This window comes from Peromyscus leucopus, chromosome 3 (genome assembly GCF_004664715.2).
Source record: "Peromyscus leucopus breed LL Stock chromosome 3, UCI_PerLeu_2.1, whole genome shotgun sequence".
NCBI lineage: Eukaryota > Metazoa > Chordata > Mammalia > Rodentia > Cricetidae > Peromyscus > Peromyscus leucopus.
The window spans coordinates 9,810,003-9,954,181 of record NC_051065.1 but is presented as its reverse complement, the minus strand read 5'-3'; the positions used below and the strand labels follow the sequence as shown (position 1 = coordinate 9,954,181).

At 41.8% G+C, this 144,179-nt stretch overlaps 1 protein-coding gene and 1 long non-coding RNA gene across 6 annotated transcripts; one reads left to right on the top strand and one right to left on the bottom strand.

Moving 5' to 3' along the window:
• Positions 1 to 25,763: 25,763 nt before the first annotated feature.
• Positions 25,764 to 136,115, top strand: Met (MET proto-oncogene, receptor tyrosine kinase). Of its 5 annotated transcripts, none has more exons than XM_028871765.2 (22): positions 25,764 to 25,877; positions 51,130 to 51,178; positions 54,542 to 55,758; positions 76,329 to 76,520; positions 86,527 to 86,661; positions 87,541 to 87,714; positions 92,034 to 92,194; positions 94,314 to 94,416; positions 94,515 to 94,651; positions 95,324 to 95,485; positions 96,235 to 96,334; positions 100,596 to 100,814; positions 108,096 to 108,242; positions 109,826 to 109,982; positions 110,159 to 110,299; positions 114,545 to 114,775; positions 116,608 to 116,688; positions 120,027 to 120,208; positions 123,011 to 123,120; positions 124,266 to 124,431; positions 133,550 to 133,686; positions 133,765 to 136,115. In XM_028871765.2, exons 3-22 carry the CDS (start codon positions 54,556 to 54,558, stop codon positions 133,973 to 133,975), a joined length of 4,149 nt encoding a protein of 1,382 aa, XP_028727598.1. In that variant the 5' UTR covers positions 25,764 to 25,877; positions 51,130 to 51,178; positions 54,542 to 54,555; the 3' UTR covers positions 133,976 to 136,115. The 5 variants fall into 5 exon arrangements, with proteins under 5 accessions (XP_028727598.1, XP_028727600.1, XP_028727599.1 ...); XM_028871764.2 differs by lacking the exon at positions 25,764 to 25,877 and adding an exon at positions 25,913 to 25,985; XM_028871767.2 differs by lacking the exon at positions 51,130 to 51,178 and having other exon boundaries at positions 25,800 to 25,877.
• On the bottom strand, positions 61,872 to 82,307 carry LOC119087574. Its single transcript, XR_005091032.1, has 3 exons — positions 82,047 to 82,307; positions 64,180 to 64,272; positions 61,872 to 63,642 (listed from the first exon to the last, which is right to left on the bottom strand). It is a non-coding gene; the product is annotated as an uncharacterized LOC119087574 (long non-coding RNA).
• Positions 136,116 to 144,179: the final 8,064 nt, after the last annotated feature.

Sequence of the window (144,179 nt, the reverse complement as noted above, 5' to 3'; positions counted from 1 at the left end):
AACAAAAAAGATTATAAATAGCTTATAACAAAAATCCAAGTCAATATGCTAGACATTAAAAATGATGGAAGCAAATGGAGAAAATACTAGATACAATAACTGTGTGTTTACCATAGTCACAATGACAGGGCTGCAAATCTGGCTTGGAGTCACATGGTTCAGAAAGCATGAGATTGTAAAGCTCTTGCTATCAGAGGGGAGGAAGCATGTTGCAGGACAAGCAAAGTTTTTCCTGGCACTGAAATCTGAAAGAACTTTCTGATGTGAAGCTTTCTAGAGAGGAAACTGAGTGATGTAATGGGCAGTGTCCTCGACAACAGTTTTACAACAAATGCAAGAGTCGATTTCATTTTCTAATGGGGTGAGGACATTTATTGTTTCAGCAGCTGGCAGTGGAGTCCCTTCTACGAGGTAAACAACTTAGGATAGAAGCCGGATTCTCTACGGGTCTGGTGGGCCTGCAAAAGCTTAAGAAGAACAAGAAAGGTGTTTGGCCGAATGGAGGAAACACAAGCTGAGAGTCCAAGAGGTAACTCGGTTATGAGTGGGTGAGGAGTTGGCATGAGACTGGACATGCCAAGGAGCTAAAGCCAGTGAAGAGGGATCCCACACTTAATCTTTGGGACAGTTTAATCATGTGGTTGCTTTGGGTATTTCAATATGCATGTCGAAAGCTAAGGCCTGTCAGTCAAGACGGCAATAAGATGAGAGGATGGAGATTCAGGGATGGCTCAGTTGATAAGCAGAAAGATCAGACGTCCATCCCTAGAATCCACATGAAAATGCCAGGTACAGTGTAAGTGATTAGAATCCCAGCTTTGGGGAGACAGAGATAAGCTGGATCCTGAGAGCTCACTGGACAGCCAGACTAGCATAATTGCTTGCCCCCAGGTCAGAGAGGAACCTGGGAATGAGTTACTGAGGATGATAGCTACAATTGTCTTTCAGCACACACACACACACACACACACACACACACACAGAGGGGGGGGTAGTCAACACACGAACATGTACACATACATATTAAAAATAAGCATAAAAGGATAACAGAACATAAGAACCAGAGGACAAAAGAAAGGAAGTCAGGAGATTTCATCTATTTGGTGTGAAGAATTGCAGAGCTACAGACCCTGCTACTGAGAGCTGACCCATATGCCACAGGAACAAATGTCTCCTCTGACATCCTTTTTTAAACATCTAAGAACCCTAGTATCACCAGCATGAAAGGTGATTTATCCTCTGAAGATAGACAAGATACTCATAAAAGAGGTAGCCATTTGTCACCCAGTATCCAGTTTCTTCTTCTTTTGAATTATACAGACTCCTTAGCATCAGCCTGGCACATTTGATCCCATCTAGAGCCAGGGTATCACTGCCTATTTGGCTGGTGTGGTTTATTGACATGACTGGTGAGATCTGAAGCAAGAGGATATGAACAACTTCTGGGCCACATCCTTATAAGGGGTTATTATCCTTTGATAATTTTCATACTTCTGAAGTCTAGGATAGAGACACAATGGAAGTAAGCCAGCCTTGGCCAGGAGGTTCAAGTCCACACTCCAGTGTATACAATGACCTAGCAACGGTACAGAGGGCTCCTGTGTTTCTTAGTAAACACAACTGCCTAGCTAGAACCAATCACCTCACATCAGCCTGCTCACTTCCCAACTCTGACTTTCACAAAAGAGGAAAACAAACACCCCATCATGTGTAAGCCATTGTTATGTGGTCTCTAATAAAATAGCCAAGCCTATATATAAAACACCTACTTAGAGTATGATATACTCATATGTTGGGTTGACTCTACGCTTTTGGTCCTTTATAAGGTCTTTATAAGTCCTTTAAATTATGTGCTATAAAACCTTCTCCAAACTTAGCTCAAATTATAACTCATAAAAAAATTATAACTCATATGTAGCTGAAGTTTTCCTGTGTCCCACCTGGTCCATGGTCAGGACAAATCTCTCTCACCCTCCAATCCTGCAGCCACTTGGACCCAAGTAAACACACAGAGGCTTATCTTAATTAAAACTGCTCGGCCATTAGCTCAGGCTAACAATTGACTACCTCTTACACTTAAATTAACCCATAATTCTTATTTATGTTTAGCCACATGGCTTGGTACCTTTTTTCAGTTCTGCCTACACATCTTGCTTCCTCTGTGTCTGGCTGGCTTTCCAGCATTCTCTTCTCAGCTTGTCCCACCTATACTTTCTGCCTGGCTACACATCAATACACATCACAGCATACAGAGCAATATCCACAGCACACATATGTTACAACAATGGGTACATCACTGATTTACTACAAGTACTTCATCGATGAACTGTCCTACTTTAGTTTTCCCAGTAACTGAGTAAAGTATCATGTGTTAGAACATTGAGCAGAGTGGATTATGTTGACCAGAACAGAGCAGAGCTCAGTATACTTCAAGTAAGAGTAAGAAGTTTGGGGGGGGGTTGTTTTTGGTTTTTTTGTTTTATTTTGTCATTTTGCGGACACCAAGAACTTCTGAACATGCCAAAACTTGGGCTGATAAATATAAGAAAAATAAGATTGGTGCTAGCTCTATTTTTTCTAGGAATAATATGACACATTCTTAATCTCTGGTGATTATAACTATCACTGACTTTTCTACTGTACTAATTCAGTTAAGAACTAAATTAGAATTTATGAGACATAAAACAATTTCTGTGGTTTTACTACATGGAGGATTATTTGTATCGTGTTTTAGGAAGTCCAGGGTGAGTAGTATAAGGCTGCCATGGTGACACCACATGATCAAGAAGACAGCCTTCTACTTCTCTTTGACATGAAGCTTTTCTCCTTGTACTCACTTCTGACGAAAGCTGTTACACCACAGACAGTATTATCATAACCTGTGCAGGAGGAAATAATGCCCTCTGAAAACATCTTCCTAAAATTATAGATCTACTAAGTCCTGTTAATAATGCATTGACCATCATAAGAGCAAGAGAGCTGCCCCTGTCCCTCACCAGCTGCAGCACTCAGGAGAATAGGCCCTGCACCATGCCTGGGCAGCACAGTACAGCCAACCCTATTGGTGGAGGTGTGGGTGAGCCAACCCTGAAGTTGTGAGCATGGGAAAGCTGTCCCAACTAATTGTCTGTCTTCCAGTGGTGTAAGCAGGGGAGAGATGCCCCCTAATCCCTCACCCCTCACCTCCTAGGACAGACAACAAACAAGGGAGCTGACCCCCCACCCACCCACACACACACCAACTACAGCGCTCAGGAAAGTGGTCCCTGAACCCCACATAGGCAACACAGTAGAGCTTGCCCTGGCCCTAGGTGTCAAAAAGCAGAGCCTGAAGGCATGAAAACAGAACTGTCCCCACCCCTTGCTCATCCTTATTCACCCCTGGAAGGGGTGAATCAGTCAGGGCAATGCTGGAGAGCTCACCCTGGTGATGAGGACAGGGCAGAGCTGGCAGGCTGACCAACACTGCAAATACCCAGGCCCAGAACCAGGGCTATAGGCTGGCCCACCCCAACATTCACCCCATCTATGATTTGCTGGAGCATGGGAAGGGACTGGTCCTGCAGTCCCAAAGCTTCAAGATCTCCATGACACAGGGCAACAACAGGATATCCAAGAGGAGTCCCAGTGAAGGCCCAGCATCGATAGTGTAGAGAACCAAGAGGCTTTGAACCAGACTCTGCAATGAACACTTGAAGTAAAGATATATGGATAAAAGGGTTTACTGTGTGACTCACTATGTCATACTACAGCTTCCATGATGAGACTGATTTTTCCTTTTTTAGATTTAATTTTATTTTATTTTGGTGGGGAAGTTTGAAAGGGCAGAGGGCAAAGGGCAGATACGAAAAGATAGGAAATGAATAGGATAGAGATGCATGATATGAAAGACACAAAGAATAAATAAAAAAGAAGTTAAAAAATAATGCATTGGCCAGAAGAAGTGTTATCCTGGACAAAGAAACCAACGGACTTTCAGCATTCTTACATGGGTATTGTGTTGATATAATAAATTCAGAGATCTCTAGGTAAGGAAGAGAGAGTGGAATGAATACTGAGTAAAGGAAATCAGTGTCTGGCATATACTGTCAATACAAATTCTATTACACTGGACTGTGAACCCAAAAAGCTTCAAACTACTAAAACAGGATTCCTGACTTCTGATATTTTGTTTTGTTATTATTGCTGTTTGAGACAAGATCTTATGCAACCCAACCTTGAAATCACTGTGTAGCCAAGGATGACCTTGAATTTTTATTGTCCTGCTTCTACTTCCAAGGGCTGAGATTACAAGTGTGCCCCATAAGGATAGGGACCACACATTAATCCAATTTATTAGTTATTCTGGAAAGACAACAGTGTTCTATCATTTTTTTCTTACAAAAGGTAACTGTTACAGTTTATTTTCTCAACTACATTTTTTCACTGTTGTGTTTTAATATTTATTGAAGGGGTTAGAGAGTTGACTTAGTTGATAAAAATGCTTGTTGCACATGTACGAGGGCCTGAATTCAGATCCTCAGCAGCCACACAACAGCCAGGTGCAGTGAAATGTGGCATGCAACCTTGGCACTGGAGGAATTGGAGACAATGGATCCTTGGAGCTTGCTGGCTGGCCTTTCTAGCAAATTCAGTGAGTTCCAGGCTCAGTGAGAGACCTTGATTCAAACATAAGGTTATGAGCAATAGGGAAATATACGCACCATAGACTTCCGGCTTCCAGATGCACATGCACCCATATGCACCTACACAAACACACATAAACACATACGCTCATATGTATCACATGCACAATAATAACAATAACAAAAAATATTAGTTGGAATGTGTTTAATACTGAAGTAAAGATGGCCCCAAATATTTTACACTGATCCAACCAAGAGGTGAATTTTATGTTCTTGTTTTTCTTTTGTCTTGATGAGTTTTGTGACTACTTGACTAATGAAATCTTCTAGAAATGAGGCTCTTGACTCAGAGCTGGGTCAAGAAACTAGCAGCTTCCTTTCTGTGTCCCTCTAATGTACACTCTGGAAATTAGTGACCATGTTGAAAAGAAGTTCAACTAGTATGTAGGGGAACAACAAGAGAGCTATTATATTCTTTGGCACATCTGGAGCCTAAATGCCTGAAAGACCAACTTTCAGGAGGAAGAAAATATTTGCGCTCCTGACTTGAAATATTTCAATGCATCCTGGATGCAGGCAGCTGAAAGAACAGAATACTGGGTGGCCTACTTCCTCCAATCAGAGCCTCCCTTCTCGAGTTTTCAGAAATCTCCCAAGATAGCATCACCAGTCGAGTTCAGTCCTTTGGCTGGTGGGGTACATTTCAGAATCAAAGCATAATGGGAAGTACCAAAGCCCCAGCTTAGAGCACTTTCTTACCTCTCAGGACAGAGCTGACACCAAGTATCATTCATTGTTAAGAGCTGCTTTAGAAGCAAAGCCTGTGGCCTTGCCTGAATTGTCCTGACTGCCTTATGAAGCTCCCTCTGAACAATGATCAAACTTCAGAGTTGTGAGCAAAATAAGTAATTGTTATGGCTGTAAACCATTAATATCTGAGGAAGTTGGCATCACAATAATAGATAACAAAAACCATTGCTTTCAACAGAAGAAATTAATTATGCCAATGCAGGGTGAAATCAAGATGAGTTTCTCACCATCCAAAACTGTAACAATGACTGGGAATGTAGTTCATCTGGTACAGTGTTTGCCTATCATTCCAGAAGCCCTGGATTTGATCCCTAGTGATTCATAAACTGAGCTTAGTAGTGTGTAGCTGGAGTTTTTCTGCCTTGCCTACATTCAGGACAAATCTCTGCCACCCGCCAGTCCCACAGCTGCTCAGACCCAACCAAGTAAACACAGAGACTTATTTTGCTTTCAAACTGTATGGCCGTGGCAGGCTTCTTGCTAACTGTTCCTTTATCTTAAATTAATCCATTTCTACAAATCTATACCTCGCCACGTGGCTGGTGGCTTATCGGCGTCTTCACAGGCTGCTGGTCATGGCGGCGGCTGCAGCATCTCTGGTCATTGCGGTGGCTGCAGCGTCTCCTTCTGCCTTTCTGTCCCTTTTATTTCTCCTCTCTGCTAGTCCCGCCTATCTTTCCTGCCTAGCCACGGCCAATCAGGTTTTATTTATTTATCAATCAGAACGACTTGACATACAGACCATCCCCAGCACAGCCAAGTGCAGACCATCTCAAACACCTGCACTCAGGCCCATGGTCCTAATCATCCTCTATACGGACCTGCTGGGTAACGCCACAAGGAACCCAAGAAGGGCTCCCACAGGACATACAGAACATCCCACAGCACTTCCCCTTTTCTTTTTTTTAAAAAAAGGAAGGTTTTAACTTTTACACATCTCCAAAGCCAGCTTGGTATATTTGGGAATTTGGGCGTAGCTTCTCTTAACTACTTCCTGCTGGAGGGGGGCGCTGTATCTTATGGGGATGCAAAGAAAATTTTAGGATCATGGAGTAGTCTGTGAGGCTGTATCGTCTGAGCCAGTTGCCTTGAAACAATTCTGGATATTGAATCATCTGGGCCATGGTGTCATCAGAGACCTTTCAGGTGGTCTTGGCTGGTCAAACCTGATGTATCTTAATCTGGAACAAATCCATAGCCTCTGGCTTTCTGTAGAGACAAAAGCAGAGTCTCCTTTCCAAAGTAACACATCCTTATATCCAAATTTTAAAGTCAAGATATCTTTAATATATACATATTGGTTTAACTCAACATCTTTTATGATCAAATGTTTTTCTGCAGTTAAAAATCCCAAAGACAATATAATCCAAACTCTCTGTGTGATATCCATCTTTAGTAGTGCATGCCTGTAATTGCAGCACTCTGAATGAGGGATGCAGGAGGTTCTGGAGTTCAAGGTCATTCTCAGATATATAGTGAGTATGAGGCCAGTCTGGGTTACCTGAGATGCTGTCCTAAAATATAATGAATATAAACATCATCAAGAATGTGTCATATTTCCTTATTTAATATAGTAATGCCAAACCATCAGTATTTGTAATACTCTTGGCTTTTTCAGAGATCCAGAAGCCCAAATATTTGAACAAATTTATAGAGAGCATATTCCCCATTAGCATATAAGAAAAATATTTCAGAATCAAATAACAACCATACCTGAAAACCAGTTATTACAGTATTAGCATCTTTCTGAGCTCTGAATAATTTGTGTATGCCTAAAGAATAAAGAATAGAGAGATCAACTTTAAAATCTGAATCTAAATACAGTTAACTGTTGAATTTTACCATTTAGAATTGTCACTAAACAGTATAAATAAGAATGAGTTAAAGCAGAGTGTGAAACAAGGGTCAGATATGATTGTGTCTAATATACTAGAAGTTAATTGTTTTAATTTAAATAGTTATTTTCAGTTTTAATATTTTCAAAATTTGAGGATTTTCAGAGGGAAAGGTCATTTCAAGCAGAGGTCTCTCAGTTATTTAAAGGGGCAACTAAAGAAAATTATCTGTATCCATTTTAAGGAGATTAATTGCTCTCTCAGATTAAAAGGTTTTAATGTGCCTAGCAAATAAATAAATTACAGTGGGTTTTCAAAGGACCCCTAGTCCAGGAGCAGCTGATCTATGTAATATGCATATGTCATATCACTGCCTTTTTCCTGTAGAAACAGGTGTAACTTAATCTAGAGAGGACTCTCTATAGCCAAGACTCAAAATAACAATTTTTTAAACATATTCATAGTGAGACTAGGCAAGGCTGGTGTGATGGCTCCTTGCTGTGAGCTTTAGGAATCTTGTCTTCTTTATCCTTCATCTTTAGGATGTTTTTATCACTCACTTATAAAAGAAGGGATATACACCCTCCTTTTAAGGATATAACATATATGCTCCACAAATCAGTTGTGTTCACATCCTATTCATCAAGCTTAGTTACTGCAGGCCATGTCTAACTACAGAAAGACAAGCAAGGTAGAACTTCATTCAATATGGCCATGTGCTCAGGGGGGGAAAGGCATTTTATTGCTATAAAAGAAAAATGGATAGATGGATAGTGTGCCTGCCACAAAATGCACTCAGTCAGGAGCAAGAATTAATCTCCCAACTAATATTTTACTTCTTATGGGATCCATAATTTGAATGTTCTGCCTGAATGAACAGCAGATAAATGCTTTATGTAAACCTCTCCGGCCACAATTTTGTAAAGACTGTGAAAAGAGATGATGCACCTTTAAGTCATCTTTATTCACCAGCCATAAAATACCTCAATAAATTAAAGAAAACAGAAGTCATTGATTCAGACATGGCTAATAGGGCATCTTATCTCTCCTAAGCAACAATTTCTAGACTTCCCTCCATGTTTGCTTTTTACACAATTTTAACTCATGCAATATCTTTCAGTAGACAATCTCAAGAAGCTTTTATAAGCATTAATTAACTAAACTTCACAACACACTTGAGAACTGTATATTAATACATCCATTTACATGGCACGAAGCCAGATGAACATTACAATCAAGCAATATGAGCTGACTTGGTTTCTGCCCACCATGTAAGGACATCAACACACAGTACAGAAGATTCAATGGCAATCTGATAATCACCTTCCTAGTTACCCCTAAGCTATATTATTCCATGTCCAATATAAGAAAACCATGTCACTAAAGCAAAGAGAAAAAGGAAAGCTTCATTTTGAAATGTAACTTCAGCTTAAAAGAAAGTGACATTTAATCTGTGTATAAATCAAAGAATAATAATAAAATTGGAAAGATTTTCATCAAGGAGATTTTTAGCACTAAGCTTGCAATTTGTCTCCAGAATAAATTCAAAACGGCGACTGTTAAATATGAGTTATTCAATTCATGTGTCAGGAAGGGATAGAAGAGATCTGATTTATTTGAATGGAATAATAAACCATGTATGAATATGCATTATATCTTTTCTGAACTTTAGAAATTTGTGTTGAATAAATAATAAAAATTATATGGAATACATGAGTATTTATGCATTCACTGTCTTTAGAATGGCATTTCTTGACAATATTTAAAATCCCAAAGTGTGTATACATTTCATGTGTTTAAAGGATTTTTTTTAAATACACAAAAGTTATAACCATGGACCCTTATGGGGCATATAGCCCTATTTCAGACACTAAGTGAATGTTTAAATATTGTGCTTATTTATAGCAATCTGGTCTATGTCTAAAAGACTGAAGTCTATGCTTCAGTTTGACACTGAAATGTGGTTGGAAAAGCAAGTTACAGTCACAGAAATGAACAGTGTCTAGTCCAGGGCATCTTGCAATAACCAGCATGAGTTGATGGAATGGAACTTAGTCTCATCAGAAACCATTTACAAAACCTCCTTCAGTAGATTTTTTTCATAACCCTCAAAAAAGGGCAATGGCCTAAAGTTCCTTCAGAGGTGCTGGTTTTCCACATAACAAGAACATGATAAATATTGAACATCTCCCCTAGCACATTTATCCAGACTAGACTAGTTAGTAGAAGGGGGGGCTGTGATTCCTTTTCACCTGATTCATCCTTTCTTACGGATTGACATGTCCAAAACACTAACAGCCTTCAAAACCAGTTACCCATCAAGGCCATTTTGAAGCTAAAAGCCTTAACTGTGTAGACTATGTTGTTTGGCTGCAGTGGGAAGACGAATACTTTTTGAAAGGAAAATTTTACTTTTAATGACTTACCATTAAATTTTTTTTCTGTCATCAAAACCTGAAAACTATGGGAAGTCTCTTCCCAAAGAAGAGAGAAGAACAGAAAAAATGATGGTCATGATGACATCTTAGGAGACAGCTTTACCTCCTATGAATGAAACTCTTTCATTCAAGAGTTTCATCGTTCAGGGATGATACTCTTGTTAAGAAGAAGGATCCATATACATGCTTTTCTATATATACAAAACAAGGTTTTCTAAATAAAACTACAGACTTCTGCCTACAGATTTGTAATGGAAAATTTAACAAATCATTGACAGTATTCTGACATGTAATAAGAAGGAGACATCTGAGCAAAAGGAAGGTCCTGACGTGAAGGAGCTCATAACCAGAAAGCAAGATAGATGGAGAAACCAGAAAGCCTGTGGGTACCAGCAGAGAAAATGCCTTTCTGGCTTCCATGACATGAACTGTGTGGCTCCATTATGTCTTTCCAAACATGATGGGCTAAAAGCTCTGCGACTGTGAGCCAAAATAGCTTCTTCAAATTATTTCTCTTGAGTCACAGACAAAGGTAACACAGTAACTTCCTGTCCAAATAGCTTGCTAGAGTGATGGCTCAGTGTGTAAGAGTACAAAGCCCTAGAAGAAGAAATGCAAATGGATAAGAAGTACTTTGAAGAGTATTCACTCTCTTTAGCCATCAGGGAATTAGAAATTAAAAGTACTTTAAGATTTCATCTTACTCCAGTCATAGTGGCTAAGATTAAGAAAATAAAAGGTAAGGATTGGGGAATGGAGATCCCTCATGCACTGTTGGTGGGAGCAAAAGCTGGTGCACCCACTATGTAAATAAAACATTGTAGCAGTTCCTCCAAAAACTAGAAATAGATCTACCATATGACCCTGCTATACCACTCCTGGGCATATACCCAAAGGACTATTTTGTGCTACAGAGACATGTGCTCATCCATGTTCATTGCTGCTCTATTCTCAATAGACAGGGCATGGAAACAGCTTTGCTGTCCATCAACTGATAAAGGGATAATGAAGATGTGATACTGATTCACGATGGAATTGTATTCCGCTGTAAAGAAAATGAAAGTGTGAAGTTTTAGGTCAGTGAGTAAAAAGGAAAACATTGAACTATGTGAGGAAACCCAGACCCAGAAAGACAAAAATCACATGTTCTCCCTCAAATGTGGATTTTAGCATCAATTGTTTGGATTTATGTTTGAGTTAGAGTACCTATAGAACCCAGGAAACTAGAAAAGGGTCATGGGGGCGGGGAAGGAAGAAAACTCTTCAGGGAAAGGAGACAGTCAAACACAGGTAGCATGAAGGAGAAAGAGAGAAAGATGGGGAGGGTGGTAGTTAGAAGAGAGATTGGAGGGAAGGGTGAAAGAAGGAGCTAGGGAGGACAACTAATGCTAATGATATTTGGAAAATCCATGTGGAAACCTACTATTCATGATTCATGTGTGTGCATACAGAGAACTAAGTTGGACTTACTCTACATGGGCATGATGTTCCTCCAAGAAGCCATAAGATGCCAAATAAAAATCCCAATGCCAGGTATAGGATGCCCCCCTCCAGTTATTGGTTGACTATGTCACAGAGAGCCCCAAAATAATACAGCTTCCCTCCTACTGACCAATTCTGTATTACCAGAAGGTACTGTGCAGGCTGCTGGGGAAGGAAAATCCATAACATTTTTACCAGCTGGGAACCCCGAGAGTTATAATAAGGACAAGCATAGGATGATAAGCCTATGTGTGCAATCATGGAATGAATGTTTGGGGGTAATCAAGTCTTTTTTGATTGGATTTAAGGCTCACTTCACTGAAAGAAATATATACATAGTGCTGTAAATTTGGCTGAGAACCCATAGCTAGGGAGCTCACAGGTCCCAATGATGAACCTATTACTATTACTCTGCTAAATACTCTACACAGCATCAGACTGTTCTCCAAACTCTATTCTCCTAGCTTAGTAGAGCTCTCAGACCTCGTCAGAGAGGTTTCTGTGTGCAGTAAACTGTGGCCAGCATAAGAACTCATAACTGGTCATAGAATATTAAATAAGCATTTGTGGAGTGTTTACTCACAAATGAAACATCTATAGCATACCACACCTTCTCCCTCAAGGCCCAAGGTCCATCCTAGAAGAGAAAGTGGAAAGATTGTAAGAGCCAAAGGAAAGGGAGAACTGGAATGAAACAGTGTTCTGGACCACTGTGCTCACGATCCCACAGCAGCTGTGTGTTGTTGCCTTCACAAGACCTGCATGAAATCATCAAGCCAGTCAACAAAGGCAGGAAGGCTCACAAGCTCCGATCTCCAGCTGAGGAGCTACTGAAAGTTGATGGCTTCTGAAGGATGGAGAGTTTTCTTAAAGGGTGTGGTCCCTGATAGGTGGACCGTGCTCCAGTGGGTTGTCCCACACTCATTAATACATGCTTAGCACAAACTAGGTGAATTATTGTTTGAAACTGTTGAAGGGTTAAAGTTCTCTTAAGTGAGTCATCTCTCCATCTCCCAATCACCCCACTTCTTACCTCTTGATTCACACACTTCTCTCATCCCTCAGTCCTGGCACAAATGTCCTTCTTCGTCATTACCTTTCTGCTCCCTACTCAACCCGAATTCAGATTCTCTAGGTTGCTTCTATCATTGTGGCTAAATAAGTGAATTTTCCGTGTCAATTGTCTTGAGTTTAGGGCTGCTCTGAACCCACCATCAAACCCCAAAGTTCTATGAATGAACCTCCATTAGAATTACTTTAGTCCAGACCTTTGAAATCTAACTCATGCCACATGACTGTGTAGAATTATGAATGAACGACCCTCCACAATAATTAAGCTGTCCTTTCAATAATGAAGACCTTGCTATATATTTTAGAATTTTGCCAAAATTAGGCATCCTTCCTAGCTTGGGTTTCTTCATGTTATTTTATTTTCTAGTGATTGTCATGTGAAAGAAATTGCAGAATCCTAAGAGTCAAACAGGCAGATGTAAAGTCCTCTCTACCTGAGCAGCCAAGAGCCCTAACAGTTGCCAACTTGGTCTCAGAGTAGCCAGAGCTCTTCTTCCCACACTTCAGTGAAGGGCCATGAAAATGATCAACAAATGCTTCCAAGGGGAGCAATATATGAATATGAAGGTAACATCAGTCTATTTTACTTTTACTTAAGACCCATGAAATGTGTTTTCTGTAACATACCTCACTTTGACAAGTTTAATGGATTTAACCAATCTCAGTTTCTCACCTCATATGGGACACTAAGTACAAACTACTTTTTGCCTATCCAACAAACCATATCTAGCATTCATGTTATCTTAACCAAGACAAATTTATCACAAGAATTCTGCACACACTGCATGTCTCTCCCTTTGTGTAATGTGTGCATGTCCTTTGGAAAGGAGATACCAATCTCAGTGTGACTTCCTTAAGAATAATAGACACTGTCACAGTTTGTTAATCCCATTTGTCTCCCAGGAGATGGGGAAGATTATTAATTACCCACTGTAGGTCAGGGGGTCATCAGGCCCATTAAGGTCATTTACCCAAGACTCCCTCCGGACATGAACTAGTTGGAAGCTGGACAGACCTACAAACCCTGCACATGCTGGCTTTGTTCTCAGGACATGATCTCTAACTTTGATTATGTCTACCATAATCACACAACCCAATTTGCAGAACTGTTAGTGAATTTCAAAATTTTGTACATACATAGAAATGAAGGATTTTAAGGATTCTTATGGACAGTGTTATTTCTGGTTGCTTCCTAACCAAGCAAATATAGAGCTGGGTCTGACTGTATTTACAGCAAGGCTATATACACTGGATGTACAACACTCTTAAAAGATATAAGATGTATTTGCCCTTAACCCTACTGACAGCTTTTCTCATTGTCTTTGCCTTAGCACTCTCTGATCCATAAAGCAGAAGTTATAGAACACCACACAGATTACTATATCATTGGGTTGCGCTGTCACAAAAAACCCCAGCTAATTGTAATACAGTGTGAGATATGCTAAATTAGGACTATGAAATGCCAATGAAAAATAGATGAAGCCACCTGTCAGCCTGCCCAGGGAGAGGACCAGTCAAAGAAGCCTTCCAGTATTAGGTTTGGACTTTGAAGGCTGAACAAAAATTACCAGGCGAACATAATCAGCAAAATCACTCCCAGAGATGGTAACAGACAAGACAGCTACTACTGTAGAATGGCTGGGACCTAGCCTCCATTCTGGAGGGAAGAGATCCCATGGTCTCCTTTGAAGACTTTGCAAGGAAGAAAAACAGCAAGAGCAAGTACAACATTCAAGGACAACCTTCACTTGGCAGTTCTCGTGAGTTTGATGACTTTTCTGTTACCAGCCTTGAACTTACATTTCGCCCTCTCCCCAGGGCAGGGCCTGTCCAAGTTGATATGTTAGCTACACATTGTCGCAATGAATGCCTAAGGAAAGTCAACTTACAAAGAAAAATGTTTATTTTGGTTCCTAGTTTTAGATATTTCAGTCTGAGATCCATTGTCCTCACTGTTCTGGGGATAGCACATTACAAAGGGGATGTATAGCAAAGCAAAGTTGCTCAGCTCCCCACAAAGTTCAGAGACTACCTTAGCTAGGCTTTTATTGCTCTGAAGAAACACCATGACCACAACAACTCTTATAAAGGAAAACATTTAATTGTGGTGGTGGTGGCTACAGTTCAGAGAGTTAGTCAATTATTGTCATGGTGGAAAGCATGGTGGCATGGAGGCAGATGTGGTGCTGGAGAAGGAGCCAAGAGTTCTACATCCCTATCTGCAGGCAGCATGATACTTGGCCTGGTTTAAGAATCTGAAACCTCAAAGCCCGCCCCAACTGACACACTTATTCCAGCAAGGCCATACCTCCTGATAATGCCACTCCTCATGAACCTATGGGGACCTTTTTCATTCAAACCACCAGAGATACTAAGAGAAAAAAATTGAGATCCTAGGACGGCCAGGGGGTGGGAGGGTGGGGGGGATGGTGAAGGTGGAGGGGTGGGAAGGTGGGCAGGGCAGTGGCACACACCTTTAATCCCAGCACTTGGTAGGCAGAGCCAGGAGGATCTCTGTGATTTAGAGGCCAGCCTGGCTACAGAGCGAGATTCAGGACAGGCACCAAAACTACACAGAGAAACCCTGTCTCAGGAAAAAAAAAAAAAAGAAAGAAAAGATCCTGGGACCCCACCATCTGTCTCAAGGACATACCCAAAGTGACCTACAACCTCCACTAGGCTCCATTTCTGAAGGTTTCCATCTCCTGCCAATAGCATCAAACCTGGGAACCAAGCCTTTCCCATGGGGCCTTTGTGGTGCTGAATCAAGCCATTCTACTAGCAACCTCCCTACTTATCCTTGAATCTGGGCAGTATCTCCTGTTCACTCTGTGTTAACCTGTGCATGAGGAACATCATCAAGACTCTGAAGCTAGCACCCACATTTAATGACTCCAAAAATGTCTTCTGCTACATCAGTCTGCTCTGTCATTTTCTGCTGCCTATCTCTAAAGCATCAAAGGTTTTGTTATGACTTGTTCTCTATGGCCTTGAAAGTTCTGGAGCACTAGATTATATCAAAATGTTCATATAAACACACACTACCAAAATCCTTTTTTTTTCCAGCAGCATAAGAACTTAATGTTGAATTTCCTTGACATTTCTCAACTAGCCTGATAATATCTCCCATGTGAACACACTAAGATCATCATTTTTCTGGCAGTCACTGTCAGAGACCTAGGATCTGACTCAAAATCTAAACTGTTTCCAGTTGTAGGAGTTGTAGATGTAAAACGTGGCAGTTTATGAACCTAAGTTATAGCTTTAGAAAGCGTTCAGTCATGGAAGCGAACCACCATGAGCGACACAGAAGATAGAATGTATTACATGGGCCAGGGAAATGGCTCAGTGGATAAAGGAGCTTGCTGCCAAACCCTGATGATCTGAGTTCAATCCCCGGAACTCACATGCTAGAAGGGGAGAACCAACTCTCCCAAGTCATCTTCTGACTTTCACATGTGTGCAGTGGCACACACATGCATGAGTGCATGCACACATGTTCACACTAAATAAATAAATGTAAACAATGGAAGAGAGTCATTAAGGTAATTGAATTTACTACACTATTGCGGGGAAATTGTGGAAGGTTTGGACCTTATAAATGGAGGAGAAGAAACAAAGGAGAGTCACAATGGAGTGAGACCTGGCAGAGGTTCTGAGCGCTTGCCCTCCCTGCTGCATGATGGGACCTCAGAGACTCTAGGAGAGTGGCTCGCCATGTTCACCACCTCCACAAGTTCAAAACAAAGCATCTGACATAGCACAGTGGCACTTTGCAGGGCCATGACCACCATGAGGACAGAGCAAAGATAAACTGGCATCTGTTGACATCATGCAGGTGACAGGAATCTTCAGAACATATGGAAGTTGCTTCTCTCCCACCTCCCAGAATCATACATCTTCCTTTTTGGTCAATTCCAGTCTGGAACTACATGAAAATAGACTGTCTGACAGCCATAGCTCTGAATATAATCAAGTGGATAGTAGCTACACGGGCTGATTTAATGCTGAAACTTCCAATAGTCCATTACATCATTGCTTCAAACGGAGAAAGTCCCAATGAGTGCATGCTTGTATACCACTTAAAGACAAAAAAATGATAAAACAATCAACATTTCACCCTCAACGTTTTCAAGTATAATTGACAAACAGAATCATGTCCATCTATGGTTTGTCATGTGATGTTTGATATGGGAAGGAGCCTCAGTTTCTGTCACCTTTATGTGGTCTGTGCACTCCACACCCTCAGCGTCTAGCTAACTCTCCTCCCCTCCGGCATCCCAGCAATCACTCCCTTAGACCACGCTTTCATCATCACTCTTTGCGTTAAAATTAAATAGTCCTCGTCTCTAGGAAACTGCCTTATCTCACCATGTCCCAAATACCCCATCAATATGGAATGTTCCACTAAAAGACAGCATTCCAGCACCAAAGTCCTGATTATCACTGGAGAACTGGTTCCTGCACCTCCCCTGTCATCCAAAATCCAGAGGTACTCAAGTCCCTTCAGAATGGCATTTGCATATAACCTAGCTAAGGTGACTACTTTAATTCAACTCAGGTTGCTTGTAATATCTAATATAATGTAAATGTCATATAAACAGTTGGTATACAGAGTATATAAACAGCAAAAGTCCATGTGCCTATACCCTCTTCAAAGATTTAATTCTCTCATCTACAGTCACATGGCAAATACTGTTCATTCTCTACAAGGTCATGCATGGTCTTCCTTACAGTGTCTTCCAGGGCACATGGCCACAAAATTCTCCTAAAAGTGAGGAATGCTTGCCAAGTTGTGTCATGTATACTGATTTACCTGTCTGTCTTCATGCCAGACTGTTAGGTTCTCAATGTTAAGAACCACAACTGATTCGTCTTTGCAGCCCCAGGAACCAACTAATTTCCCTGGCACATGGACAGGGCTCAATAAACATTTGGATAAAAACCTACTTGATGTATTTCAAGATTTGATATGTTTAAGTAATTTATTCCATATTTAGAGCTGCTCCAATACAAGCTATGCTTCCTATAAAAAACAGGTTTATGTTATAAAAATTGATTAATTTTGGGGTAATTCAATAAAAGCAAATGAACAAATATTGAAAGTCAATATAAATCACATGATTTCACTGATCAGATTAATAAGATTATTTCTAAATGTCAATTTCACTGGTGCTATTTACACTTTCGGTCTGTCATCAAAACATAGAACAATATGGCTCTCAAGATGGCTCTGTAGATAAGGATGCCTGCTGCCAAGCCTAATGACCCTGGTTCAATCCCCAGGACCCACACAGTGGAAGGAGAGAACTCCTACAAGCTGTATTCTGACCTCTACACAAACTGTGCTACACACTCACAAATAAGTGTTTACAAAAAGTTTTTAGAATGTGTAACAACACAGAAACTGTGTTTTCCTTAACTTTAGATTGACAAATCCATTTGTTGCCAGTAGCAGTGAAAGAGCTGACAGTCCTTGACAACAGCTCTCGCGTGGGGAGCTCAGACCAAAGCAGATGGACCCACACATAGGGAAAGATTTAACAAGATGTCTTTGCTAATTCAGGTTACACACTCCTTGAAAGTTCCTTCAGCATAAGCTTAAAAGTTTGCAGATGATTTTGATCAGAGCTGACAGTTTTGTCTAGAGGTTAGTTTGCAAATTGCCTCTCATGTGTAGTTTGGTCGGGTTCTGCTGGATTTGTTGGAAAGGCAAGGATGTTTACGATAGGCCAGTGAACGGGACGCACTGTATCACTGCCAACTTTCTGCTCCTGACCCCTGCTTGTGTGCTTATTTCTCTAATTCATCACTGGCGACCCAAGGTTAATCCAGCGGTACTGCCATTTCTCTAGTGTGTTTGAGTATACATTAATAGTAATTATGTTTACACTCTAAGGTTGTTATGCAAAAGGCCAAACTCTTGCCAATGTAAGTGTTGGAAAGTCTTCGTAATACAACCATGTTTATTGCATTTCAGAACATATCAATCATGTGTATTAGTTTCAGTAATCCTAACCAAACCCATCAAACATTCTATCATTTTTCAATTCCATAAGACTTACATAATTTTCCTTAAATTGTTCAATTTTGTAGCCATTTTTGAATTGCCTAATTTACTTTTGGACTCATCAAATATACTATCCATAAGTTGATTATTTAATCATTTATATTGGAAGGAAAAGGTAATTTTATCATATTTGGACTGGGCAGTAGTTAATAAGAACCATACATTGAAGTACTTTATTTCTCATAGAAGTTCTCATTCTGCTTAATAGAATTCATACAGGAATTGGTCTATTTGCTCCACATGAGGTGGTTTCTATAAAATTTTGGTTGGAACTTAGTATTTTAAAAATCATTTTCATCAGGCTGTAAGACCATGTTTGTAGCTGAAGAAACCGATCCTTGGGGGTTTCACTGCCCAAATATTCATTGTGTTAGCAATAAAATCTAGAATTGTGGTAATTATGCAAAGACACACACAGACACATTTAAAAAAGACTAACTATAAATAAATGCTCACCCACAAATGAAATACATATTTGTGTGGAGGGTGGGTGCACTGTATATACAGGGCAGGGATTGATTCCAGAGTTCTTCCTCAATTGTTTTTGCACCTTACTTTTTGAGGCCAAGGGTCCCACTGAATTTCAAGTTCACTTATTCTGTTTCTCTTTAACTCCCCTGTTAAAGAATGTAAGTGTATGCTACCACACCCAGCCTCTCACATGGGTCTCACCTTGGGCCCTCACAGTTGCACAGGAAGAACTTCACTATCTCTCCAGACTCCATATTTAATTTTATTGATACATTATTTTCTTAAACTAAACCAACTCACAGAGATCCGAACTCACAGAGATCTGCCTAGCTCTGACTCTTGAGTGCTGGGATTAAAGGCATGCACCACCGCCACCCGGCTAAGTACTGAGGTTTTAAATGATTGTTTCTTTTTTAAAATGTCTGAGAATTTTGTACATACAATGTATTTTAATATCTACCCTACTCCCCACCTCCGACTCCTCCCAATCTTCCCATATGGCTGCCCCAATTTCACGTTCTTGTCATTTAACTATAATAATAACACGCCACGAAGGTAGCACTGCCTATATGTGCACGGTGTAAGGACACTGGTGCACTGGCAACCAGGAGCTATATTACTAAAGAAAACCGACTCGCCCTCACTCCAGCGGCCATCAACTCCCAATAGCTTCTTTGCTGGGGATGGAACTTCATGAGTCCTCATGAGTGCTGGAATGTTGACTGGCTTGATCTTGTGTGGGTCTTGTGGGAGCCACTGAGCAACCTCGGCTGCTATGAGTTCACGAGTACAACAGCTGCATCATGTCCAGAATACACTGTTTCTCAGCAGGCCCCCCTACTCTCTGGCTCTTACAGCCTTTCTGCACCCATCTTCCATGATGTTCCCTGAGCCTTTGGCAAAGGAGGTGTGGAATGTGGGATTTGTGACTGGGTGCTCCCCAGGCATTTATTCTCTGTGCTTTGACCTCTGTTTCACCACTGTAAAAAAAAGAGAGAGAAAGAGAGAGCTTCCTGTTGACTCTCCATGGGAGGCCTTGCCTTCTTTTAGAAGAGAATAGGGGGTTTGTGGGGGAGACTAGAGGGGCAGAAGGAGGGAAGAGGAGGATCTGTGATTGGTATGTAAAATGAATAAAAAAATTCTTAATTAAAAGTAAAAAAAAATGCAAAAAAAGAGAGAGCTTCTATGATAAGGTCTAAGAGCTGTACTACTCCTTGGGAATAAAGATTAATTAGTATTTAGAAAGCAGTTTGATACTATGTCTATTTAGCAAAATAATAGGAGGAGGTTCTCCTTTAGAGGCTATAAACTCCCAGGCATAGGTTCTAGGTCAAACGTCTAGTGCCGGGCATGAGGGGTGAGTTTTAAATCAACAGATGGGTGATGTGGGCTAATTAAGAAATGACCATTCTATGGTGCTGAACTGAATAAAAATGAAAACAGTCTTTCCCCAAAACACTTTCATCAATTTACCACACAGTAAAAGAAAAGTAAGCGACTGTGGTTTAGAGGTGGGAGGTATTGACAGGAGAAAGGATTGCCGGAGCCTCTTCCCAGGGCTTTTTCCAAGTCTTGGCATTCATGTCTGGTCTTGTAGAGGGCAGACTCTCCAGAGACTCCCTCAGTAAGGACTCCTACTCTGCCCTTTGGTGCTTCCTTTCCTCTCCCACATCGCTTGTGTCCCTGCTGTGATTTAGTTGTAGCTTGTCACTCGGAGATCCATAAACTAGAAACTTGGTCTCAGGGTGGTTGTGCTACCCTGTGGAACCTTTGGGAAGCCTGGCTTCACTGGGGTGCGTAGTTACCAGAGCACTAGTTCCAGAAGGGATTGATGATGACGTCACTGAGTGACTTAATTTTCTTGAGAGAGGATTGTTATAAACCGGGCCATACTGTGTATTTAATGCACCTTTTGCATGATGTCTGATCCCTGTGAATTTCTCTCTCATGTTGTAAAACACAGACTACGGGGCTTTTTCAAGGAATCCAAAGTTTTCCTACAATGATTTACATTGTAGAAACAAAAGTACAATAACTTTCTGTAAGCCTACATGTGTCTGTGAGCCCCGTTCATAACCTGTAGCAATAAGTCTTTGTTGGAATTAATAGAAGAAGAAGAAGTCAAGAGACCATCCAGTCTTGACACTTTAGCTTCCTGAACTTTGATTAAAAAGCAAGCTCTTGACTTTATAAGGTAGGAAGCCTCAGGTTTTTTGACACAGCAACAGAAAATGTACTAATACAGCCCACCCCCCACCCCCCCACTCCCCCACCCCCGCCCCAAGGAGAACTCAGAAGTTGTAGAAGCAAAGGCGTGGGAGAAAACAGTCCTTTTCTTTTTCACATCCAAGTCATCTCTGCCCCTGTCCTGACTGCCCAGGACCTTTGCTCCAGCCTGTGAAGTGCTGTTCAGATGGACAGCACAGAGGAACCAGCAGCACCTTTGTTTTGAACTGTAACCTCAGCCCGGTAGAATCGGGTAAGTGGAAGAGGATTGTCCTGGGTTGCAGCTGACTTTGTGGCCAGAGAAGAAAGGAAATTAAGAAGAAACAGTAGGCTCTGCTGCTCGGAGTAAAATGGCTGCATTATTCACCAGCATCCTCACAATTTCTATTCATCACGGTGGGAAGCATAGTCATGAAAACAGCAGCCTTAGGCCGATTGTGTAACCTTGGACAGGCTACAGGAGCTCTCTGAGGCTTGATTTCCTAAGTGGAAGGCAAGGATGATGCATGGTCTGGAGTTTATCATGAGGACACAAGAAAAAAAATCCAAGTATGCAACAGATACATTGAGGACTATTAGGAAATGAAACCTCTGCTAGACAGAGGCAGAATCTTTACGTTAAAATAAGTAAATCAAACCACTAACAAAATGTGAGCACCCTGTTGGAAATTCTCACCTTGAATTTTTCTACCTACAGCTTGCTCAGTCTTCTGGTTAAAACTGTGACACTTGCAGCTTGTCGCCAAGCAGTCTTTTCGTCCTCAGTATTGAACAGACTCGGTCATATCCTTAGATGACTTAGCAGGGGATGTTTTTAGAGATGCAGACATCAGTAGATGACCAATGCAAAGCCACTCTGAAGCATTTTGTATGGAAAGGGCTCAGTTCCCACTGCCATCCACAACTGAAGGCACAGCCGTCTGTCCCTCTGCTTACCTGGCATTGCCTCTTCTTTAAAGTCACGTTTCCCAAAATATGTTATCTAGTGAAGTAATTTTATAGGAAATTGCCTCTGAGGATATTAAGAGCAAAGGAAGCAATCTGCAGTGAACTAAGTTTGGAATATGGTGGGGGAAGTGAGGCTAAGAGGGATTTTCTCTTTGTTTTGCTCTCTTTTCTCACACGTGAATCTTCAGAACTTTTACTATTCTAATGTGCAAAATATGAGTCCCAAAAGGTAATAGGAACTCTACATTCCTGAATTTTATTTACTCTCAGAAATAACACAAGGAGCCATGGTCCTATTGGTTTTGGTATAAACATTTTTTAAACACAGCAACAGAAACGACAGGGCAGGTGAGGGGTGGAACATGAGGAGCAGGGATGCATGGATAAACACATGGAGGCCAGAGTCATGGTTACCACTGCTGACACCAGAGCATGATGTCCAGAGCCAAAGCCGACATGCAGCACAGGAGATGATAACAGGTTGGTGACAGGCTGAAGAGCCCACAGTTTTCCTACTGTGATTTACGTTGTAAAACACAAAACTACAATAACCTTCTATAAGCCTGTCTGTGAGCCCTGTTCATAACTTGCAAGGAATAAGTCCTTGTTCTAAGGAAATTACCTCCATTTTTATTTCAAAAAGCATACCATGTAACAATGAGCTTGAGGGTATCTTTAAAGATCTAAATTCTGATATATGCAAAAAAGGGCAGAAAGAATGTAGCATAGTTAGAGCAAGAGATGGCTGTCACCATCTCCCTTGACCAAAGCTACCATTAGGCCTAATTCAAGACGGATGTATAAAATCTTAACAGCTTGGCTCTGTGTGTTGTCTATGAACACACAGATGAGGAGAGTTCAGGTCTTTTGTCTGCTTATGTTTTGCCAGACTCTGGGACCCATGCTTTACACTGCCTCTGTGTTTAATCCTCATAAGAACCCTCTCTTAGTCCACACTTAGCTAGCGAGAAGCCGAGATGGTTCTGAATTCCTGACTCCTGACTACTATGCAAACAGCTTACGGGACACCTGGTTCCCCATTTCAAGGGTTTATTCGTTTTGAGTTCTTTGAAGACTGTAGGTGACAGAAACCCTGGCTATGAGTGTCTGGTTGGAGGGCTTTTTCCACAGACATGAAATCTGGGAGCAAGGATGTATGTATCAGTGTTAGCATCAACTTCTTTCATAGTGATAGGATGGCTAGTTCTCCTTTAGACACAGACTCCGAACTCCAAAAAGCAAGGAAAGAGGTGGCACCCGCTTGTTCTCCTTTAAGCAAGAAATTGACCCCCCTTCCAAAGGCAGCATCAGATTTCTCCTGTACTTCATGGCCAGAGTGACAGACACCTCGCAACCATAGCTGGCTGCAAAGGGTTCTGGGAAATTTTCTTTCAAGCCTGAGGGGGCAATGCAGGGAAGGGAAGTCGGCTTGGGAACAGGTGCTGGCTTAGCCAGCCAACAGTACTGGCCACAGTGGTTTGGTCTGGTGAGGAAAGTACCAGCAGCACTTCATCATACCGTGTGTCACCCATGCCGCAGAGCCTGAGAAAGTCAAGCAACAATTAGTCCGCTGCAAAAAAAATGGCATTGTGGAAGTCCTGCAACCTTGAGAAAGTGCCTGCTGCATCATTCTAGAGACGGGAAATCATTTTCCTAATAGGCCAGTCCAGGTCATGTGTAAGTTACACACTGCTCAGAGTCATTCTTTTAGTTATGTTATTCTTAGCTCCCTTTACAAATTATTATCTCCTGGTTTATGGTTAATAAATCAAAATAATAGCTTCAACATAGTTTAAAAACTGAACTAAAATTTGTTCTTGGGTAGAAACAAGAAAAATTCAATCCTGAAAAACATAATATGTTGCTTGCATGTATAATCTACTTTTCAGTTTGTTTGTACTGCCTTTTCTGGGTCTGTACACAACTTCAATTGTTTTTGTTGTTGCTGTTGTTCTGTTTTTCTATTTTTATCATAGCACTCAAACTCAGAAAACCTGTTAAGGCAACTACATGTGATGTAAAAAAATCCAGTTAACATATTGCTATGGAAACCAGGAAATAGAAACAGCACTCTAATCATTCATTTAGACAACTATGGCTTTGTGTGTGTGTGTGTGTGTGTGTGTGTGTGTGTGTGTGTGTGTGTGTGTAAAATTCATCTAGTCACACCTTCTATTGAAAGATGTTATAAACTTTGAAGCTAATCAGGATGGCTTTTTAAAGGTCCAGTGTCCTGTAGCCAGTAACACCAGAATTGTAGAATGAGCTCCAGCCTTCACTAATGACACATGATATTTGGAAGGGCTGTGTTGAATCATGCTTGCCTGGTTGGAGCCACTGGACATAGTGTGGACCCTTGAAGGAGATTAGAGAACTGACTTCTGTTCTAACTCTGGGCTTCTTAAGCTGTGTGGCCTTGCTAGGAACTTGTAGGAACTGTTTTATTCATCTGCAAAATGATTCCGTGCAGGACTCCAAAGATGTAATAGGAACTTTCCTCTTCCATCAAACTGAGGAGCAGTGAGGTAAACAGCTCTGGGGACTGAAATAGCTCTGTCTAGTGTCTGGTAACATACGGGGCTCATAGTGCAGTAACTGGAAATGTATGAGACAAGGATGTGTTGCTTTCCCGGTCTTCATTGTCTGTAGTGGGGCCACCTGCACCTGCATAGTAACTGTCAGTAATTACCGGTCGCTAGCAGATCCATATCTGTTTCCATTATCAAACCTGCTCTTACAACAGTTGGAAAGACCTGGCATCCTAAAAGACAGTGGATTCCTTAAATCCTTTCACCTTACTGAATCCTTGTAGGTAAACGCAAACCTTCATAAGTTAACTATTGCCCTAAATCCCTTTAAAAAAATCTGAGTTTTTAATATTTAGAGACTTGAACTTCTGTGTTGGTTTTGTTGATTGCTATTTGTCTATTTAATCACCCTGTGTCCGGCTAGGAGAAAAAGTGAAAGTTAAAAGGAAGCCTCTGCTGGGTTTAAACTCCTGGGGTTCTTCCTCCAGAAATCTAGAGTTATTATAGTAGGGGATAATGGTTACAAAATGAAATCATTGGGACAATCCGCCCATGCACTCCCACCAGCGTCTGTGACAATGAGCCCCTTGTTTCAGGGGTGCCCAGATCTCTGTCCACACGGGTGAGAGCGAGGCCGCCACCGCGGGCGTGGGAGAGGCTGCATCCCCTGGTGCGCCGGGGGGGGGGGGGGGCACGAGGGGGGGGTTGTGCGTGCGCTCAGCGCGGGTGACACTCGCTGCCCGAGCACCAGGAGGGGGAGACTCGGGGCCGCTGATCTCCCGCTGGGCTTGCTTCAGACTCCAGAGCCGGGGAAGGAGGAGAAAGCGCGTAGCCGGGGAGAGGGAAACTTCGCCACCTAGAAAGTTTCACCTTGTCGAGGGCGGGGGGTGGGGCGGGGCTTGAGGAAGAGCGACCCCCCCAGGGCCAGGCGCACGGGTGGCGGGAAGGGCGGAGACGGTCCCCACCCACCCATCCATCCCCCCCACCCCCGGGTGCTGCCAGTCCCCACCTCCGGCCCTCCAGGGACCGGTGGGACAGATCGAGAGCGACAGGGACGAACGGACACGTGCTGGGGCGGGTGCCTGGGTCTCTCCTCGCCTCCAGCCCGGACGCGCCCGCCCGGGGCAGCGCCAATGCCCGGCTGAGTCACCGGCCGGGCAGGGCGCGTGTGGGAAGGGGCGGAGCAGTCTGAAGGCGCTCGGCGGGGTTCGGCCCGGGCCGCAGGTGACCCGGACAAGCCTCGCCGCCCGCAGCTCCCGAGCCGGGGTGACCTGGTGCGGAGCCAGATGCTGGGCGACCGCTGACTCGCCGGAGCAGGGCGGAGCGCGCGGGTGGTCCCCGCCGGCTGACTTGGCGCTCCCGGGCACCACAAGGTACAAACTCCAGCCGCGTCAATCCGGCACCCACCCTCTCCCAGCACCTCCGCTTTCTTTGTTCCGCTAAGGGAACTGGCTGCAGCTCCGCAGGGCAAGACCACCGAGGTGGGTGCGAGCTCGGGGGCTTGGGAAACTGAAGGGATGGGGTCGGGGAAGGTGCAAACAAGAATTGAGCTTGTCGCCTTAGGAGAGTGTTGTTGACGGCCACCTGTGTGACTCAGGGCGCTGGGAGCAATGGGTGCTCGAGGGCCGCTGTGGCTGGGCAAGTTTTACCCTTGTGTTCTGACTCAGCCCTTACAAAAGGGATCCGGTCACCCTGTCCAGGGTGATGGAACCTGCAAGGTTTGAGCTCAGCTATTTCCTTGTTCCCAGCCCGGCTTTATCTGCCGTATGTGGGGGGTCTTTCCAAAGGGCAGGTGTTCCTGGGATGGTCTGAATTTTTTATTCCTGGCAGACACGCAGAGTGTGTGTGATCCATCATTTTTGATCCCACTTGATCTTTTTGCTGGGACTCTGTGGAGGTGAAATACATTATAAGCAGAGGTCAGGCGGTCTGGCTAGTACCGGTATAATTATTAAAACACCAATGAAAGTACAATGCAGAATTTACTCCAAACTGTGGTTTCCCATTTCCTACCTTTTATGTTTTAGAAGAGCCATTTGCTAATTTGGCAGTTGGCAAGGGTTCCAGGGGCTCACGCATGAATGCGTGTCCAAGTGGGTTTCGCCTTATCAGAGGCTTGTGTTCAAAGCAGCTCAGAGGCAGAGTGAAATATTGTCAACTTTCTTAGGCAAAAGAATCAGGAGTCCCTAATTGCCAAGTTAAAACGGTCCGTGAATATGAGGAGATTGTAAAAGCTGTAACTGGAGAGAATATAGATGGAATTTTAAGAAGACTGTTCGCATTTTGTAGCTTTGGGTGGAGGTTTATTCTGTCGCTTCCAACAGCCAGCCACACACACACATTGCCATGCAAATGGATTCAGAAGAACATTATTTTCCTTTACAGCTCAAGTATTATAGCTGACTAATGAATTTTTTCTGCATGAAGATGATCTGAAAATGATGTACATGGTGTTTCCCTTTGCTACTGGGACATAAATTGTGCTTTTATGGGAACACTGTTAATGTTGCCTGGATTATTTACAGGTATATAGCTTTCCTCTCCAGCTGGAAGCGTACTCGGCTTTGTTCTCAAGTGTAAACTTCCACTGTGGAACAGAAATGAGGTGCCGTGGTCTCTGCCATTGCAGGCTGCCATATAGTCAATGTTTATTTCATTTGGACAGATAAATAACGCAAGTGTAATGTACATCTCCAATAAGAAATTTTATAGCACCCAAAATGTGTACCTACAAGAGTGTCATAGGTGCTTTAAATTCTGTGGTCAGTTTTCAAACTCAGCAGTGCATTAGTCAATAGTTATTAACTTAGCCGTATTCCACCGTAAGCAAGATGGATTTATAGCATGTCGAGGATGATCAGGCAACTGCTGCCTTTTCCCAGAGTGCTTTGTTCTTGATCATTTGCAACAGGGAGTTTACACTGGGATACACTACAGGCTCTGAGAACTGAGGGCAAGCTTTATCCGTAACAAAAAAGGAGAACTAGCGGCAGGCAGTTAATATGAAAGTTTAACGTGGTATTACTTTTAAGTCTACACTGAGAGGAAAATAACAATTTTCTCAACAAGGTAAATACCTACAATTTTATTATTTCTAAGACCATGTAAACAAATTCCCCAGGTTTTTCTTGAACTTTTTTTTTTAAAAAAAATGTTTTAATGAGGACTGCACTTAGAAAATCACTTAAAAGTCGATTTACGCTGCTGTTGATAGAAATAAATAGTTTACAATAGAATTAGTCGGATTTTCTTTTGCAAGTCCATGTAATAACCGCAGGTAAAGGTTTTCTCAGATGTGGTTTTCTCGGAACAAAGAGGATAACTCAGAAGGGCTGACACTGTGAGGCTCCCAAGTGCCACTCTCTGGGTCATACCCCTGGTCAGGCATGGCTAATCACGCATCCGGATCCCCTCCATTTCTGCACCCCTTTGCTTCTCATCTCTGTCCCTTGGCTTCACTCCCATTTCACTCACTTGTCTGGTTTCTTCTTCACTGGCATTCCGCGTGGTGATCGTCACCAGAGCCATCCCTACTTCTTTTCCCTATCCCTTGGGGGGGGGGTGTTTTGATGTGTACAGGTGCTTTGCCTGTATGCCTATCTGTGAACCATGTATGTTCCTGGTGCCCATGGAGTCCAGCAGAGAGCATCAGATCTCCAGCCTCCCTGATACCCTTTGGCCTACTGTGTTTGTGCCCGGGACTCCTAAAGTCCTTATCACTCTCCCTTAAGGGACAAGGTGGATACAGAAACTCAAGTGCAAGGGAAGTAGTTTCCTCTTCCTGACTGGTGTGTGTGGCAACTTTTGTCTGATACTGGGCCCCCAGGACAGAGTTTCACGGGTTTTTCTCAGTGCAAAATAACACCCAACTCTCAGTAATATGCAGTAGGCACCATGGCCAATATCAGTTTGGAATCATTTTAATTATGAGTTCTTAACACTTACTGATTCACTACTGAACTCACATTTTTTTTCTCACCAAAAATAGCAAAGAAGTTTACTGTGATCATTATCCATGCTGGTTCTAGGAGAATATCTAAAAATGGAGGAGGGAAATAAGATGTATCTGCCCTTGAGAAATTTACAGTCAAATTGTGTAGCTAGATAGCACACATATGAAATGGAGCTAGAATCCATAATTATTAAGGAAACATTACATGAAAAAGACACTCAGTCATCACTAAAATATGAAGACCCTCAGATGTCTAAGCTGCTTCTGCTCATTTCATTCTTCAGGGCCTCCAAGTTGAGCACAGCTCATCTTAAGGTCTTTAGGGTTCCACATTATAGACTAGGGAGCTGGCCTGAGCCTCACTCTGCTTCTCAGCCCATTCCCAGCCAACAGCAGAGGTTAGATCCGGTAAAACTTTCCACTGAGACACTGATTAGAGGCCAAGATGAGTACATTTCTACACCCTGGTAACACACCCAGTCCCCATCCCCCTCTCCCACCCACCCCACCACCCACCCTTGCCACCCCCCTCAATTTCCTTTTTTACTTTTCTCTTAACTTAAAAAAAAAAAAAAAAGCCTGTCTTCATATGTGTGGGGTCCTCTGCCCATTATCAGATTAAGAGCTATAAGTGACTTTGTAATCTGCCTGTCCATCAGAAAGCCCATTCTCAGATATTTCTTCAGCTGTGTTAAATTGCTTAACATTTATATTCCCCTTGGGTTTTGATTTAATAAAAACACCCAGTAAAATCAGACTCCTTTGCTCTTCAAGGGACAAAATGAAGAAAGTGTTTTTATAAGCTATAAAACGTAATTGAGCGAAGACTCACACGTGTAGTATTTGTAACAGGAGGTGTGAGCACTGTGAAATGAGAACAATCAACTTTAGAATCGCAGACCCAGGCCTATGTATTTCTTTCTGTGCTTGGATAGATGCGTGCTCCTACGTTTGTGCAGGTTATTCTCCATTTTAATTCGCATCTAATTGCTTAGCTACAGGGCCATATAGTAATTCTGTAAAAACCTATGGTCCATACAAATTATATCATAAGGGCGAAAACTGGACAGCGTGCTTCTGAGACATCGAGGAAAAGCGGTTGTGAGATGTGCCCTGAGCATCACAGGCACTGATGAAAGCCGAGCTCCTATTCTCTTAAAAATGTGACTGGTGTACTACACTGAGCATCTATGAGGCGTACTTGTAGTGTGCAATGTTTCTGTAGGAGATAAAGCCCTGCAAAACTGTGACCTCATGACACCCTCTTCTGTTGAGGGAGGCAAACAAGAAATCCGTAAATAAAACGCATGTTGTATGTTAGTGGTGAAGGAGAATGGGCACTGTCACAGGTAAGAAGGATGGGAGCGGTGATGGAAATCCAGCAATGAGATGTGGGAAGGGCCTCACATCAAGGAAGACCTCAGCCAGAACCTTAAGGAGATAGCGTGTGAACGCCAAGAGTCCCCTCCATAGTACCCTTGGGTTCTTGTGTTTTTCTGAAATTGCACACTTCACAGCTGTCCACAGTCTCTCATTTAGAAGGTGGGGTGTTCTTTAAAAAAATGCCTCCTATCAATAGCTTTAGCCCCAAAGATGAAGATACAAAGGTGTCCCAGACCTTTTGTTTATCACATGGGAAATGATTCATGTCAGTTCTCTACACTCATCAGGTCCAATATCAGAGATAGTGGCCCAGTAGGTTAAGAAGGCTTCTTAACTTTCTGCCCTGAGCCTGGCCCAGCGGAATTTGTGGGCAGGAAAGCCTATGTGGTCCTGGCTGGTCCTTTGCAGGGTGACAGGTGGGTGGCAGTGAGCAATGCAGCTGCTGATGGTGTGCAGAGCACTCCCGTCTGCTCCTCTCTCTGGGTCATTTGCCTTCTGGATTAAGACGCCACACTGGATCTCTCTCTTTTCTTCCTGTCCTGTATAAAGATTTGCAAACAGGGAGCTTAATTGGATAAAACTAACCATTTTCCCTAGGTGCTGACAGAAGTTCCACCCAAGGGGGGACGGTCACCTCTTGGCATCCATCATTGGATCCATCACGTGGCCTTTCTGGGTGTCATGAACCAACATGGTGGCTCTCTTGTAAATTTTCAAGAGAATCCACACGGCTCCCAGTTTCAAAATGTTAACTTGGTATGTTTAAAGCACTACACCTCCAAGAGGGGCTGAGAGTCTGCAGGCTAGATTTGGCCTCGTGTGGCCTGGACTGTGCCCTGCCCCACAGTGTGGCTACTTCCGGTACTGTCCAGTGGAGCAGCATGCACAGCCAGATCATCTTAGAATACCTTCTAAACAGAGCTCTTAGTTTTTCTAGAATTCTCAGGGGAAAAAAATTCCTACTGTGGAAAGTTAAGTCAAAAAAGAAAAGGCTATTTTATCATCCATCACCTATTAGAACGTATTTCCCTAACTGACCAGTCCACATGCTTTGCATCAGGCTATGGACATTTCTAAGCAACAGGATAATCTCGTTATTTCGTTCTTACACTGAGGCACTCGTTTTCTGAAACCTGAATCCATCATAACTTTGCATGTGAACTTCATTTCCAAGTTCGCCCCTTCGGACGAGGCTCTCCTCTTGGAATATTGGCTCTTTATTTTGGATCTGATTGAGCCTCTCCCTCTTTATTTTTTTTCCCCCTGCTATTGAAACTCAAAACGTGCAGTGCCTTGTTGGCTCTGCACACCCTTTCAAAGCAATCAGCTCAGTACTGCAATCTGCTTTTCCAAAGGAATAAAGCCTCATAGGTTATGTACGAACCTGTTTCCTCTAATCCTAAACATTAGCTAAAGTGCCGAGGCTAGCGGCCTTCCGGAAGGCCATTGTGTAAGAAAGGAAGACTATGTACTGTATGTTTTCCTACTATTTTAAATACAAACATAATCATACACCATAAAGCAGTGCATATATTAAGACTACAGCCCTTTTCCTGTTTTGAAATGATGCTGTGTTGCCCACTAGTTGGCAATCTGAGATAGCATCTAGGAGCTCAGGTCCAGTTTTTGAAGTTGTATATTAGAACAGAATGGCTTGGGGATCCAAAAATGATTCCAACTGCTGACCGTTGACATCAGGTAGTCGTCCAAACTCTGAGAGAGGGGTGGAGTGAATTTGTGTAGCAGAATTAGGAGAGCTAAGTCACCTCCTCTGAGGCCTGTTCACGTGGGAAAGAAAAGCCCAGCCAAGTGTTCGATCCATAAGACAACTCAAACTGACTTTTAAAAATAAGTTTTGGCTTAGCTTGAAGCCAGAGCATTTTCTCTCTTTGAGTTTTAAACCGAGGGGTCTTTTAAGGGAAATTTAATCCATGTGTTTTTGATTCACTAAACCTTAAACCATTACCCATAAACTGAATGTCCCTCTGAGCTCTTTGATGTCTATGAAATCTTTGAAACCATGGAAGTACCCACTGTTTTTCAAGAAAAAAAAAAAAAAGAAGCTGTTTTCTGCTGAGGGTTAGTAAATGGCATCTTTAAAAAGTCTGGAATATGTGTAAACTCTCAGCACAGCTTATTGAATGGCTACTAACACAATGTGAAAACTGTTAGTACCTTCAGAGACCTGCTTCCGGTGGTACCCAGCTGGAGTCCTTACCAATGCCAAGGAAATATTTTGACATTCCTCATCTTTCTAACATATATATGGTAAAACTCATATGTATATGTACCAAATATTCATCTTTTTTTCTTCTTTCACATTGTAAGTATTCAATAAATACCTAGTTGAGTATTAAGGGAATGACTTTTTCTTCAGTCCAGAACCTTTTACCTAATGCCAATCTTTGTAGTCAATATCAATATCCATCCGCCATGTCTTAGAATAAGATCTATTCCGAGTGTGTTGACCTGTTTCGGCAAATTTCAAAAATAAGCCATCTAACTAAATATATGACATTTATTGAAATTCATTTTATACCGTGAAGCAACTGGCTTGCAAAGAGTGCCGAAAATAGGAAGGAATTTCTAGGCTAATTTGATTAAATATTCTGTTGTTACCATATGCTTTCTGGAAATTGATTTTTCCCTCTTTTACTATTCCTGTCATCCTCCTTCCGCCCACCTTGACACTCTTACTGATTGAAAGCTGTGCACAGGAAGGGGAAGGAATATGTGTGCATAGGAAGAGCAGCGAGTTCAAACAGGCTTAGAAAACATATCCTATAGTTATAAACTTCTACCGTGTACAAGGGGGTGAGGGGTGCTATTGGTAATGGTAATTGCTGAATCGTAGTGGTGCTATTGGGTTTTGCTCCCAATAACATGGATGACACATCTTTGAACTCCATTGTGTGGAGAAAACCACCTTCTTGCTCTCGCTAGATTTCCCATTTGTGTGTGGTTTCTGGCAACTGTACTTCCCAACTGGACTCAACACTACATGTAGCTTTAAATGCAATTGAAATGCGCATGGATAAAATGCATGGCTGCTTTGCAGAGAGAGGGGAGGCACTGGACTGGAACAAGCAGTGAAATCTGTTTTGATGCCAGGCTTAGATTTCTAATTGGCCATCTTATATTACCCTCAGAAAACCATCCTCATTCAGAGCATGCAACATGTGGGGTAGCTAAATTTTGTGATTTCTTATATTTTGTGAGATGGGAGAGGAGAGGGAAATTATGCTATTACAATTATAGATTTCTTTTAGTTGACTCTGAAGGTTTGCTGCATCCATACATCATCAGTAAATCTTGTTTTGGCATTTCATTACAGATAACTGTGTATAAGGAGTAGCTTATTTATACAGCTTAGACTGGTCCGATTTTGTTCTCGTGCTTGGCTTAACCATTAATAATAATGATGTATTTTTTTATTACACAACTGTGTTGCAAGTATTTTAAGACTCCAGTTAAAAGGTCTTTTGGCTTGATAAATGAAGTACCTCTTTATATATTTGAGAGAATATGTAAAATTGTTCAGTTTAGAACATTTTTTGTGATAACTTTTATGACACAGATACAGAAAATCAATACTACCTGGAGTTTTTGATGGGTATTGGGTCAATGAGAAAACAGACATGAATGACAGGAAAACACTTCAAGGGTCAAGGTGCACTGTAAGTCACAGTGTCCAACGGGGAACCAGGCTGCCTGCTTGCTTGCCTTTTTTTAAAGGTATTTTTATTCTTGATAATTTCAATGTATTTTAATCATGTTCAGCCCCAATTCTTCTCCCTTAACTCCTTACAGATCCCCTCCCACCTCCTGGCACCCTACTTTATGTCCTTTCTTTAAAAAAAAATCTTATAGCCCATCAATTCTCAGTTGTGGTGTCAACCTACTAGAAGCCAGACCCTTAATGAAAACTGACTCTCCCCCAGAACCTGTCAACTTGCCATAACACTTCAGCTAGGAACGGGAGCTCATGGACCCCCTCCCTCTCCATCTGGAATGACTGGCTTGATCTTCTGCAGGTTTTGAGGAGGCGATCATAATTGTTCTGAGCTCCTGAGTCTAGTGTCCTATCGTGTCCAGAAGAGACTGCATTTTTCTGGTGCTCCTCAACCTCTGGCTCTTGGAATATTTCACCTGCTTCTTCCATTGTGGTTCCTGAGCCTGAGGGTAAGGGTCTGATATAGATTTCTCATTTGTGGCTGGGCACTTCGCAGGCATTTTGGATGATCCTTTTATGTTATTAGCCACCATGCACTGCATGAAGAAACTTCTCTGTTGAGGCCAGAGAGCTGCACTAGTCCATTGGTAGAGAGATACAAATTTAGAGGGAAATTTGGTACTATAACCATTTAGCAAAAATGATGGTAGTTGGTCCACTATTTTGGGCTTCACGGGGTGAAGGCTCCGCAGCCCAGATTTGCAGTTAACAGACATTTGGTTCCTCCTATGGCGTGATCCTTAAGTGCAATCGGAAGGTGGTTGTTTACCCCCTTAACTTTCCATGCACCCCTGGCTGTCTCTTGCTGGTCACAGGTTCACAGATGGAGAACGCTGATGAACCTTTTTCTCCCTCAAACAAGAGTAATGGCAATAAACTAAATTATTTTGGTGTCTTTGGGACATCTCTGGCCAACAGCTCAAGGGGAGGTATCTCACATCTGGCACTGGGCTTTCTATTTGGCAACCTATGTCTTCTGGGATGAACATGATCTGGTATGTAGGGTAGCTCCCACAAATCCTTGCTATAAGTTTTTTGTTTGGTTGGTTGGTTTTTCGAGACAGGTTTCTCTGTCCTGGATCTCGCTCTGTAGACCAGATTGGCCTCAAACTCACAGAGATCCACCTGGCTCTGCCTCCCAAGTGCTGGGATTAAAGGCTTTCGCCACCTCTGCTTAGTGCCATAAGTTTTGATAGATGCCATCGTGGTGCCATCACAGTAAGATCTGGAGCATCTCTATCACTGCTGCAGGACCATGGGCTCATTTGTGGTTCATCCTTCATCCTCCTGCTTGACTCATTTTCTGGGACTTCAGAAACAAAACAAAACAAAACCCAGCAGAGAGTATAAACTTTTCTACACCAGCCCCTTTTACAGCACAGTTATTTTGGATTCGTCTGTGTCTGGGATGTGTCAAGGATTTGCACCTTTGCATTGCTGGAGTCTTCTGTTGATGTTTCCATGTATGTGGTGGGATAAGCAGGTATGTGCACCTGCAGCCCATGTGGAGGCAAGAGGTTGGTGTCTTCCTCCACTGCTCTCCAGCATCTCTCACTGAACTTGGAGCTTGCCATCTATAGGAATACATATGAAGCGTATAAAATAAGTTTCTACATGGCTTTCTCAAACATCCTCAGTGTTAGCTGGTCCACCCCAGATCCCTCCTCTGCCCCACCCTTCCATCCCTCCCTCCACTTAAACCTCTCCCCATTATTCCCCTTGTCCCCCTTAATATGGCCTCTGTTCTATTAGCCCTCCTCCCTGGGGATCTTTCTTTACTTTCCCCGTCAATGGCCTCTTTCTAGTTTCCCTCTTCAATAGGTACTCCAAATTAAACACAAAATCTAGAATGATTTGATACTAGGATCCACATATCAGTGAGAACATGCAGCATTCGTCTTTCTACATTACCTCATCCAGTCTTCTGTTTTCTAACTCCATGTGTTTACCTGCAAATTTCATCATTACATTTTTCTTCATAGCTAAATAAAATTCCATTTTAATATAGGTATCACATTTCATTCACCAGTTGGTAGGCATCTAGGCTGCTTTCATGTTACAGATGTTGTGACTGAAGCAACTACGGACATGGATGTGCAGTTACCTCTGTAGTAGGAAATAGAGTCCTTTTGATATATGCCCAGAAGTGGTACAGTTGGGCTAAATCGTAGAGCTGCTGTCACACTCATGCCTTCGGCTGCTGCATCGGTTTTCTCTCCCACAATCAGTGTGTGAGTGTTCTCCTTTCCCACATCCTAGCCAGCATTTGTTGTCGTTCATTTTCTTTATCCTAGCCGTTCTGACCGGAGTAAGATGAAATCTCAAAGTACTTTTAATGTGCATGTCTCTGATGGCTGATGATGATGAACACTTATCAAAATATTTCTTAGCCATTTTTATTTCTTCTTCTGAAAACCCTGTAAGGTTCCATAGCCCACTGCTAATTGTTGCCTTCATCCTCAATGGGAAAGAGGCAATGGAAATCAACAATGGAAGCCTCACGTGTGCACACACTCGTGTGTGCACGCACTTGCGCACACCTACACACACACACACACACACACACACACACACACACGTCAGGGAGTCGGCAGAGTCTAAGCTTCCCTTCTCTTCTGTCACACATGCTTTAATTCTTACAGAAGGTAGACTGTCATCTGTATTATTGTTTGAATATGGTTGTGTCACCCAAAAAGTCCATGAATAAGGAAATTTTCCTTAAGGTGCAAGTAGGTGGAGGTGGTATAGATCTTAAAAGGTGGGTAGCAGTAGAGAATACGTAGTTTACTGGAGCCTTGAGGAACACCACTATCCCTCTGGTCCCTGGCTCCAGGTGTGAGCACCCAGCTTAATATACTCTAGTCACCATTATCTGTTGTTCCCCGTGAAATCCTCACCAAAACTGCTCCATGCCCATGAGGCTGCAAAACTATGAGCCAAGTAAACCTTTTCTCCATAAAGTCAGCTGCCTCACATATTTCATTGCAAAGCTTACTAACATAACTATCCAGATGTAAACTGGCCTCTATGTTTATCCTATCTTTGTCTACCAGTAAGAATAGCAGGCATGCAAGGCAGAAACGCAGCTTTTATTATCAGTGGCATGTTCTAAGCACTCTGCAATCAACTCTCATACCGTGTGTCAAGTTCATCTTTTCAGAGACAATCATGACATTAAACTCAACAAGTTTGTAAACTTTTTGTACCATTTATATAGAAATTTTTTCTATCCTATAGAATCACTATACTGTATGAATTATTATCGTGAACAAAAGCTATGGTCTTAAGAACCATATCTGTGATCCTTTTCTACTGAAATATCATCTGTTGTGGCTGTGAATTAGCGTCCCTTGAGGATGTATCTGGAAGCCTTTCTTTGGATGTTCGCTATAAGGGAGTCCATGCTCGAGTGTATCAGGAATGAAAAGTTCATATATTGAATAAACTTAGACAGTGATCTAAAGATTTGAGGAAAATGCACGTTACTTCCTTCCTTCTGTCCAAAGAGAACCTGTTGTTTACACACTATTTACATAACACAAAGACAGCCAACAAGTATATGTCATTTAAAAGCTAGAAGAGTCCTTAGTTTAAACATTCATCAGCTATCGTTGGTTGACGGGGGAAGAACTTCAAGCAGAAATGAATATACATTTTGGACTTCTCAGAAATGCTTTTCTGTCATGTCAAAATTATTTCAGTCTGACTAGCACATATTTAGATTGTCCCTTGCAATCTGTATGTCAAAGCCCAGTGACTTTTAAGCACTCATCTGGTCTTCAAGGAGCTTTTTAAAAATGCTCTTTAAATCACCAGAAAAATACAGATAAAATCCCAGGCAGTTTCATTAATGGCACTGAAAGGTGGCAGCCCTTGAATCTGTGTCATACATTGATTAATTATTTTCCAACTGCTATGAAACATTCTAAGTGAATAACTAGACTGGAATTCAGGATCAAGGCTCCCTCACAGTTCCTAAAACGGTTTTGCTTTTCAGAGTTAGATGATCATTATATCTGATTCATTTCTTCAACATCTTTAGGTCGTTGGCTTTATTGAAGAGAGAGGAGTATCTGTTTTGATGTGTTTGCTTTCCCCAGAAGTTATTTCTTCCAGATTTCAATAAATCTCATTCAGAGATAATAATAATCAGAGCCTGGCATTTCCTCTTAATAAAGGGCCATGGATCTGATGAATTATGTAAACATTATAAGGAATTTGCTACAGAGGTCATAATCGTGTAGCCATCTGCTTCTCAACTCAGCCTGCTCACTCTGTACAAGCTCAGTGGGAACAGGCTTTAAGTGCTAACAGGCTTAAAGCTAAGTGCTTTAAGATGGGAGCATCCTGAAACAGTTTTGTTCTTGGTCCCCCCATCTTTGGCCAGTCTACAACGAGTTCTTCCTCTACAGGTCTCTACCCCATCTTTCCACTGCAATGACTGCAAACTATGATCATTCTCTCAAGTTCTCAGTTGTCTATGGCTTTCCTTATTCTCAATGCAAGATCTCTTTTCTTATTTGCAGAGTAACAGAAGCCCATTTGATCTCCCCGTCACTCATTATTCCCTCCTTGAGTATGTTTCAGAGAGTGAAGTGGTCTTTTCAACCTATGATCCTGATCCCAGTCTCCCCCGCACCTCTGATCACCTTGATCTGCCTGCCCTGTCCTCCTTTCAGCCCCTCCCTTCCTATCCTTAAGGTCTCTGCAACCATTTTTCATTCAGTCCGTTTGCAACTAGCTGCCGCTTCAAGAAAGAAATAAAACACAGATGTAAGGCGTGCTGATAGGATCTTGAATACACAGTTGCCTAAGTAGTTGCTCTGATTTTCTTATCTTTTAAGAAAGAGTTATTGAAAATATATGTGTACCCTGTTTTCTCTGCTTCCTTTATTCCTATTCACCGCCTGACTCATTTGATTCAAGTAGTCTCTTCCATATGCCAAGAAAGTCTGCTTGTTGCCAAAGCTAATGGACATTTGTTTTATTCCCACTCTCCCCCTCTGTAGACTACACTACACTCTGTGATGTATGTCTAATTTTTTCCCTCCTTCTTGAAAGCTCTGCTCTAGCTATGAAAAAAAATCATCCAAACTAAGCCTCTTATGTCTCCATGTTTCCTTTGTTTACAATTTTTCTTTATATCTTTGGAATAAAGGCAGTGCTCTCCATTACCCGAAATGCTTGGGGTCAGAAATATTTCAAATTTTAGGGTTTTAGAATATCTCCATAGACTTTGTTAGGTGAGTGGCCCTAATAAATATCCAAAATTTAAAAATGCTCCAAAATTCAAAACTTTTCAAGTGTGCAGGTACTCAAAAAATGGCCGATTTTAGAGGGTTTTACATTCTTGATTTTTGAGGGACTGGAGAGATGGCTCAGTGGTTAAGAGCACTGGCTGTTCTTTCAAAGGTCCTGAGTTCAATTCCCAGCACCCACATGGTGGCTCACAACCTCTGTAATGAGATCTGTTGCCCTCTTCTGGCCTTTAGGCAAAATATGCAGACAGAACATTATATACATTCTTGATTTTGGGATTATGGATATTTACGCTGCATAAAGTTTAAGTGCATTGCTCTCACATTGAAGACTACAGCATTTCAAGTTCAGATGAACCAATGGCCCACAAATTTCTGTCTTTGACTCTTTCTTTTCCTTAGACTACCATTGACAGGTTGAAAGACACTTCCACCTGAATGACCAGCTGGTGCCTTAGAACTATTAATTAAACCATCTTGACATCTCAGACTCTCTTATGATCAGTAGCTATGCTGAACCATTAGCACATAAATGTTCTCCCTTTCTAACATCTCCCTGGTCCTGTCATCCCTTTCTGTCTAAATTTACAAACTGTATGCTTTCAGATATTAGTTGAATTGTTTATTATTTTTTGCTATATGTACTTACTTAAGTGCCATGTAATGACAACAGTTAAGGAGTTGACGCCAAAGCTCACAGGCTAGAAGGAAACACTCATTACCGTGCAGTGTGATGAGGGTGAGATGAGGGGAAGGCACCTGAGAAAGCTCCTGTTTTCCTGTAGAAGGCAAGAGCATCATCAAGAAGACTTCCCGGCTGGGTCTCCTAAGGCTAGACCTTAAAACAGAAGAGGATTAATTATCCAGGTGAGGTAACAGAAGAGTGCTCTGTAAAGAAATCCACACATGCCAACACCCAAAGTGGGAGAGCACATTGCTTGCTTTAAACACTGGAGAATGGAATGGTTAGTTTAAGCAATCGCAAGGGTAAGTCTGGAAAGATCACGTGTGGCTTTCAAGATTTCCAAAGGTGGTGACTTTTTGTTCAGTAGAAAAACAACTTAATCAGATTTTTCGTTCAGAAAAAAAAGTCTCTCGTACATTGTCAAACAGATCATCAAGACAAGAGTGGAGAGGGAAAAACAGCTAGGAAACCAGCAATGTAGGTAAGAGGTGACCCTGAGCAATAAGACAGGCATGTCTGCCATACCTGCAATTGGGAGTTCAGTATGCTGACTGAAAATGCAGGAGATGTGAGGCACAGATACGATAGCAAGTGAAAGAGCAGGTGTGGTGGGGATAAGTATAGGTTCCACAAGGATCTGCAACTGCTCTTTCGGCATGACTTACCCATCCTGTTCTTCCAGCCCATTAGCATTGTTGACCCCAGCCTTTACTTCTACACTTCTTATCATCTATGCTCTTTTCCTTTTAGAGTGTATTAATCCCTCACTTGTTGCTGTAACAAAATGCATAACAAGAAGCAAGTTAGGGGAGAAGGAGGCTCTTTTGGTTGGTGGTTGGTGGTTTGCAACAATATAGCCCATCATGGCTGAGAAAGCACGGTGGTAGAACAAAAGGCTGATGGTCACATCGTGTCCACAATCAAGAAGCAAAAAGCGATGAATGCTAGTGCAGAGCTTGCTTTCTCCTTTTTTCCTTTCTGTTTAATCTGTAACCTAACATTTGGGTAGGTCTTTCCTCCCCTGTTAGACCTTTCTGGAAACATGCTCACAGGCATATCCAGAGGCACGTCTACTAGGTGATTCCAAACCCACTGAAATCGACCCTGAAGATTAACCATCATGGTGGTCTCCCCCAACTCCCTGTCTTTTCACACCATCTTCATGCTGATTGCTTCTTAACTTAAGTCTTTAGCCTAGACCTGTATTCTCCATTCTGAGACACAAATATTCCACCACATGCCCAACAACTCTTGGCTGTTTAAATAGTACTTCAACTGTGAACACAACCAAACTGGCTTCTTCACAGCCCCATAAAACTCCTGGTCTTAAACCTCACTGGTTGTCCTAACTCCTTGCATCTCCGTGTCTGCAACTGGGGGAACCATTCTCCTTATTATAAAATCTGTATTTTTATTTCCCTTTTTAATCACACACTTGATATTTTAATTCCATTCTCTCTGTCATCAAAATGTATAGCCACCATTCAGCCATTTCAGCCAGAAAGAAACTGATGATTTCCTTCTCTGCCAGGCCAATCCATCACAGTGGGACTGCGTCCACAGTCTGCCACTGGCTTCCTGCCTCACCCTGTGTCATGCCATTCAGTTAGCAGCCGTCTTCCTTCACGCGTTCAAGGTGATTCCATTCAGACCTAAGCACCTCCCCCCATCCACACCCTGTACTGTTCCTCATTTCATTCCAACAAAAGCCAGATTCTCACAGCTGCTTACGAGGGCCCTACAGTTCTAATTCTTTGTCTTTCTTGACTTCATCTTTCAGTTGCCAAGGCTCAGGCACAAACACACTAAATGTGTCCCTTGTTCCTGCTTCTTGCCTCTGCTCAGAAATTTCATCTCTTTTCACATGTCATTTGACTGAGTTCTCCCTCCCTCAACCTTTTCCTCAAAAGGCACCTACACAGATTTTCAAAGCCACAGACTTCTCCCTGTGCCCTCCCTGGAGACAGTCCAGTCCTCCAGACACTGTCAACTTCTAATATACTCTACATCCAGCTTGCTTATGTGTATTGTTGCCCGAATGTCTCTGTTAGTAAGTGCTTCTCATAAGAACTGGAGTGTTTGCCTGTTTACTGATGTATGCCAAGCACACAGTAGGGCCTCGACGAACATGTACTGAATTCAATCTAAGTAGCTGTTGAATAGACAAAACTAACGCGGAGAGATGGATTTTTATACCCCCTGCTGATGAGGGTAAGAAGACACTGATCTAGGGAGTCCATAATTTATTCTCCTCGATCTTCACCCTTGTGCTGTAGCAAGCTTTCTCATCAGGACCGCCAGCCTTCAAATAACAACACAGAGACTGGTTAATTATGCAAGCGTGGCCTTAGCTTAGGCTTGTTTTTAACTAGCTCTTACAACTTAAGTTATAAACCCATTTTTAATATTCTACGTTCTCTCGCATGCAGCCCACCCTGCTTCCTCCCTGTCTCCTCGTGTCTCTCTCACACCTAGATTCATCTCCTACTTCCTCTCTGTCTCTCCAGAAATCCCACCTATAACTCCTGCCTAACTATTGGCCATTCAGCTTTTTATTACACCAATCACAGCAAATACATCTTACACAGCATCCAAATATCCAACAACATTGAGCCTGGATGGTTGAGTGCCCCTCTGCACTGTGCTACAGCCTTTGGCTCCTTCCCACTTCGGTCTCCTCACTGTATGGTCACCAAAATGGGATGTATGTGCTAATTTCCCTAGCCATTGGCTCCCACCTACAAATAGAACGCAGAGCCCTCACCAGAATGCATGAAGTTCTCTGTGATTTGTCAGTTTCAACCACGCCAGCCCCTCCCACACAGCCTCGTTACTACTGTATTCAGAAAAGCCATGTACCTTGTCCTCAAGGTGCCTGTATATGAGTTCTTACAGGCCAAAGTGTTTGTGCCTAGCTTAACTGTTGAGCAAGTCATTTACCTTCATGTCATTACCTAGCTTAAACTATCTCTGCTTTCTGGGATGCCTTTAGCTTTCCTTCTCTTTGTGCTCCTCCAACGGTAGCACTGGTAGGGGTGGGGTGTGGCTAGGACACCTAGTCATCACGGCAGTGACTCCTTAAGTGAAAAGGGTCATTTAAGAAGTCTATTCCCTCTTCTTGCTCTTCCCTTCCTCAAACATGCACCTTACACAAGAGCAAGAGCATGTGTGTGTGTGTGTGTGTGTGTGTGTGTGTGTACACACACACACACACACACACACACACACACACGCACGCGCGTGCGCACGCGCACACACACACACACACAGCCCTGAGTTATTTTCTCTTCAATTGATCAGTCATATCAGTGCAATGCTGAGCACAGTTGTTTTTAAGTTGTCCTAACCTTTAGGTTTATTGATTTTTTTTTCAAGCATCCAGGGTGTTTACTGAATATTAGAAATGGGGTCTCATACTTACTTTTCTGCCCTGTCCTATTTTCATAGGGATTGGGTTGCTTGGCATTCTCTGTTCATTTGAAGATATTTAATTTTTATTTCGTAGAAAATGTGCTTAGTTCTTTATTTTCTGATGGTCTATTGATCGCAACATGTTTGTATGCTTTTGATTTTTCTCCCAACATAATTGCACTATTTTCACTCATGAAAATCCTCACCTGCAGAAAGTAACAGTCCAGTCTGGTAATTCCGTTCATTGACAGTAATATCACAATTTTTACTTTACTTAGAGAAAAAACTATTGTATAATTCAGCTTCAAAACCGAGACCTAATTCAGTTCGCTCCAGAGTCTGCTAGCTAGTGTCAACGTCCTAGGAAATGTTCCCAGATGTGAGCAAAATAGAGTTGAGAACTAAGTGAGGAGTGTCCTAGAAAGAAAGGCCCACCTGATCTAACACCTTGTGTCTCCTCCACCCTTGTCCCCTTCCTTCCTGGATATGGTTTCTTTCCTATGGCGCAGCCACCATGACGAAAGTGGATCCACTGACTGCCTGTTTCCCCGCGCAGCTGTTGGATTTTTGCCTTGTGCAAACCCAGAGGAAACAGATCCGCCAATAGTGTTCCATGCCTTTAATCCTAGCACTAGGAGGCAGAGACAAAAAGAAGGGCAGTTTGAGACCGGCCTGAACAACGTACAAGATCTTGTCTCACTCAAAAGATAGTGAAGGGGAGGAAGGGAAGGGGGGAGGAAGAAGGAAGGAAAGAAGTGGGTTAACCCACGCTTGAGCACAGCTCCCCCATTTGGAACTAGAACACTCCTTCTGCCCAGGACACTTTCCACTCCCACCCCAGACAGGGGGGATGTCTGATTCACGAGTGAGCAATGTATTGGCTTCCTTTCCTCTGGATGTGCCTCCCTCTTGGTTCCCATTCTGACTGCCCAGTCAGGTTCATCCTCTCCAAACTCTGCCTGTGAATGTAGCAGGAAAGGGTTGCTAAGCTTAGTTTATTTTAACTTACATATGTAGAAAGATGTAATCTGTGAGTTTATTTTATTCACTGTTCCTGGCTTAAGCGAACAAAATCTGATAGAGCATTTACACAATCTGAATTATAAACTTCCATTCATCTATTAGACCAAAAAAAAAAAAACTGCTTTTGATTTCAAATCTTTTAGCATGTTCTTAACAATGTGGGAGTTCAACCTCCGCATTTCTGAGGATAACGAAATGTTCTTGTATGAGCTACCATTTATTAATGGGGTAAATGCCTGTCCATCAATTAGGATTCTGACAATTCAATGAATGCTCTGAATGGTATTTTTTTTTACAACATGCACAATAGTAAAACAAATGTCCATTTATTCTTTTTTCCCAGAAGTTGGATGTTTTCAGCCATTCTTAAAAGAACAAAGATGTTTGCTAACAGATTATGAATTTATGAGACAAAATTCTTGAGGATAGAATGCATTCTATTCTTTTAATCTTTACTCTTCCATATCAGGCTTAGACAAAGATCTTAATCATATATTGAAAGTAGAAAATGCACAATTGGCTTTTTCTTAGGCTAAAAGTCTGTCATTTTCATCTTCTAAAATGATGATCAGGAGAAGGGCTGAGATAACCACACAAGAATGAGATGAAAAGTATTATCTATTTAAAGAAACATTTGTATAACGCCCAAGAAAGTGCTTAGAGCCACCCCTGGTCCCACTCAATATCACGCATGCATATTATTCTAGCACCAATTTTAACGTTTTCTTCTATAGCCATCTATATCTGAATCTTTAATAAATATACAGATCTAGATCTTTTTTATGAAATTTCATGTAATGTACAAGTTCTGTAACCTTTCTCTAAAAAATAAATAAGAATGTTTATGCCCTTTGAAAGTTATACCTTCATATGATATTTAAAATCACTTGATGAACTCAGTCACCCTATTGATCCCATTTAAAACAACACATTTTAGATATATAACAGCAGCAAAATAAATAAAAATAAGAAATTGTGCACAGTTTGCAAATATGTATGTGTTAGGGAACCAAACTCTTAAAAACTGAGTCAAGCCTGGTGGTCCATGCCTTACTCCTAGCTACTGAGGAAGCTGGGATGGAAAGATCTCAATTTGAAGGTATGCTTGGACCACAGAGAACGTTCAAAGGCAGCATAGACTATGCAGCAGGACTGTCTAGAACCAAAGGGCCAGGGGTGTAGCTACATAGAAGAGCATTTGCCTCACATGTAAGCATTTGGTTCAAATCCCAGTACAATTAAATAAATAAATAGAAAGGAAGGAAAACAAAGAGCAAGCAAGCAAAAGACAGAAAACTGTCTGACTCCCAAGATAAATAGATTCCATCTAAGTCTCTTCATTCCAAGGTATGTTTGTTTCAAGAGGTGGTCACTCCCTCATTTTTCTCTACACGTTTACAACTAGGGTTGTCATTTAAATATATTCATGGGACATGCTTACACTAAAAAAGAATCCAGTATTTGAGATTTAAATGGGTCTCCTCCACTTTCACTTCCTAAATCTCTGTGGGGATATGGGCTTACTCCTTAAACTTGCGGTTCCCGCTCGGCCCTTACTGTGGCCTCTGTCTCGGAAGAACTTTAAGGGCTTCAAGAACTTGAAACTTGAGTTAGAGGAAAACCACAAGATGGCCAAGGGTGCGGAAATAACAAATAACTCTATTTAAACTGCAGAGAGAAGTAAAGGAATGAAACACTGGGCAGGTATTCGGAGTGGTCTTTCCCAGAGCACTGGCTAACTTCCTCATTGCTGTCCAGAGCAAGCCAAACTGGCTAAGGCATGGCTCTGGATGATAAGCAAGGATGTTGCGTTCATTAGATGTCAGTGTGCACTGCATAAATGAATACCGGTGTATCCCATAATTTATTTAAGACCTTCATGGCCAACCCTCAAGGTAGAAACAAAAGAATCTGACCCTGGGGCCGGGCTGTCTGAAGGGGTAAGGCACTTCCATATTGGTCTTGGGCCTAAGTATCCTCCCACTCTCCCCCCCACATTCCACCTCTTATCCAGAAAGTTCCACATGGCATTAGAGTACAAGAGAGGTATTTTGGGACCAACTAATCTGTAAACATTAAAAATAACATGGTCTTGTGGGAATTTTGGATTATTTAAATATGATCACACAAACGAGCAGTTAAATGGGCTGAAAAATCCAGACGCTTCCTTTTGTTCCTTTAATTCACCATTGGAAACCACTTGGGCTTTGGGATGTAGGTGTCTGGTAGATCACTTACCTAGCATACTCAAGACCATGAGTTTGACCTCTTGGGGTGAGGGTGAGGAGGAATGAAAAAAGTAAAAGAAAGGGGTGAAGAAGGGAGGAAAGGGAAGGGTAGGTACGGAGGGGGAGGAAGGGAGAGAGGGAGGGAGGGAGGGAGGGAGGGAGGGAGGGAGGGAGGGAGGGAGGGAGGAAGGAAGGAAGGAAGGAAGGAAGGAAGGAAGGAAGGAAGGAAGGAAGGAAGGAAGGAAGGAAGGAAGGAAGGATCTGACTGCACTGGAAAGGATTATGATATGGTGTATTGTCTTTATTATTATAGAGACTGTGGTTACTATCAAAGTATAGTGAAAAAATCTAGAAAAAGAATTGTAAACTTTGCTTTCTTAACACTTCTCTGGTTTCATTTATGTTTCAGTTTAGGCTACAGGCTTATGGTATAGAGTTTATCTTGCTGTCTTCAAATCAACTGAAGTTCTCAGTATCTAGACAATTGTTTGTCATGTAACAGATGCTCACAAATATCTGTTCACTGTTGTGTAACACCATGTACTGTGACTGTTTACAAATCCAGCCCTTGAAACGTCATCAGAAAATTCTTATTGGAATCTTGTTGCTATAACTTTATTATTACGATCCTACCTTTTCTAATCTGGCAGAGTGGGCACATGCATGGTGGTCATGCAGAGGTTGGAAGTCAACCTTGGAGTCGGTCCTAATCTTCCAAGTTCTTTGAAATAGAATCTCCTGTTGTTCATCATTGTGTATCTCCGGCTAGCTGGTCACTCACTTTTGAATATTCTCCCATTTCTACCTCCTGTCTTGCAGCAGAAGCTCTGGTAATTACTGACATGCATGTTACCTCATCACTTTATGTGAGCTCTGGGGATCCCCTAAGGTCCTCATACATGTGTGTCGAGTCACCTCAGCTCTTATAGTCCTACTTCTAAAGGCAATGGAAAGAATGTAAATTTAGAGAGGGCTAAGAATTTTTCTTAGAATGTCATTCTTGCAAGCTCCCTTATATGTGACAGTGACTGTTTTTATGGGTTAGCTTCCTTAATATGGCATCTCAGCCATTTTCCAGAATTATAAACTCCCTTTATACACTTAAATGTATTATTGAAATCTTTTACAGTTTTATATGTTAACTCATTATTTAGATACATTATTTTCATCTTGAGTTCATGCTACACATTCTAATAGACTTCAGAAATACATAGTAGGGGGAAAAAAGAAAACAGTATGCCACCCCAGAAATCTCAGCTAATGAATATGTTCCCAGGTATCAAGTGATATATTTACAAGTAATTGTTCAAAAACACAAAGAAACCATTCTGTCCCACTTATTTGAATATTTTATGTGGTCTATGGTAGGGCCATACCACCCTAAACATGCCTGATCTTCTCTATTTCATGTAAAGTTGTTTTTATGCATTTGACCTTGTGTATGAACTCACACGTCCATATATTTTTTTCCTGGATATTATTTGTTTGTGATTTGCAAGGAGTAAAGGAATCATTATGAAAATGCTCACCATAAGGAAGAAGGAAAGACACAATTTCATTAGCTCCTTTAAGCCTAAAATATGGTGGTTGGAGATAGCCCTACGATAGTGAGAACCTACCCCTCTCCATGTCTGAGCTCCTCTGCCCATAGCTCCAGCTTCAGCTCTGGCTGGCTCTGCCCACATAGTAGATGTGATATCAAGGTGGCATCATCTGTGTGTTTGGAACCTCTGAACATGAGTGGTTCACTGCCAGCATCCATATGGTTGTCCTTGCTCTGGTCGTGTGTTCACCCTGACTGAGCACTGGCTCAGAAGACAGGAGCTCGGTGAAAAGCCTGTCTGCTGGGCAGACTCGCCCTGCAGTGAGAAGTGGGCAGCATGATGGATTGGCAATCTCAGGAGATGAGGTAAAGAGAGTTTTCAAAAGAGCTGCCCAAGGAAGAAGAAAGAGGTGCTGAGCAGGTACAAATAAGGGTTCATTTAGGTACTGCATCTTCTGAATAAAGCCCTTTCCCTAGAAATGCAACTAATTAGAAACAGTCCAAATAAGCATCATATATTTTAAAAATTAGAAATACTGAGGAAACCTTGTTTTCCTTTTTTCTTTAAAAGTTTTTTTATTTTACATAAAACTACAGTTCCCTCTCCCTCTGAGACCTTGATTTCTTGTGTACATTTAGCTAACATTTCATTCTCTTCTAACACATATGTCATCTGAAAAAAAAGGGGAATAACATTTACCTTATGATTATCGTTAGAAAAATATAACTGAGTTTATCTTGTAAACTAGGAAGTGCTTTCAACATAGTTATGTATCATTGTGACTTCTGAGAAGAATCAGGTCCTAAAATGAAGTTAATTGTGTCAAAGTTTACAAAGGCTTCCTTGTTAGGAAGTGTCCCACCACATCTGCTGTGATCTTTCCTGAGGAGTCGATCTTTGAATGCAACGCTGTGCTTTTGTTGCTGGTTGAATTTTTGGGTGGCACAGATGCCACTCAACAAATACCTGAAAACCCACCATATTGCTAGATTTGAGAGGAATGATATGACCAACACAAGATATTTTCATGAGAAAGCTCAAAGCAGATAAGTGGAGAGAAGAGTTGAATGGCAGATAGGACAGTTATGAGCCTGAATTCATAGCTAACAGGTCGCCTCTAATGAAAAGACTCCTAAATGCCACAGGTTTAATGACCGAGATGGCATGGAGGTGCGTGCTTACAGGAAATGTTTGCTCAGTGAGCATATACTTATTGCCAACTGCAGAGAAATCAAGAAATGCTTTATAGGTGATTCAGTTTTATCTGCTATGTGCACAGTTCAAGAGAATGAATTAGTCAGTCTGTTTGAATCATCTTTATATGTTCCATTTAGTTTAAAAAAAAACCTGTTAAATGGCTAGCACTATTTCAAAGAGAAAAAAAGGAGCAGAAATGGTGGAAAAGACATTCTGTGTTGAAAGTATGATTCACACACATCACAGGAAAAATGGAGCAAGGCAAAAATATATGGGGAAGGAGTGTTTCTGAAGTCCCTGCCATTACAAACATTAAAATTTCTGGCATAGACAGATCTGGCATAGAGCTGGGGAAGCAAGAGTAACATATGAAAGTTGATGGCACTGGTGTGGCAGGTGACTGTAGAAAAGTCATCGCTGAGATCAGAATTGCCACAGTCAGAACATACTTTGGAGTTCACTGGTTCAGTTCAGGAATGGCAGTAAACATTTAATAACCGTTCTTGTGTGGGAGGCAAAGCTCTAATTTGCAGTATTTGCCAATTCCTATGATGTAGGACTCCCATCGTGCTGATTTTGGGCTGTCAAGATAAGGTCACTGGAATATAAGCTAGGAAGAGACGCACAAAATAGGTGTCCTAAGCCAGTACCAGAGGACCCTAGCATGCCACTGTTCAAAACTCACTTTACAAATTAGAAAGTTGCTGAAGCCAAAGAAATTGAGTGACTTGTTTTGGGTCACATAACTTAGCTTCGGTGCCACACCTGAAGCTAGGTTCTGCTTCTCACAATTATAAATGCGTAATGAGGAAGGGACCATAATTGATTGTCAAGGCCACTTAACTCCATCACCAGGCTATATTTCCCTTCTTTGAACTTCTTGCCTTGAGTTTAAAGTGTTGTGTGGTTGTCTGTCTTTCCTACTAGTTTCTGTTCTCACTGACAGTTGGAAAGTAATTTAGTCATCTTTGAATCTTCAGCCTTCTTCTTGGTATCTGGCACATTATAGATGCCGATCTATGTTTTCTGAGATTTTAAATAAACAAAATAGAGAACATTCATTGACCTACCACAGGCCAGGCACTGCACTAACATGTATTCATCATTGAATTTACAGAGCCGTCTTCACAAAGGAGGTGAGTCCCACAATGCACCTGACCAGAGTATGTGGTTGTGCACTTGGCACCAGAGTCTGCACTTGGCACTCTGGTCTCACCAACACACACCTTTGTAAACAGAGACTAGTCTTAATGAGCTGGAATAGTTAAGAAAATGATGTGTATTAAATGATTAATTACATCCTTCTTCTCTTCTGGTTTTCTTTTGCTTTGCTGTCCCATCAAATGAGATAACAAAAAGCTTGTTTGTACATTTGCTGAATTCTAGCTAGTTCAGCTAGAGTGAGCACAGTGAGTGTCATATATGTCAACCTTAGAACATTATTCTTATTTCTAAAACATTATGTAATCCCTCAGATTGTAAAAATAAAATAAAGATTATTTTTGAAGTTTCTTTCACAAGAGAAAAACTATAAGCCATGCACACTCAGTACTGTTTTAATGGGCATCAACTTGGAAGCAAATGAATTATAACATTGTTTGGCCTTCCTTTTGGAAAAATGTATTCACTTATTTCCCTCATATCATATTTTTTGGAGAAAATACAGAAATAGTGCTCCCAAACTTGGAAGATATACTGATATATGTCATGTTGAGAAAACATTTAATTTTTTATATAATATACTCTGGACTGATAAGACAATTTATCCCTAATCCTTCCTTCTCATTTCTTCTTGTTTCTCTACTTGGCACCAGATATGGTCTAGTATATTTCAAAACAATGAGAATTATACATTAAAAAAGCAAGTTCAATTCCTAGTCTTAATATGTACTCTAAAATGGTCATATGTCTTCAAAACAGCCCCTCTTTTTGATACTTAGGAACAATCACATGAGAGTATCAAACTGTGGGCACAGAGGTGGATGGGTGGCCTTAAGTCACATGACTAGACAGGGAAGAGCTGGGGTCGGAAATGTGATGGTGAAACGTCCTCTCCGCTATGACTCTCTGTGTAGTAAGCTGCTTCGGTGTTAATGAAGCATCTCAGGGTGGGCTGCTATCTGCTAGGCGGGGAACTAAAGTCACACTGGCTGACTCCTGGCAAGCATGCTCATCCAGAAGAGGATGCTAACCATACTTCCTTCTTCACAGGATGTTTGTGGAGAGAAATCAGACGGTTTAGCAGAATGCCCAGCATGTGGTAAGCACACAAAGCATGTTATTGTTCTTATTATATGGCTTGTACCTCTTTCAGCAATTTCTTATTGAAACTTCCCTTTGCTCTCTGGTACAACTGCGATTTCCTAGCTTGGCTGTACATCACCCCAAAGCCTATATCCTCAGCCAGATCCCTTCATGTGGACCCTGAAGACTACCGTGTCCTCAACTGTCTGCGCCAGGTTTCTTCTCTTTCATGAGTGTAAAGCGGAGGCCACAGAATGTTGATTGTATCTTACCTTAAAGAAGCCCTGGGGCTCAAAGGGACCCTTTCATTAATTTCTTACTGATCTCAGTTTGCAGGCTCTGCTTTAGTTATTTTGAACCTCTTCATCCAGCTGAAGTCCCTAGTTCCTCCTCTCTATCCATGACTTGAAACACATGTCTGTACACTCTGATTTACTTTAAGAACATAGAGGTATCAGGTTCTGAACCTCTTGCCTTTCCTGTATTGTCATGTGACTTCTCCACTCTGGCTGTATCAGAGAACATGACCTCTCTTCTGTTCCGGGAATCATGGAAATACCTGTTTGGAATATTGCATCATCAGCTTTGTCTCTCACTTGTGCCCATCCCCCACTTCTCAGACTCTAGTACTTGCCACTGTCCTGCCCACACCATGTGCTCTTCACTGCTTCTCTGCACACAAAATTAGTGTGTCTGTGAGGAATCTTCGTTCACTGTCCTCCTTGAGGACTGAATTCTAGCCTCGTTTGTGGTCTGGGTTCCTGTCTACTCACACAGCTCTCTGTTAACTCGTTGCCTTGACTAATGAACTATGAGCTTTCCAGAGGAGAGCACTGTGTCTTTGTAGGTACCAAACCAGTGTTAGTAGAAGAGAAAGTCTTGCAAATGAGCATACACCCTTTTAATTTGACAATGATCTCCAAGCAACCGCTGGTGCCTTTGGCTTGTTCTCGCTTGGATGAACGTTCTACTTCCTCAAAACACACATTCCCTTTCACCTTAATAGTATTGAAGACTACCATTAAATGTATTGAAACCACTCTTTTGAAGGTCAGCAAATAGTCCTCTCCCATGTGGACTAAGTTCTTCTGGAGACGCTTGCCTGGCTTCTCTAGCACTGAAACAATGCTGGCTCTTGATGTCTCAATGCCTTCTTGACACTTCGCTTAGTTCTTTTAATGCAGGTATTCTCCCAGATTTAATTCATTGGCCACCTCTTTTTCTTCCAGTCCCACCACAAGCATACCAGCCTAGGTTTTAACTCTCATGCCAATGCATATACATGCAGTTTATTTCTGTTATTATAAACAAAGTACCAATTTGAATTTGCATTCCTTCCCGATTCCACTCACTACTGTGTCACTTAAAGCAGGTGTGTCTCACCTGGACCAGTCATGCCTCTCATTCATAAGGGCAGCTTTCCTCAGAAGCCTTTCATTATTTACTCTGTTCCTTGGCACAGATGTTCTATCTGCTCAGAATTTCATTTGTCACATAATCCAAGCACCTGCTTCCCGATAAGTGATGTGAACCCTTCCAGCTATTTCTATTGTAGAACCTTCCTTGGTTCCCATCACTTAATTAAACTCAGCATGCTGAAAAACCGCATCCTTTAGCCAAATTCCTGTTGCTCCCGCCATGCTGTTGGAACTCCTTCTTCTTCTGCCCAGATGACTCCAGTCGTCTTAACCTCCCCTTTATTCCATCCAGCCAGGTGTCAAATCTTACTTACTGAACTGTGCCTCTCGCTCCCTCTTTCTGTTCTTGGGGCCACCATCTTGCTTCTGGCCCTCTTTCACTTCATTGAAGGCCATCATAGTTGTGTTCAACCATTTCTTTAAAGCTCCCAATTTTTAGAAAGGTAATAGACCCCAAATCAAAAAGGATGAACTCAAGTTCTTGTTTTTGAACCTATTGCTTATCTTTTCCTTCACACACAGCTTCAATATTTATTCACTTAATTCCAGCTGCGTTCCAGGCTCCTCGGCACCCAATTCTTGGAATACAGTAATGAGTCAGACAGATGCTGTCCTCCTTCTGGACCTAACAACATAATGAATGTGTACCTACTTCACATACCATGATCCCATACAGAAGCTATCTCTCCCTTTCCTGATACTGGTAGTTTTGGGGGTTGAGCCATATGGGGTGTTGTAATGACAGGAGGTATAGTCATCAGTGTCTGTGTGTTACTTATTAACCGTTTTTAGGTTCACTGAAAGGCAGAAACCATGGCCCATTTTCCATTTTCCGTAGTGTAAGCACAGAGCCATGCACATATTAGTTGCTTGGTGACTTTGGGTGTGGTTTCGTGGATCCAAAGTTAGATTTTACCATCTCTGTAATGCCAAATATGGTTTTAAGCATCCTTCAACCCTGACAGAAAACACGGTGATAGGTATTTAGTTTGCTTCATTCTAAGTCTCTCTCTTGCAAAGCAATACCTACCACTGCACATAGCTATCATTGGTAGAATACGCATGACTTTAACCTGTGCCCCTTATACTTTTAAAAACTGAATAGCAAGCCAGTCACACTTCCGGGGAGAAACATTGGTCTGTGTGTATACCACAGAATGCTAAAATAATGTTCCTTGTACTAAAGAGCTTTTTGACTTGATAATGAACAATATGTTGTTTTTTTCCTGAGTAAAAGCTCTAAAACTTTAGTTCTGAAGATTAAATTTTACTTTATACATTTCAGCCTGCTGTTTTTCAAAGTCCTAGTGATCTTGCATTAAGCATTTGTCTGTGTGAAACAATAGGTTAACTATAGCCAAATTATAGCCATACCTTTTCCTTGCACACAAAATCCTATAAACAGCATGTGATCGCGCGCGCTTCTAGGATTTATGATTGTTTTCTTCCAAAAGGAAGCTAAATTTAGCCTCGTAATTCTACATGCTCCCAAGGAAACAATGCCTGCTGTGATTTCTAGAATAAATGAATCTGAACCACAGTTCCTTTACTTGACTAACCAAGAAAGTTTAAGTATCAACCTAGTCATTAGCCACAGATATGAAACCACATTAAGCCACCAGCAAGGGGCTAAGAAAGAATGTGCTATGTTTCTTATCCAGCTGCTGAATGTCTCTCAGTTACTGCATTGGGCCTCAACACAGAACATTGTTTGCATCACATAATGGTCCTTGAAAATTACTCGTTCGTGGCTTGACTTCTAAAATTAAACTATGTGGAGTCATGTCCAGCCCTACAATGCATCTTTATGTGAAGCTAGCTAGCAGTTTTTTGTTTCCATTCTATGTAAAAATTCCAATTAGGAAATGTTATTTCTGCTAGCGAAGCTGGAGGAGGGCTTCATTTTTCTTCTTGGTTTCTAATGACGACTAAAGAGCTCTTGCCTGAATGTATCTTGGCAGATCAACTTCTCACAATGAAGGCTCCCACGGTGCTGTCACCTGGCATTCTGGTGCTGCTGTTGACCTTGGTGCAGAGAAGCCATGGGGAGTGCAAGGAGGCCCTAGTGAAGTCCGAGATGAACATGAACATGAAGTATCAGCTGCCCAACTTCACCTCAGAAACCCCCATCCAGAACGTCGTTCTTCATGGGCATCATATTTACCTTGGAGCCACAAACTACATTTATGTTTTAAATGACAAAGACCTTCAGAAGGTGTCCGAGTACAAGACTGGACCGGTGTTGGAACACCCAGATTGTTCTCCGTGTCAGGACTGCAGCAGCAAAGCCAATTTGTCAGGAGGCGTTTGGAAAGACAATGTCAACATGGCTCTGCTTGTTGATACGTACTACGACGATCAACTCATTAGCTGTGGCAGTGTCAACAGGGGGGCCTGCCAGCGGCATGTCCTTCCACCTGATAATACTGCTGACATACAGTCCGAGGTTCACTGCATGTTCTCCCCACACGTGGATGAAGAGTCCGGCCAGTGTCCTGACTGTGTAGTGAGTGCCCTGGGATCCAAAGTCCTCCTGTCTGAAAAGGACCGTTTCATCAATTTCTTTGTGGGAAATACGATAAATTCTACCTACTTTCCTAATCATTCATTGCATTCGATATCAGTGAGACGGCTGAAGGAAACCCTAGATGGTTTTAAGTTTTTGACGGACCAGTCCTATATTGATGTCTTACCTGAATTCCGAGATTCCTACCCCATAAAGTACATACATGCCTTCGAAAGCAACCATTTTATTTACTTTCTGACGGTCCAAAAGGAAACCCTAGATGCTCAAACTTTTCACACACGAATAATCAGGTTCTGTTCTGTAGATTCTGGGTTGCACTCCTACATGGAAATGCCTCTGGAGTGTATTCTCACAGAAAAAAGGAGAAAGAGGTCCACAAGGGAGGAAGTGTTTAATATCCTCCAAGCTGCATATGTCAGTAAGCCTGGGGCCAATCTTGCTAAGCAAATAGGAGCCAGCCCAAATGATGACATTCTCTACGGTGTGTTTGCACAAAGCAAGCCAGATTCTGCTGAACCCACGAATCGATCGGCAGTTTGTGCGTTCCCCATCAAATATGTCAATGAGTTCTTCAACAAGATTGTCAACAAAAACAATGTGAGATGTCTGCAGCATTTTTATGGACCCAACCATGAGCACTGTTTCAATAGGGTAAGTCATACAGGCTTCCTACTTAAGATTGGGTATAAAGCAGAATAGATGCCAGTCTAAAGAAAGGATATCCAGCCTTTTCTGTGCTTAGCAAATGATTTGTATTCAAAATATTTACAAATTCTTTGTAAGAAAAATAGGAAATTGATCTTCATTAATGATTAAAATGGTATCTTATGAAATTTATGTGGGGCTAGGGAGGTAGCTGTTTATTGTGTAAGAATGGGGAGTTGAGTTCCATTCCAAGAGCCATGTGAAGAAAACAGGTGTCGTGGTACATGCTTGTAACCCCAGTGCTGATAACAGAAATGCCTTGGGCTCACCACTCAGCCAATTTCGCCTAATTGGCATTCTCCAGGCCAATGAGAAAGACCTTGTTTCAGATAAATAAATAAAAACACACAGGTACCAGGGAGTGACACCCAAGGCTCACTTCCGGCCTCCATGTGCCCACACAAAAAAATTTTGCACCCATGAGCGCACACACACACACACACACACACACAGACACACACACACACACACTGTAACTAAAAGAAAAAATAATTTTAACACAGATTTGCTTTCCTGCACAACACTTTTTGTTTTGGATTGATGATCACTAAAAATGGTGTTTTCACAGGAAAGCATAGGAAAATTGTTGGTGTTTTTATTGAAATAAAGCAGAACTTGCCATCTATAAGTAGAGAATTTTTTCCTGCTAGTCATCTGATCCTTTAGTGACAGAGGAAGACCACCAGCCTAAGGAGTCCATTGAGCCTAGATTTGCACATAGCACAGTACCACCTAACACAGGGACCCTCAGTGGCTGTAACTGAACAAATAGTGTCACTTTGAAATCTATCTAATGACATTTGGACTTTGGAAATGTGTGTCTTGTCGAAGCAATTTTCACTCTAAGAAATAAAGGTTATAACTGCAACTAGGAAGAACATTCAATGTGTACTTGGTAAGAGAAAGTATAAAATTCTACTGCAGTGTACCCAGGGTATATGCATTCAAGAACATCTGGGTGGCTCTTGATGGGATGCCTGGGATACTTCCCTATTTGGAAAATTACTTAACTGTTTTACAGAACTCAGAAAATACATCCTTTGTTAAAGCAAAGACAAAACGTCCCTCCTTTTTCCTCCAAAGTCTGATAAAACACATAACACGCACACACCAGTCTTAGCTAAGACATATTACCCCCTTGCATGTTTAATATACATACATATAACACACACGTGCCGGTCCCAACTAAGACGTATTGCCCCCTCACATGTTTAATATACATTGTGAACTCTGTAAGACACAACAGAATCCTTCATCAGGCCGCCCTTTTCTTCAATAGAAAATACTATAAATACAATAAAAGGACAGAAGACAACTGGAGGGCTTTTCGAAACCTGGGACTCAAAGGTGCAAGTGTGATACTCAGAGCATCTTAGAGAAAACATTTCCCTGCATCCAGCAAGCTGGCTGAGCAACATAGGTTTAAAGAGCCTTTGGGGAGTTCCTTCAGGCTTCCAGGGCACAGGACCCTGATGCTTGCTTGCACTTCGTCCTGTTGGAAAGTTAAAAAGACAGTTGACTTTGCAGGAGCACGCTGGCATCTTATCTTGATGTTTTATTTTGTACATTTCAGCCTCCCAGTTATAAATGTTCTTACTCATTTTAGAAAGACTCAAAACCTTCTGAACTTTGTCTTACCCACTTTGACGTTTTTAGTGTTCCAGGGGGAACAAAGAGGCAAGATTATCCAATCAAATGCAACCTAGTTTTATCACGCAGGAAAAATGCCCCCAAAGCCACACCTGAAACCATTATCACTCCCATCTCAAAAATTCTTGTGGGAAACAAGATGGAACTTGCCAACAGTCTCCTTGCAAGGGAAGCCAAGTTTCGCACTGGCCAAATTCCATAAAGACAAATACCTGCGAAGCTCCATTCTTTATTTGCCTGTTTATCTTCTCCGCTTACTAATGGCTTAAATTCTTCTGAAACCGAGACTACACACGCTCTGTTTTCACATACCTGGCCCACAGAAAGTATTCCGATCATCAGCATACAGTCATTTCCCAGCCTTGACCTACAACGATGGCAGCATGAAGAAAATGGTTTACAGGGCTTGAGCAGTTAGGAAGGCTCTAAGAAATAAGACGACTCTTTTGTCTTGGCTGATTAACTTGGCCAGATATTAGGTGACTCTTTAATGATGTCTTGGAATCAAGTTTTTATTTTTAGCATGAAGTTTCAAGACTAGGCACACATTGGGTAGTTTTGCTATTAATAGCTCTAATACATGTATGGACAGACTTGAGTGTTCTTTGGACGAGCTGAAGGATGCTGTGGTGGTACCTTTCTACCTAGGCTCCTGTGTAGCCCTCAATGTGTGTGATAAGGTCCATCAGAGAGGCTTTTTGCCCTCCCAACTCCCCTCCATATATAAAATGTATCTCTACTGGAGGATCAAGCACTAGGTATCAGAAAGGACCACCTTCTGTTCAGGGATACAGCGGATGTTTCAGGCCTTATTGATGATCAAGCTATGTTGCTTTCTCTCTCCTCACATTTCATGATTGTATCTAGTCACACAGTCTTTACTGGCATCTTCTCACATCTGCAACAGGAAAGCCCCTCTGAGTCATCTGATAATTCTGAGGGCACATCATTCTCACCCATGCCTTATTTGTGCTTCAGAGCTTGTCTCTACATATAATTCAGTTTCTGGGAGCTTATCCTAAGCTGCAGGTGCCAATCCATGGAATACTAGCATTGTTTGTTATAATAGTCCTTCCATAAGAATATAATCTTAGGCCAGACTGTGGTGGTGCACGCCCTTAATCCCAGCACGCCAGAGGCAGAGACAGTCAGATATCTGAGTTCCAGGCTGGCCTGGTCTACAGCATGAGTTCCAAGACAGCCAGGGCTAAGAAAATAGTCTTGATTTTCACAATGCAGACATTTTTTTTCTGTTGAGTTTGAATGTGGCTCTTAAAGGGTTTATTTACAGTGACATCTATGAATTCTATTAGTTTGCACATCCAAAATAATTTCAAATTCATTTAAAATATTTCTCCTGTTGTTTTTTTACCCATTCATTAATGAACCTTTATAAACATCTCAATTCAGTATGGACTCAAGTTGCTTTAGGCTAATGCATATTATGTTAGGTATTTTTTGAGCAAAATAAAATCATTGAGAAAATTCCCTTATAATATGGAAACTTTGTAATGACCCAACTTTAGGAGGAAAAAAAAACCCTCTTCCTTCTATTTGGAGATAAACAGCATTATAAATCCCTTAATCCACTTCAAATTACTAGACTCTCCACCAATCATACATAAGGAACTTATTAACTTGAAAGTCCAGGAAAAAAATAGTTTATGGACACACTGAGACAATTACTGCAAATGCAAATCAGTGTTGAATAGGAGAACTATCTAAAATCCCCAAATCATCAGCAATCTTGTTCTGTAAGTATACTATGTATTTTACTTGTAAACTTAGAAATACTACTAAATACTTCTAATAAAACTAAGAAGTACTTAGAAATACTACTTTTTAGAAAAGGTTTCTGATGGCTGTTGAGATAGGCAAGGTTCCTTATATAAGATAGTGTTAATGCATTTCACTCTTTTCTTTGGTCCCGTTACCAACGCTGCACTCTACTGTGTAAACATTTGAAAAAGTAAACTTGTAGTAAATATTTCCCCAACATCTTGGTCATCAGTTTTTTTAGTTTTTTTTTATTAAAATTGTTTTCATACAATATATTTTGATCATAGTATTTTCCCTCCCCCAACTCCTCCCAGATCCTACCCACTTTCTACTCATCTAACCTCGTGTTCTCTGCCCCAGCTTTCTCTTCCTCAAGAAAAACAAAATTGGAAAACAAAAAAATAAAAATGAAAAACAGTAGATAAAATATACCAGAACAAGACAAAAGTCACACACACACACACACACACACACACACACACACACACATAATAGATAAATAAACAAATAAATATAACATAGAATCTGTTTTGTATTGGCCAACTACTCCTGGGCATGGGGTCCTGTCTCAAATGTGGTTGATATATTCAGTGACATCTTGGTCATCTTAATAATGAGTATGAATCAACTGCAGTCAAAAAGTGATGCTTGGTACCAGGCACTCTGGGGCAAAAGGCCTGGTCTACACAACACTTGTGTGACTTCTACCCTGCTGCTTAACTTCTTGCAAGCTGAGTGTCACCTGCAACATGCAAGTAGCATAACCTACTGCACAGGTGTTCACAGAACATGCAATGATTCTTTAATCCACCTGTCACAATAAGGTGACTATAAAAATAGCTCCTTGGGAACCAGTATAGGCCAATGAAGGAAGGGAGCCTTAGGTCTGTAGCTGAAGTTTTCTCTGGTCCTGCCCAGCCTCACGGACCCCACAGCCTCTTATAAAATAATCACTCAGAAGCTTATATTAATTAAAACTGATCGGCCATTAGCTCAGTCTAACTACTGACTAGCTCTTACATTTAAACTCAGCCCATTTCTGTTCATCTATATGTAGCCATGTGTTCCATGGCTATACCTGTGTGCCATTACATGCTGCTCCCTGGACGGTTGGCTGGCATCTCCTGACTCAGCCTTCTTCTTCCCAGAGTTCTCCTTGTCCATTTATCCTGCTTATACTTCCTGCCTGGCTACTGACCAATCAGCTTTTTATTTATCAACCAATCAGAGCAACACATTCACAGCATACAGAACATCCCACAGCATAGGTCCAAGATCTAGGTTCAGGTCTTGACCCCACGTTTCTACCTGGTGAACTTGAGAACATTATTGACATTCTCTAGGCAGTCTGGCCTCATGTAGAACCTATCATATGGACAAATACAGTAATACTCAACAGTCCTGACTTATTAAAAGACAGCTATTACCATAAAATGCTTAGATAAAGAGAGCTGAATTCAAATGATCAGTTTGTTTCCTTTTAAAAAGGCTTATTGTGGTTCTGTTTCTCATGAGAGTCTTCACTTCCCTCGCTATATGTTATGAGTGACCAAAGTCCATACAGCTTAATTAGTTAATGTCTAAGCAAGATGACGCTGGGGGAGACAGCAACTGGATCCAGTTGCATTACACTCAAGAAAATCTGCTTCGTGCTCTGACTTAAATTTTAAACTGGCCTTGGCACAGCAGAATATCCTGCGTGTGCACTTGAAGTCAAGCTTGGCATTAAGAATGAGACAATACAGCTCCAGAAGAAGTCAGCAGCGTAGGTTGTTTTTATTGAGCTTCCTTGTTTCTCAAATATCATTTGTACTCCAAAGAGCAGCCAACTGCTTCCCAAAATAAAGGAAACTAAAGGTAGTCATTTTCCATCTCCGTTCTTGAGTGCCAGAGTTAAAGGGCCACCACTGCAAGCGGTCAGGGGGGGGAAAGGAAGGTAATTACAGCAGCTTTCAATAAGAACAGAAATCCAAAGATGCGAACAAGGAATTAGGCATGGGCAGAAAAACAAACGTTCAGCGATGTTTCTTATCACTATCATAAAGATGATAGATGGGTAAAATTGAGTTACATTTAAGTTGTAATGGAAGAAAATAATTGCAGCATTCCATCAGGAAACCACAAGGTCCATTATTGATCCGTCCTCCTCAGGGCATGTCTTGGAATATTTAATAAAATAAACAGAGATTTATAACTCTCTATAGGCCGTGTATCTATAATCTCCCACACTATTCAAATTGTAAATGTGGAGTCAGCATTAGAAATAACATCCATGTCATTTGATTGGTTTGCCATGGCTCATTTAGACTGTGTGGTGCTCTCAAGAGAATGCATTTTGTATTAGGGTTGAAAAATGTAAAGTCAGATTATGAAGTTGTTTTTTTTTTATTTTCTGTGCTCAGGAATGAGGGAATGTTACCCTATATGTACTGTTACTGAGGATTCTTCATTCTTGATATTAGACAGTGCTCCAAACTTCGACATTAAATATCTTAGCTGTACATCAAATGTAATTGCTACCAAAGCAAATCTTTTAAGAAAGAAAATCCTTGAGGGGCAAGGATTCGATGTACTTTACTTTAAAAAAAAAAAAAAAAAAAAAAAAAAAAAAAAAAAAAAAAAAAAAAAAAAAAAGGTTGAACTGAAACTGTACTAATTTTTCACTTGATTCTTTTCCGTAGCTCTTGGCTCTATTCTCTTCCAGACTCAGCAAGCTGCTGCTTCCTGACTTATTTGAATTCTCCCTCCTGTCCATTGCATACAAAATGGCACTGTGCATTTTTTAAGAGAAACTTAAAATTAATTTCTTACCAGAATTTCGTAATATTCTCTGAGTTCATCGGGCACACCCTGGGGGTGTTTTTTAAAAGAAGCAAATGAGCCATTAGTGCCTCCTACCTTTTCCGAATCTCCCTACTAACCCCTTAAACCATCACATGTCTGCTCCCAAGCCCATCCCAGAAAAGACTTAAAAATGTCACAGCATAAGCTTTCATAAACCAAAAGCAAAAGGACACAGTTCAAGTTGGAGCTCTGGCCACCAGTGCAGGTATCCTTCACCTGTGGATGGTACTGACTCAGGATGTGAGTAAGTGTCAGCCACATGTGGGGTAGCTGAGGTTAACCATGCCCCTCTGCATTTTAAGAGTGCTTCCTGTCCCTGGTGTCTTTTAAAGCAGGGCATGACTGTGTTAAGTTGCTGATCCCTACATGGTGATTCATTTGGGGAAATTGCTGTATTGCTGTATTGGAAAATAAATCTAACAGGAAAAGAAATGGATTTTAAAGGCGACTTGTGAAAAAGGTAAAATTGTGAAGCCAAGGCACCACCAAGACATGATGTTCCCATTCCCACATTCCACAGTTAGAGATTACTGGAAGCATTCGGAACCCCGCATGTTGATGAGGATGATAACCTGTTGAGTAATAACAGATATTTTTTAACTTACTATAATATTTCAAATTTTGGGTTTGCACCCTTCCTCCGGACTTCTGTCTTATCAGTGGCCAGCCCTCCCTGTATTCTTATCTCCTCTTTCAAACAAGAAAAACAAGGATCTGTCAGAACTTAGAGAGGACTCACCAGGAATTTCTGCTGGTACTTATCTGTACATTGGCACAAATACTGATAGAGTGGACACAGAATGACCAAGTGCCCAGGTATGTGCTGTAAGTCACATCCCCAGTGCCCATGGAGGGCTCCAAAGTATCAGGGAAGTGAAACCAAAAGCTTGGCTACTCTTGATGTCAATAAAACTCGCTTGCCTTTTTTTTTTTTTTTTTTTAAAGCATGGATATGGTAAGTGATTCTAGGATCCTAGATGCATTCCAGTCTGCTAATTATTTATTTTTTCGAACTAAAATGTTCCATGAGGGTTCGTTTGCATATGAATCACCAGCTGAGCAATATTGACTTCCTGTTCTAAAAGCCAGGCTCTACCTTGGGGAAGCAATTTACTACACTTAACCTGGGACCTAGGCTAATGCTAGAGCAAATGAAGTGTGTGTGCACAGACACTTCGGGACTTTGCCCGTCTTTCAGAAAGAACAGGAAAGGGAAATGTCTAACTAGTGCATGCTAACATAGAATAAAAGTTTGTTTTAGCCATTCTCCACGTTCACATGGGGGAAAAGATGGCTTATAAATCATATATTTATAAAACAAAAAGATGTATTGCTGTACTTCACCTATCTTCTTCGGGTATATTGTCGAAATGTTCATCAATCAGAGAACATGAAATGGTAGATGACACTTCAGATTGCGCTCTAGGTAGAAGGGGTGAGTTGAGGTCAGTTTGGGTTTGGAAGGCATTCGGTTGTAGAGTTGCTTTATGGAAATTCAGTTTGTTGTGTTGTCCTCACAGAATACATAGATGATTCATGAAGACCTAGAATGCAGGTCTGCAGACCAAGAAAATGTACATTTGAATGCTAAATTTTCCACACATAGTTTGCATTTAAAATATCTGATTAACAATCAGCATCTCACAGGCAGCCTGCTAGCAGCAAAAGTGAAGAGGTACTTAGGATTTGGGGACAAAGCGGGATTGAACTGGCCCACCGGCTCTGAGGGAATCAATAGTGTTCAGTGCTAATGCACTAAACAGGTTACACGCACTAATGTGGTGGCAGTCAATAGCAAAATGAATGTCTCTAAAAATTATCTTGACAATACAATGTGCAATATTTTCCATTTATTTTCAGCTAATTACGTTGCGAGCTTGTTCTTTCGTCTTATTAGTTTAAGCTAAGTGCCAGGGAGCCTAGCTGTTTTATTTAGGGCACAAAGTGAGCAGATACTTGTGAACACTGTTTTCAGCAAGAGTCAGAGGGAAAGGATTTATTATGCGACCAGGCTTCAATAGGAAGCCCAGTAGTTACTTACTGATGCCAACTCTGATGTGGGGCAGTGGGGAACCAGCTGTACGTGACACTCACCTCCATGCAGCAATGGATTCGTGGAGATGACAGAAAATGACCAAGACACTCCAGTAGACAGGATGTCCTCGAGTTCATGAAATATGACATAATCTGTGAATAGAAATGACAGGCAACATCTAAGTTTGACGGTTTAATCTTAAAAGGCTTGTCTGGAGTGATAACAGTTAACTTTTACATGAAGCTTGAAATTGTAGAAAAAGCATTATATCTTTAATATATTTAGTTTGGGGCAAACATATGCCAAGTGTCTATAATGCTAATAATCATGATCTATTGCATAGCCTTCTTGGTTAAGCATAGACTGCTCCATTTAACTTTAACTTTTTAAAGTGGTCGTGAAAGCACATTATTTTGCACTTAACAAAATTATCAGAAGGTGGAGTGCCCTGTTGCTGAGAGTTGAACTTTATAAAATATATGCTGTTATACAAAATTGTCGATGTGTTTTAGTAAAGCTTAGTATGGAGTAGGTAATGTGTGCATGGAAGGAAGCTGTAGATGTGGTTTCAGATGTGCTCACTCCCTGCCTCTCATAGCCTAGCACCCCATCAGCTTCTTTGGGAATCGATAGGTTTACTACTGGGCTGCATTATTTCCTCCTTGGCTCCCTGCCTCTCTTGTGTCAACACTCAGTATTCGGGAGACATTTCTTCTGCACATGAAAAGAGTTCTCCCATTACTCATGAGTCCTGTGACAAAGAATCATGCAACTCGGAGAACACAGAAATAAGTCCTTTTGAAGCCCTCAGCATTCTAAACATTAATAGAATCTGAGGGAATGTGATGCTGAAGTGGCCCAAGTCACATTGTCCTTCTGGATCTGCCTAGTGTACCCTTCACAATTACATTCCTTTTTAGTGTGTTTCCTGCTCATGAGGATCATGTGGCTGAGAGGCCAAGTGGGAGCCAAGTGCTCCCAGGACTCATGCCCATCTCATGAGCGCCTCCTGAATGTCCTCCCAGGACTCATGCCCATCTCATGAGCACCTCCTGAATGCCCCAGTGTGTGCTCTTCAACCAGGACCATCTTTGTGTTGCCAATTCCTTCATCTTCACTGCATGCACATTAAGCCTTTCTCTGTACGTCAGTCACCTTCATCTGCGGATACGTATTTAATCGTGCAGGTATCTAAGTGAGGTAAGGTCTCAGAAGGGAGGCTTTTGCCAAGCTTTACCACCAAGCATCGGCATCGTAGATCATAGACAACAGCCAGTATTGATTTGATCTTAGAAGTCTCCAAAATAGATCTATGTATTTAAACAGTAAAGAAAGAACATGTGAATCACAGGAGTAAATGCTCTTGCGCAAGTTGGGTTGTTTTTATGAATACATTGTAAACAGTGTTGTTTTTATCATCTCCACAAGCTGCGAAGGTTTGAAGTGCAGGTGTGAAAATGTGTCTGGGGGATCCAAAGGAATGCTCACCTTTTTCTATGCTTGTTTGTTCGCTTTTGTCTGACCAACAAAGAAGCAGCCTTTGCCAAGGGAACAGGAGGCGTTTAATCGCGGAGCTTGGTCCTGTGCCTACAAGTCAGGGAGGTCACTGGCTTGCCCCTTCCTGCAGCCTGTAATTACAGGCAGAGGACTATCTGTTTTCCAGTAAAGTGACCAGAGTCTTGAGTGGAATAGACTGTTTATAAGAGTAATGGATGGAAGAAATATACACAGTTTGGAAAATGACAATAGGAAAGTGAAACTCTTTTCTTCATATTTTCAACAATATGAGACAGTCTGAGTCCCTAGAAATGTCCTCAAGTGGAATAACAGAGGTGAAACTTGGGTCACATTAGGTAATCCTGGTAATTAGCAACTTGAATTATTGTTGGGCAGTTTACAGTGGGGTGGAACACATCTGATAATTTATTAAGTAGAAACTAATTTGTGGCTCCACCATCATGGTAAACAAGAAGCAATAACTATATTAGTAAGAGGGATTGAGAAATATTTTTACTTTGAAAAAAAACAATTACATTGGATTTATCTGGAGACACTGTGGGAAAAAAATTAGCACTGTTTCTTACTCTCAACTAAGCTCAGGCTGTTTTAAGTATAAGTATTATAAAAGTGATGACTCCAGGTAGAGTTAGGCACATAACATGCAATTTCAATTCTATTATTGTCCCAATGCTAGGAATATCCATCGGGATTTGAAAAACATGATATGTACGTGGTAGTTTAATGATAGAAGGTGAAACTTGTAATAGATGTTTAAAAGTCAAAAGTTTAAGTTTTAAGTTGGTGACAGATACAAAGAGAACTTAAACATATTCCAGCCTTACAGGTGGTGTCACGTTATGGCAAATTGTGACAATTTTCCCACCTACTAAAAAGAAAGTTCCTCATTGAAAAATGAAAAACAAACCTCCCAATTTTCATAGGATCTGGGCTAACCAAGGTGAAGGCCATTGCTGTCAGGTGACTTGAGATGCTGTGAAAAAAGCACATCAACTCACAAAGAGAAGGATTGGGAACTATTTGGAAAGTGAACACCTCCATTTTCATAAATAAATACTGCTTTCGTATTAAAGCTTTCCCTGCATTTTTGGTCCTAGGAAGCATCTGATGTAACTCCTATAACTTTATTTAATGCTCTATATGTTAGAGGTTCAAGAAATAGTTAAGAAACAGTCAAACTTTCTATTTTGTCTGTGAATATATAATAAAATCTCCATTCCAGTGAATGGGTGAATAATTACTTTAATAACGATGACAGGATTGCTTCATTTCACCTTTCTTGCTTTGGTGAGGCATTTATTTTTATACTCTGAGCTACAGGCAAATCACAAAATAAATTGAACTATTGTTTGCTTAATGCTCTGTTTCCTTCTAACCTTATTCTTGTCTATCAACCACAACCCAGTTCCCCAGTGGCTCAGGAAGCCCTCACTGGGATTAAGTAATCATTTACACAACCTCTCTCATTCATTAACCCATGTTGACATTCTCCTGCTGCAGCCCAGCCTTGCTTAAGGATTCCTTAAGCACCTTACCCAGCTGCTAGTGTGGATGCAAACAACACCTATTTAATCAAGAAATTTAATATTTCCAAGGAACCATTTGGCCTGCCTCAGCCTTCTTCATGAACAGTCTCCTATTCCATCTTCAAAATAAAATCTGGATTCATTCCTAGTAAATGCATAGTTTAAAAATCTTTAATTTCTCCCTTTCTATGTATCCATAAAGCAGAAATAGAAAATGTTATTGCTTCTATCAGGTTTTTTTTGTTAGTGTGTTAAAAATGATGCCAATAAGATAAAATTAGATCACCCTGGATGTGTCCTCATCTCCAGTGAATCTGTCTCCACAGTGCCAATGATGTGGTAATCTTTCTAGAAATCAGCATGTTTTTATAGGTGCAACCCTAGGAACATGCCGAGGGCCCTCAGTAGCACAGAGTAAAGTCTGCGTTCATTAGGATAATATTCACGGAGTTCCTTGCTTGGCTCCTGGGTTCCCTCACATGTAGTTAGTATGCCAATCAAGAACCAACTCTTGGTAGAGGGCGGTAGAAGCCTGTCTTGCACTGCTGGCCACTTTCTGGCGTTTCGGTGTACCAACGTGCCTGGGCCACGTTACCACCGAAACAGGTTTGGTCATTGACTAAAACTGGGAGGGAAACTGCACAGATGGCTCCGTGAGCTGGTACAAAGGGGCACATTGCTGAACTCTGCCCTCTAGCCAGCCTGCCATTGCCGTTGTGGCTGAAAGGGTCTGTCGGTCTCCCTCCTAGCCCCGCCTTCTAAGACCTGTTCCGTGGTCAGCCTGGGATTTCCTTCAACAACGCTTTGTCAACCTCACAGTTCTTCTCCATTCCTTTTTGACTCTCACCTTAGACATTTTCTTTCCCAGAGACTCGTCTTATCTTCCCTCCCCTTCCCTCTCCTCTCTATAGTCTGAAATTTTCTGAGTACTACGGTGACGTTTGTTACCCATTTCAGCCACATCTCTTACCACAGGCACAGTGATGTACCTGCCACTCATACTGTTATTTTCTTGATATGGACCATGGTTCTAGCTCCTTATATCTTGTACGTAATACAACAGCTTGAACAAAATACATACTTATCAAACAAATAATTATAACAATATCCATGTTTCAAAGTCGGCTATTAAACGTTTCTTAGTAAAAAGACTACTTCCTGTAAACTACCTTCCATCCTTCCCCTCAAATCTCTAATAACTAATTTATAGAGGAGTGGTTTTTGAAGATTTAAATTAACACTGAGAAGAAACTAGAAAATTTTCTTCTAGCCGATACTGCCTCCTTACACTCATAGACACTGCCCGTGTGTGTCCCAGCCACTTTGGGAACATGATGACTCAAAGAGGGGAAAAATGAAAGGAGATGAAAAGATAAAGAGAAGGAAGGTGGCTATACAGAAAGACTGCACTGGGTCGCTAACTGAAATCAGGAAAGGAGAGTTAAGTCCATTAAGAGGCGTCAGAGGGTGGACATCGCGGCTCCTTTGGACCTTCTGACATATTCCCAGAACTGAGCGATACTGTGGGGAGTGGAACTTGGGACATCTAGCAGATATTGTTCGCGTAGTGATAGCCACAGTGGTGCCCTCTCTCGACATTTGCCTTTGAAACTCACAGGTTTTCACTGCTAGACGCCAATCACAGTTTCACATTTAAAACGATGCACAGATCAATGAAAAGAGGAATAAATGTCTTTATAAGCACCCTTTATGGCCCAGGATTCCCCTCACTCGGCACCACTTCACAGGCATGAAGCACACGCTAGGCAGGGAAACCCCTCTCCTGAACTGGATGGGCCCAGTTGAAATGAGAGAATCGGTTTGGGGCTCAGGACTTTGAGTACTTGACCCACTTACGAAGTTTCTGATAAGTACTTCAAGTCTGAAGCCAGGTGAGAAAATGTGACATGAGTCTCACTCCTTAGTGGAAAGACGGAAGAGATGGAGAAGAACTATTGACACTTAGATTAATCACAGGCTAGAATATAGTCATGGGCTTCCACAACATACCAGGGCATGACTGAACGCTTTCGTTCCATCCATCTCTCACCTCTTCTGGTCATCTGCTAAGACAGTCATTAGTTACTCCTTATTGAAGAGCCTCCTAGGCCCACAAGGAAGCCGTGGCTCTTGCTGCGATCAGGAAAAGCATCTTCCCTTTGATTGGTTAATGTAGTGTAATCACTGGCTTTGTGTCTTCTGGTTTTCTACTATCTCTGTGAAATCAGTGCACGACAATTTGGTTTCTCTTAGAGAAGGACAGAAAAACCTCCTCACAGCATCCAAATCTGCCACACTTGGAACGATTGTATGAATCACTGTCACTCCTTGCTGAGACTGATGCTCAATATGAAGGCTGCTAACCAAAACCACATGGGCTCAGCCTGTTTTATATCTGGTTCACCTTAGGAAATGATACAGATGCAAAAGTTTGAACATTTCCAATTCCAAAGCCCATACCATTGTAGAATTTTGAGTGTTCCAATCCCGGGAATAGGTCTATATTTATGTATGAAAGCAAGCATTTGTACACATGCAAATAGACAGCCATACACACATGTACATAAAACATAATCTGTTCCAAGAATTTTTCCTGCTGTAGTCCAGCTTCTGTCAAGACCTCGCTCGGCATGTGTCTCTGCTACAAGGGTTTGCAGCTGCTGAAGCCCACGCTGGTCCCACTCCCATCCTCTCTAGTCTACAGCATTGGCTGCCAGTGCAGTCTTTCAGTTACATGGCTGCTGAGTCCTTTGTGGTGCATAATTAGTCACGTGCTTCTATGTGTTAGTCTCTTGTCTCCCTGAGTGCACAGTGCCTTCAGAAGATGGGTTGAAAAAACATTCAGTGCATGTGTCAAGTTAAGAATGGATTTTTACATTTTTAAAGAGTTACATATGTACACAAAAAGTAAAATACGGGATCCCATGACCTTCAAAGTGTAACATATTTATTACGATATTTAAAATTCTTTGAAAACTTCATAAGTATATATAATGCATCCTATCATACCCAACCCCTATTTCCACCCTCTAACTCTCTCTCCCCATATATCTTCCTTCCAACTTCATATAGATAGAGAGAGACAGACAGACAGATACCATTGAGTCCGTTTAGTCTGCTTTATATGCACATAGGTGTGGGTCATCCATGAAGGCATGAACACAATCTCCTTCTAGTCCATCTTCAAAATAAAAGGACTCCGCTAAGGGCAGACTTTGTAAGCCCCTCCCCCTCCATGGTGACTGGCTTGGTCTTGAGCAGGTAACCGTAGTAAAAGCACAAAACTTTCTTGATAAAATAATGAAAAATATGACTGGGGGTGTAGCTTGGTGGGGGGATATGTGCTTAGCATTTGCAGACCTTTGGGTTCGATATTCAGCAGCGGAGGTGGGGGGAGGTGTGCAATGATTTATAGAATCCCTACACTCAAGCAGAGAAAATCTCCCCTCCCAAATGGGGAGGTAAAAATGATGGCTTTGAGTCAGGCCTATCCAAATATAGCCAGCAGGCAGATGTGGAGACATGCTGGCCCTGAGGGGTACAAACCCAGTGGCTGTGGAGAATTAGGTCATCACAGCTCAGCAAGTGAGGCTCTGGCTGTGGCATTGTCACCTGGTGAGTCACAGTGCTGAGCCAGCAGCAGGCGACCAGAGGTCTGTTTGTGCTCTGCTGGTGGCTGGCCAGACTCTTCTGCTAGACTCTCCTCTGGCCTGCTAGACTAGGCTTCGGGCTGTCATGGTTCCAGGGCTGGTGAAGCCATCTCTCAGAATGTCTCGTCTAGGGAAGTCAGTGGAAGACGTAGTGAGGTAGCATCTTCCTTTCACGCTGTGCCCTGAGAACATCAGACTTGAGTTCTCTTCTTAGCACAGCACAAGGTCCAGACAACACCAACTTTTGACATTCAAGATTAGCCTGCTCTGCCCAGGAGCTGATTCTTCTGCATCGCACAGCAAGTCCTGGCTTTAGTGTTGATCGCGGAGAAGTTCGAGTAGGGAGTTAGACTTCATCTGCAGGAAGCCGAGCAGACACTGAAATCCAGAGCCCTGGGCCTCTGCTGCAGCAGCTCTATGGCCCCCCCATGGGAATGGCGTTTAGAGAAGAAAGCTGAGCAGACACTAACACAGTTGAATGTTTAGCCAGCCAGTGGAAAAGTCTAAGAAAGGACACTGCATTTTGAAAGTTGAGTCTCCCACAAAGCCATTACTAGAACTTAGGCAAAATATGACTATGAATAAAGTTTATATTAAAATCTTCTGTTAATTTGCCTTGGTCAAGGATGTAAGAATGGGTATGAGTAAGCTGGAATGATTTTACAAGACTACATTTCAAAAAAATGTATCTACATGACTGATTTAAATTAGCTATAGATGAGCTAAATTTGTCCTATAGATCAATTAAAAGAATCACTATTTTAAATATATCACATCCTTAATTATACTGAATTAGAGGTAATTGCATACTCACTGCATATATCATAGTGTTAATTAGGGGAAAACATTTTGAGTCAAACCTATTGAGTTTTCTAGCACTTCAATTTTCTTTTCATAAAAAAGGGAAAAAAAGGTTTGTCTGAGTCAGGTAAAAAAAAATCTGGCAAGTACTCATGATAATGAAAACACACACACACACACACACACACACACAAACACACACACACCACTGAATTAATTAAGGTATTACTTCAAAGTCTATAGTGCAGATTAATTCCTGTTATCTCTAGGATGAGATGTAAGATAGAAACTAGGGAAGGGAGTTTGCAACAAGTTGTGTGTGTGTGTGTGTGTGTGTGTGTGTGTGTGTGTGTGTGTGTGTGCCTGCATGTATATGTGTGTGTAGTGCACAATCCTGTGAGTATATATTAAGGTCAGACTGAGAGTTAGCCCTCTTTGCATGGTGCTTTGCAATATGGAGAGCTTACACCAAGGCTTACTATGAAAATCCCATAGCTCAGACAGCGTGCAGCTCTGTAGGCCTGCCCCAGGCTCTGGGTTGCCCAAGAGTCTCAGCAGGAAGAGAGATGAGGAGAGTCCCCTCTCCTGAAGTGAATGTTGAGACATCACTTCTTTCTGGAAGCTGGTGTTCTTCTCCTCCCTTTTAGTTTTCTGCTATGGGAAAAGATGAAAACGAAGTAGATATGGACCCATGCATTGTGAAACTAGAATGTCCTTGACCCTGTTTGTTTCCTAGCTCCAAATTGCACAATCTTTCAAGATCAAGGAGTCCTGGAGACCCTGTCCTAGCATTGTGCAATGTCTTCACATAGGAATTTTACTGGAGAGAGAGAGAGAGAGAGAGAGAGAGAGAGAGAGAGAGAGAGAGAGAGAGAGAGAGAGAGAACTCCATATTACTAATCCTTGAAAACAGGAATTTTAGAGACTGATTTCCCAAAGGAAGGGCCTTAAAGTTCACAATGCAAGTACTACATCAATGCTGATGCAGATTTATATTTAACCTTTACATCTGCGGAAACAGGTGTATAGGGGCGGAAGCCCTGGGTGCAGCAACCTCTTTTCACTGAAGAAAAAGTCAGCAAGCTCTTGTAGGCTTGCAGACATTCCAAGGAACTCCCAGAGATCACCTGACTCAATCCCCTGTTCATTGGACTCAGCAAGGTGCACCTTAAAGCCAGTTGCTCCAGAGAAGGCTTTATCTCTACGGAGAAGGGCTTTATCTCATGGTGGCTTTACAGATACACAAATTCTCCAACAAGACTTATTACTTAGGCGTGTTGGAGGGCACTGGGGACAAAAAATAATGAGAGTTCCTGTGTCTGGACGACAGAAAGCTGACAATAGTTTATGATCCACAATGGCTCCACAAACTATGAATTGTATTTATATCCCAGAAAATCCATTAAGTAACTCTGTGCCTTAGGTCAAGTTTTAAAGTTCCCTGATGTAGAGGGGAGAAAGCAGAGCCTAATAAAAGAAGGAACAAGACAGCCACAGAATCCTGGCCGTGAAACAGCTCCTCTTCTAATGGAGCACTCCAGATAGTCTAAGATTTGAAATGGTTCATTTCCCCTTTAAGCAGCTTCCCTTGGCTCTGGCTATCTCTACAAAATGGATCAGTGATCACCAGTAGAAACTCAATTATCAATTCATTGATCTCTGTTGAGTTTCTGGTACATCCCAGTTACCTGCTACGCCTCAGAATAATCTATAGTACTTTAGCGAAGAAGAGCTTCTAATTAAATCGTGAGCTAGTGCTCATTAATACATCAAAATAAGTGTCCAGAACTGAAACATTTGCTTAATTACGAGCTGCGACAGGCTTAGTATCTCTAAGACTCTCTCAGTTTGCTAATTGATTACCATTTAAAATGAAGAAATTGTCAGTGCACGAAATAGAGTATTTTAGGTGCCTTTTAGTCATAGAGGCAAAAGATGTAAGAACTTTACAATTCCATGTGATGTGTGGTCAGCCTTAAGGAATGAATTCATGATACAGAAATAAAACTGAAATTTTTGTTGTTCTTAAACAGTGAGTTGGAGGGCGGGGGATGAGGCTGGGTGACAGAGTGCTTGCCTAGCATGTACAAAGCCCTGGTTCAGTCACAAACACCACAAAAAAATTAAAAGTCTCTGATTATTATAATACATGATAATAATAGAGGATTTCTAACTTTCAAATCATTTTCCTAGACTTGTAGTTGTTTATAAAGATGTCTGAGAATGAACTTTCACTTCTTTTCATCTAAGGTAAACTTCACTTTCCTTAGTATATCCCACCACCTTCATTTTGCACTCATTTACCAATTCCCAGCTGCCATCAGGGCTGCCCTATTCCTGAAAAAGACAGTTTAAAAAATACTAGTTCACTGTTCCACACTCATGGCCCCTCCGCCTTGTTTATTCAGTCATTCTATCATTGTTGATTAGCTCTCTATTCCGAATGTTCTACCACTCACAATGTAGTATTGAAGGAACGGAGACCCACAACTGGAGCTGACATTCATTACACAAGGAAATGTTGAGTTGTAGCAGAAACTGTACTGTGTGTTTCTTCTCTGTGAAGAATGGGCAAAAGCTGCATGGGAATCTACACCAGGAGCATTGGTGAGATGTGAGTGAGCATCAGAACAAGTCTTGCAAGAGGCTGGTGCTAAGCTCATAAACAAAGGATGCTTAGGCGCTAACTAGCTGCGTGAACATGGAAGGAGCACCCCAGAAAAGGAAACCACATAAGTCAGATGCCTGGAACACTTGGACAGCTGAAGGCAGGCCTGTACACTGAGACACAGAGAACACAGACCTGCAGAAGTTGGGTAGAAGTCACATGATATGAAATCTAGCAGGCCATGTTAAAAATGATTTTCCTAAGAGCAAGGAGATACATTAAATGTTCTAGATAGAAAAGAAGAGGGGAGAGTTATTGAATCATTAAAAAGAAAAGAGAAAAAAAAGATCTACAATACAAACAGCTAACCTGACAGTGGCTAGGACAAAGATCATTGTGCTGGAGACAGAAAGACCAAGGGTAGGTCTTGGAAACAGTCTGTTGACAAACTAGAGTCGCTCAGAACTGGGAAGCCGGAAGTGAGGAAATGCCTCCATCAGAATGGCCAGTAGGCAGTTCTGTGTGGCATGTTCTTGATTGTAAATTGATGTGGGATGGCCCAGCCACACTGGGTAGTATTATCCCTGTGCAGCTAGTCCTGGGAGGAATAAGCAAGATAGCTGAATGCGACCCTAGAAGCAAGCCAGTAAGCAGCTTTCCTCCATGGTTCCTGCCTCTGCTGGAGTTCCAGCCGACTTTCCTCAATGGTGGACCGTGATGCAGACATGTTCACCAAACAACGCTTTCCACCCCAAGTCACCTTTGGCGGGCGTTTTATCACAACAACAAAAAGTCACTAGGACAGTTAGAAAATTAAACTGATGGAAACTGAAGGTAGATTGCATGAGAGGGATGAAAGAGAAGAGGAATCTCGAAGACACTTAGATGTCTGAATTGAACATCTGGAGGGATGGAAGAGTCATTCTGTGAAGTGTATAATATCATAAGGTCAGGAAGCAGGGAGTCATGTTAAGCCTGGGGATCTCTCAGACATGTGGATGGAGATGCAGATGTTAAATCAATGAAATAGTATCACAGGAGACACACATTGCCAGGGAGAGTATCATGAGTGTGTGGTCCGCAAGTGAACCTAGAATGCAGCCTTGGGTAGTCTGATGTGGATGTCCAGGTCTGAATGGTCCTGCACAGGAAGCACAAATGCTTAGATTTGAGAGGTAAAAGAAAAACCAGGATTCTGAATATGTACATAGAGCCAGGGATCCTCAGTGCTTGTCATTGTCCTGTATTATTGAACAGTATTTTTTTTTAACCCTTCCAGTTGAATTTGAACATCACCATATTGGTACATGTCTTTCAGGAAGCTGCTTACTGAGATACTTGCTGTGCACATTTTTTTAAACCTTTCTCCCGGTGGCGACAAAGAGTAAAGAGGAGTTCTGCATGCTGGTTCTGTTCTCAGAGACTCATATGAGCTACTGAATTTAATCTTCACAACTCTGTGTGGCGGGAACATTTTTCTGTAGCAATCTCTATTTTACAGATGGAGAGAGTAAAACAGAGATTATCTCAATTTCTGAACACAGAAAAATTGTAGGAATTGTATAAAATGCATGCATTCAGGACCTTGATGAAGGCAGTTAGCATATGCCCAGCTGCCTCCCCATAAACTCTCTATAACTACTACTTCCCTCCAATTCTCTGGCCAAAAACATGCACATATACATGAGTTTTACGGTATTTCATAGTATGAATTTTAACAGCTAATATATTATTACTATTATTAATATATCTGAAATTCATTTCTTAGGACTTGCTGCTAGGACCTGTACACTTATGTCAAGGAATGAGATATTTAAGATTTTTTTTTTCAGCAGCATCTAGGTTCTGTCTTCATGAGTTCCCATTTGAACCACAGTGTAAAACTGAGATAACACCCTCCTCCTCTCATTTTTTGAGAGCCTGTACACACAACAGTGCCTAGTAAAACTGGAGCCATTTCAGTCACTACACAGCATTGGTGCATGGTTAGGGAAGTTGGTCTGCTTGACATTCTGAGCAAGCTCTTTAGTGACACACAGCAAAGTTTCTTACCAGTGTGTTTGCCTCGGGATTCACCTTAACTTGATGGCCATGTTTTATTCTAGACGCTGCTGAGAAATTCATCAGGCTGTGAAGCGCGCAGTGATGAATATCGGACGGAGTTTACCACAGCTTTGCAACGTGTTGATTTATTCATGGGCCAGTTCACCCACGTGCTCTTGACATCTATATCCACCTTCATTAAAGGGGACCTCACCATTGCTAATCTAGGGACATCAGAAGGTCGATTCATGCAGGTAAGTGCTTTCTTAGAGTCTCTGGTTCTGTGTAATCGATTTGTTTTTGTTTTCACCGTAAGATATGTATAAACAGGCTAAAAAGTGAAAAATCACAGTAGAAGCTAGAGACGGAGCCTAAAAGGTCAACAGTGAAGCATGGCCTGCTTTTTATGAAGTAGGTAGATTGATTTTGTAAAGTTTTTGAACCTTTCAACTCAAACGTGGTTGCTTTAATTTTCTTGTCTGGAACGGCCTTTTTTTTTTTTTTATTTTCCATTCATAACTTCTGTCACATGATTGGAAAGTAAAAATGAAACAATTAAGCACTTCCAGGCAATGTTTTCCTCTTTCAGGGGAAACTGTGGATCAAAGGAGAGCTATTGTGTGAACTGTGTGTGTCCATGAGAAGAGACATTCACACCCTGAGAGACATTGGCAGGATTCAGGAAGGGATGTTTATCAACAAATCTCTCTAGAACTCAGGCTCTCCGCATTCTGCAAAATGGTGGAGGCCCACACAAAGAAGTTCAGATACTTAATATTTTTAAAAGCAGTCTTTATTAAGAAAGGCTTCTAATGGCCATCGACACTATTTCCATACAATAAAGGTTCACATTTCAGACTTGATGGAATTAGTGTTTCCTAGATATAAGACTCATACCACTTTGCAGAAATTAACAACCCCTCATGCTGGATGTATTTTATCGCTTTAATAGTTATTGGTGCTTTCACCATGAGTTCGTGAGCAGATTCTCAATTAATACAGAAGGACGATGACATCTGTGAGACTTCTGTGAATATTAGGAATGTCTTATAGGGGAAGATGCTTATTTTTTAGTTGTCTGATGTAGTTAATATCCTGATCAGATAATGGCATCTAGTAAACCTTAATTGAGGCTGATGAGATTTCCCTCTGACTTATCCATCTAGGCATTGTGTATCTATATTATTTTACAAAGCAAAGTGTTGAAAAGTCTCCTTGTCTTTAGAATAGTCTGGATGTTGGTCATTGCCATAATTTAAGAGCTACAAATCATTTCTCTTATGCTCTTGAGCTTAGTGGGACTTTTTCAAAGTCGCAGTGTCACAGAATGTTGACAAGGATCCTGTGGTGTGAGTGTTTGCACACTGTGCCCCAGCTACTACCCCCTCACTGCTGACCACTCCTCTTCTCCTGCTCTCCCTAGTTTGTGTACTGTCTACCTGCCTCACCAGTCTTGGTCATTTAATTCTGTTCTCAACTGTAAAACTGGGACACGCCTTCCTTCCACAAACTTAGGCACTTTGACATTTCAGTATGGCCATTACCTGGTATCTTTGAAATGGGATTACATTGCTTCTTCATTCATACTGATAATTGCTATAATCTTCCAAAGACTCTGAAGGACAAGTGGACATCTAGTGAGTTCTGGATGTGCTCCTGGCAATGGCTTGCTTCCCTTCGTCTTCATTTCTGCTTTTCTTTTTTTTTTTTTCTTAGTTGCCCATTATTGCACCAACCCAGGTCTTCATTAACACACTTTTCCAGTAACTTTAGGTTTGAGAGGTACTTTTTTATTTTTGTGATTATAATATAATTACAACATTTCTCCCTTCCTTTCTTCCCTGCATACTCTCCCATATATCCCTTCCTCTCTCCTTCAAATTCATGACCTCTTTTTTTGCACTGTTATTGCATGCATATATGTGTGTGCATACATGTGTATACATACATATTCCTAAATATAACCTGTTTTGTCCATAAAGGAATATTTTATTAAACATCAAAGGAGTCATAGTCTATCATAGTCTATTCTCACATGTTAAAATTATCATAAAATCCCATTTTTAAGTAAGTTACTTTAATAAAAGAGCTCATACCATCCAAGGGATATATCATGTGTATATACAATCATATACTCATTATGATTAAAGTTCTGTAGGTGATGCTTTATTCTTGACTCTTGGTGTGTATGGGAGAAAAAAGCTGTCTTCTGTGATTAATATCACAAAGAAAAAAGATAATTTTGAAGTCATCAAGCATATATTAAGAGCCTACTGACTTTTCTCTACTGGGCAAGTGAGTGGAGCAAAGGAAACCCAGAACCTGCCTTTGAGGAAATAAAATTTTGATAGAGGAGATTAAAATCCTTGCCTGGCAGCAATAGTGCATACAGATAAGGAGCTTCAGGGACCACTGGGGATTTATTTCTATGATACTTGTGTTCCATCGAGTTTTATATAAATAAACCTAAAGCATTTGACAGTCCACGGAATCAGGCAGCCAGCCACACTGAAATCCAGTTTGTTTACATCAGACACGGTGAAGGAAAGAAGGAAGGAGGGTGGAGAAAATAGGAGGCCTTCAGCTGGCTTTGCCAGAGAGACTTCCTACCAGGTTCTGTCAGTGTTTTGACTGGACTAAAACTCTAAATCCGAGGCCAGGCTAAGTCTCTGCAACTCGTGTTTTAATAAATACTATAGCATTTCTGTTACAAAACAGAATCAACATATTTTTTCCCTCCCACGGCAGCTGCCACACATGAAAAACACAGAGAAATGATTTTACTTCCTTCCTACCCTCCAGCCTAATGGCAGGGTTGCTTAGCAGATTTTTTTATCCCAAGAGTGTGCAGCTGTTTCTGCCCTTCCTATTGTGTTCGGCTCGGGCTGGGAACCCAGCGACGGCCCCAGCTGTTGGGTGCAAAGTGAATCAGGTATTTCACAGTGGTTATTTGATTAGAAAGAATGATATTGTTTAGCTAACAATAGTCTGTGCATGGCAGAGAGTACATTTCTGACATGTTGCTAACTTTTAAAAAAAAAAGTGTAACTTATCTCATGCAGGTGCAGCTAAATCTAAATACACTGACATGTACATGTATCTGGGTCTAGATCAGTGGAAGTAGGTCAATAATAGAATTCAAAAACGGTTTTGATTTGCATGATCACTCTCTTGGGAGGCTTTGAAGTAAAATACTAAGTAGTGTTTGAGACAGCAGAAGTAAACAATGAGAATATGTGCCCTTACGGAGAAACCTAGCCCAGCATGCAGGGCCATGTGGGAGAAGGATGGATTCTCAGGAAGATCACAGGACTAATCACAGGGATTGCCCACGTCTCCCCTCCTGAGCTCCTCATCTAATCTACATCTAAACAATGCTTGCTTGATTTTTTTTTTACAGCCCTTGTCTAAGACCTTTAATCTCTAAATGCAAAGCATTGCTATTAAAATATTTGTGCATGGCTGTCAGGCCAGGAAGAGTGAGGGGATCGGGGTGGGGGAGGGGGCCAGAGGCCTTTCCAAGACTCGTTTCAAATCCAGCTCCACAAACATTTACTGGACAACCGCACTGTGTCTGCTAACAGGGCCTGCTGCCTGGGCACCAGCACATCTACCGTGAAGTTCTCTGGTCTTTCTTCACCGCTCTCCCCTTTCCTGTTCTGTTGCCCTCAGTGTTGGCGGCACCCATCACTTTCTTTCTCTTCTGGTCTTATCTGGACTAGTTGGGTCTAGCAAGAAACTTAAAGAGGAAAGATGTCTTTGGGTCGTGATCATTCTTTATGACCACTACTTAAAGGATTATGTTGGTAATCAGTGAAGTTGAGAATAATTACTTCCTTTCTGTAAAATCAGTTCATCTGCTGACCGCCTGTCGTCAGATTCTTGGGGCTTCTGCACCACCACCCTGGTGTGCCACATCAGTGCTTTCCATTGGAAGGCAATGGCATGCCTCATGTTTAGAATTACTGTTATTTTCTAATATGTAGACACAAATAGGTTCGGCAATGTGAGCATTAGAGATGCGTCTTAATGAAGATTAAACTCACACATTGTTTCTCTTTAGGAATTGTTAATTTACTCATCTCTTATAAAATGTTCACACAGAGGCATCATTAAAAATATCATTTAAAATGAAATATACAACACTGACCTAGATATAGTCCAAAAGGATATGGCAGAGTTGCTTAGCAAATTAGCATTAGTCTTTTTATTTTGAAGAAAATATGTATAGTGAGTTCAGATGCTTCTTTGTGCTAAGTAAGAACTTAATGTAAATAAGAATTTCAAGATCATGACCATAACTAAAAATTAAGCTGGGTTCATGTATTGTCTTGTAAAAGTAATGTCTGCAATGCTTTTGAAGGACATATATTTTGCTCACTATCACATGCATAGAAATTTAAAGCATCATAAATATTTGAAACCCTGGGAAAATGTAAAACTTTTGTTTGTTTTGGTTGTAGATAACAAAGAGAAGCTAAAATTTATTTCATGGATGCTTCCTGCGGGGAGGAGGGAAGGCGGGAAACCAGAGCGACATGTGAAATATGAAACACACACAGCATTAGTTTATGAACCTTTACCCCTTTTAAATAGCAGAGGCAGAAAAACTCTGTGCGTTGACTATATCAGCCCTAGAGCTGATGCGTTTGTAGTACTAATTTGGAAGTTGCCTTAGGTACTTTTCTCATCACTGTGACAAAATCCTGACAGAAGCAGCGTGAGCGGGGAAGGGTCTGTGCGGTCTTGAGGACACAGTCCATCAGCGGTGCAGGCATGACAGCAGCTGTGACCCATTGTCCTTCATGAAGCGACCCTCACCCATGCTGTTCTGACACCCCACACTGCCAGTCCACCTCTGCTGTCCCACACCCTTCCCCAGGTGATCGGCCACACCGGTGTCTGGGGAGTGTGCTTCATCTCCTGCTCCGTTTCTCCAGTGTGAATCCACCCTGCCACTTAGCAGCCTCTCTAGGACCCTGCACCATCAAGGCTCATTCTGACTGTGAGGAAGCATTCTTCAAAGTCTTGACTATGGGTGATGAGCAGGGATGGCCAAGCAAGGGTCTCCAGTGACTCTCTTGAAGTAAACTTTCCTCTTACAAAAAAAAAAAAAAAAAAAAAAAAAAAAAAAAAAAAAAAGCCACTTGGTGAGAAACCCAAACCCAAACCATAGTAAACTGTCACTTCACACCTGCTAAAATGGCACTAAATTGAGAAAATGGAAAACAGGGTCAGGTATGGTGGCGCATACCTTTAATCCCAGAACTCCAGCACTTGAGAGGCAGAGGCTGGTAGATCTCTGTGAATTCAAGGCCAGCCTGATCTACATAGTGAGTCCTAGGACATCCATGTTTATTTTTTTTTTAAAGAGACTCTGCCTCAAGAAAATGGAAATGAAGAAGAAAATGGAAATGGTACCCCTAACTTGTGGGAATGTGGAGTAGTACAGACATTGTGGGAAATAGCTTAGCAGTGCTTTTCAAAAGTTAAAGATGGGGCTACCATAAGGTTTTAAAAAAACCCTTATGCAACATACAGGAAAAATCAAAGTATATGTTCACACAGGAAGTTCCACATCTATCCATAGCAGCATTATTCAGAGGCAAAATGTAGGGGCTACCCAAATGCCCATCGAGTGGTACATAAATGCATAGAATGTGGTCTGTATATAGAGCAAAATATTGTTTGGCAATAAGAGTGAGCATTTACGAATCTTAAAACATATACTAAGTAGCAAATGCCAATATAAAGGCCAGATAATGTCAGCTTCCACTTACCCGTAATGTCTAGAACAGGAAAAACCAGAAAGAAAGTAGATTAGTAGTTGTCAGCAGCTGGGGAGATTGGACGGTAATCGTAAGGGATGCTGGTGTTCTTTGAGCTACCTAAAGTATCTCAGAGTTGACTTCAGTGTTGATTGCACAAATTTGCATAGACTCTAACACCTAGGCCTCTGTAACGCAGGCTGGAAGCTTCAGGGATGGGAGGAAGGGACAGCAGGGAATTCTCACTGAAGAAACCGTCACAGTGGGAGATGAAGCACCCCGCCCCCAACATCTGTGTGGCGGGCCACATGGGGAAGGGTGTGGTTAGATCAGAGCAGCATGGGTGAGGGTGGGTTCCATGAAGGACAGGGAAGGCCCCTGGAAGCCATCAGAGGACAGCCAAACAAGGCGTTTAATCAGGGTTGCTGGACACTAAGGACATTTCCTACCCCTTAATACTCATGGAGAGGCTCGGTGACCACTGAAATTCCTATTGACCTACAACCACCACCACACCCTCCTCCGCCTCTCCCAACGCCGTTCCCCTTCTCACATGAAACTATGGAATTGTCTACTTTGAAAAAGAGAGAGAGAAACATTTAAGAAAGGAGATAGCCACATAGGTTTATTTTATGTTAAATTGTGCTCATCAGTTTTTAAACAAAATTAAATTGTAAAGCTGTCTAGTTGAAAATTAAACTATGAGCCGGGCGGTGGTGGTGCACGCCTTTAATCCCAGCACTCGGGAGGCAGAGGCAGGTGGATCTCTGTGAGTTTGAGGCCAGCCTGGTCTCCAAAGCAAGTTCCAGGAAAGGCGCAAAGCTACACACAGAAATCCTGTCTCAAAAAACAAAAAAACAAAAAACAAAAAAAACAAAAACAAAAAAAAACTGAAAATGAAACTATGTATATGGTAGAGAAATTTGGTTTTTATGAATTATAGAACCTCACATAAGATTATTTTGTTCACATTTACCAATTATCCGGTTATCTGTTCGTGTATTTTTTTCTCACATCCTCTCGCAGATACCTTATTGGGAAGTTTATGTGGCCTAATAACCACGATGAGCAAGTAAATTCGAATTCTTCCCTCTGCCCACCTCTCAAACAATGCATTAGATCTATATTTTCAGGATCATTAAAGAAAAAGGTTTTGTGGTCTAAATACTAAGGATTAGTCATGGACACAGTAGAAACTCGAAAGATAATTGCCAGTCTTCTATTTCATACTAATTGTTCTCAGATTGCCAAGTGATTTATCATAAGAATTAAACTTACATGCCAAATCCTGTTCTGTCCCTGGAAATATCTCCATGGCAACAAAAAGCAACTCCTAATTCTTGCAAGCATTGCTTCAGGGGTATTTTGAGGATTTTAGTGGTTACTCAATTATTTAGGATTCTGGCAATGAGAGAAGGGAGGGATTAATGATAGAAAAAGCATTCTTGGCATTTCCATACAGTGGATGTTCCTGCGGAGAAAAGGCTAATGATGAAGTGGAGAGGTATTTGCATCTGTGATAAGGTCTCTCTGCTCATCAGTGCAAAGGCAAAGATTCACCCCCTCTTCTCACGGCCTTCCTTCCTGCCTTCTCCTGGTGCCCAGTCTCCACAGCAGACAGCACCCATTCCAGTCCACGAGCTTTGCTAGCTGGGCTAGTACAATGTCACCTGAGCCATGGGCGCTCATTAGAACAGAGAGGTCTTCTTAGGCACGCTCGACTCATGCAGCCAAGGTTACTAAAACAAGGAGTGACTGGCAAGCACATGCATTGTGAAAGCTGTTTTAGCTTCAACTCCCCAGCGCTCTGTGAGAGTTCTGACTTGAAGCTTCATATTGGTACTTACTCCAGGGCTCCGAGAGCCCAGCAGCTGGGTGTTTCAGGAGGGCTCAAACCCAGGGATTCTGGCATTAGGTAAAGCCTCTGGGAAACCTGACTCTTGCACTTTCTAGCTAAATTCTCCCTTGGATTTTATTGAAAGCGAAAACAGTCTCTACCAGAATAGTTGTGAAGAGTCACTCTGATCTCTTAAGACGCACTTAGTGTGTGTCTGATGCAGTTACCTATGATAAAAATGCCATGTGTATAGTGTCTCCAGATGAAAAATCAGAGAAGGCGAAAACAAATCAATCAACCCAAGGCCAAGGATACAAAGAGCAGAGCTTCTTTATGAGAAGAAAGGGGAAGGTTAATCATTCCTGGGAAGTGCACCTAATCAGATATGTGATAAAGTCTAGATAACAATCTAGTAATTAAGAAGGGATTGCTTATTATAGACACAAGAAATTCTAAACAAAGCAAGAAGGTTATATATAGAATTACCATAAGGCTCCACAACTCCAGTCCTGACATCTCACATGACAGCAGTATAAAGAAAATGCAACACATCCTTTCAAAGGGTTCTGGGAGATGATCGATGTCGTGCAGTAGGTCTGAGGAGCACAGAGGAAACCAGGAAGATGCGTGAAGAAAGCAAATATCCAAGAGTTGATCCATAGTCATCAAAGAAGTGGAAATTATGGGAGGCTGAGTATTAAGACAAGCTGATGTCTGTACTGGTTTTGACTTGTGCAAGAGAAAAGAATATTTTTTAAGTCTTTTATTCAAAGAGAAATAATGGGTTGGAGAACTATAGAGAATGGGAGGAACTAAGAACCAAAAGAGATTTAAGATTGAAAAGCAGAAGAGCTGAAATCCAGGTGATATGGTATAGGAGTTTGGGAATCTTCAGTGTCAGATCGGTGAGCAGCCCAGAGTTGGGGGCAAGGGAATGGAAATTAAACTCTTCTTCACATCGCCCACAGAGGTCACGAATGTCTATTGGGCCCTACATGTAGGAAATAACAGTAATTTCCATCCTGACCACGTGACCTCTGAGGTCGTGACCACATGACCTTTGAGCCACCATTAAACTTCTGTGCAAATATAACCACCCCGATTAACGAAGGTGTTTTCAATGTGTTGAGTGTTCGGAGTAAAACAGAAATGTCACGATGTTAAATTTTTATGGCTCAATGTGCATTTGGTTAGTTTTTCTATTAACACTTCACCCCATGAGAACAAATTAAACACTTGGAAATCTTCCTAAATTGTTTCAGGCTACTTGGATTCTTCATTGTGATAAAGAAGAAAAAAATTGACTATTTTTCTCCAGAATGAGTATATTTTGTGTGTATGTGAATACAAAGCACATAGTCACTCTCTAACCTGCGCTTCTGTTTTGTGAGTGAGAAAACTGGTCAAGGGCGTGTTTTTGTTGTTTGGTTGGTTGGTTGGTTGGTTGGTTTTTATTCTAATTTCAGGGTACCCATGGCTGTCCCAGGATTTCATATGACAAATCAGTACATTTTGAAAATATAACTTGTAAACATTCCTTGGAAATGTAGGGCAGTTTCACAGTAGCTATGAAGCCCAGTTCTGAATCAGCCACTTACCGCACACCCGCTGTGTGCAAACTGATGACCTACTTAAGAGTCTCTCTGAGCATGCCCAAACCCTCCTAAAATCTACAATCAGCTAAGATAGCCGTCCTGATCTTATCCTCCCACCTGATCTGTCTCTGAACTTTCCTTGTCACTGGGGTCTAGAAACAGGAAGGAGGGAAATTGCATTGCTGGGGAATGTCCCTCATGACAAATACCTGAAAGCCAGAATAACACCATTTCTCCAAACACATCATTCAAGCATTGCTAAAGCCACCAAGCCTTATTTTTAAAGCCAGGACATATGTAGAACTTCATTTGTAATATAAGTAATAGCTTATCATGAGACAGTGTTATATATATATATATATATATATATATATATATATATATATATATATATAACAGCATTCAATTCAAATAGCCGAGGTCTATCCTGACCTCAGAAGATCTATAAATACAGCTTAAGAGTAGCAAAACTGGCCGGGCGGTGGTGGCGCACGCCTTTAATCCCGGCACTCGGGAGGCAGAGCCAGGCGGATCTCTGTAAGTTCGAGGCCAGCCTGGGCTACCAAGTGAGCTCCAGGAAAGGCGCAAAGCTACGCAGAGAAACCCTGTCTCGAAAAACCAAAAAAACAAGAGTAGCAAAACTGGAATCAGGCCTGGATTTCCAGACTCCCTGTCTTCTACTCTTACCATGACTCCAAGGGAAACTGCCCCATGGGGAGGGTTGAAAGGACAGATTAGCTAATAATCCAGAAACTGTGTGGCCTCTGTGGTAGCTTCCTTCAGGGGGAGAGCTTTGGTTCCCCCAGTTGTCCATGCACTTGTAAGGATTGGTCTGAATGTGCTGGCTGACTGATTGCAAGATCTTTCGCTAGAAACTGCTGAGGCCATGGGCAAAACATTCGAGTTCAGATGGATTGGATTTGAGGAGGAGATGAGAAGACGTTGTATTGATTCCTCACAGGATGAACTGAGGGTCTTTGGTGGAACACTCATGTACTTTGCTGTGCTGCTGTGTTTAAGGCGAGTCTGTGGAAATGGGGGTGTTTTCTTTGTTTCTCAGGTCGTGCTTTCTCGGACTCTACCTTCCACCCCTCATGTGAACTTCCTCCTGGATTCCCATCCTGTATCTCCAGAAGTTATTGTTGAACATCCATCTAACCAAAATGGCTACACATTGGTTGTCACAGGGAAGAAGGTAAGGCCTCTTCCCACTGGAATTTCCATGGATATGGCTCTTTTTGAATGTTGTTGCTGTTTTAATAACCTCTCTCTGAGTCTTAGATTCATATCTCCTCCATTTAGCTCTTTCTTGAGTCTTCCAGAGATTGCCTGAAGTAGAGTTATCTATTATCCAGGGGAGATTAGGCCTGAGGGGATCTTCTTTAGAATGTGCACTTATCCTTCAGTCCTGTTGTGCTGTGAAAAAAAAAAACAAACACCAGAATGCAAATTACAGTCCTAGGCAGAACCCCAGAGCAGCCAGATAAATCCTGGAGACACACACAGGAATTTGACTCCAGCCAGTAATCCCTGTCCTCCAAGAGAGAGATGTAGGTCGTGATACCAGAATGGTATGTGACCTTCCATAGAACTTTCCAGGGTTTCAAGTGCTTCCCCTGCAGCTTACATTAGTCTCTCCTGTTTTTTTAAAATCATCTCAGACAGCCACGTCTCGAAGCTGTAGAACTTCTAGCATTATGGGATAGTGCTTGTGGACCAGACAGTAATGATGTTTGCTTGAAGTTGTGGTTGAGGGGCTAGCGAGTTAGTTCTGGCTGTGCTGTCCCAGATTTCCTGAAACTCACAGCCCTGTCTCAGCCTCCCAGGCGGCAAGCATCTCAGGTATACACTATCCAGCAAACAATGTGACTATTTTATCATGTATGTACCAAGAGTAAAAGGAGGAGTTTGACATTTTTAGATCCCTTAACACCAATACTATGGGATTTTCACTTAGGCTCTACCTTTATTAGATGCTACCAGGTGAGAATTCTTTGTAACCTTTACGCTCGCAATTCTTACTTCAGCAAACCCAAACCCCGCTAGAAACTCTTTCTGCCCCTTTTCTCTGCAGATCTCCAAGATCCCGTTGAATGGCCTGGGCTGTGGACATTTTCAGTCTTGCAGTCAGTGCCTTTCTGCCCCTTCCTTTGTGCAGTGTGGCTGGTGCCACAATCAATGTGTACGTTCTGATGAGTGCCCCGGCGGCGCATGGACTCAAGAGATCTGTCTGCCTGCAATTGATAAGGTAGGAATATCTGTCCGCCATCGTGCGCATTGTTTTTGGTAGATGAAAATTCCAATAATGGAAAAAAAAAGAATGCAAAAGTCAACTTATTCCTCTAGGTAGGGGGGACACCAGTCAAAGTCCCCTCTCTGTCTTGGCTTTGTCCCTAAGGTGGCGTTGGGACCCCCCCTCACCCTGCTTGTGGAGTGCTCCCTAGTTCCTCTCTAGGGTGGCTGCTCTCCCTTAGGTCCATGTGTGTTACCCAGTGAGGTGGGAGTGAGCAGTACTGCTCCCCAGTTCAGATCCTCCTGAATCACCCACATTGCCGCTGTAGGCCAGGTGCCCAAGCGGAAGTCCCCAACTCCACAGATAGGTCTTACGTCCATGGCATACATGGGGCCCCGGAGCTGAGCCATCCAGACTGACGATCCTTACACACAGAGATTGGTTCCCCGTTCACCTGTGGGTGGCTTAAACCTTGTCTCGATGGACTTGAACCAGAAATGATGAGTCTAGAATAGCTGTGCTGGCATCTGCCCGGCTACAAGCTGTATATCCTTTAATTCACTTTGAAAAGACTTACTGATTGTACGCCAGGACATATAGTTCAAAGAGGGACAAGTGCACTCTGCTGTTGAAGAACCTAATTCCTGGCAAGGATGGCGGCCTTGACATTGCAGCCATTGCAGTCTTGCATTTGGAGCAAGATTTGCCTTGCAACATTGATATTGCAACTCTGAGTGTTGTTTGATTTTCATAAGGATTGGTTTGAAAATCTGCGGCAGTTTTTTTTAAAAACCTCTTGGCCCCGTGTATATTTTGCTTGAAACGTATTTCCCCAGCAAGGACCCAGTATTAGCTTTTCTGTCTGCATGTGGAACAGTTGGACTTTAGTAAACGCCTCTTGGGAAAGTCAAGTGAAAGGGCTGGGTCACCTGGTGCGCTCCGCACCGAGTAAACAAAGCCGCCGAGGGGAAACAGGGAAACGGGGCTGGAGTGCAATGGCTGTTTCCATTTAGTTACGGTTTGGAGCAAGATTTGAGTGGGTAAGTGGGTTTTCAGTCAAACCATTTTTTGCTAGGTGTGATATGATTATCAAGTCTTGGCTTGGCCAGTCAGAGAACACACTAAAAGCAGAAAAAGCAACTGTAACTCTTCACTATGTTGTTCCCTCTCCCTTTAAAGCCACATGCAACTGTTTACTTTTATAAACAGCCTTGGCGACTTCAGGTGCCAGAAACTAGAACTCTTTACAGTCTGTGACAACTGTCCAGGGTGTGTGTGTGTGTGTGTGTGTGTGTGTGTGTGTGTGTGTGTGGTGTGTGTGTGTGTGTGTGTGTGTGTGTGTGGTGTGTGTGTGTGTGTGTGTGTGTGTGTGGTGTGTGTGTGTGTGTGTGTGGTGTGTGTGTATGTGGTATGGTGTGTGTGGTGTGGTGTGTGTGGTGTGTGTGGTGTGTGTGTGTGTGTATGTGGTGTGGTGTGTGTGGTGTGTGTGTGCACATATACACAGGCACACACAATCAAATCCCAACAGTTTCTTTTCAGAACTGTCCACATTAGTATTTAGGAAGGCAGACTGATAAGCTGACGGGCAGAAACATTTCATCTTGCCCACCACTGTGTTTCCCTTTACTAATCATGAAAGCCTTGTTAAAAATAGTTGAAAGCAGAGTCAATAGCTTAGATTTTTCCAGAACCACATAGTCTCTCATACAAGTCTTCCTCCTCCCTCATCTTTCTGAGGTCCAGCACTCTACAGTTGATTTTTTTTTTAAACTTTTTATTGATTCTTTGTGGATTTCACATCTTTCATCCTGATCCCAATCATCTCCCGGCCCCCTCTCCCCTGCCCTCTGCCCTTGCAACCCACCCCCACCCAAAAAAAAAATTTTAAAGTAAAACCAAAATAAATGTAAAAGGTTGCAGCGTATCATGCACAAGTTGAAGAGGCGTGGGTTATATAGTAGAAAGAAAGTAGCACAGCTGAGTCTATAAATCCCCGCACCCCACCCCTCCACCCCACCCACCTCCATCCATAGCTGTTAGGGAGATTTCATGCCGTACTAGACCGTGACATTTGGCGTTCTCACTGAAAAAAAAAATAAGATAGATTGTCCCCTTTCCTTTTCTGCCCTAAATTCTACATGTACAAATCCAGCTGATGTATAGAATTTCACTTTGTGATACATATACATTAACCTGCTTCTCAAGGTACATGGTGTTCAGTGGCTGGGATTCCTTGCTCTTTTAGATATGAGTGATTTCAGGATTATAAACCCAATCCATTGTTTCAAATGTGTCACCTAATCTTCAAGAGCAACGAGAAATGTTCAGAAAATGAGGGGCTTTTCCCCAGTGTATTCTGAATGTACTGGGTGGGGGGAGGGGGACCTTCATACCTTGTGGGACTGAAGATGACCTCAGAGACACAATAGAACTATATCATTGATCAGAGTCCCAGATACAGAGCAACAGCAGACCGGGTAGCCGTGCATCGCCACCAACACATCTGTGACCTTGTTTTTCCTGCTAAACCAGAAAGTGGCTTCAATAGTAAAACTTAATTTTCAATTTTTTCTAACGCTTTCTCGTATTTTATCTTAGTGGGGTGCACTAACATAATTCGAAAGTCTTGTTGGAAGGGGCCCAACAGCATTGCCATCTTTCACCTGTGAAACCCAGACAGGTGGGAGACCCGGCTTCTGTGGTTCTATGCAGGACATTCATTTCCTGCCCCGAGAGTTTCTCTGCACTCCAGGATAACTCAGAGTTTGCCAGCCCATTGTTGGGGCTGAGCAAGGGTGTGTGGTCTATGACAACTTCCTTCCTTTTCCCCTGGAAGAGGGACAGTTCCTCCCTAAGCTACTGGGACAGTGTTCAGCTCAGCGAATGCTAAGCAGAGGCATCCTTTCGAACCCCCGGGGGTAGGAGAGGATTTGTTGTTGCTGTGTCTCTTAACCAGTGCAGCTGCGGAAGAAGTCTGTGTCTTTTCTCAATGATCGTCAAGTCTCTCTGCCTTTTCATAGGAAGCGATGATGTGTGCTGAGTGACAGGCTTCAGTTTTGACATGGAGCAGGGGAAGGGCTGGAGGCAGAGGGATCAGGTCCACATCAGCTTGGGCAGCTGTTTGGACGGAGAAAACCTTCTCATTAGAAGGGGCAGCAGCTGCCTGGCAGCCTTGGCCTGAAGGGGGTCCTGGGAGAGAATGCTTCTTCTCTCCTGCTAGATTTCTAATATCATAATAAACAGGCTTTTTTGTTCCTCTAGCAGTTCTCATTTGGCTAGACATAGAAGAGGTAAATTTTCATGAAAGGCACAACTGTGTAATGGATTTTTATGGCTAAAATGACGATCACAAAAGCATTAAGCTAAGACTTAGAAGGGTTTTATAACAAGGGTGAGTTAAGACGTTGGTTTGTAATTATTTACTTAGGAAGGATGGGAATGTTTGCAAATTTGGATTCTTCTGAAAGTTCTCCTTAACGGTAAGACTGGTGCAGAGCAGGCTTCAGTACATGCTGGGACTTGGCTGGTTCTGAGTCTCCTCGATTTCATTTTCCCACCATTGTGCTTTACAGTACAATTTACAATATGTCCCCCCAAAAGAGCATTTCCTTTCTCAATTGTCATACAGCTCCCCGGGAGAAGCTTATTTTTAACTTGGAAATGTGTTTTGCCTAAATAGTTTTAGCCTAGGAACTGTTGTCTTACAGACGTCATAAATTGCTCATGCTCTGGTTTATCATGGCCGCTACCATCTTTTTAATATCTCCAGCGTTCACTTTTAACACACCAAAAATGAGCTTATTAGTCACTGAACATCGAACATGAGGAAAAACATCTTTAAAATGAGATAAAATAATGTCAAAGAGAATTAGAAAAATGACTATAATACCAATTTGGGGATCTGTCAGCTTTGATTTTCAGTAGAAATAAGGTGTTGTTTGTATTAAATATTACATAATTTCATTTATATTATGTATCAAATAGTTGGCATATTTAAAAAGCTACTGCAAACCTAGGTAAGAAATACACATTGATACAATTACAGTAGATCCAGGGAATTGGAGAGATGCCAGCCGAGGACCTGCGTTTACTTCCCAGCACCTCATTAGGTGACTCCCAACCAGCTGAAATTCCAGGACTCCCTAGTCAGACACCCTCTTCTGGCCTCCATAGCCAATGTACTCACATGCACAAACCCACACACAGAAACATACACAAGTTTTACAAATAAAAATACATATTAAAAAATAATCCATCGTTTGCTTGGTTTCCACCATGTGAAAAGAAACCACATTGGGCAGTATTTTCCTTTCAAGTTCTGTCTATCCTTGTAGGTCTTCCCGACTAGTGCACCCCTTGAAGGAGGAACGATGCTGACCATATGCGGCTGGGACTTTGGATTCAAGAAGAATAATAAATTTGATTTAAGGAAAACCAAAGTTCTGCTTGGCAATGAGAGCTGTACCTTGACGCTAAGTGAGAGCACCACCAATACGTAAGGAACATGGGTGACTTTGCTGGGCTGGGCTTGGGAGACAGGCTTGTTTTGGGGTTTTTTGTTTTGTTTTGTTTTGTTTTTTTAAATTAGAGTTTCTAAAAAAGGAAAAATTGCTCAACATGTTCATCCATGAATTAATAAGGGTCTTGACCTGTCACAGCATTTGAGAGACTCGGAGAAAGAAAAAGGTGACATGACCTCAAGGAAAAAAACAAAAAAGATGAATTCAGCATCCAATAGTTGTTCTGCGACTTGTTTGCTTGATTTGATTTTTATACAGAGTTGGAGTTTAATGTTTGTTCGTGCTTGTTACTGTGGCTTTGTGTGTTTGACAAATATCTGTGCGTACAGTTGCACACGTAGCATTGCATGTGGACGTCAGAAGATGACTTCCGGAATTTGTTCACCTCCTTCCACTGTGGTCTCCAGGGCTAGGATTGTATGGTGAGGTCAGGTCACCAGGCTTGTGACCTTGCCTACTGAACAGTCCTACTAGCCCGGCATTCAGGAACTTTAAAACTACAAAAGTAAAAACTCTGCAGAAATTGTCTTTGTAATTGGAGAGAGTGGCCCTTCCCCTTCAGACTCCAAACATTGTCTCTAAAGTCCTCTTGTGGACATCAGCTTGGCTTGTGTCCTCTTATCACGATCTACCTGCTAGTCCTTGAAACAATGGCGATGCCATCAATCACATTTTTGGGACACTTTTTGGATGATCTTAAATTTATATTGAGGTAATATTCATTGGCACTCTGCCATCTGGGCATTCCCCCAAATCCTGGGAGGTGTCAGTCTCATTCTTACCTAAAGTTCAGAGAGCTGGGGTGCATCCTAGCCAAACTAAGCCAGAGATCAGAGCCGACAGACTACCAAGTTTAGGTCTCTGGTCAAAGGCTGTGCTTCACCTTCTGTGTTCTACATATCCCTTCTACAGTCTCTGAATTCCACAGTGAACAGGTAATTCAGGAATTGTTATATTGTAGTAGCAACAACTAAAGTTTTAACAGTTGAATCTTTATGGTTGAATCTGTTCTAGAGAGTAAATGTACCTAATAGATTTCATTCCAGGGTCATAGAAGAGCGTAATATATACATTTTAATGAATCCAAAACCAATTAATGTCAAGCTTGCTAGCCCAAAGACAAAAGCAAGTTCACCCTAGGAATATCCCTTGTTCTCCAAAACTCTTAATTATTGCAAAGTGAATTAAGATCTATAAAGAAAAAAACACAATTCATCCTCTCTTTTTAGAAGTTACTTAGTAAAACAAATTATATTTCAGCGTTATATACTATATATTAAACTATATAAGATTACTGATTAAAAATTGGCTCTGTTGGTGGCTAAGGAGATGCCTCATTTGTCAAAGTGCTTACCAAGCAAGTAGGAAGACCTGAGTTCAGTACACAGCACCCAATAAAAAGCTGGGCATGGTGGTGCCCACTGGTAACCCAGCACTGGGGAGGCAGAGACAGGAAGATCCCTGGAGCCTGCTAGCCAGGTAGTCTAGCTTAATCAGGGATCTCTAGGTCCCAGTGAGAGAGCCCATCTCAAAGCCAGGTAGATGGTGCCTGAGAAATAACACCCAAGGTTGACCTCTGACTCCATGTGCCTACTTACGCCCCCAACATGGCACAATAATAACAATAATGCTCTGGGAAAACTGCTACAGTTTCGTAATGCTTTAAGTGATTTAAACTTGTGACAACTATAGTCATAAAATCATGGCTGTTGGCATAAGTTGATGAAGAGAGTTGGCTTATTCAGAGATGGCACATTGCTTCACATGCTGCTGAGATAGCAATCATTACTTTACATGTGCCAAACAACCACATAATTTTACAAGCTTAGGTTATCATGCACTTCTTAGCTGGTGAAGTCTGCCAAGGTGAGGGCTGAAGTTTCCTACTACGATCGATAAAAAGTTTGGCATGATCACTCAAAAAAATAGAATTACGTGATTTTCAGCCTAATGCTTCCATGAAACTGAGCTTACTGTTTGCCGTTATGTGCCCACAAGCTGGGGTTAATGTCCCATCACCACAAGCAGCCAAACCAGAAAATCAGAAAATGCACGTGCATTTGAAACATATTAAGCCCTGCTTTTTTTTTCCAGGTTGAAATGCACAGTTGGTCCTGCGATGAGTGAGCACTTCAATGTGTCTGTAATCATCTCTAACAGTCGAGGGGCAACACAATACAGTACATTTTCCTATGTAGTAAGTCTAAGCATTGTTCTTTCCATGACCTAGGATGTTTGATTTTTATTTAAATGATGGAATTAACCAGTTACATTTTCGTTTTGCTGCCCATTCAGGATCCTGTAATAACAAGTATTTCTCCAAGTTATGGTCCTCAGGCTGGAGGCACGTTACTCACTTTAACTGGAAAATATCTGAACAGTGGGAATTCTAGACACATTTCAATTGGTGGAAAGACATGTACTTTAAAAAGGTATTTGACTTTTTTTTGTTTTGTATGAATATCTGTACCTAACACATCAAGTCTAGTTCTTTTGTGTTTGTGCAAAGCGTAGTAAAGATGTTTATTAGTGACTTCCTCTCCTGCTGACAATTCTCTCCTTCACAAATCCATCCCCACCCCTCCTCCCCTGCCTTTTGCTGGTTTTTCTACCCTTTGTCATGCCGTGCACTCCTTTACTGTGGTGAGTCTTATTCCAACTATAGAGTGAGCTTGGGGTCCTGGTTATTGGCTATACATCAAAACAGGTATTTCTATCAAGATTCAGAGCTAAAGAAGACATGTGGAGGGTTAGAAGAAAGGGGTGAGGTTAAACTTGGAAGGTGGTTATGTTTCTCCTTCGTAGAGTAGAAGGAGCTAAGTTTACTCCAGTACTAAACGTACTTTGAAGGTTCCTTGAACCACCAAATGTTTTGAAGTCAAGGATGACCTTTCAACGAGGCTAAGTATGGGATCTAGTTGGATGTCAACAACATAGACTAGGAAGAGCTTGTCTTCTAGACCACCTCAGGAAACGCAACCGAGTTACGTTTTTTGACTTACAGATATAATTTTGGATTATGTATATCACTAATAACTAATGTCTGTCTTTTACTTTTTCCCTTTCCTTCTTTCTGCTCTTTTGTTTGTTTGCTTTCTGTTCAGGGTATCAGATAGCATTCTTGAATGCTATACTCCAGCTCACGCTACCTCTGCTGAGTTTCCCGTGAAATTGAAAATTGACTTAGCTAACCGGGAGACAAGCAGCTTCAGTTACCGGGAAGACCCCGTTGTTTATGAAATCCACCCGACCAAATCTTTTATTAGGTAAGTAAAAGCTGCCGATGGGTAGAAGAAAAGCAAGAGCCGAAGGGTGGTTTGGCTGCAGACACAACCGAGAAGCATCGAATTTTCATCCCTCACTTAAATGGTGTTTCTTTTGAAGCACCTTTCCAATTCTATGGGAAATTACATTTAGTTTTCAGGGACAGTTTGACTGTATCGATGGTACTTCTCGCCAAGAACCATTCTTCTTATCCTGTTATGCTTTAAACAACTTAGAGAAAAACAGTTCAACCTGGTGCCATGGTGTATACACTCCTATGTCACACACAGCGTGTACACATCTGGATCAGTTCTCTGCTGAGCCGCAGTTCATGACAGCAGACTCACCTTGCCCTTGCCTTTCATCGAGCTCTGGGATTCCTTCACACACACACTTTCCCCCTGTACCAGACTCTGTTTTAGCCAGTGTGGCGTTGGACTGACTTCAGCCTCTCCTGTTTCCGTTCATTCTATCATCCAACAACAATAGTCATGGACATTTTTCTTCGTATTTTTCAGAGTGTAAAAGCCGTTTCTTCTCCACATTTAGTCAGTAAAACATGCAGGCATTTCTAAAGCTTATGAAATAACATTTTCTTTCAAATGTTCTCAAACTTCCAGAGAAGAGTTACCCCTGAGTTCCCATTGAACTCCAGCTAGTCCTCTGTCACTATCATTGAGTATAAATCTGAGGAGCTACATGCTTGGTGGAAAGGCTCTGAACATGGCTGTTTTCTATTTTATTTTGCCAGTGGTGGAAGCACAATAACGGGAGTTGGAAGAAGCCTAAATTCAATTAGCATCCCAAAGCTGGTGATAAATGTGCATGAAGTGGGCGTGAACTACACAGTGGTGAGTCCTCCAGGTGCCCATTCCGCTCAGTGCTCTGCCTCTGCCACCAGGCTTTCAGGGCACAGGGACATTTAGGCTTTGCCGTTAATATTCACTAGTGATATTTGCAGCAGAAGTCAAATGGTACTTTTTATTCCACAATAGAATCTTGAGCTGACATTGTAAACACATACATACATACACATGCATGCATGAAACAGACACAGACACACACACAGACACACACACACACACACACACACACACACACACACACACACATTTATATACCAGTGAAGACTTTCAGCTTCAGGCAGCAGTTTTCAAAATTGTTGGTACCAATACAAACTTGTCACAAGCTAGGGTCATCTGGGAAGAGGAAACCACAGTTGAGGAAATGTCTCTATCAGATTGGCTTGCAGGCGACTCTGTGGGGGCATTTTTTGATTAGTTGTTGATGTTGGAGGGCCCAGCCCGCTATGAGTGGTGCCCTCCCTAGGCAGGTGTTTCTGGGAGGGATAGGAATGGTGGCTTAACGTGAGCCCGGAGAAGAAGCCAGCATGCAGAATTCTTCCATGGTCCTTCCTTCAATCCCTTCTTCTGTACTTCTATCTTGAGTTCCTGTTCTGACATTCCTCAAATGGACTGTGATCTGAGAGTTGTAAGATGGAATGCACCCTCTCTCCCCAGGTTGATGTTGGTCATGGAGATTTATCCCAGCAATGGAAACCTAACAAATACAGCTTTTGATGAGTTTCTCAAGTGAAAGAAATATTAAGATAGACATTTTTATGAATGAGAAGTACAAATACTATGTTTTAATCATGATTATATGTTTTTCTTCTCTTTAAATACATACTACATGGTGCTGATAAGCAAAATGATAAGTTTATATTATACATAGAATTAAATTATACATAGAAAAACATTATATGTAGATATACATTATAGATAGATGTATTTCTTACAACATCTATATAATGAAAGATATGATTTAGATTTATGAAGTTAAGAAATTTTAAACTGCTACACACATCTTGATAAAAAGTAGATAAATAAAATTAAAACATCTGCCCCACCCCCTGTACATCTTAGACTATGAATCGGAAACCTATTTTCTTGTGTCTCTTTCCTGTTGTCTTTGTCTCTGTTAGTACATACAGAATGCTAATTAAGTACTTTTATCAAATAACAAGAAAGTATTAGACTATATTATATCCTAGATGTCAGATGTTGATATTTTTCATTTCTCTCCATTTCCTTTTTTTTATTTGCAAACTCCACCATAACTGAACCTTAAAGGTGATGGGTCCATTTGTGGCTCTAATGATTTCAGTAGGTCACATTAGGCCTGGCATGGTGGTACACATCTGTAATCACAGCATCTGGAAGATGGATACAGGAGGATCAGATCAGTCTAAGGTTGACCTCAGCTGTACAGCAAGTTCAAGACCAGACTAAGGCTAAATAAAACCCTGTTTCAAAAAGAAAAGCAAACAAACAAAACACACACACACACACACACACACCCCAATAACTTTAATCAAGACTTCAGAAAGGTCTGTTTTCTTCAGTTTTCTGAGATGCCACACTCTAGTTGGACATATGCACTCAACTTGGAGTAAAGGCTCTAAGTGCCCTCTCTCAGACAGTCTCAACTAGGCAAGTGATAGATTAAATTATAGCACTTTCTTTGAATTTTCTCCTTCCAATATTTCTTAAGGACTAGGACCACTCTGTTCCTTAATTACAAAAAGCAATTTGGGACTGAAAATGTCAAGCTAAGTCACCAAACAGTAAGGTCATCCCAAATGAGATTTCTCTTGACCCTCTCAATCATCCACATTGCATCACCTCTAACGAGTGTGATTAGATTCTTATCATATTTCCGAGAGATGGTACTCCAGGGAGTCACAGCATGAAGTTAAGGACCTTGAAGCCAATCCCCATACATGGCCACAAACAAAGTTAGAATACCACTGCTATTAATTTAGGAGATGTCAATTCTCCACAACCAAGATACAATTTTACTTTAACCAAATAAAAATAACAGTTACCCTCTTTGCTGATGGCATGTGACTTTTTAAAGTTGAGTCTGAGAAATGATTCATTTACTGAACACCAACCCTCCAATATTAAGATAATGGGGGTGCTTGCTTTCATCTCCCTTACCCAAAGATGACATATAGAATAACTCTTAGCTTCAGCCATTTATTTATAATTAAATGTTTGCTTGAAGCTCTCCAGGTGTCAGATATGAGAGGCAAACCCTAAGGAAGACTCAGACAGGGCAGAAGATACGTCTTACCTGTCCATGTATGTGGAAATGCAAACTTCTATTGTTTGAGTCAGAAACACAGCATACACTAACTCTGCATGTTAGTATTGGATAGAAGTGAAGTTTTTAAGGAATGTTCTACTCTTTCATTATCTCTAACTTTACTGTCATTTCTAAACCCTGCCTTATGGAGAGGTGTATGCTCCTTCTCTGTTCCCTGTGGCTTACAGAGTTTAAAGTTGACTATGATGAATTGTACCATTTATTATTTAACAAATAGAAACTTATGATCAGGTCTGATGTAGATATATATCTAGCCAGAATAATTTATTTAACTCCAGTAAACTCAAAGCATTGAAATATAGAAATAGTTAACAAAAACGTAGATTAATTTGATAATACATGCTGTGTCCCAGAATCCTGCAGATTAATTTGTGGTTTTAGGTTCTTTATTATACAGAGAATTAATATGGTAGCACTGCACTCTTTCATTCCCATTTTACAAGATGATAGGAATAAATAGCTCTTAGCACTATGACAGTATATTTTACATAAAACTAAATAGTGCAATATATTTTATTCATGTTTTATCTCTTTGTTTTATCTGATTCCAACATAGAATTTTAAGTACAGAATAAGTGTTAAAATTATTAAGAAGAAAATACCACCCAGCAAATTCTGTGCTTTTTATGTATATCCTGAGGCCTTTTGCTATTGTGGGCATAAGTAATTGTTTTATCTCCAACTATACTCGTCAAAGAAAAGGAAATCTAAGGGATGTTGTTGCCTGTTTGTCTTTTCCTTGGGGGAGAAACGCAAGCCTTTGACTTTAAATATACCACTTTGTCTGGCTGCTCTTAGTCCAAGTACAATCAAGAGGAAACTGCATTTTCCAAAATTCCATAAATCAGAATTTCAAAGAGGAGGATTTGAAATGAGAGATGAAAGGATATAAAATAATAACAGCAGAGCCTTTGTAACATGGACAGCGATATTCGGAGAGGCTAGAGAGTGAAAAAGAAGCAAGGGTCAGTGGCGACGATAGTGAACATGGATGTTCATGGCCTTGGTTGCTGGCACCCTGCTCCACCCCTCAGATGGGTGACCAGACTGAAGGAAGTATGTTTTCCTGAGCTCGGTGTCTTTATCTAAATATGGGACAGCATGACACCTCCCTGTGGGAATATCAGGAGTCTTGCACGAGACTGACTTTGGAAAGTGTTTTGGAACTCCACACTTGCCAGTTAACACACCAACAAGGCTCCATGAGCATTGCCAGCCATGCTGTTAACCATGGGGAACTTGGCAATTTAAAACAAAGCAGTTATCCGGGAAGCAGCCCACATTGTGAAGAACACTTCAGTCTTAATTACCAAGTGAGGAGACTGAGTCTCCAAGTAATGCCTTCCCCTCAGTTCTCATAACTTCCAAGTGAGTTCTGAAGCAAGGACTTCTAAGTTCTCAAAGCCCAGCCCGTGCTCGCCCGTAGCTGCCTTACAGAATGTGGAGCAGTTCCCCCAGGAAACTGCCTTGTTGTCCTAAGGAAAATTACATGATGGAGGGAAGGCCAGCTGCAGCTACATCATCGTAGCTTGTTCCCAGCACGTGAAGCTCTGGGTTCCTATAAAAACAGTTGTTTGGAGCCGGGCGGTGGTGGCGCACGCCTTTAATCCCAGCACTCGGGAGGCAGAGCCAGGTGGATCTCTGTGAGTTCAAGGCCAGCCTGGGCTACCAAGTGAGTTCCAGGAAAGGCGCAAAGCTACACAGAGAAACCCTGTCTCGAAAAATCAAAAAAAAAAAAAAAAAAAAAACAAAAAACAGTTGTTTGGAAAAATTTTACACCTATTGTGTGTCCCAAAATGTGTTCTTCAATGTTAGGAAGGTTAAATGGAGAACCTTTGTGACCATCGATGTGGGTTTGGGTGGACTCTGAAGTCATGAACTAGCCAGATCATGTAGATGCTGCCTGTGTCCTGCTGACAGTGGGAAACTGTCTTCCCGTAGGCCTGTGAGCACCGCTCTAACTCAGAGATCATCTGCTGCACGACGCCTTCACTGCAACAGCTGGATCTGCAACTCCCCCTGAAGACCAAAGCCTTTTTCCTGCTAGACGGGGTCCTTTCCAAACACTTTGATCTCACTTACGTGCATAATCCTGTGTTTAAGCCTTTTGAGAAGCCAGTGGTAATCTCAATGGGCAATGAAAATGTACTAGAAATTAAGGTAAGAATTCCTTGAAATACTCTCTTAAATGAACTCACTGCTTTGCTGATTTCATAGCTATGTGAATAGAGTCATTGTACTTGGTCATTATATCTTGTTCTACATCAGCAAATATCAAAGCACTGAAAACAAATCGTTTGGGCATGGACTAAAAGATAAGTGTAATTATGCATTGCTTTTTAACGAAACATTTAAAACCCCTTCCTTGTGCATATATTGAAAAGTAACAAATGCTGAGCATGAGTCTGTCAAACAGGCTCCCATGGCTCTATCCTGATGATGCCACACATCCCCTGTGTGCCTCACCTAGACGTGCTTATTGGAAGATAAACAGTAAGGGCCATGGTGGTAAATGTGTGAGCTGGAGTTTGCTATTTTCTTATAGTTTTATATCTGGATGTAGCCTCTCTCTCTCTCTCTCTCTCTCTCTCTCTCTCTCTCTCTCTCTCTCTCTCTCTCTGTGTGTGTGTGTGTGTGTGTGTGTGTGTGTGTGTGTGTGTGTGTAGGCATCCATGCCACAGCAAATATTTGAAGATCAGAGATCAGCTTTTCAGAGTTGGATTTTCTTCTTTTCTCCTTGCACCTTGGATCTGTGGCATCTCTCTCTCTCTCTCTCTCTCTCTCTCTCTCTCTCTCTCTCTCTCTCTCTCTCTCTCTCCCTCCCTCCCTCTCCCTAATATATTGCATGTGTGTATATATTTTATTAATTCTTTGATAATTTTATAAACATATGGTGTATTTTTATCATATTTACTCTACCCAGCTCTTCCCTCTAACTCCTACCAGATACCTGCCCTATCCTTCTCAATTTCATGTCCTCTTTTTTTTTTAAATAACCCAGCAAATCCAATTTGTGTTTCCCATATATTCATAGACATGGGGCCATCCACTGAAATGTACTTGTGGTTGACCGACCAGGGACCACACTCTCTGAAAATTGACTTTCCCTCTCCAAAGTGCCAACAGCTGTCAATGGTTGCTAGTTAGGGTACAGGCTCATGTGCAGGTTTTGTGCAAGCAGCTGGGAGCAGTCCTAACATGTCAGAAGTCATTGCTTTGTTCAAATCCTCCCTAACCTCTGACTCATACAATCTCTCTCCCGCTTCTTCCACGATGTGCTCCTTGAAGTGTAGCGAAAAGAGGGTGAATAAATGTTGCATTTGTGGCTTAGCACTCTAATGGCACTTATTTTCTGCATGTTGACCAGTTCTGAGTTTCTCTATTAACCATTATCCAATGCACAAAGAAAGTCACTGATGAAGTGTGGGGGCTACACTAATCTATGAGTATAGAGATGGGAATTTAGAGGATAGTTTGATATTATGCCTATTTAGCAAAATAATAGTAATGGTTCTCTCCCCACCTCCCCCATGGAACCTGGGAGCTCCTACACCACGGGTTCTTCACCACATTTTCGTTTGTTTTTTCAAGACAAAGTCTCTCTGTGTAACAGCTCTGGCTGTCCCGGAACTTGCTTTGTAGACAAGGCTGGCCTCGAAATCACAGAGATCCACCTGCCTCTGCCTCCCAAATGCTGGGATTACAGGCGTGCGCTGCCACTACTACTCAGCTTCTTGGCCACCTTTACAGTACCTTCTATAGTGGACAAGACAGTTTCTGCCACTCTGGGACAGGGTAACTGGCCTGTACTTTCTGAGCAATTCTCTTGTCTCTGCCTCCTGCCTCATAGGACATCTGAGATGACAGATGCATGGCACAGCATCCAGCTTTCTACATGGGCCTTCAGGATTTAACTCACCTTTACCCCTGGGGCCATTTCATAGGTGTGGTCAAATCTAAGCTGACTAATTAATGGATCTGGATTCCCACCACCTTGGGAATACATTAGCCTCTAAGAACACAGTGACAGAGCACCTTGTCTAAGGCAGCCTGATGCAGACAAAAATCACCAAAGCCTGGGCAGGCTGGGGTTTGAGAAGTAATGGAAGAAGCAAAACACAAAGCTGGGAGAATGAGGACTCAAATCGCTCTCTGGTGTCATTTCAGCCATTTTTACTTCAGATAATAAGAAAGCTAGTAAAATGATCAAGATTTTAATTCTGCCGTAGTCCTCAATTAGCAAAATCTTCATCCTGCACTACCTGTTGTTTGAGACGCTGACAATGTTTTCTCCTCAAAGAATGTATGAGGGCAAACTTGAGCAACTGAAAACAGCAGAGTAGCCCTCACTCAGGTGTGATGTGGGTAGCATGGGTCATCTCCGTCCAAGTGACATTTCCATTGAAATAGCTCTGCTCTGTCGGGGAGGTTTTTACCTCTGAACGAACACATGCACACATTCACACTCACACAATCGCCAACCTCTCCGTTGCATTTTGTACAATAATTAAGTAAACCCAGCATGAAATGAAATGGAAGCCTGCTTCACTGAACAGTATGTTTGCCACACCAAAGTTCTTTTATCTGCTGCTTTAATTAGTTTTAGAAAAAGAGAAAGAGCTTTTATCACTTCCCCCTTTTTTCCCCCAATAAAACTAATCTAGTGTGACCTTTTGCTTTCAACAATTACTGTGTTTGCTGTTTGAAAGACTCCATTTGTCTTTTCTCGGTGAAAACAAAGGTTTGTGTGCAAATAGTCTTAAACACCCCTCCCTCCAAAAAAGCCTATTTGCCTGTTGCAGTGTCTATGATGGACAGATTAGAGACAAGTGGTTCTTTATCTATCCTTTCAAATCCAGTGTTTGATGGAGGAGAAAACTCCTTTTTCTATAAATCAAACAGCCGTTATTCAATGCCTTACGAAGTTGTTGGACCAAGAAAAGCATGGCTCGACATCATCATAAGTCTCTTAGTGGTGTTTCCAGCATGGCCGAAGGTCCCCGGAGATGGGCACAAAGCGTTTCCTTTTCTTGACTACATAAAGCACTTGCCATGTCGTGAAGCTGTATTCCAGTGGTGACAGGGCAGGTTAGGGTATAGGTGATTGTTTCAGTTTTCCACAGTCCACTGTTCAGTGTCATGATGCACTCTTTGCCCATACTCCATTTTCTGTAAGTATAGCAGAAATCTAAGGTTATGACCCTGTTTGCTGTGGCAGCAGTTTAATCCTTTATCAGTTGCTAAAATCAACCACTTTGAAACCTCTGCCTCTCTTGGACACCCAATAGAGCGTTTTTGTTAAGAGACTTTCTTGTACTTATTTTACTGCCATTGGAAACATGAGTGCAAAGTGTGTTTGTCTCCCACTAGTGAAAGTGCTGCGGTGCTAGAACGTGGCTTGATTGTAGGGTGCTTAGCTAGCATGCTCTAGACCCTAGGCTCAGTCATTAGCACTACAAAAAGAAAAAGGAGAAAAAAGAAAGGAAGGAAAAAAGAAGAAAGAAAAGAGAGAGAGAAACGAAAGAAAAAAGAGGGAGAGAGGAAAGAAGGAAGGAAGGAAGGAAAGAAAGGAAAGGAAGGAAGTGTGGGGCTGGAGAGATGGCCCAGAGGTTAAGAACACTGCTTGCTCTTCCAAGGGTCCTGAGTTCAATTCCCAGCAACCACATGGCAGCTCACAACCATCTGTAATGAGATCTGGTGTCCTCTTCTGGCCTGCAGGGATATGTGCAGATAGAACACTGTATACATAATAAATAAATAAATCTTTTTAAAAAAAAAAAAAAGAAAGAAAAGAAATGTGGGCCGGAAAGGTGGTTCAGTGGTTAAGACTGCTCTTGTAGAAGACCTGAGTTAGGGATTGGTTCCCAGCACCCACACCAGGGTCTCAAAATTACCTGAACTCTAGCTCCAGAGGATCCTATTTGCTCTCCTGGACAATGTTGACACCTGCACTCAGAATGCCCACACCAAGAAACACACACATGCACATAACCAAGAAGAAGAAGCAAGAAGGAAAGAAGGAAGGAGGGAGGGAGGGGGGAGGGAGGAAAGCAGGGAGGGAGGAAGGGAGGGAGGGAGGAGCTAGAATTATAGGCCATGTTGTAAGCCACGTGGGTGTCATTTCTGAAAACTCAGTTCAGAGGGGAAGGCAGGAATCTCATAAGAAGTATTTCAAGATGAGCCACAGCAAGATTCAGAGACTCATATGTGATACTGTGAATATGAGACCAAGTATGGAGGTCACAGGTAACGAGCCAGACATCACTGTCTGGGCACTAAAAATACATAGAAAGGAGTACCATTCTGGGCCAACCCGATCAACCTGGTGCCCAGAGCCAGCTAAATGTTGGCTTATTTTCTTCTCTCACTAGTTTACTGCAGACGGATCCCAGCTGTACTACCGTGAGGTCAGGTCCCCCTCCAGGCGGGATGGAAGGGCTCCTCTTTTCAGGTCATTGGGCTCTGCATCCAGATGTACTTGTGTTGACAGTGTCCCGATCTTACTCTCAAGAAGAGTCCCCTGAGCGGCACACACTGGCGAGCAGTTTGTAAAGGAAAAAGAGATACAGCCCAGGACACGTATGCAGTCCTTACGTTAACACAATGCCTCAGTCAGGGTCTCTAGAAAAAAGAAAAAGAAAAAGACTCCCAAGTAGCTAGTGATGGAATTAGTTGAATCTTGGTCTCTCCTGCTTTTCTCAAATTCCCCAGAAGCTATTTCCTTGGTTCTCTGGATGTCCTGTGGGGCTGATTTGAAGTCTTCTGAGACAGATCTTTGACCTGTATTCTATACCGAACGATCCATATTCTCTAAGTGAAGTGCAATGGCACCACAAACACCACCAAGTCTCTGGTTTTCTGCTGCCACGGCCCTCACTGCCCAGCTTCCGTCTAGCTACCAGCCTGCACCTCATGCTGTCATTAGTGAACTGTCCCGTGGCTGCCTGGCTGCGAACACTTGCAGAATCTTTACCATTAGGATACTGTTTCCTAAATCCTACCCACCTTTTCTTCTCTCTACTCTGTTCTGTCACAGTTGTGAGTGAGTGACAACCCCAAAACCTGAGTCCTGAACATACATTATGAGAGGAGACCTAGGGAATAAGGGGACATATGGGCAGTCATTGGCTTTCATTTTTTTATATATGAATACATATATTGTATATAGGAAGTTATGCAACTTCCTATATACAATGCAACTTACAATGCTCTTCAGAAAAAAAAAAAAAACATAGACAAATACAAACCCCAGTAGCAGTCACAAGAAACTTTTTTCAAATAGTTGGTCGGGGGTAGTCAACGTATGGTATGACTACCATAACCATATAGAATATTACTATAGCATTGGCTTTCATTTTAACATCACAGTGACAGGCAGAAGCTCCTGTCCATCTTCATATTTGCAGTAACTAGACCTGGCTCTAACACTCATTGGGTGGTAAGTAGATTTTGCATCAGATAGAATTTGCTCAGCTTCGTGACTTCGTCCCTTCTTGAAGCTTAGCTCCCCTCGTATAAATCAGCAATGACAAAATACCAAGAGTCTTTACAGGATGAAATGAGGTCATTGGTCTTTGGAGTTGCACTTTATGTGTAAGGATTGAAGCTCTGATGGAGCATCTAACTGATGCCATTTTATTTAGAAATGCATATTTTGTCACTTCAATGCCTGCAGAACTGAGCTGATTTTTCACACGTATTCTTCTCCTTAATAAATAGTTGGTATCAATAATGAAAGTTTTAAGATATTTTCCACGGCTCAATAAAGCTACATTTACTTTAAATACAAAAATTAAACCGCATCTATTTTTATTCTTCCTGCTTTGATATCAGTTCCTCTTATATTGTCACAGCTGCGGTGATCGCTCTTGCCATATCTATGTTTTCAACTTTAAAAGCAGTTTCCTACGCAATGTTTTCATATGCAAAACGTATTCTATAGGTCAGTGCTCATCATGTGTTCCTTGATGGTTATGAATCAAGAAGGATTCAGTCTTTCAGCTGTTTATTCTTCTGTTTTAAGATCCAAGGAGATCCTAAGCCTGAAAGAATGAGCCCTGGAGAGGGTCATGCATTGTGGTCCTCCCTTCCCCCACCCCTAGCTATTATCTCAGCACGCAAGGCACATGTTAGCGCTTCTCCCATAAATCAAGCCCTCCAGCTCTTTAATCTCTTCCCTCTGTCATTCCCTGAATTCCCTCCAATATGTGAGTAAGGGCCTGAGCCCTTCCTAGACCTAACCAACAAGTTGTCATTTCAAGCCCCAAAGTGACCCAGGAGATTTATGTGCATCTCTGTTGAATTACCCTGTGTGGCTGACCTAGATCAATGGATTGCTCCTGCCGCCGCTGGAAATATGATAAGGGTAGGGTTTGCCTGCATTCATTTCTTCCATGGATTCTCAGAATGTAAAGAAGTACCTCTTTCAGATATTCCTCTTTCTAGAATGATACCTGACCTACCCATCTTGAAATCCATGATTGTAAGGGAAAGCAGTTTGCAGACACACTCAGTAGTATGCAAAACAAAGTTGCAGGGCTGTCTCTATGAGGAGCTGTTCTTTGTCCATAAGAAAAATAGGAATAGGTTTTAATAGCTCTCTCCTCCAAGTAACAGCCTGCTTAATAAATAACTACTCATTAACTCTTGATATGAAAAATTGTATTCATGTTTGCACTTCTTTCCCTAGGCCAGTGATTGGTTTCTTGAACAAAATGTTGTTGTTTTAAACATTCCTGATGTTAACTCAAGTTAACTATGTCAAATTGGGTAATGTTTAAAAGTCCTCAAGTAACTATATAGTGGTTCAAAATAATGTAATTGTGCTCTCAAGTCCTAACGAAGGTCATACAGCATCTTTCGGGAATGTCTTTGAAATGAATTTACTTATGTACAGGCCTCAACCAGGCAAGAGGAATGAAAAGGAATTTCCCAGCTCAGCTCAAGGAATGTATTGACAAGGCAGTTACATTAGCTCTCTGGAGACGAGACCTTGGCATTGGGATTTTTGAAAGTGTTCCGTGTGATTCTAAAAGTGAATCATTACAAAAGGCAGTGTTAAGCAATTCCACAGGCTTAACTGCTAAACTCAAAACTGCTTTCTTTTTGTGAAACACCCATACTCTGCCTGAAGACAGTAATAAGATGATTATGCATGACAGTTTGCAAAATAAGGACATAAGATTCCCTTTCCCTTTCTCTAAAATTCACCCTGATGGAAAAGGTCATCTTATCACTCGTGCCTGGTTAGTGTCCTGAAATGCTCATGCGCCCTTTCAGCCAACTCAACTCCCCTGAAAATAAGTGCCATAAAAATCAGATGTCTTGGCAAACATTGTCTACATTTGCTGTATTCCTGTGTTCCTTCTAAAACAGCCAGCATTCCTACTGACCTGTGAAGTGTTAATGACCTTTTCATTTTGTTTTCTCTTTCCTTTCCAGGGAAATGGTATTGACCCTGAAGCAGTTAAAGGTGAAGTGCTAAAGGTTGGGAATAAGAGCTGTGAGAACATACACTGGCATTCTGAAGCCGTTTTATGTACAGTCCCCAATGACCTGCTGAAACTGAACAGCGAGCTAAATATAGAGGTGGGGTTCCTGCATGCCTTCCGTGATGTAAATAAGGATCCCAGTGTAATTATGTCACCAGTAGGCTTAAAATAAATCATTAAGGCTCATTTGTGTATTGGCTTTGGCTCATCAGCTCAGCCTCAGTTCCTAGCTGTGATCTGAGAGATGTTGAGGGTTTTTTTTTTTTTTTTAATCACACTGTCTCTTTCCCCTGGGTTAGAAGCATATGTCTCAAAAGTCATTTTACCAACACTGCTTCTCCATCATCCTACACTCTTGCCAAAATGTGCTGACATTCTCAGAAGGAACAAGGACAAAGGCAAGAGTGTCCATTCTCCCACTTTTCACCAAGCCAAGAGGTCTTCCCACTTCAGTGGACACAATGCATAGACTCCATAAATAAAAGGGGACACATCCACTTTGCAGAGTAAAGTGGAAACTCAATTGTTGCACATTACCTTCTTCCATGTACACAGCTAAACCAGACAACCCAGGACAAGAATACATCTGTATTATTTTTAGTAGTCTATTGTGATATAACTTACATACCACTCAATTTACCAATTGAAACACACAACTCAACAGGCTTGGTATGTTACAGAAATCATTAATTTCTTTACATAGTGCTAACACACACATATCATAAAATTGGCCTGTGTGATGATTTTAAATGTACAGTTCAGGGACATGACTTGTACTCATCATATGTGTAAACATCATTGCTGTGTGATTCCAAAGCCTTCTCAAGCAGATGCTGTGTGACCAATAAGCAAGAACACGTCACACTCCTCTCCGGCAGCCCCTGCAACCTCTAATCTACTTTCTTTCTCTATGAATTTGCTGACCTAGGTATTTCATGGAAGTCAAATCAGACAGTATTTGTTTTTTGGTATCTGGCTCATTTTACTTGGCAAGTTTTTTGTGGTCCGTTGCATTTTATGGCTAACTGATGTCTTAGTTCATGTATACCATATATTGCTTACCCAAGAAAAAGTAGCTTTAAAGAATTCCTGAAGTCTTCTGAAAATGTTAGGAAATGGAAATACACAAAAGAATTACAAAATCTGAGACTGGATGTAGCAACTAGAGTAGAAATTTCAAAATGACCTTCAATCTTAAAACTCACAAAGCGTTGGAGCTGGAAGAAACCACAAGATTTCTTCTATGTATCTGAAATGAAGATAATATGAGACCTTATTATCCTGCTAGAATATGATTTTCTTCTTATGAGAAATCTTTTCTGCCATGTACTCCACCCTCCCAAATGGTGCATAATTAATTTTTATTTATTCATACTTCTATGGCATCATTGTAATAATTGATCTAGCCACTTCCCTTCACATATACTTTAGTTCCTCAAGACCAAAGACTATTATTGTTTATCTAAGTATCATAGATGTGCTTTAGTTAATATTTTTGAATTACCTGAACACTGAGGCAGAACTGAGAGATTTCTTACTCCGAAAGTCATAATGCAACTTCTAGGATGGTAGCCAACAGATACTAAAGGGGACCCAGAGAAACTTTGGTTCCACATAGATAGTATATTTTATATCAATCTTGACCAAATTCTGACTTTTTCCCTTCTGATTTATTTCTAGTGGAAGCAAGCAGTCTCCTCAACTGTCCTTGGAAAAGTGATCGTTCAACCAGATCAGAATTTCACGGGATTGATTGTCGGTGTGGTCTCAATATCAGTAGTACTTTTATTATTATTTGGGCTCTTCCTGTGGCTGAGAAAGAGAAGGCATATTAAAGGTGCATTTTTTGGTTATTGTCTAAGAAGCTACCATAGGAGTATAGTGATTACATTCAGTATTGTCATGGAGACGTATGAGTTGTCTAATAAGCACTCAGCAAACCTGCGAGTTCTGGGCACTGGGACCTGTGATAGCCAAGTCTTTAACAAGCTCTCTCTTTCTCTCTGTTTTAAGATCTGGGCAGTGAATTAGTTCGCTATGACGCAAGAGTACACACCCCTCATTTGGATAGGCTTGTAAGTGCCCGAAGTGTAAGTCCAACTACAGAGATGGTCTCAAATGAGTCTGTAGACTACAGAGCTACTTTTCCAGAAGGTATAATTCAGTTTACTATCCTGAGAAATATCTTTACATAGACCTCTGTGGGCTGTACCATTGTTCTTGCTTTTTGCTTTTTTCCTCATATTTTTACACAAGTAGAAAAAGAAAACTGTTGACCTATGCCAAAGGAATGCTTAATTGATGCAGAACTGCACGGCCTTCGCTTTAAAATCAAGCTCATGCGGGTGTCATATTGGAATGTTAGCATTTGCTTTCTGCTCACACACAGAAAGGTCCACTTTAGAATCATTTGAGCAAAGTCACTTACCTCACGGCAATGCTAAGAAACTGAGACACTCTCTTTAACCATTCAGGAAGAGTAAAGTTATAAAATACTTTTATTTAAATATAAACTTAAAATGCTATATTTTGGGGAAAACTTTTGCGTTATACCACTACTAGCCTTATGAAGCATTCTCAATGAGCATGGCTTTTACCTACCACCATCTATGACCTGAATATATTTTGAGTCTTATCCAAGAAAAACCTCCAGTTGTGCTATTCATCAACATCATCTGCTTTGCAAAACACCAGACCTAAGAATGATCAGATTGGCCAGGGCATTTCACATTGTTTTATTTAAACATGTCTTGCACAAAGCAAAATGTCCATATTGTATCAGGGCCATTATCTTTAGAAGTTACAGGACATGAGTCAAGTACAAGCATTTCCCTGTTGAACGTTTCCCATTGGACAAATAAAGTGAGTCACAGACAGTTGTGGATACTGAGAAGGTAGAAACTGCTCATCCAAGCAAGTAGACCAGCAGTGAGACAGGCAGCACGTTAAGTTTCTCACCACTTGTTGCTCTTCCTGAGACTTGGGTTGGTTCTCTGGAGATTATTGAATGTGCCAAATGACTCCATTCACTGTTAGAAAGAAATCCAATCCTTTAAGAACGTGGACAAATCAAGCTTAGTGCATGCTTTTAAAATTTAGATGTAATTAGTCTTTCATATCCATGTTTAATAGCTCTAACCTGGGATTACTGAGGTTTACAAGAAATTGCTTTTTTAAAAGTGTTCCTGGGTGGGGGGGATGACTGTCTATAAAAAGCTTACAGCCCAAGAAAGAGGACCCGAGTTCCTGAGTTTGTATCAGCAGAAGCATATAAAAGGCACATGTCCTGGGTGTGTCGGGCACAGATCCTCAGAGTCCATTGGCCGAGCAGTTGGGGGGGGGGGGAATAAGGTAGAAAGTGATTGAGGGAGACACCCAGCGTTGACCTCCACACACATGCACAATGTATACACACACACACAAGCACACACATACAGCTTTCTTCATCTTTAAAGTGTGTGTGTGTGCGTGTGTGTGTGTGTGTGTGTGTGTGTGTGTGTGTAACTGAATGTGTATGGTCAGAGGAAAGTTCTGTGAGGTCGGTTCTCTCCTTCCACCTTTACATGGGTTCCAGGTATCAAACTTAGCTCACTAGGCTTATAAGCAATTATATTTACCTCCTGAGCCACCTTGCTTTCTCACTTTGAAAATCATCATTATTATTATCATTATTATCATTGCTGTGTGTGCATCGTGTAGTATATATAAAATTTCTTAATCTTTTACATTCCTCACTTGCCAAACATTTGTCGCCATGGCTAAGAAAATGAGCTTCACCCGCCTACTTGCTTTGAACCTGCTTCTTGGAGACAGGAAAAGTTAAAATGGGCAAAAGAGGGCCACCCAAAGGGAAGAACGAGGGACTGAGCACCCAAACCTGTCCAACAGCAACTGCAGAATTTTCTTTCTGTAGCTGGTGAGGACAGCTCTTCCCACGGAGACCCAGAAGTCTCTGTGACATTTCAGCAGGATTACATATGGATGCTCTAAATTGGCTTCTCTGTGTATTTGAACTTGACAAAGGCTCGGTGGGATTTCCCGTCAGGAGGACCTTTGTTCCCTGGCCCTCTCCAGGTGCAAAGGTTTGGAAAGTGAGGATGGAGGAGCTGGATTAGAAACCCCCATTTGCATCTGTGATCCGCTGAGCAAAGTTTGGAGATCCTGACTCCTTGCTATTAGAGGAGCAGCCAGGAGATGGAGTCTTCCTTTTTTCTTTACTCACCCAGCTTTTGAGGGCCTTTTTTATGTTCTAGAGCCTTCCTTTGTGGTCACATTTGTTTGGTTTGAGCTACTGATTATTATGACTATAAAGGCCCCTCCAAAACTTTTCTGGAGGCATTTTTGAGACTTACTGTCTGGCTAAGTAAGTATTATTAACCAAAAGATCTACTGTGGAAAACACTAAACATGCATAAGTGGTGTTAGAAATAGTCATGACGTCATCAGCTTTCTTAGGTTCTGATTCGCTTGTTTATTTGCAAGCAAACAATACTATGTGATGATAGGATTGGAGGCTGCTCACCTAACTCTCTCTCTCTCTCTCTCTCTCTCTCTCTCTCACACACACACACACACACACACACACACACACACACACACACACACACACGCTCACACACGCTCACACACGCTCACACGAGCACAAGCCCATGCACCCTGCCAGTAAGTTGCTGTGATCCCGGTTTCCCACCCTTGATGTTGGTGATGTTTTTCAGTGGGAAGGACAAAGTCACAAGCAACTTCTTTGCCTAATTTGGGATTAAAAGCACTCAGTGCCACAGCCCCTTAACCTTGGCATGAAAGAGCCACTTTTTCTCAAAAGAAATCTCACCTAAAGTTCTTACCGTGCTTTGGTTGTAAAGATGGGCTAATGGGAAACAGCCATGCTCAAATGCCTTCAAGGGTAGAATGATAGGCACACTAGCACAGATCCAAACCGCCTGCTCTTAGTAGCCATAACACTCTATGGCCACTACCACATTGTGGAGAACTTAGCACTACTGTGCAAGGCTCTCGGTTCTGAGAATGTAGCATTCCGTATTTCCAACGATACGTAATTATAGGTACATGTTGAACAACCATAACTCAAAATTTTGAAATCAAAATTAATAAAATAATTTAAAACTCTATGATTGTGTGTGTGTGTGTGTGTGTGTGTGTGTGTGTGTGTTGGTGACACATGAGTTTGGGGATACATGTCCATGTGCCCACCTGTGGAGGCTAGAGCATGATGTCATGTGCCTTCTCTATCACTCTTGGCCTTATTCCCTTAGGACTGGGTCTGTCACTGAGCCTGAAGTTCACCTTTTTTGCTAGGCTGGCTGGAAGATCTTGGGATCCATCTGCCTTGGCTCCCCAATGCGGTTTTTTGTTTATGTGGGAACGGGGATGTTTGAACTCAGGTCCTCCTGCTTGTAAAGCAAGAGCTCCTACCTACTGAGCCATCTCTCCAGCCCTTCAGGTTTACGATACTCTGAAGTATCAGGTTTAAAAGTTTTATAGTTTCCATTTCAGATTTCAGATTAATCAGGGATGATTAACCAGTAAAGTCTATGCCTGTATCTCAAAATCTGAGGAAAATCAACAACTGAACAACTTCTGGTCCCAAGCATTTTTGAAAGGGATATTGTACTTGTACTGATTGTATGTATTTTCCCACACATAGTTCCTTGTCCAGGAATTCATGTAGGTTTCCATAATACTAGTCGCTCCATATATGCGGTCATCTCAAAGGGCATCTTTTTCATTTTCTTTCTGCAGGACTGGGCAATTGCTCAACCGATTTCCTCTGGTTCTTTTTCTTTTTAATATCATATTTTCTTTAGTTCTTGGAGAATTTCATACAATATATTTTGATCATTTCACCCTCACTTCTCCCCCTGACTCCCTATTCCCCGACTCTTCATGTTCTCTTCTCTCTTTTTAATAACTAATATAGTTCAATATGTGCTGCCTACATACTCCTGGGTATGGGGCCATATACTCAAGCAAGCAAGGTTCATGGGGGGGCCTTCACCCTTGAGGAAAATTGACTCTTCCCCATAGAATCCATCACCTGTCCCTACTGCTTCTGATTTTTAAGGGTGGAATACATTTTGAAATGATCTTCAAGCATGGCTTTTTGTTATTAGTCAAAAGAAAAATACCCAAGGAAACCAAGAGGACAAACAAGCTTTCCTAGTTAACACTGCCTATGTAAAAGAACAATTCTAAGCACTTTGTAAAATGTTTTTCTATATAAATATCTATGTATATGTGCCTTTTTCCCAATTCGTTACCATGTTTCTCAAACCACTCCTCTGTAAAGGGTGTTCGCAGTCTCTCTGCATGCAGCCATTTCTTACTGATGCTGCGGCGAAGTGAGGTTTCACTGCTGTGTCTATGTGCTTTGTCTTGCAGACCAGTTTCCCAACTCCGCTCAGAATGGAGCCTGCAGACAAGCGCACTACCCCCTGACAGACCTGTCCCCCATCCTAACTAGTGGGGACTCTGACATATCCAGCCCATTACTACAAAACACTGTTCACATTGACCTCAGCGCTCTAAATCCAGAGCTGGTCCAAGCAGTTCAGCATGTAGTGATTGGGCCCAGTAGCCTCATTGTGCATTTCAATGAAGTCATAGGAAGAGGTAAGTGTTTCCACTCAGCTCTCTGTTAAATGTAATTTTCCAGTAAGCCTTTTATCTCCTGTTTTGTAGATTATGAACTTAGACAATGCCAAGAGCCCCTGACAGAACACTGATAATGAGGTGTTTGAGTTTTGTCCTGCAGAAATGCAGACCTGAAAAGCATATCTTTGGAGACTTCCCTGTGCGTGGAAGCCATTGGATAACATCCCCAACATGAGAAAATATCACATTTCTCCCTCATATTTCTCACACTAACTACAGTTGCTTGGAAAGTGCCACTTACTCCTTCATAAAAATCATGCCAATTTTTTCACTCCTTGATCCCTTCGATCTTTTCTGTGAGAGCAGTAACAAAGTCTACCAAGTCCTGGTGTCCAGTGGCTGGTGCATTGCTGGTCAGCATCAGAAGACAGGGAATTTATAGACCTCCCCTGATCTGAGGCAACATATATCATCTACACAGTGCACTCCAATTTCTCCACACAAAGAATGACTGTTTGCAATAAGCTAGCATCAATAACTGCAAGCATAAACACTATTGGAGGAAGTATTTATCAGGAAAAAGAAACCAACCAGAAGCGACAATATAAAGTCTGCTCTAAAATCCTTTTACACTTAGTATGAATGGCTTCTGGTCACTTTTATTCTAATTGCTCTGCAAGAGGTTATACAGGCATCTGTCAATATGATGCAGAAGAAACTGACAGGGATACTGGATGAACACTGGTCCTTTTCGGCATCCTCTGTCACACTCCAGAGCTGAGCTGTGAGTGAGTTACCTCTTCCTGAAAAGTGGCCTCTGTGCACAAGTGTGTGTCTGTATTTACTGGCCTGTAAATCCAGTAAGTGTGCCAGTGTTGGAATGTGTAACCTCACTAATTATATTCTCACTCTATACATTGTAAAATCAGAACTTTTTTTTATCATGAAAGGTGTTAACATGCTCATTATTTCTCTGACATCATAGTCATTAGGAAGCTATCAATATTAACTACTGCTTATTTATATGTTTTTCATGGGAAATTGTGAGCACTCATGAGCACAGGTTTTATTGTATTCATCTTTGTGTCACAAGAGGGTAGCCCCATGCCTGATACTCATATACTAAGCACCCAGGACAGCTTGCATGACTCCATGAATTAATTGAATGACTTACACAGCTATCAGACACTTGACACCTCTGGGAAAAATTACTGCTGCTGTTGAAAGGCTACCACTGGGGACGTGAGGGGGTAAAGTCAGAGGAAAATTCATGAAATGAGTCAGAGTGAATCGGCTTCACTTAGGCAACTGTCTTTTGATTCCTGCCAACCTGGCTTACATATTAACCAGTGACTAACAGGGGAACTCCTTACTCTATGATACCTTATTTATAATCATTTACTAGGATATAGTGGGCTTATTTTATATTTATTCAAATGGATAAAAGTATTTACATGTTTTCTTAAATAGTATTTGATCCTATTAAAATTATATTAAATTTAAAAATAATAAATCTCTTTTATGCAGAAACTGTTATTGTGTTCAGTGATGGTACAATGATTTGATGTTTTAGTATATTAGTATTTAGTATATTAGCCTTTAAAAGAAACAATGTTACCTACAATTGTCACCATATATTAAATAACCATATTGCTTATACCATGGAGAGGAATGTATTCCATGTATGTTTATATCCAAACACAAGTACCAAACAGAGTGGTATTGTTAATTAAAGTATCATAAGCAATGTACCTCTTTTGTCTTACAGAGGAAGGAGATGAAGGTCTTGATAAATAATTATTGCATAAGTCAATATCATATAACTCTAATCAAGTTCTCTTTTTCAATAGGGCATTTTGGCTGTGTTTATCATGGGACTTTGTTGGACAATGATGGCAGGAAAATTCACTGTGCTGTGAAATCCTTGAATAGTAAGTTGCATTTCATAGTGAAGGGTACATTTGTGGTTTGCAAATTGACAGCATATAATGAAGTGTTGATTTACACTTTCCCTTGTGGAAAAAGTCATCTGCTGCTGAAATTGTGGAATTAATCCTGGAAATTTGTTTCATCTAAACACTTACTGAGATAGTCTCTCTGAAATTACCCCATGGAGAACTAATAAGTAAGGAAGTAGGAACAGTGAGTCTCTTAGATGAGCTGAGTATCATTTAGCCACGTTAGACTTATAACATTGTTTTGCAAATGACATTTATGGAAACTATTGGAAGCACGTTGGCACATACCATAGTAATGACTCATTTTACCCAGAGACACTACCATAATTATTTTTTAACCACAACTTCCACTTTAACAAAAAAGGATTAAAAACTGAAATAATACAAACTGAAAAGAAATGCACTGACAAAAATTGAAAAATCATAAGTATGGTAATCCCTCATTTATCCACATGTTCAGGGAATGAGGTGTTCCACAGAAATATATTTCCTAAGGAAATGCAACTTGTCCCTTGCAGTATTTCTTAAAATTTTAGCTGTTACCAAGAAAACTCTTTAGTGCTGGGATTAAAGGCGTGCGCCACCACCACCCGGCATGAGAAAACTCTTAAGATGAAGTGCACACTCTCTTTAAAAACCAAGGCATGCTTCTAAACATAAACTTAGTCTTTATGATACATAGACATAATCACAGCCAAAAATTGCTATTGTACAACCAGTGTACTCTCCATGTGAGGAGATTCCTGGGGCCACTCTTGTCAACAGATCTCACATACTTGCTTTCCTACTTTGCGACTTTCTACTTTAGAATTTGCAGCAACCTGAAAACTGTTAGTCAGCTATATTACAGATCTGCATTAGAACTAATAAGCTTTAAATGTGTAAATGGTCGGTCTCCTTGCAAGCTACTCTAATACCAGAATTACATCAGCCTTTTTAAATATCAATCTAATCTCCACGGTGAGCATCATTCTGTATGGTTAATTTTGTTGGATATCTGATCACAAAATAACTAAAAGGCAAAGTCTGTATGGAATCTAGTAGCCAACTGTGGTAGGTTAAGTATCCCAATCAGTAGACTGGCCTTAAAGGAAAGCAGTACTGCCATTTTTACTCAGAACAGTCCTAACCCCATGAAATCTCTCTGTTGTTGTTATGTGGTGACCGTTGTCAGTCCACATCGACTTCCATCATCTTTTCCACGTCTTGGCAGGCATTATGTTTCCAAAAGGCTGCCAACATTGTCATGAACACCAAAGAGATACTAATGAGATTTATGTTAATGCTGTTAACTCCTCGCTTGTGTGCTACCATTCCCTCTGTGGGTCTTTCTAGAAGTGGTTAGAAAGTACTGTGCTAAAATCTTAACTTATTCAGGGGTTAGGGGGATGACTCAGTGAGTTACAGCACTGCTGTAGAAGCCTAAGGTCCACTGTTCAGATCCCAGTACTCCCATAAAAAGCCGAGATTGGCCACCAGGTCCAGATTCAGTGAGGGACCCTGTCTCAGTGGTGCAGAGAGCAATGCCGCAGGACACTGGACGTCACTCTTGCGCTACACACACACACACACACACACACACACACACACACACACACACACTAGACACACACACACTAGACACACACGTGAATATGCTGCATGCACACAAACACAGCGCGTTTAGTTGGGAAGTATATAGTTCAGTGGTGGAGTACTCACATGCACAAGGCTCAATTCAATCCTCTGCACAGAAAGGGAGCGGGGAGCTACTTATATATGCCATGTGGTGATTGATCCTCCAATTCTCTTAGATCAGTAATCATTGAATTACAGCGCACTGGCTGCTTTCATGGGTAGTTTTTTGAGACCCAGGCATTTACTGTCTACAACTACTTTCATGGTTCAACAGCAGAGTTAAGTATTTGCAGCAGACACCACATGGCCCATGAAGCCAAAGACTGTGGAACCAAAGACGAAAGCTCTCGACAGCCTATACCCTGGACACTCTACAGATGGAGTAGCGGCTTCTTTGTTTCTTATCTGTATACAACATTCGATGCTCCTACATGAGACCAGCTGTTTCCTGGACTCTGTTGTACAAAAGAGGCTGTCAGCAGTGACTTGGTGGCACTGTGCAGTGTGATACTGAGGCTCAAGAAATAATATCCTACAATATGGGGCTTTGGTTTGCTGAGTTCTTGAACTAAGGGGCACTAGATGGCCACTCCCTGACCTTCTCCTGCCTCTTGACTCCAGGTCTCCTTTTTAACTCAAAGTGGGCCTTAAAAACTAGAACTCCTCTCCACCAAGGCAGCCTAGAAACTAAAATCCCTCTCCGCAAAAGCCAGGCATAATAGCTTGAAATCTTATTCTGAGCCTCCCCTTCCTTCTTGTTCTTGAGCTGGGTGGTCAAAAAATTTCCCTGACCTGTATTGTCTGATGGCCACTCATAAGACCCTCATTCTAGAAGGGGTCCGAGAAAGAAGGGAGAGGGAATGACCTAACACAGAGAGAGGGATGACCTAACACACAGAGGGGGACTAGCCTCACATACACAGTCTGTGAGGGATAACCTCACAGACACACTTGGATGGCTTCCCTCACCATCCATTAGGTCCTAGACTTTCAGTCCAGTCATGTTTTTCACAGCTGTCAATTCTTCCATCAAACCCAAACATAAAAGAAATAATTCCCCTCGATACTTAGATCTCCATCTCTGAAGGTTCTCATGTCTATAAAGCCCATTTTAAAAGTTGTTATGCAGGGCTAGAGAGACAGCTTAGCAGTTAAGAGAACTACCTGTTCTTCCAGAGAACTCAGGTTTTGCCCCCAGCACCCACCATGGGTCTGTAACTCAAACTCCCAGGAGATACAACACCATCTTCTGACCTCTGAAGGCGCTATTCACTCTCTTTCTCTCTCTCTCTCTCTCTCTCTCTCTCTCTCTCTCTCTCTCTCTCTCTCTCTCTCTCTGTGTGTGTGTGTATGTGTGTGTGTGTGTCTTTGTCTCTCTCACACACACAAGTAATAATAAATAAAATAAAATATTTAAAAGAAGACATTATGCTGTTCTGTTGTTAATCATCTCTTAGCTGTAGGATTCTCAGATGCAACCCTCATGATAGGTAAGGAAAGTGGAAAAAAAAAAAAAAAAAAAAAAAAACTTTCTGCCCAGGACAGCATTCACTCAGACATGTTGTAGAAAGAATGTGCTCTGGTTGAAGCATCCAGACAAGGTGTTGCCTGCTGGTTTTCACATTTCCTTGCTATATGCATTTGAAAAAGGTTCGTTGTTCTCTAATGGAGTTAATGTCTCATGAATTTCTCAGGAATCACAGATATAGGAGAAGTCTCCCAGTTTCTGACTGAGGGAATCATCATGAAAGATTTCAGTCATCCCAATGTTCTCTCGCTTTTGGGGATCTGCCTTCGGAGTGAAGGGTCCCCACTGGTGGTCCTACCATATATGAAACATGGAGATCTTCGAAATTTCATTCGGAATGAGACTCATGTAAGTACTCTACTAAGCTTATGGACTCACAAATTAGCTGTAAGCCAGACATTCCTTAAACATGTTTGTTTCTATTGTTGGCAAGTGATACAGGGTCTTGCTATACTTCAGGCTGACCTGGAACTTACTCTATAGCCCAGGCTAGTCTCAAATTCTCTATAAGTCCACTTCCCTCAGCCTCCTGAGTACTAACATTACAGGCCATGTTCCACCACTCTTGGTTTGCCTTCCTTTTTTAAAAAAGATTTTATTTTATTTTTATTTTGTTTGTGTGAGTGTTTACCTACATGCATGTATGTGCACACTATGTATGTCTGATACCTGGTACCCTAAGAGGATATCATATCTACTGGAACTCTAGTTACAGTTATGAGCCACAGTGTGGATACTGAGAAACAAACCCAGGTCCTCTGCAAGAGCAGCAAATGCTATTAACCACTGAGCCCTCCGTCCAACCAACTTGTTTGTTTGTCTGGTGTATTGGGGGGGGGCTGTGCATGCAACTATGGGGGCACTTGTGTGGGCCAAAGACTGACATTGGGTGTCTCCCTCAATTCTTTCTCTACCTTAGTTTAAGAGACAAGGTCTCTCACTGAACCTGGAGTTCACCACTTTGTCTAAATTAGCTGGCCAGTGAGCCCCTGGGACCTGCCTGTCTCTGCCCCCTGCTCTGGCGTTACAGGGGCACCATATGCCTGGCTTGTACATGGGTGCTAGGGAACTGAACTCAGGTTCTCATACTTGTAAAGCAAGTGCTTTACCCACTGGGCCACCTTCCCAGCCCCAGCACGAGCATTCGAGTCTTATAAAAAGCTATTTTGTCAATCCAGCCTAGGCTACACAGCTAGATGCTGTCTTAGAAGGAGGACTATCTCATTAATAATCCTTATATTGATCACTTATTGAAATAATATTTTAGAAAATTTAGTTAAAATATGTTGTGATATGTTCCATCTAATTTTATTTAAAGTATATGTGTATCATACTTTATATGATGACAAATAGTGTTGTCTAGACAACAAACAAACAATCACCATATATATGCACGTTTACATATACACTAGCTCACGGGGTAATTGTGTATTTTGCTCACTCCTGTGGCTCCAGTGCTCAACACTGAGGCTCTTCATAAATGTTAGTTGAGCCCATGAGCTCAAGATTACAAAAGAGGACCACGGCTCTTGTGGGTGTGAGCTCTCTTCGTGACCCTTTAACCAGGACATAACGTTGAGCAAGCTTTGGCCAGGCCAGGGGTGAGGAGGGTGGATCGAGGCGCTTCTAGAACTAAACTGACTTCATAGCCTCAGGCTTGGCGACTGCTGCCCAGGTCCCTGTGGGAGTCAACCCAGTAGCTTTGCTCTTCATCAAAACACGAGTTTATAAACATTAAGTTAAATAACCTCTAGGACTGTAAAGAAATACTTTCTGTCCAGCCAACGGAATAGAACACCCCCAGAATGCGAGTGCTTTGCAGGGAGTGTGAATTGACATTGCAAAGTCCTCACTTCAACTCTTGTCTCTCCGATGAGTCAGTCAGCTCAGATGAGGTCCAGTCTCAGCAGCACTGTTCTCCCATATTAAAATGTAGAAGAGATGCCCTACTGTCCGTTACAGAATAGGAGCTGCCCTCTTAAAACCCAGAGAGCAGTTCCTGGTGCCTCATACGTGTCTTAAGGGGATGTCTGAGCTACGAGATGTGGCCTGTCCACAGGCTGCGTGTATTAGCAGGGGCTGCAACCCTTCAGCCTGGGCTCTCACTGGAACCTTGTGCTCCCGAGCTCCATGATGGCTGCTGAAGGAGAGACTGCCTTTTCTGGATAACAAGGCCTTTCTCAGGGCTATCAGCCACAGTGAGACCTATAACTTTGGATTTCAATCGTACCGTTACTCAAGCCTTTCATCTGTTTTTTCAGTTTTTAGGGTGACACTTGTAAAAAGCAGAACCGTTAGTCATGTGCTAGCTGGTGCATTAGTTCCGGTGAGCAATGCACTTCCAACATTCTTCAGTGGATATCCTAACACATCGCTTACCCTCAGGAGTGGTTTGATTTATCTCTCTGAGCCTCCTGCATTTACCTAATTTCTGATGCCTTGACATCTAGAGCCTTATTGACCGAGTGGGATTGCTCCCTTCAGGGCTAATTCCTTGACGTAGTCCACACTCTGCCTATAGAGTGGACCCTTCATATGCAAACCAACCTATCCCTCAGCTGCCTCTTCATCAGGCTCTCTCACTCAGAGCTACTATCCACCTACCCTAATCACCCTAGGGCCAGGCATGAGACTAGCAGAACAGCCCTGTACCAGAGCCTGCGGGAACTGTCTAAAAGAGCCAGGGCTGCCCAAGTCCTACACCTTCCCAGGGAAACTATGGTAAAGAGACTGTCCATGATGCTCCCCTATACAGTCCTTCAAGTGTGGTGTGCCATGTCCTTTTGGAAACTATGACAAGCAAACTGTCTTTTCGACAAGAACTGTATCCTGATCAATGTGTCTCATCATACACGTCTTATAATAAAACCTACATTTTAAAACATCTGCATTTCCCCATCTGGAAAACAGAACCTGTAACAGCTCCCAAATGGAAGTATGTATGAAATAACTAAAGTCTATTTAAAAAAAAAAAAAACTAGCCTGGTGCTTTGTATACAGTGTACTTAACAAATAATTGTGGCTCTCCACGGGGCATGAGTTATGATTTGAGACAAGATAAGTCACATAAACACTGCAGTATTCTAAGATTACTGTTAGAACATCGAGTGCTTGCTTGGTTTATGCTTTTCCAATGCTCTTTGATTGCAGAACCCAACTGTAAAAGATCTTATAGGATTTGGTCTTCAAGTAGCCAAAGGCATGAAATATCTTGCCAGCAAGAAGTTTGTCCACAGAGACCTAGCTGCAAGAAACTGCATGTAAGTATGAAAATACCGCCATGCGCCAAGTACAAATGAAGTGTTTGTTTCTTACTACTCCTTGCTAGTAAGGATGTTTTCTCTTCGCAGCAAAAAGCCTGTGTATCCTTGAGTATTTTGAGTAGATGTGTAAGCCCCTGGGTGAGGCTTTTAGTTTTATCAAACAAAGCATTTAAAAGGTTGCTCCACGGGGGAGCTGGAGCAGCTGCTGTGGGCTTCAGCTCTCCTTGGCCCTTCCCACCAGCAGCCTCCAGTGTTGTGGTTTCACACTGTATTAGTGATTGGGGGAGAGAATTTGATCTTCCGCCTTAGACTGGGAGAAAAAGAAAAGCTGGTAACAGGAATACCAATGCAGTCAACTCCCAACAGCAGATTGAAAGTCAGCCTGCAGAAGCGTTACCAAAAATGGTATTTGGGAATGAATATACAAAGAACTTTTATTTGTGTCTGGCTGCCAGGCTGTGTAACAACAACAGTCAACAGTTTATAATTGAATCTCTGCGTTTGCTTTGCCGAGCACTGATTCATGGCCCGTGGTATGTGTGAATGAAAGAGCTGTGCTATTAATTTTCTACCTAGAGTTTGGTCAGGGGAACATCATAAAACTACATTAAACAATGGATGCACAGCCTTGGTTAGCAGAAAACGATTTTTTTAACGTGACAGCTTCCTTAGGTGTTTCACCTTCTAATTCATTACCTCACTGATGGCACATAGGAGTGTTATGTGCTGACTAGCGTCATTTGAGAACCAAAAAAGCAAAGCAGCATGGCCTGTTCATTCCGAGAACATCTTGCTGGTAAGATACCCAGCAAAGAATGGTGATGTCCGTGACTGCGCTGGGTAGCCCGATGCCCTATTTATTTTGCAACCACGGAAAGCTAGGTGGAAGCCAACTTTCCCTTCTCTCCAGACCTACATTATAGCGAAATGCCATGTCATTCATAATGTCTCTCTTCAGACGGTGGAATTTGTATTGTAAATGTCAAGCATTTTATTCAGGAATTCCACTGTAATTTACCATTAGTCAATAGGCCAGAGGAAATTATGGATCTCTAATACTGAAGCCACCTTTTTAAATCTATAGGCATTCAGCACTGTTGTAAATTATTCGACTTCAGTCAGTAATGATTTTTCTCCTGCAGGTTGGATGAAAAATTCACTGTCAAGGTTGCCGATTTTGGTCTTGCCAGAGACGTGTATGATAAAGAGTACTATAGTGTCCACAACAAAACGGGCGCAAAACTGCCCGTGAAGTGGATGGCTTTGGAGAGTCTGCAAACACAGAAGTTCACCACCAAATCAGATGTGGTAACGGACTCATCATTCCTAGATTTCTCTCCCTTTACTTTGATTCCAATCATTGTATGGTGATAGATTTTTTAAAAATTCACCAGACAGTGGTGGCACACGCCTCTAATCCCAGCACTCGAGAAGCAGAGGCAGGCAGATCTCTGTGAAGCCAAGGTTAGCCTGGTCTACAAAGAGAGTTCCAGGACAGCCAGAATTGTTACACAGAGAAACCCTGTTTCAAAACAAACAAACAAACAAAATTTCGACACCACTAATTTCATGTGTAAACTGGAGTTGATTGTCCAGTAGGTACCAAACTGTATTCATAAATTCTCTCGTTTATTCAAAATATTTGTAGATCAATGCGCCACACTGAGCTATATGCCTAGGCCCCTGTAACCTCTCAGAGGCACCATCTCCAAATACCATCACACACAGAAATATAGGCTAGTAATATCTTTATGAGAGTCCAAAAGAAATTATTTGAAAGAGTCTACACACTAAAGTGAGGCGGGAGGCAGAGAAGCTGAAGACCCAAAAGGAGAGGCTACCATGGAAGCCAGAGGAAAAGAAAAGAACAAAGGGATGTAGGGCTGGGGGAGCAAGCCCACTGCTCCTCACTGGATCAAAAGAGCCTTGGCTCTGACCTCTTAGGACCTGAGTGATTTGACAGTCTAGAACATGCTCAGAGCGTGAGTGCTGCATGAAACCCAGAGTGGACTGTTCCACTCACATGTAGCAAGTCAGGACAAGTGTGATGCTTAGGTAGAAAAATGTTTGATGTTTTACCCATAAGGATACAACTATAAATCTTTGCTATCAATGCACAAGACCTCCAGGAAATGTTCTTGCAGGATGTGACCTTCAAAAGAGAAGGTTGGTAGCTGCTGAAAGATGACAGGGGTTAGGGATTGAGGGTGCTAAGGGGAAGTCAGCTCACTCCATTGTCAACTAGAGGAGAGGGATGGACCCTATGAATAACTCAAAGAAGTAGTAGTCGTTTAGTTTCTGGTCCTGTAAAGAGGTGGAGGAAGCATCGACAGTAGTGTGAGGTGAGCAGCAGTTTGTTATCAATAAGTGTATCACAAGTCATGGCAGCGTAAAGAGACTTCTGGGTACACAAGATCCATGTAAGGGGAGAATGTGATAGCATATGGTAAAGCTTAATGCCTGAGATTTTGACCCTGAAAGATTGTATAGAAACGAGTGCTAGGGAGGGAGGCTGGAACAAAGGTAGCTCGGGTGAATGCATGAGGTGAGACCTTACCTATCCTCAGAGAACGTGCCATTCATTCAGACTTGACCGCCAATATGCCTACATGAGAGAAAGCCAGTGCTAAAGTCAATAGCAAGGAGACAAGATGAAACAGCCCAGTTTTCAAAACTAGACACAATATCTGAATCGGCATTATACCAAATACATGTGTTACTCACTAGCTAATTTCACGTGAAGAAAAAACATGGCCACACAGAGATGTGTATGTGAATGATTACAGTAGTATTATTCATCATAGCTCCAAATCAGGAACATTCCTAATACTCACCACCTGGAGAATGGATACGTGAAATGTGATGTGCCTTGGGCTGGGGAGATGCCTCAGACAGTAAAGAGCTTGCTATGCAGGCTTGAGAGCCTGTGTAGTCCTAACACCCACGTAAGAGCTGGGCAAGGCAGTACACACCTGCAGCTCCAGCCCTGGGGTGCCAGAGACAGGGGAGATACCTGGGGATTCCTGTCAATCTAGTCTACTCAAAGGCTCGCACCGGGTTCAGTGAAAATCCCTGTCTCAAAAAAATGAAGGTGATAGGGCTTAGAGAGACGGCTGAGCCAGTTAAGAGAACTTGCTGCCCTTCCAGCAGCCATGTAGCAGCTAACAACCTTCTGTAAATCCGTTTTCAGTGGATCCAACACCTTCTTCTGGCCTCTGTGGGCATGCAGATGCCCACATGATATGCATACATGCAGGCAAAATACCCATACATATGGAATCAAAATAAGGTGTATAGTAGTTAAGGAAGATACCCAACATAGACCTTGTCCTCTGTCCTCTACACATATGCACATATACCCACATACATAAACACCCACCCACTTGCATACCCCTTTATACACACAGAATGACATGCCTGTATAATGCAACACCAGTTGGCAGTATCCAAGAATGACTGATACATGCTACAGTGCAGATAAAACTTCCAAAATTATGTCCAGTGAAAGAATGCAGACACAAAAGATAAAACGTTCAGTGATTCCATTTGTGAGAAATTTCTAGAACGCAGTAGAAATATAAACAGAGCAGATCCGTGCTTGCCTGTTGCTAAGAATAGGGATGGGGAGTGATCACAAATGGGTATGAGGGAACCTTCTGGGGTGTTCCAAGTGAGCTAAAACTGGATGGCAATGGTATCTGTAACCTAACTGAATTTTTCCAGCATCGTTGACTATATACTGAAAATCAGGGAATTCTGTAATCTGTAAAGCAGACATCATCAAGAACAGACCTATCCCAAGAACCACAAAAACTAAAACAAACTTTTAAAAGAAACTGCAGAGTGTCAGCACAGTCTCTCTCTCCCTCTCCTGAAAGGCACCGTGATACTGTGACATGTAAGCCACACACACTGCTGCTTTGACAAACAATTGCTAATTGCATGGAACAATTTGGGTAGAGTTTCACTTCAAAGGCAGCATACCCCTTCGAATGTTAGCACGGAACATTCATTCCCAAAAACATGCAGTAAGTTGAGCGTATATTGAGTCCTACAAGCCAAAGCTTGTTTGTGTGTCAATAGGTTCTGTTTCTAGCTGATGCCTGGGTAGACTCTGGCCTCACCAAATGCTCTTATGTGCGTTCAAATCAGAGTGGAGTCACTTGCTATGAAATTCCTCATGCCCAGCCAGCACCCACCTTTCAGTGGCTCTCAGCACAAACGCCTCAGTAACATCTGCGTTCTCACTTGTTCAGTCAAGCTGGCTTTTCTCAGCCTCATTCTGCCTCATCTCTCAGAAGATATCAACCGGGGTCACCCAGCCCTTCCTCAGAATACCCAGTTCTTTTGGTTTCTAGAAACCACACCGCCCGGTTTGCTTCCGGCTTCTTGGTTGTAGTGTCTTGATTTCTCCGTTGTCTTTATTCTTCACTGTCTATCCTCCTTCACTCTCCTCCTGTGGGTAGCTTTCCCTCGGAATCTTTTCAAGGACCAAATGCCCTCATAGTTGAGATCATTCTGTCACCTTTGACTTTGCCTGGAGGTCAGCAGCAGCATCAGGACTTTCTCGTGCTCAAAATTAAATTCTTTCCTTATCCTCATCTAGCAAATCCTCAACTCTGTTTCTATCAATGATACCACCGTTTTGCAAGTACCTGCTGCACATCCTTTCCAGTGGCCTTTTTAAGTCTTCAAGTTTTGACAAATGGAGACAATTGTATCATGACTGCCTCCACATCTGGGTAGAGAACAGTTCTGTCACCCTGAAAATGTCCTTATGCCACTTTATAGTCAGCCTCTCCCAGGACTGGGGATCCCTGACTTGTCTCTGTAATATTTTCCTGGAATGTTATATAAACAGAATCATAATCAGTAGCCTTTTGAGACTGCTAACTTCACTCAGAACAATGCATTGAGAACATACATTTGTTCTATTGGTAGTTTTGATGGGTCAGTTCAATCTTCAGGTTTTTTTTTTTTAAAACTGGGTTGAAAACACATGAAATTTACAATTTTATCCATATGTAAGCATACACTACAGTAGTGTTGACGGTGACACCTTTGGTATGACAGATCTGTAGAACTTCTTTCTTCTAGCAAAACTGAAATGAAGTCAATTGAAGAAAAACTTTCCTTTTCATTTTCCTCCAGCTACTGGCGACCCTTCCACTTTTGTCTTTAAGAGTTCAACTCTGTTAAATGCCTCATAGAAGTGAAGTTATAAAACGACTGTCCTTTTATGACTGTCTTGTTTCACTTAACGTGATGTTCTCGAGGTTTAGCCATGCTGTAGCATTTGATAAAGACGTCCTTCTTTTCTCAAACTGAGATTCTATTATGTATATAATAGAGTCATCTGTTAGTAGACATTTAGATTTCTTATCCCTCTTGACTGCTGTGAGTCATGCTGCAGTGAACTGCAATAAGCAAATTGTTTAATCTTTTTAACTGTGTTAGATAGATACCTAGAAGTGGGGATTTATGGATCACCTAGTAGTTCTATTTTCTTTCTCTTTTTTTAGTATCATATTCTATAGGAAGTAGTTTGTCCTTCTGATTAGTGGGTCATTGTATAAATATACCAAGTCTAATTTGTTGACTCACCATCCGAAGGATTCTATTTTTAGGCAGTTACTGATATATAATTATAGTTGCCAATACATTGGCTTAAAAGTTTTGTGTAAATATATATTTTGTTTGGTTTTAGATCTTTAGGAGTAACACTCCTACATATTCAAATTTGTAAGAAAGTGCCAAATGTTTTACAGAGTGGCTGCATTATATCTCCCCACTGGTTATCCCTGTGCGTTCCAGCCGCTCAGCATCCTCACATGCATTTGGTATTGTCAGATTTGGGGAGGTTAAGTAAATCTAACAAAGTTGTGTTTTCTTTTTAATCTGAATTTCTCTAAGGACTGCTAATATTGAGCATACATGTGTGCTTGGCATCACCCTGTAGCAGGAATCATAAAAGTTCTTATTAATAAGATCAAACCTGAAGCCAGGTATTGGGGTCAATGCTGAAAGATCAGAGAAGCAGAACAAGCCACAGCTACCTCACCTCGCCAGTTCCTCAGCTGATCCTGTTTCCTCAGACTGGAAACTTCTGAGTCCTCATCCAGAATGAATCTCAGCTGAACTGCTTCTCGAAAGCCTGAAAGCTTAATCAGCCAAATGCTTCTAGTTTCTGGTCCTCACACCTTATATATACCTTTCTGCTTTCTACCACCACTCCCTGGGATTAAAGGTTCGCTTTCTGGGATTAAAGGCGTGAGTCACCATGCTTGGCTTTATCCTTGAACAGATGGATTTCTGCCTCTGGAATGCTAGGATTAAAGGCGTGTGCTACCACTGCCTAACCTTTATGTTTAATATTGTGGCTGTTCTGTCTCTGACCCCAGATAAGTTTATTAGGGTGCACAATATTTTGGGGAACACAATACCACCACACCACCCTTGTATCTTTTTTGGTGGCATGTCTAATCCGTTCTCACCCCCTTTGTTTTTGGGTTGTTGAGTCGTTGGTGTATTCTGGATAAGGGTGTGTCATCAGACAAATGCTTTTGTTGTAGTCTAGAACAATGCTTCTCTGGAAGCTGTATCCCCTAACTCTGTCCCCTGAGTCCTCCAACTCCCTTCTGTTGCCATTGCCTAAGGTCTGTGTCGCTGAAGAGTCTCTCTTCTCCGTTCTGTTCCCTTATCCATTACAGATCCTGGGTCTGATGGCCTCTTACAACTCTGGCTTCCTTGTCCTTGCAACAGCTACAAAGTTATTTACACTTCAAGTTTTTGACTGTTGTTAACCCATTCTAAGGATTAATTAAAATAGTAATTTGAGGAGGAAGTGATACCTGCATTGCTACACTATATGACAGACATTCTTCTCCCATTGACTTGGAGAAAAGCTCCACAGGCTTCCATCCCTCTTATACGGAAGCACCCTTTCTCTGTTCTTATTCGGAATCTTCCATGTGAGGATTTGTGAGCCTCCTCACCCCCCCTTGGACAGGGTCTCATTCATGTAGCCCAGGCTGGTCCCAAACTCACAGTAGAGCTGAGAGTGACCTTGAACTGCAGGTCCTCTTGCTTCCTAGAATTATAGGCATGCTCCACCATGACTGGTTTTATATATGCTGGGAGTGGAGCCCAGGGCTTCATGCACACTAGGAAAGAACTCTACCAGCTGAGCTACATCCCCGGCCCCTAGATTCTCCTTTAGCCTTAAGCATTTTTGTGGACACAGTCTCCAGGCACACAGAGCAGTCATGTCCCCTCAATTTCAGCTTAACCCATTTTCAACATTTGAAAACCTTCCCACACTGTTTTAACCATATCCCTGTCACCTACTCCACAGGTCTGACTTCCAGTATAGAAATGTAATAAAAAACAAATACGTGTTCTTTTGGGAAGGAGATGGGGGCTTGAAACAGGGTCTCTAGCAGTTCAGACTGGCCTTGAACTCATTCTGCCCCAGCTTCCCACATCCAGAATTGCAGATGTTTGCCACCACACCTGGCTTCACGTGTACACTTTTGCTGCTGCACCACGCTACCCAGAAGTCTGATGTCATGGGCCCCTGAGACAAATTTGGCCTGTTCCTTTGGACCCATTTTCTCTATACTCATAATGTTTCCGTGTGCCCTTTGACTTTTCACAACATCTGTACCTCTTTTCTATCCTTAGTCTACATTACAGTCATGTTCTTATTGCACAATACTGTTAACACTGTTTAATCAGCTTGGGACCTATCTAGTAATTTAGATAGTAATCTACTTGTACAAGATCAAAGGCCAACAGATACTTGTTCAGTGGACTTGAGTTTTAATTCAAATCCTAGAGATTAAACATTGACACCCTAATTAGCAAGAATAAGATTTTACATGAAATCTTTGATTTTTGAGACACTGAGTTGATAGTGAAATTATTGTGCTCCCTCCTGGGGGTAGGGAGTGGAGAGCTGCGTTCTCTACTTTGATCAAAGTGTTCAGGGATCCTAATGACTCTTGAATCGGACAAGATGGTTCATTTTTATAACCCAGTGCTCAGAGAGCAGAGGTGGAAAGATTTCTGCCAATTCAAAGCCAAACTGGACTAGAGCGTGAGACATTATCCCCAATCCTATTAAAGAGGGATGGGAGAGCTCCTAAGGGCTGACACGGTGGTTTAGTGGGTAGAGATGCTTGCACACAGGCCGGATGACCTCACTCTGCTCCCCATCCTGACCCCACAGGGTGGAAGTAGAGAACTGACTCCTGAGAGTTATTCTCTGACCTCCACATACTTGCCATGGCATATGTGCACGTGCACACGTGCGTGCACACACACGTACACACATACTTTTTTTAAAGAAAATAGGAGTGGTGACTAGAGGGATGGCTCAGTTCGTTATTATGAACACCTACCACTCTTCCAGAGGACTCAAGTTCAATTCCCAGTCTCCACACTGGGCAGCTCACAAGTGCCTGTAATCCGGCTCCAGAGAATCCACCACTTTCTTCTGGCCTCCAAAGGAACTTATACACAGAAAGCATGCACACAAGTCATTGCACATGCATAAATAAAAATAAATATATTACTTGAAAGTGGGAGGGGTGACTCTTGTAACTGGGCAAAGGGAAAGAGTCATCAATGGGACTGTGTCGGCAACTCCAACATCTAGAGAGCTGCCCTTGGAGCTCCGCAATTTCCTTCTGTCTCGGGACGCAAAGCCATGCATTACTTACTCTCCTTGCTAAGTATTCAGAGCTATATTCGGTTCTAAATTCCTTCTTTCTGGTATAGATTCCCTTTCTGTAACACACACACACACACACACACACACACACACACACACACACACACACACACAGAGGCACTCGTACCCCAGGTTCATGTCCTGCCCATTGGCTCTTTTGGATGGGAATGACCTACAAGTGTTGCCTAGCAAGAACTGATATTCTAAGTCCTCTTCACAAGGTGACTTGCACATGCTGACTTACCTCCTTGTCGCCTTTGGTACATGTCTTGGGGGAGAGGGGGTTGTGATATGCATGACCTGTGCTTTTCTAAGCAGGGAGTTTTAAATCAGGAAAATGCATAAGTTCAATAGACACAGCCCGATCTGAGGGCCAAGAGCTCTTTAAAATTTGTGATGTTGTGAGTTCAGATATATTGGAGGACTTTTAACAATGCCCTTAACCCCTCCATGTCTCTCTGGTCCCCCAATAAAGTATTGATAGAACTATTTCACATTAATCTGGCTCTTTAGCATTTTCAGGTTTATTAAATTCAGTTTTCAATAGAAAACTGTGTTGCCTAGCAATTTGACTACTGCTGCTTCTAATACAGATTTTTACTTACATTGATTTAGGTCTTCCCTTTTAACATTAACATCTAGGTATGGTTACATTTTCCCTCTGTTGTGTATGTGTGTGTGTGTGTGTGTGTGTGTGTGTGTGTGTGTGTGTGTGTGCATATACACACAATAGAGATGCTATGGAAGCCAGATGTTGACACATGGTGTTTTCTTCAGTCTCTCTCCGTTGTATTTACTGAAGCAGGGTCTTGGTGAGCCTGGAGCACTCTGTTCAGCTAGCCTAACTAGCCATTTTGCCCAGGGATCCCCTGTCTCCACCTCCCAGACTCTGGGATTTGCACAAAGACTGCCATGCCTGCCCATCTGGTCCTCAGAGGTTCATAGCAATCACTTGGTCCTTAGATTACATGTCTTGTCTCTGATTCTGTGTATGTTGATGTTTTGCTGGTGTGTTTGCCCGTGTACCACATGTATGCCTGGTGTCCACAGAGGCCAGAAGAGGCTTGGAACCCTAAAACTGGAGATGGTTCAGCAGCAGTTAAGAGCACTGCCTCCTCTTGCAGAGGACCCAGGCTCTGTTCCAAACATCACATCAGGCAGCTCACAGCCACCTATAACAGTTCCAGGGGATCTGATGCCCTCTGGCCTCTATGGGCATCTGCACTCATGTGGTACACATAAACTTACACAGGCACACAAGCATATATAAACAGAATCTTTCTAGTGCTTTTTTTTTATTTCTGGGAGGCTACCTTTATCTATAAAAATCTAAAGCTGAGACAAAACTATTGAAGGAGAAGGTAGGAACATGTTGGTACTTTAACCCTACCAGAAAGAACTCAAAAAATGTACTCCACTACCCACAGATTAAATCGTAATCATCGTGTAGATTTCACATATTCTTTCTGAAAGCTGTAATTACTCGTAACGTAAATCTCATCTTGTTCTGGTTTAAACAGGCCATGAAATGTGTAGCGCTTACTAGTTGTCTTTAGGGAAATCTTTGCCCTAAATAGCAATGGTGTCAAATATGTCAGGCCAGGATTAATTATGGAGACCCACTGATTTTCCCTTCATAGCTGTGTGGTTGCACTTCTCTCACCTGCTTCCTCCTCGGTCTTGTTTTGTTAGTGGTCCTTTGGCGTGCTTCTCTGGGAGCTCATGACAAGAGGCGCTCCTCCTTACCCTGATGTGAACACATTTGACATCACCATCTACTTGTTACAAGGCAGAAGACTCTTGCAGCCAGAATACTGCCCAGACCCCTTGTAAGTCAGAACCTCGGTGGGGTCCTCCATTACGGCTGAAATGCATGATGTCTCTCACGGCCTTTCTTTCTGAAACAGGTACGAAGTGATGCTAAAGTGCTGGCACCCCAAAGCTGAAATGCGTCCATCCTTTTCTGAACTGGTCTCCAGGATATCCTCCATCTTCTCCACTTTCATTGGGGAGCACTACGTCCATGTGAACACTACTTATGTGAATGTCAAATGTGTTGCTCCATATCCTTCTCTGTTGTCATCCCAAGACAACACTGATGGTGAGGTGAACACATGATGGACAGGAGGCCCACCAACCCCCTTCCAAGAAGCAGTGCTTCCAACAACAGCAGTCTATATCTTCTCCAACAGTTCTCACTGCCTGGCCTTGGAAAGGCCACCCAATGTTTTTGTTGTTACTGTTTTGTTTTTGTTTTGCTTTTGCCAAAACTGCACCACTATGAGACACTGATGTTCTGTTTAAATTCCTTGATTCTAAGGAGTTTCTCATCTGACGGTGCATCGGAAACAGAAGCATGGTCCCCACAGGCTGAGGGCCAATGGCAACCTGCAGCTACAACAACACTCCCATCTCATTGGAGTTCAAAACCTCAGTTCTGGGCTGAAGTTTTTAAAAATCATGTTTTTGGTGAGGAAGTAATACAGTGAACTTTGAAGACTTCTCATAGAAAACTCAGAAGAGGGAGCCTCGCGAAGGACAGATGTGGTGGCCCCAGCAGGTTGCCTGTTGGAATTCCAGTGTTTTTAACATATTTTGTTGTGTTGTGGTCATGAACATTCTCCATTTTTGATGTTGTCTACCCATCAGGCAAACATTCCCTTTTAAGCCTTTATATACACATTCCTTTAGTTCAAGGAATATCCGCAGACTTATTTTCAAGATAGCATGACATGAGGTGTGTTTATAAATTATCAGGGATTTTGTGTATTGTACATAGATGACAACAGGGAGATTTTTCAAAAGCAAAAACTTCGTTACAGTAAAATATTTGTCATTTAAATCTCAGCTTTTTAGCCAGGAGTGGTGGCTCACACCTATAATCCGAGCATTTGGGAAGCTGAGGCAGACAGACCGCCACAAATCTGAAACCAACCATGGCCATGTAATGATTTACAGGCCAGCATAGGCTAGAGTGTGAGACCCTGTATCAGCGAACAAAAATTCAACTGTTTGAGAAAGATTTTGTTCTAATTCAATGAATGTGGATACATAATTTTTTAATCTGTTTTTTTAATGGCAACTCCAAAAATAAGTAACTTGTGGTGATAAATCTTTTTAAATGCAACTCAGTATGTTTTTAAAGGACAATAGAACTAAAGGGTTCAGTATTTCCAGTCACGGCTTGTGTGTAGAGCAAAGAAAGGGTCAGGAGACTGGAAATATTTACTCTTTCTCAGGTGGAGGCTTCTCACCTAAAGCGATTGGAGGCAACACTTTTGAGGAGTCTCGGTTTGCAGTAGGACACATTGTAGGTTAAACAAGAGCAGATTTTCAAAGCAGACAAAAAGCCACTTGAAAATCTTGAATGAATAGTTTCCCTGGACAGGCCTTTTGGCATGTTTTGCTCCGTGGAATTTTGTGCTTACTACTGTATAGTGCATGTGGCTTAGGTTATTCTAGCTGGGTTTGTCCATGTAAACATTGAAAGTATATTTTTATAGAAATGTTTATTTTTAATGATGTAAGAAATTTTTTGTTAGGCCACAAAATACTGCACTGTGAACGTTTAAGAAGAGGTATGTGAGAGTTGGGTCGATAGCAGCATGATTTTTTCCTCCACGGCTGTAAATTGTGATAAGGAAATGTACTGATTGCCAGTCCACCCCACCCTCATGACATCATCAGGACTTGAAGCCAAGGGTTAATAGAGCAAGCTATGACATGGGTGTGCTCTGCTGAAACCCAATAGTTGAATTTGGCTGTTGTTGCAGGAAAATGATGGCAATCAAAAGGTCTTTGATGGTGGTGGAACATATCAGAACACATAAGGAACTGTAGTCCAGATTTGTTTCAATTCAAATATTACTGCTTCATGATTATGAAAACTAGTACTGAGTTTCACAGAGCACTGTCAATGGTGGACAGCAGAAAACGACGATCTGCTCTGTAGAAAGAAATAACTGTCTCTATAAGGTCAAGAAAATGAGTACACCAAGAACAGAAAGAGCTGTGGAAGACACCCATACCTGTATATACATGCTGGAGAAAGCTGCAATGTGAAAATCATGTTTTCTATTTATGAACTCCCTAGGGTGATATGTCTGGACAGACTGTGCGAGTAAATCATTCTTCTAAGAGTTAGATACTTGTCACTGCCTATACTTGCAATTGAGCTGAATGGTACTTTGTATGTTAATAATTGTTCTGATAAATCATACCGTTAAAATAAAGTGACGTAACATTTTGTCTACTGTGAGTTGGTTATAGCTAGTCATGCTTGATTACCTACCTCATTTACATAATGGCAGAGGAAGCCTGAGATTGATTTCACCTGGCTCCATGGCACTCCTCCATAGACCAGATGCTGATTCTTTAATGCATGGACAATAACTACATGGATTTGCATGCCTGACTCTCTGGAAGTCTCTGTCTTGCAAAGGGTGGTTTGTCCTGAGTTTTTAATTCCCTGCATTTTTCTGGCAATCTTTCCCCTGCTGGAGTACTTGACTCTGTTTGAACTTGGGGCTCTTCTCCAGCAAGATGAGTATCCATGGGCCAGAGACTATGACAAAGGAGCTGCAATGCACAGTTGACAGAAAGATGGATACCCAAGTGGCAGTTGGAAATAGATGCCTTTCTGCCCCCTCAAAATCCTTCTTTTGATGCACACATGTGCCCACCCTTTGGGACCTTTAGTTACCAGAGTAACTACAATCAGGTTACCTCTATATCCTTGTCGTGACAGAGGAATTCAAAGATGCGATTTCAGCCATCTAAGAATTTTGTAGCACTTTGGGGATATTTGATTCTTAAAAAATTCAAGTTTGTACAGATGTTGACAAAATACAGAGGGAACTCATTCTTTCTTGCCCATTCACAGCCAGACTTCCAACCAGGAGATGCAGTCTCACACAAAGTTCATTCATAATCCTGTCATCTTTATATCCCTATTATTTGATATTTATAATTCCTGGACTGAACCACCAGTTTATTTCCTGTCAGCCACTTTAAACCACCCAGGAAAAGTTCTTACCTATGTATCTCCTGTGATATTTGGTGGACGCTGACACAAAGCAGGTAGATCGGGACCCTCTTAGTTAAGGTTTCTATTGCTGTGATAAAACATCATGACCAAAAGCAACTTGTAGAGGAGGGGGTTTATTTTAGTTTACAGTTCCACATTACAGTCTATCATCAAAGAAGTCAGGGCAGGAACTCAAGCAAGTCAGGAACCTGGAGGCAGGAACTGAAGCAGAGGTTGTGAGGAGTCCTGCCTCTTGGCTCTCTCATGGCTTTCTTGACTTGCATTCATATAACTGCTAGACCACCCGCCCAGAATGGTACTGTCCCTCAGTGAGCTGGGTCCTCCCACATCAATCATCAATCGGGAAAATGCACCTCAGCCTCAGTCTAGCCCACAGGCAAGTCTGGAGGGGACGTCTCCTCGATTGAGGCCTCACCTTCTAAACTGAGTCTGGCTTGTGTCAAGTTGACATAGAACTAGCCAGCATAGAAAATAATATGCACTGTGGCTTAGCAGTTGAAGTGCTTCTTACCAAGCATGAGGACTGGAGTTCAGACCCCGAGACACACAGAAATGTCCGGTGAGCATGGCAGGTGGCCTCTAATTCCAGCTTCTGAGGGCAGAGATGGGATTCCCGGAACAAGCATTTTTAGTGAGGTCTGGGTAATGGGAACTCTGCTTCGAAGTGTGATATAGGAGAGTGTGCTGGCTAGTTTTACGCCAACTTGACACAAGCTAGAGTCATCTGGGAAGAGGGAGCCTCCGCTGAGAAAATGCCCCCACCAGATTGGCTTGGGGTACATTTTCCTAACTAGTAACTGATGTGGGAGGTCCCAAACTACCGGGTATAGTACCACCCCTGGGCCCAGGTCCTGGATGGCATAAACTGATCAAGCCATGAACAAGCCAATCAGCAGCACTCCTCCACGGCTTTGGCTTCAGTTCCTGCCTTCAGGTTCCTGCCCTGACTTCCTTTGATAATGGACTGTAATGTGAACCGTGAGTTCCTCCCCAAGGTACTTTTTGGTCATGGTGCTTTATCCCAGCAATAGAAACGCTGACTAAGAGCATAATGAAGGATGATTGCCAACATCAAGCACAGGCCTCCACATTCACACAAGCCCATACCAAAGTACACACACGTACAAAACATCCACTGACATGCACACCACATACATACATGTGAGAATAGAAAAAAGAAAATTAAGATTTATTTTGCATAGCTTTGTTAGATGTTCTCAATATTTAATTGTGGAAATTGATTATCATCTCATGATGCAAACATCAATTATATTTTTACTCTTTGACCTACAGGGTAGATTTCATGTCTGGAAAAAAAGGAAGAGATATATAACCTGTGAAAACACATCAAATTTTCAGGTAGTGACATCTTCCCAATTTATTTTAAAAAGTAAGAGTCATATGATAACAAAGACATTGCCACTGTTTTCAGCAAATACTTATCAAGCAGCATGTATGTCAGGTATTGTTTAAGTAATGGGCCTGTAAAATTGCCCTTCCTGCTCCAAGGAATTCAACGAGTAAGACAGACAGAAGAACACAGTTGATGAATATGACACCTGGGCTTTTCATAGATCTTCAAAATGTCTTCAAGAAGCATCATGGTTAAACACACAAAACTGGTAGGTGTAGCTTGAGTTTTTCTGCCTTGCCCACAGTCAGGACAAATCTCTGTCACCCGCCAGTCCCACAGCCGCTCAGACCCAACCAAGTAAACACAGAGACTTATATTGCTTACAAACTGTATGGCCGTGGCAGGCTTCTTGTTAACTATTCTTATATCTTAAAGTAATGCATTTCTACAAATCTATACCTCGACACGTGGCTGGTGGCTTATCGGCGTCTTCACATGCTGCTGGTCATGGCGGCGGCTGCAGCCAGTCCTTCTGCCTTCCTGTCCTTTTATTTCTCCTCTCTGTTAGTCCCGCCTATCCTTCCTGCCTAGCCACAGCCGATCAGGTTTTATTTATTTATCAATCAGAACAACTTGACATACAGACCATCCCCCAGCACAGCCAAGTGCAGACCATCTCAAACACCTGCACTCAGGCCCATGGTCCTAATCATCCTCTATACGGACCTGCTGGGTAACGCCACAAAGAACCCAAGAAGGGCTCCCACAGGACATACAGATCATCCCACAGCAGGTAGGTTCTTGTGCAAAGGGACCAAGCTCTGACTCAACCTCCCTAAACCAGATTCTTCAGTCTAATAGACTGGTTGACAATAGTGTTGGACAATAAAAGCCCATGTAAGGACAGCCTGTGCTTGGTCTGAATGGACCTTAGGGGTGTTTCAATGCAAACCTTCACGTCACACTGTGCTTCTACCTCATCCTTGAGCACAGGTAGATGAGAAAATGAGGTGCAAATGGGAAGCATGAGGAAACAGTGACCAGGTGGTAGCACTTTTCCTTCTAATGCAGGACCCCTGAAGGACATCGCCATCCCCTAACACTCTGACAGTAGCTGGTTCCCCTTTTTTCTTGGTGAGACCTACAATCCACAGGAAACATGGAAAATAACAACCCACATAAAATTCTAGGAACTTTGCATAAGGGGCAGTGATAGAGTCACCGCTCCAGCATCGGTGCCTAGAGATTATTCTTCATTTTGCTCAAGTAGGTTGTTGCTGATTATTCTGGTTCTGGTTCCTGCAAAAAAGCTTATAGTCTGGTGGTTTGAGTGAGTGTTGGGAAGCGAAGGACTACTTCATGGACACTCTTCTCCATCCAGATGACTAGACGCAGGGAGATACCCAGACACAACTCAGGCTGGTGCTTTAGAAAATGTCATGACCCAGAGAGGCATGCAGACTCTGTACCTCAAAGGACACAACACCTACTGCTGGCTTCCCTTTTCACATCTACCCTTTTTCGTCAGGACTATCTTAATTCGCTATCTATCACAAAAACGGGGGGGGGGGGGAACTTCGGTCATAAGCCAGTGAAATATTTCAGTTGGTGAATTGAAGGTAATAAAACAGAGGCTGCCCAAACTGTCCTTTGTTGTAAATCACAGCAGAGGTCTCGATTACATCAGCCAAAGGGTATTGATCACAATGCTGAGAGGTTTATAACTGCTATTGACTTAGCATGTGACCCTGGAGCAGAAATCCAGGAAAACTGAAAAGGCATACCTATGGCAATGAAAAGTCCATCATTAACAGGGCTTGCCGTCCTGTCATCCAGCTAGAACTGTGTTGGCTTCGAGGCAAATACTGAACAAATACTTGAAATGGAAGGAATTTCTGTCCCCTCCCGTTCCTTCACTGGATGCTTCTAAATTATCCTGATGCATGTGTTTTTCTTATTATTAAAAAAAATGCAGATTCAAAAGGCTCACATGAATCACTTTTTTCATTTTGCTTATTTCATAATAATGGTATTTTATTTTCTCTTTTGATTGCCATACAGAATAACAGGTTTCCTTATAACGTTTTCCTACCTAACTTGGGTTGAATTCTCCCCTGTTCCCACTCCTTTCCCCTCACCCTCTCCCACTCCTTACCACCCTTCCCCACCCAAGTATCTCCTGTTCCACTTTCTCATGGGAATTACTTATTAGTCCATACAATCAATATCTAAATAACTCTAAATCCTTTGTTATTGCTGTGGCTTAAAAAAAAAAGAATTGTGGGGGTCTAGAGAGAGGTCAGTGATAAAATGCTTGCCACATAGCATGAGAACCTGAGTTCAAATCCCTAGCACCCAGGTTACCAAAGGGGGTGGGGCTTGGATTCCCTAATAGTTTATCTAATCCCAAATGGTCATTCCTAAACACTTGTACATACATACAACAGTAAATGGACTCAGTAGATGTGTGTGTGTGTGTGTGTGTGTGTGTGTGTGTGTGTGTGTAAAACTATAATTGTAGAAGAGATGATAAATTTAAAAGGGAGTAAAGAGGGAGTGGCATAATTTTGTAAATATGGTATTCCTGTATGAAATTCTCAAAAAAAATTGTTTTAAGTCTTTGCAATGCACACTTGCAATCCCAGCTTTGGGAGACGGAGACAGGAGGATGGTGGGGTTCACTGGCCAACCAGTCTAGTGGATAGGTGAGCTCTGGGTCAGTAATAGACTGTCTCAAAGAAACATGGCAGAGAGAGGTCCAGGGAGACACCTGAGGCCACCCTCTAACCTCCACACCAGCACATGTGGGTGCACACGAAGACATGCGCCTGTGTGCGTGTGCGTGTGCGTGTGCGTGTGCGTGTGCGTGTGCGTGTGCGTGTGTGTGTGTGTGTGTGTGTGTATTTGTCTGTCTGCCTGTCTGCATGTCTGTGGGGGTGGAGGGAGAGAATATCACTGAAAGGACCAACTTAAAAGAAGCTCCAAATACTAGTCATGTAGCATTGAAGAAGAAATTCTGAGATGAAAATGGCTGTGTTTCTTATGAATAAACGGAAATTTCCATTTTGAATAAATAATAACCCCATGTTACTTTGGAGCACTGGCCCGAGACTGCGGTGACAATAACTTCCATTCCTTCTGTGGAGAGAAGTCTGTGTCTCTGGGCAGTCACTTTTTCACCGTCACACAAGTGCATTCTTCTTACTGCAGAGTTCCAGACTGGCAGAAACATCCCCTAACCCTTAGAGCACTTGGCTGGAACGACAAAAATGCATAAAATCTTACCAGGCCCAAAGAGATCAACTCTAAAAATCTTTGGCATCCAAATATGTCAGAACTGTTTTTATCCCCAAACCATTTGTGTTCCTCACTTTCGGTCCGGGGAGTCATAATATCAGTTCCTAGTTTCATTGGGCAGCCTGGAATTTTTAAGGGCCATATTTCATCTACCTTTTGTGATTCTTCTTAATGTTCTCAGTAGTTTTCTGCCTTTCTGCTGCCTGCCTCTTGTTTTATCTCCTTTTATTTTATTTTATTTTTTTGCTTTGCTTATTCTGTCCTGTTTTATTGTTTTTGCAATGTTCGGATCAAATCCGAGGGTTGGCACACGGTAGGTAAGAGTCCCGCTACTTTGTTCCACCACTGGCCTGGTTTCTGATGCTGAGTGCTGGTCATGTGCTCCCTGCCAGCCCGAGTCCTAACTTTGACATCTGCTTATTCCATTAGAGTCAAGCAGACAGTCTTTCCTTCTTCACAGCCGTGACTAAACAATCGCCATGTTCCTCAGTGGTAAAGAAGAAACACCCAATGCAGGGCCTTTGTAAAGCCAGCCTCAAGAAACGCAGCTTCAGTCACATGATCCTCAGAGATAATTTCAGAAGTCCCAATAAAGGAAAACTACCCAAACATCATAGTGCCAGCCTTCTGCAGAGCTGTTTCTAATTTGTTATGCTGTAAGAATTAGAACATTTGCCTTAGCGTCTGGGGCAGCCACAGGGGCTCTGGGAGCACCTGGTGAAGAACCTTCAAATCAGTGCCCCAAACATTTCAGAAAGAAAACAGCCACTGTGAAAACTAACTCCACAGATGGTTTTATCACAAAATTAACTGAATATATAAATAAAATAAAAATAACAAAATAAATAGTAATAACAATAATGATCTCATCCCAGGACATGTCACAGGGATTAATGACTGTCTGGAAGCTAATGGGCTAAGGTAATGCTCTCAGGGATTAGTCTCACTTAATGAAACGTTGTTAGTTTAGTAAATGAATGCTTAAAATGACGGAAAGTGAAAAATCAGGGCTGGCTAATTCTCAGGAGGGATAAGTGAAAGCAGAATGTGTCACATACTGTGCTTACTGGATTCATTATTTTTTTATTATTATTATTATTATTAATTATTATTATTCTGTGATTTGGAAACTATATATGCTTTACAAGTTGTTGTCTTTCACACATCTGTCCCATAATTTTACTCTAGGGATATGTATATTTGTGAAATATTTAATTGACAGAGAATTAAACTGTTAATAAAAATGTAACTCCCTCTAGTGCAAGCATATAGAATTTCTACAACTGGACAATTTTGTCCTAAACTCTCTGACCTGAAGACAGTGTGGATCCTCTGTGTGAGCTTTACAGTATTGTCTCATAGTTGTGCCGGTTTAGAAGTCTAAGATTATGCTAACAGTTGACTTCTCCATTCTGCCCACTGTGTATGGCCTTCTCCTTTTAACCTAAAAGACAGCTACCAAAATCAAACACCTGATTACGTCACCTACCGGCTTCAAAAGCTATTCCTGAATTTTCCTGCCTCACTCCTTGGCGCTGTTTGGGTTTGTTCATTTTTATTATAAAATAGATCCTCATGGGAAAAAGTTTCACTGGGCCAAGTGCTATAAAGCTGACAGAGACTATCCTCTGGCCACCATCTCCTTCCTTCCAGCCTGGCTCCCCGGTGTGACGGCTGCTGAAACTCTTTGTCTGTTAGTCCAGAAATGTTCCACCTCAGGAAGGGGTCCAGACTAAGCCAGATGCGTCAGTCTGTCTTTCAACAGTTTCCATTCTTTTTATTAAACTGTTCATGACTCAACAGGAGCTCCACAGTAGAGAGGGTGTCTCTAAACCTCAGCGACAGTGAACCCTGACCAAAAGCACTCACCCAGGATATGAACTGCACACACAGAGCTAGGATAAGGTATTAACTATCCTTCTCATCTAGAGCAGTGGTTCTCAACCTTCCTCATGCTACGACCCTTTAATACAGCTCCTCATGTTGTAGTGATCCCTAACCATAAAGTTATTTCATTGCTACTTCAAAACTGTAATTTTCCTACTACTGTTGTGAATTATAATGTAAATATCTGACATGCAGCATTTCTGATCTGCAACCCCCATGGTGGCCGAGAAGTTGTTCTAGTGACTTATAGTTCAGTGCCCCCTGAGACCAGTACTCTTTAGATTACGGAAGTATTTAAATGGAGAAGAGATTGAGATGATTTTCTCCTCTGAAACAGATTTGCTTACTTCTGTTTGCCAAAACAGAATAAGTTCACTCACTTCTGAAAATTAACAAAGTGTTACCCTTCCTAAACTCCTGTTCTCTTTTGCGATGGAAGTTTCAAACTGCTGAGGAGCTTTAAAAGATTTTAAGCTGAGATAGTAGGCATAATTCCCTACTTCCTTACAAAACGTGTTCTGCGAGGCACTGTTGCAGCTCGCATGCAGCTCACAGGTGGCTTTTCACTGACTGGAGCTGGACTAGCGTATGCGACAGACACCACAGGGATGGGTTGTTGACTCCAACCGTCCCTGTGCGCAAGCACACCTGACCTAATTCTGTCTGTTACATAAGGCGCCACATGTAGAAACTTGAAACTCCCGCCATCATGTTACTGCCTTAATCCTGTCATAAGT

What these genes read in the sequence shown, in the direction of transcription:
- Met (XM_028871765.2), top strand. Translation starts at nt 54,556, where the DNA reads ATGAAGGCTCCCACGGTGCTGTCACCTGGCATTCTGGTGCTGCTGTTG. An exon ending in TGCTGTGAAATCCTTGAATA is followed by an intron (nt 116,689 to 120,026) that starts GTAAGTTGCATT and finishes TGAATTTCTCAG; the next exon opens with GAATCACAGATATAGGAGAA. An exon ending in CTAGCTGCAAGAAACTGCAT is followed by an intron (nt 123,121 to 124,265) that starts GTAAGTATGAAA and finishes TTTCTCCTGCAG; the next exon opens with GTTGGATGAAAAATTCACTG.